Below are 144,179 nucleotides of genomic sequence, written 5' to 3'. Positions count from 1 at the left end.
TAAAATTCCATATGATGGCTTATTTTTTGAGCCACCAATTCTACTTTGCAGTGACATTAGTCATTTTACCAAAAAATCCACGGTGAAACGGAAAAAATAATAATTGTGCAACAAAATTGAAGAAAAAATTTCATTTTGTAACTTTTGGGGGATTCCGTTTCTACACCGTACATTTTTCGGTGAAAATGACACCTATCTTTATTCTGTAGGTCCATACGGTTAAAATGATACCCTACTTATATAGGTTTGATTTTGTCGTACTTCTGAAAAAAATCATAACTACCGTATATACTCGAGTATAAGCCGACCCGAGTATAAGCCGAGACCCCTAATTTCAACCCAAAATCCCAGGAAAAGTTATTGACTCGAGTATAAGCCTAGGGTGGGAAATACATCATCCCCCCCTGTCATCATCCAGACCCGTCATTAACATCCTCATCATCATCCCCTTGTCATCATCCCACACATCCCCCCTTCATCATCCCCTTATCATCCCACACATCCCCCCTTCATCATCCCCTTATCATCCCACACATCCCCCCTTCATCATCCCCCTGTAATCATCCCACACATCCCCCCTTCATCATCCCCTTATCATCCCGCATATCCCCCCTTCCTCATCCCCTTATCATCCCACACATCCCCCCTTCATCATCCCCTTGTCATCATCCCACACACACCCCCCCCCCTTCATCATCCTCTTCTAATCATTCGCCCTCAGTGGTCTTCAACCTGCGGACCTCCAGAGGTTTCAAAACTACAACTCCCAGCAAGCCCGGGCAGCCATCGGCTGTCCGGGCTTGCTGGGAGTTGTAGTTTTGAAACCTCCGGAGGTCCGCAGGTTGAAGACCACTGCGGCCTTCGACATCATCCAGCCCCCTCTCACCCCCTTTAGTTCTGAGTACTCACCTCCGCTCGGCGCTGGTCCGGTCCTGCAGGGCTGTCCGGTGAGGAGGTCGTCCGGTGGGATAGTGGTTCCGGGCTGCTATCTTCACCGGGGGCGCCTCTTCTCCGCGCTTCCGGCCCGGAATAGAGGCGTTGCCTTGACAACGACGCAGAAGTACGTTGGCAATGAACGCACCTCTGCGTCGTTGTCAAGGCAACGTGACTATTCTGAGGCCGGGCCCGAAGCGCTTAGAAGAGGCCTCCCCGGTGAAGATAGCAGCCCGGAACCACTATCCCACCGGACCACCTTCTCTCCGGACAGTCCTGCAGCACCGGACCAGCGCCGAGCGGAGGTGAGTACTGTACAGAACTAAAGGGGGTGAGAGGGGGCTGGATGATGTCGAAGGCCACAGTGGTCTTCAACCTGCGGACCTCCGGAGGTTTCAAAACTACAACTCCCAGCAAGCCCGGACAGCCGATGGCTGCCCGGGCTTGCTGGGAGTTGTAGTTTTGAAACCTCTGGAGGTCCGCAGGTTGAAGACCACTGCGGGTGGGGGAGTTCACTCGAGTATAAGCCGAGGGGGGTGTTTTCAGCACGAAAAATCGTGCTGAAAAACTCGGCTTATACTCGAGTATATACGGTACATGCAGGAAAATGTATACGTTTAAAATTGACATGTTCTGACCCCTATAACTTTTTTATTTTTCCGCATACGGGCTGGTTTGAGGACTCATTTTTCCGCCGTGTTCTGAAGTTTTCATCTGTACCATTTTTGTATTGATTGGACTTTTTGATCGCTTTAAAAAAAAATGTATGATATAAAAAGTGACCAAAAATACACTAGTTTGGACTTTGGAATTTTTTTGCGCATACGCCATTGGTCATGCGGTTTAACTAACTATATATTTTTATAGTTCGGACATTTGCGCACGCGGCGACTGATCAGCCCTACTGAGCTGCCGGGAAGCTTTTACTTTCGTTTTAGACCAAAGATGATCGCTGAGTCTGAAGGGTTAATAGTGTGCGGCAAAACGATGGATGCCACACGCTATTAGCCCTTTTTCAACTCCATCGTCCCTATTCCCCTGTCATCATAGCTCCGTGCCCCTTCACATCTCACAAGTTTATACACCAAACAACACTAATCACAGAAAGAAAGAGGGGAAAAAAAACTCTCTCTCTCTTCCCCCTCTCCCTTACCATATAACCTTCTATCCTCCTCATATTGTTATACCACTCCACACAACTTAACCTCCTGGGGGAAATCCAGTTTTTAACAATCAGTAAGCAGGCATAGAATAGCATTCTTAAACATCTTTGTTTTTCCTTTTGTCTAGCTTTTATACCCGAATCATCACCTAGAATGGCCAGTAAGGGGCGAAACTCTATACATACGCCCATTATCTCCTCAATTTTGCCATAAATTTCTTGTTAATAATCAACAATCTCTGGACAATTCCATAATAAATGGATCTGATCTGCTTTCTCTCTATTACATCTCTTCAGTTACTTTCTTTTCTTATACCTATCCTTTCCAGAAAGCAGGGTTAGTTTTAAGTTGTCACATTTCTCCTGGTCTCCATGTAATCCATTCCAGTCTGATAGGGACTAATTTATGACTAATCAAATTTTTGAAAAGTCTGTTTTTCTAAAATCTAAAACTTTTGTTTTTGTGTGGTGTGACTCCTTCACTGTTCTTATATTTAACCACACTGACTGGTGATCACTAGATCCCAAGCTTTCGCCTACAATAACATCATGTACCAAAACCCCATTTGTGAATACCAAATCCAAAATGGCCTCCCTCCGAGTTGGCTCCTCAACCACTTGTTGTAGGGATAATCAAGATAAGAGATGAGCGAACTTTTCAAAAATTTGATTCGGCCGATTTGCCGAATTTTCCCGAAAAGTTTGTTTCGATCCGAATTTGTTCGCGGCGAATCGATTTTTGACAAAGATTTCTCATTGGTAGCACCCGCTATCCAAAAATTTGAAATGAACAGACCCAGGCCCCACCACTGCGGCATCAGTAAACCATATATTGCCTGAAGGACACAGCCTGGAGTTGGCTGATGCCCAGTACACACCAGGGCTTCACAATCCCCGCTCCAAAAACAACACAATGAGAATTTTTTGTCAAAGATTTCTCATTGGTAGCTCCCACTATCCAAAAATTGGAAATTTCCAGAACCAGGCCCCACCCCTGCGGCATAAGTAACCCATATATTGCCTGCATGACACAGCCTGGAGTTGGCTGATGCAACCACACCAGGGCTTCACAATACACACCAGGGCTTCACAATCCCCCCCCAAAAAAACAACACAGTATATTACATTTTTGACAAAGATTTCTCATAGGTAGCACCCGCTATCCAAAAATTAGAAATTTCCAGACCCAGGCCCCACCTCTGCGGCATCAGGAACCCATATATTGCCTGAAGGACACAGCCTGGAGTTGGCTGATGCACCAGTACACACCCGGGCTTCACAATCCCCTCCAAAAAACAACAACATTTTAGAAATGTTTTAAAGAAGTACCTTGGTGTAAGAACAAGCGCATATCCAACAGTTCACAAGACTCTATAATGCAGGACGGTGGACCACCCAAAAACATTCTTCTCAAAAATAATAAACCACACATTGTTTGAATTTTTTTTACAAAAACTAATTCAATATGTGTGTAAGCGCATCTGTCTCCAAAAGATCAGATCACCAAAGGACTTTTTTCGCCCAAAATGATGAAGCAGAGTTAATCCCTGTCCGTTTTTTTTTTCATTAAAAAATTTGGTTAAAAAAATTATTACATGTGTGTAAGCGCATCTGTCTCCAAAAAATCAGATGACAAAAGGATTCTAATCGCCAAAAATGATTAAGCAGACTTAATCCCTCTCCATCTATTTATATATTTTTTTTCATTAAAAAATCACACGCAACAAGCGTTCCGTTGTGTAACGATTAGCATTCTGAAAAATTCTATTTTATTACCGATAAAATTATCAGTAAATAAAATAAAAAAAACACTACCCAAGAGTGTTTAATTACCCCGTACATTACACCAGGAGCAGTCAGGAGTAGGCCTCAGCAGTACCCAAGAGGCTTTAATAACCCCCTACCTTAACACGATCAATTGCGAGATCGAGCAACACCAGGTGTGTTATGCCCTCAGATTTCCGGGGCCGCAGACGCGCTCCACTCTACTATCTTTCATCGACCGATGCTGGTAACCCGCTAACTCCCGGAAAGGTAAGCTGCCGCGCAGCAGGTGGTCTGCCCCGGGCACGTTTGGCTCCAGAATTTCCACTACTGACACACCACGCTGACTGCCAACCGTGCTACCGACTTGCTGACTCAAGGGCAACCTGCAACTCTCTTCTCCCAATGATGAACCCTCCTTCTCCTGAGATCGAGCAATAACAGGTGTGTTATGCCCTCAGATGTCCGGGGCCGCAGGCGCGCTCCACTGAACGGATTAGGGTGTGTCCATCTTTTTTGGTAGCACCCGCAATCCAAAAATGTTTAATTCCCAGACCCAGGCCCCTCCTCTGCGGCATCAGGAACCCATAGATTGCCTGAAAGACACAGCCTGGAGTTGGCTGATGCACGAGTACACACCCGGGCTTCACAATCCACCCAAAAAAACGCAAAATTTTATTGAAATTGTCTGACAAAATACTTGTTTTTTAAAAACAAGTGCATATACAGCAGTTCAGAAGACTCTATAATGCAGGATGGTGGACCACCAAAAGACATTCTTCTCAAAAATAATAAACCACACAATGTTTGAAATTTGGTTAAAAAAATTATTACATGTGTGTAAGTGCATCTGTCTCCAAAAAATCAGATGACAAAAGGATTCTAATCGCCAAAAATGATTAAGCAGAGTTAATCCCTCTCCATCTATTTTTTTTTTCATTAAAAAATCACACACAACAAGCGTTCCGTTATGTAACAGTTAGCATTCTGCAAAATTCAATTTTATTACTGATAAAATTATCAGTAAATTTAACAATAACACTACCCAAGAGTGTTTAATTACCCCGTACATTGCACCAGGAGCAGTCAGGAGTAGGCCTCAGCAGTACCCAAGAGGCTTTAATAACCCCTTACCTTGCCCGATCAATTGCGAGAGCGAGCAATAACAGGTGTGGCCTCAGATGTCCTGGGCCGCACAAGCGCTCCACTGAACGGATCAGCGCATCTCTATCTTTCAAGGACAGGTGCGTGTTGCACGCTGAAACCAGTTTGTGATAGGGATCTGGGATTGCAATTATTTAACCTTAAAACGAGGAATTACCAGTAAGTGAGGGTCATAAGCTGGCGTTGATTAAATCCCCGCCCGTCGCTATAAGCGATTGGATTAGTTAGTGAGTTGGTTAGTGAGGTCCTCGGATCGGCCCAGGCGGGGTAGGAGAAGGCCCTGGCAGAGCGCCGAGAATTTAACGATCATTGTTGAAATTTGCATTAAGCATGTATTTAGCTACTGCTAAACATACCAAAATGTAAGGCCCAAGGCCAGAGGCACCAGGGAGGCAAGTAGTTCCTGAAAGACACAGAATGAGTCTGGAGCATGCATTTGCAGTACCCAAGAGGTTTCCATAACCCCTTACATTTAAAGATCAATGTTTACATTTGCATTAAGCATGTATTTAGCTACTGCTAAACTTCAAACAATTATAGGCCCAAGGCCAGAAGCATCAGTTTTCCCCATATTAGGAGCATAGTTGTCCCCCAGATTAGGCAGCATAGATGTCCCCCAGATTAAAAGCATACTTGTCCCCCAGAGTAGGCAGCATAGATATCCCCCAGATTAGGAGCATACTTGTCCCCCAGATTAGGCAGCATAGATATCCCCCAGATTAGGAGCATAGTTGTCCCCCAGATTAGGCAGCATAGATGTCCCCCAGATTAGGAGCATAGTTGTCCCCCAGATTAGGCAGCATAGATGTCACCCAGATTAGGCAGCATAGATGTCCCCCAGATTAGGATCATACTTGTCCCCCAGATTAGGCAGCATAGATGTCCCCAAGATTAGGAGCATAGTTGTCCCCCAGATTAGGCAGCATAGATGTCACCCAGATTAGGAGCATACTTGTTCCCCAGATTAGGCAGCATAGATGTCCCCCAGATTAGGCAGCATAGATATCCCCCAGATTAGGCAGCATAGATATCCCCCAGATTAGGAGCATAGTTGTCCCCCAGATTAGGCAGCATAGAGGTCATCCAGATTAGGAGCATACTTGTCCCCCAGAGTAGGCAGCATAGATGTCCCCCAGATTAGGAGCATAGTTGTCCCCCAGATTAGGCAGCAGAGATATCACCCAGATTAGGCAGCATAGATGTCCCCCAGATTAGGAGCATACTTGTCCCCCAGATTAGGCATCATAGATGTCCACCAGATCAGGAGCATAGTTGTCCCCCAGATAAGGAAGCATAGATGTCCCCCAATCAGTGCGGGCCGGTCAGAGCCAATCAAAGGGCCGTATGTGGCAAGCGGGCCATACAATGCCCAGGTCTGCCCCAGAGGATTTCATAACCAACCACAATAGAGAAAATTTTGTTGTAGGAGCATGGTCAATCTACTCAGACCCATCTGTCATTGGTGGCTGGAAATCCTGGCTGATCAATCCCTGATTCATCTTGACAAACGTCAGTCTCTCCATATTTTTAGTGGACAGACGAGTTCGCCTTGAGGTGATTATGGCCCCGGACGCACTAAACACCCGCTCTGATGGCACACTACTGGCCGGGCAGGACAGCTTTTCCAGGGCAAACTCCGCTAGTTGCGGCCATAAATCGAGTTTGGCTGCCCAGAAGTCTAGCGGAACTTCAACGGTTGTTGGCAGGTTCATGTCGAGGTAAGCCACCACCTGCTGGTTCAGGTCCTGCTCCATGTCCACCTGCTGCTGATGAGTAGCTTCACTATGTGGCTGAAGGAAGCTACTCATCAGCGACTGTAGACTCAGGCTGCTGCTGATTGAGCCGGTACTGCTCCTGCCACCCCTCCCCTCCCCTCCCCAGCAGCCGTGGCAGTGGAAGGTGAGCGCAGAGGGCCCCCCGAGTTAGACCTGCGAGTGGATGGACCATGCGGCCGATAGGCATCGGCCAACTGAGCCATACTCAGATTTCTTCCCTAATGAACTTTAGCAGTTCCTCCCCTGTGTGACTCCGTTCGCCAAGGCAAACCATGTGAAGGACGGCTTGACACCACTGTGCCCTACACACGTGGTACGATGAAGGGCCACCAAGATTTGGACGTGCAGTGGAGGCCGAGGACACGGGGAGGAGGAGGCACACACTGTAAAAGGACCAATTGCCTGGGAGCCAGAGCATGGAGGAGGAAGCGGTGTGACCTGTCCAAGTTGCTGTTGTGGCTGTGCAGGAACAACATTTACCTAGTGGGCCGGAAAAGACATGTATTGTCCTTGCCCGTAGTTATAGCTCCACACGTCGGCGCTGCCGTGCACTTTTGAACACACCGACAGGCTCAAGGACTGGCCCACCTTCGCTTGTACAAACTTATGCAGGGCTGGTACTGCCTTCTTCGCAAAGAAATGACGGCTTGGGACTCTCCACCTCGGCTCGGCACAAGCCATCAATTCCCTGAAAGCTGCACAGTCCATCAGTTGGAAAGGGAGGGACTGCAACACCAGCAACTTGGACAGGAGCACATTCAACTTCTGCGCCGTTGGATGACTGGGCGCATACTGTTGTCTCTTGGACATGGCTTCGCCGATCGATTGTTGGCGGAATGGCTGACTATGAGCGGAAGAAGCAGGAGCGCAAGAAGGAGGGTTTGACACAATGCTCCCTTCGGCTGAGGTGGTGGAGCCTTGGCTGGATGACGGAGGGAACGGATGGCCACTGGGTGATGCGGCAGGCTGGACCACTACCTCGGAGCCACGGTTATCCCAGGCCGCTTTATGGTGGTGAATCATGTGTTGACGCAGGGCCGTGGTGCCGAGATTGGGACCCTGGCCACGCTTCACTTTCTGCCGACAGATTTTGCATGTGACTACGCTAAGGTCCTCCGGATTCTATATGAAGAACAACCACACCGCAGAGTAGCTGATTTTCCCACCCGCAGTCCGCACTATTTCACTGCTATTGGCGCCGTCTCCAGGAACCCCTGTTCCACTACCTCCCTGAATGGTAGCTTGCCGCGAAGCAGGTGGTCTCCCCCTGGCATGTTTGGCTCCTGAATTTCCACTACTGCCACCACCACGCTGATTGCCAACCGTGCTACCGTCTTGCTGCCTCATAGACAAAGAGCAAATCTCTTCTCCTGATGATGATGAAGCCCCGGCTTCTGCACCCGGCTCCCAATTGCTATCGGCTTCATCATCATCAAAAGATGTGTGCACGTCACTGATGTCCTCCTCGTGTTCCTGAACAGTGTCTGCCTCAGGACCCTGAGCAATTGAAAAATCGCCTCCCACGTCACTCTCCGCATCACTACTTGCCCGCCTTGCGGAGCGAGCGACGCATGTCTCCTCACATTCTTGGCTGCCCATTAGTTGCTGACTGTCCTCTATTGGATCGTCCTCAGTAAATAGTGGAGCTGAACCCAAAGCATGAGATACTTATTTGGTAGAGGGAACAGCATAGGACAAAGGCAATGGGATTACGGGGACTGCACCCGGGCCATGCCAACTGAGGCTTGTGTCTGAGGAACCCATCGACTCTTGACTGGGGTTGTGAGATGTCGCTTGTGATGATGGGGGTGAGTGTGCAAACCAATTGACGAGGAGAGATGGGTCGACGACACGACCGCTGGGTGTTAACGGGAGCTCAGGCCTATTGCTGCGACTCCTGCTGCCACTAGCCCCAAGTCTGCTGCCAACTCTGCCTGACGTATGTAGGACTCTGCCCCTTCTCTGTGCATGTCCTGGCACTTCCCTGCCTGACATACTTAGTGCGTTTATGAGGGTATAGAACAGCAGCAGGCGATTACTTACGGCTGTCATTTCAAAGTATATAGGCCATAGACAGAATAACAATTACTAAATAGTACACTCCTTTGTTGTATGTATGCCCTTTGCAATGATGAGTGCACTGGTATGCGTATTTCTACGCAGAAAAAACACTTTTTTTTTTTTAATACACCAGCAGATGTATACTAATGTGTGGAATAGCACTGAATTTAGCACAGGATAACAGGTAGTAAATAGTACACTACTTGGTTCTGTGTGTTTTTTTTTTTTGCAACAATGAGCGCACTGTTAAGCGTATTTATGCGCAGAAAAAAACTCTTTTTGTTGTATACACCAGCCGGTGTATACTAATGTGTGGAATAGCACTGAATTTAGCACTGAGACAGAAATACAGGTACTAAATAGTACACTACTTGGTTGTATGTATGCCCTTTGCAATGATAAGCGCACTGTTAAGCGTATTTATACGCAGAAAAAAACTCTTTTTGTTGTATACACCAGCCGGTGTATACTAATGTGTGGAATAGCACTGAATTTAGCACTGAGACAGAAATACAGGTACTAAATAGTACACTACTTGGTTGTATTTGTGCCCTTTGCAATAATGAGCGCACTGTTAAGCGTATTTGTACGCAGGAAAAACTTTTTTTTTTTCTTTAATACACCGACAGGTGTATAACGTGTGGTATAACACTGAATTTAGCACAGAGACAGAAAAAAAGGTAGTATATGGTACGCTATTGTTACGCCGAGCGCTCCGGGTCCCCGCTCCTCCCTGGAGCGCTCGCAGCATCCTCGCATTTGCAGCGCCCCGGTCAGACCTGCTGACCGGGTGCGCTGCAATATCCCTCTCAGCCGGGATGCGATTCGCGATGCGGGAGGCGCCCGCTCGCGATGCGCATTCCGGCTCCCGTACCTGACTCGTTCCCCGTCTGTCTTGTCCCGGCGCGCGCGGCCCCGCTCCTTAGGGCGCGCGCGCGCCGGGTCTCTGCAATTTAAAGGGCCACTGCGCCACTGATTGGCGCAACAGGCTTAATCAGTGTGTTCACCTGTGCACTCCCTACTTATACCTCACTTCCCCTGCACTCCCTCGCCGGATCTTGTTGCCATTGTGCCAGTGAAAGCTTTTCCTTGTGTGTTCCTAGCCTGTGTTCCAGACCTCCTGCCGTTGCCCCTGACTACGATCCTTGCTGCCTGCCCTGACCTTCTGCTACGTCCGACCTTGCTCTTGTCTACTCCCTTGTACCGCGCCTATCTTCAGCAGTCAGAGAGGTTGAGTCGTTGCTGGTGGATACGACCTGGTTGCTACCGCTGCTGCAAGATCATCCCGCTTTGCGGCGGGCTCTGGTGAATACAAGTAGCAACTTAGAACCGGTCCACCAACACGGTCCACGCCAATCCCTCTCTGGCACAGAGGTTCCACCTCCAGCCAGCCGAATCGTGACAGTAGATCCGGCCATGGATCCCGCTGAAGTCCCACTGCCAGTTGTCGCCGACCTGACCACGGTGGTCGCCCAGCAGTCGCAACAGATAGCGCAACAAGGCCACCAGCTGTCTCAACTGACCGTGATTACCTCAGCTCCAGCAACAATCTCCTCCGCCAGCTCCTGCACCTCCTCCGCAGCGAGTGGCCGCTTCCGGCCTACGATTATCCTTGCCGTATAAATTTGATGGGGACTCTAAGTTTTGCCGTGGTTTTCTTTCGCAATGTTCCCTGCACTTGGAGATGATGTCGGACCAGTTTCCTACTGAAAGGTCTAAGGTGGCTTTCGTAGTCAGCCTTCTGTCTGGGAAAGCTCTGTCATGGGCCACACCGCTCTGGGACCGCAATGACCCTGTCACTGCCTCTGTACACTCCTTCTTCACGGAGATCCGAAGTGTCTTTGAGGAACCTGCCCGAGCCTCTTCTGCTGAGACTGCCCTGCTGAACCTGGTCCAGGGTAATTCTTCTGTTGGCGAGTACGCCATCCAATTCCGTACTCTTGCCTCCGAATTATCCTGGAATAATGAGGCCCTCTGCGCGACCTTTAAAAAAGGCCTATCCAGCAACATTAAAGATGTGCTGGCCGCACGAGAAATTCCTGCTAACCTGCATGAACTTATTCATCTTGCCACTTGCATTGACATGCGTTTTTCCGAAAGGCGTCAGGAGCTCCGCCAGGATATGGACTTTGTTCGCATGAGGCGGTTTCTCTCCTCGGCTCCTCTCTCCTCTGGTCCTCTGCAATCCGTTCCTGTGCCTCCCGCCGTGGAGGCTATGCAAGTTGACCGGTCTCGCTTGACACCTCAAGAGAGGAGACGACGCCGCATGGAGAATCTATGCCTGTACTGTGCCGGTACCGAACACTTCTTGAAAGATTGTCCTATCCGTCCTCCCCGCCTGGAAAGACGTACGCTGACTCCGCACAAAGGTGAGACAGTTCTTGATGTCAACTCTGCTTCTCCACGCCTTACTGTGCCTGTGCGGATATCTTCCTCTACCTTCTCCTTCTCTGCTATGGCCTTCTTGGATTCCGGATCTGCAGGAAATGTTATTTTGGCCTCTCTCATCAACAGGTTCAACATCCCGGTGACCAGTCTCGCCAGACCCCTCTACATCAATTCTGTTAACAACGAAAGATTGGACTGTACCGTGCGTTACCGCACGGAACCTCTCCTAATGTGCATCGGACCTCATCATGAAAAAATTTAATTTTTGGTCCTCTCCAACTGCACTTCTGAAATTCTTCTTGGATTACCATGGCTTCAACGCCATTCCCCAACCCTTGATTGGTCCACAGGAGAAATCAAGAACTGGGGTACTTCTTGTCACAAGGACTGTCTTAAACCGGTTCCCAGTACTCCTTGCCGTGACCCTGTGGTTCCCCCTGTAACCGGTCTTCCTAAGGCTTATATGGACTATGCTGACATTTTTTTACAAAAAGCAAGCTGAGACTTTACCTCCTCACAGGCCTTATGACTGTCCTATTGACCTCCTCCCGGGTACTACTCCACCCCGGGGCAGAATCTATCCTCTGTCTGCTCCAGAGACTCTTGCCATGTCGGAGTACATCCAGGAGAATTTAAAAAAGGGGTTTATCCGCAATTCCTCCTCCCCTGCCGGAGCTGGATTTTTTTTTGTGTCCAAAAAAGATGGCTCCCTGCGTCCTTGCATTGATTACCGCGGACTTAATAAAATCACGGTAAAAAAACGCTACCCCTTACCTCTTATCTCGGAACTCTTTGATCGCTTACAAGGTGCCCACATCTTTACCAAACTGGACTTAAGAGGTGCTTATAATCTCATCCGCATCAGGGAGGGGGACGAATGGAAGACTGCATTTAACACCAGAGATGGACACTTTGAGTATCTGGTCATGCCCTTTGGCCTATGCAACGCCCCTGCCGTCTTCCAAGACTTTGTTAATGACATTTTTCGTGATCTCCTATATTCCTGTGTTGTGGTTTATCTGGACGATATTCTGATTTTTTCTGCCAACTTAGAAGAACACCGCCAGCATGTCCGCATGGTTCTTCAGAGACTTCGGGACAATCAACTTTATGCCAAAATGGAGAAATGTCTCTTTGAATGTCAATCTCTTCCTTTCCTAGGATACTTGGTCTCTGGCCAGGGACTACAAATGGACCCAGATAAACTCTCTGCCGTCTTAGATTGGCCACGCCCCTCCGGACTCTGTGCTATCTAACGTTTTTTGGGGTTCGCCAATTATTACAGACAGTTTATTCCACACTTTTCCCACTATTGTGGCTCCTGTCGTGGCTTTAACCAAGAAAAATGCCAATCCTAAGTCCTGGTCTCCCCAAGCGGAAGACGCATTTAAACATCTCAAGTCTGCCTTTTCTTCTGCTCCCGTGCTCTCCAGACCTGACCCAGCTAAACCCTTCCTATTGGAGGTAGATGCCTCCTCAGTGGGAGCTGGAGCTGTCCTTCTACAAAAAAATTCTTCCGGGCATGCTGTGACTTGTGGTTTTTTTTCTAGGACCTTCTCCCCGGCGGAGAGAAATTACTCCATCGGGGATCGAGAACTACTGGCCATTAAATTGGCGCTTGAGGAATGGAGGCACCTGCTGGAGGGATCAAAATTTCCAGTTATCATATACACTGATCACAAGAAGCTCTCCTATCTCCAGTCTGCCCAACGACTGAACCCTCGCCAGGCCAGGTGGTCGTTATTCTTTGCCCGTTTTGACTTTGAAATTCATTTTCGCCCTGCTGACAAGAACATTAGGGCCGATGCCCTCTCTCGTTCTTCTGATGCCTCTGAAGTAGAGGTCTCTCCGCAACACATCATTCCTCCTGACTGTCTGATCTCCACTTCTCCAGCCTCCATCAGGCAAACTCCTCCAGGGAAGACCTTCGTTTCTCCACGCCAGCGTCTCGGGATTCTCAAATGGGGACACTCCTCCCACCTCGCAGGCCATGCGGGCATCAAAAAATCCTTGCAACTCATCTCTCGTTTTTATTGGTGGCCAACTCTGGAGACTGATGTTGTTGATTTTGTGCGAGCCTGTACTGTCTGTGCCCGGGATAAGACTCCTCGCCAGAAGCCTGCTGGCCTCCTTCATCCTCTGCCTGTCCCCGAACAGCCTTGGTCACAGATTGGTATGGACTTTATTACGGACTTGCCCTCATCCCATGGCAACACAGTTGTTTGGGTGATCGTTGATCGATTTTCCAAGATGGCACATTTTATTCCTCTTCCTGGTCTTCCTTCAGCGCCTCAGTTGGCAAAGCAATTTTTTGTACACATTTTTCGCCTTCACGGTTTGCCCACGCATATCGTCTCGGATAGAGGCGTCCAATTCGTGTCTAAATTCTGGAGGGCCCTCTGTAAACAGCTCAAGATCAAATTAAACTTCTCTTCTTCTTATCATCCCCAATCCAATGGGCAAGTAGAAAGAATTAATCAGGTCCTGGGTGACTATTTACGGCATTTTGTTTCCTCCCGCCAGGATGACTGGGCAGATCTTCTACCATGGGCCGAATTCTCATACAACTTCAGAGTCTCCGAATCTTCTGCTAAATCCCCATTTTTCGTGGTGTACGGCCGTCACCCTCTTCCCCCCCTCCCTACTCCCTTGCCCTCTGGTTTGCCCGCTGTGGATGAAGTGACTCGTGATCTTTCCACCATATGGAAAGAGACCCAAAATTCTCTTTTACAGGCTTCATCACGGATGAAAAGATTTGCCGATAAGAAAAGAAGAACTCCCCCCATTTTTGCTCCCGGAGACAAGGTATGGCTCTCCGCTAAATATGTCCGCTTTCGTGTCCCCAGTTACAAACTGGGACCACGCTATCTTGGCCCTTTCAAAGTCTTGTGCCAGATTAACCCTGTCTCTTACAAACTCCTTCTTCCTCCTTCTCTTCGTATTCCCAATGCCTTCCATGTCTCTCTCCTTAAACCACTCGTCATTAACCGCTTCTCTCCCAAACTTGTTTCCCCCATTCCTGTTTCCGGTTCTTCTGACGTCTTCTCCGTGAAGGAGATTCTGGCCTCCAAGACTGTCAGAAAAAAAAAAAATTTGGGGTGGATTGGGAAGGCTGTGGCCCAGAAGAGAGATCCTGGGAACCTGAGGACAACATTCTAGACAAAAGTCTTATCCTCAGGTTCTCAGGCTCCAAGAAGAGGGGGAGACCCAAGGGGGGGTACTGTTACGCCGAGTGCTCCGGGTCCCCGCTCCTCCCCGGAGCGCTCGCAGCATCCTCGCATTTGCAGCGCCCCGGTCAGACCTGCTGACCGGGTGCGCTGCAATATCCCTCTCAGCCGGGATGCGATTCGCGATGCGGGAGGCGCCCGCTCGCGATGCGCATCCCGGCTCCCGTACCTGACTCGTTCCCCGTCTATCTTGTCCCGGCGCTCGCGGCCCCGCTCCTTAGGGCGCGCGCGCGCCGGGTCTCTACAATTTAAAGGGCCACTGCGCCACTGATTGGCGCAGCAGGCTTAATTAGTGTGTTCACCTGTGCACTCCCTACTTATACCTCACTTCCCCTGCACTCCCTCGCCGGATCTTGTTGCCATTGTGCCAGTGAAAGCGTTTCCTTGTGTGTTCCTAGCCTGTGTTCCAGACCTCCTGCCGTTGCCCCTGACTACGATCCTTGCTGCCTGCCCTGACCTTCTGCTACGTCCGACCTTGCTCTTGTCTACTCCCTTGTACCGCGCCTATCTTCAGCAGTCAGAGAGGTTGAGCCGTTGCTGGTGGATACGACCTGGTTGCTACCGCCGCTGCAAGACCATCCCGCTTTGCGGCGGGCTCTGGTGAATACCAGTAGCAACTTAGAACCGGTCCACCAACACGGTCCACGCCAATCCCTCTCTGGCACAGAGGATCCACCTCCAGCCAGCCGAATCGTGACAGCTATTTGCTTGTATGTAGGCCCTTTGCAATGATAAGGCCACTGAAAAAGAGTATTTGTACGCAGGAAAACCTTTTTTTTTCTTTAATACACCGGCAGGTGTATAACGTGTGGTATAACACTCAATTTAGCACAGAGACAGAAAAAAAGGTGGTATATGGTATGCTATTTGCTTGTATTTAGGCCCTTTGCAATGATAAGGCCACTGTTAAGCATATTTGTACGCAGGAAAACCTTTTTTTTCTTTAATACACCGGCAGGTGTATAACGTGTGGTATAACACTGAATTTAGCACAGAGACAGAAAAAAAGGTACTATATGGTACGCTATTTGCTTGCATGTAGGCCCTTTGCAATGATAAGGCCACTGAAAAAGCGTATTTGTACGCAGGAAAAAAAAAACATTTCTTTAATACACCGGCAGGTGTATAACGTGTGGTATAACACTGAATTTAGCACAGAGACAGAAAAAAAGGTGCTATATGGTATGCTATTTGCTTGTATGTAGGCCCTTTGCAATGATAAGGCCACTGAAAAAGCGTATTTGTACGCAGGAAAAACTTTTTTTTCTTTAATACATCGGTAGGTGTATAACGTGTGGTATGACACTGAATTTAGCACAGAGACAGAGTAACAGGTGAATAATGGTAAAAAGGCACTAAAGTCCACACTAATATGACTTATTTCTGAACAGCAGCAAGACCCAACAGTGCAGCACCACAAAAAAATAATAAAGCCAGGGATTAAACCATAAATTGCACTCTGTCACAAAATTCCAAGATTTATGGAGCAAAAAAAAACTCAATTGGGCTGAAAAATGAGGAGATCAGATGCTTCAGAAAGTTCAGGCAGCTTGGAGATCTGTATGAGGCAGCTGACAGCTATCTGCCCCTCTCTGCTGCAATGCTCAATAACGTGAATAGGAGTATTAGCAATCAATGATCCTTCTCAGTGTTACAGCACTCTGCACTCCTGTCTTTCCCTAATACTGATGTGACTAGCAGTTGCAGTGTAACGCTGTGGTATGAGCTATTCACACACACGCAGTCCCGTCCTCTCCATCTGAGTGCATAGATGAAATGAAGAGAGGCAAGATGGCCGCCGATTATATAGGGGCTGTGACATCACAGGGGTCAGTGAACACTGATAGGCTGCATCTCACATGTGGTTCAGGGTCAGCCCGCCTACCTTTATTCCAGCCGCTGTTTCCCGCCCTCCCATAATCCCCTACCCCATGTACTCACATGTGGATCCGCCATCTTAGGTCTCCAATAGCCTGGAAAGCTGTAAAATGGAGTTTAATGAAGCGATTAATGCGATAGAATCACGGCGATATTCATATTAATTGCAAATCCAATTTTTCATGAAATTCATAACGAATTCGGGTTCGTCAACTTCGATTCGCTCATCTCTAATAATCGCAGTAGGGAATTTAGAATATCTGTACTCCTGGCAGAACTAGCTATTTTGGTTTTCCAGTTTATATCTGAATTTAATCTGTGCACTAGTCTTTCTCCAAGTGTTTTAGTTCTACTCCAAGTTCTGAGACCAATTTTGTAGCCTCTATATGCAAGGTGGAAAAAGTGCTATCTGCAGTACTTCACATATTCTCCAGGGTTCTCATGGTATCAGTCAGTCAGATGCGCTGGTTAAATCGTGTTGGTGATTGACAGAAGCGACTCAGAGGTAGGGTTACTTTCAGAACATAATTCTATACTGCACAGAGAATGAATGAGAGTAGATGTTGTTGAGCTATTGCTTGAACATTTCACTGTTAGTGCACTTACCACTTTTATAAGTCATATATATAGTTAGTACGGTCGAAAAAAGACATATGTCCATCAAGTTCAACTAGGGAATTGAAGGGTAGGGGTGTGGCGCGATATTGGGGAAGGGATGGGATTTTATGTTTCTTCATAAGCATTAATGTTATTTTGTTCCAGGAATGTATCTAATCCTGTTTTAAAGCTGTTATTTTTTCCTGCTGTGACCAGTTCCTGAGGTAGACTGTTCCATAAGTTCACAGTTCTCATGGTAAAGAAGGCGTGTCGCCCCTTGAGACTAAACTTTTTCTTCTCCAGACGGAGGGAGTGCCCCCTCGTCCTTTGGGGGGGTTTAACCTGGAACAGTTTTTCTCCATATTTTTTGTATGGGCCATTAATATACCTAAATATGTTTATCATATCCCCCCTTAAACGTCTCTCCTCAAGACTAAACAATTGTAATTCCTTTAATCGCTCCTCATAGCTAAGATGTTCCATGCCCCATATTAGTTTAGTCGCGCGTCTCTGCACCCTTTCCAGCTCCACAGTGTCCCTTTTATGGACAGGTGACCAAAACTGAACAGCATATTCCAGGTGAGGCCGTACCAATGCTTTATAAAGGGGGAGTATTACGTCCCTGTCCCTCGAGTCCATGCCTCTTTTGATACATGACAATATCCTGCTGGCTTTGGAAGCAGCAGCCTGACATTGCATGCTATTCTGTAGTCTGTGATCTACAAGTACACCCAGATCCTTCTCTACCAGTGACTCTGCCAGTTTAATCCCCCTAAGACATACGACGCATGCAGGTTATTAGTACCCAGATGCATAACTTTACATTTATCCACATTGAACCTCATTTGCCAAGTGGATGCCCAGACACTTAGTCTATCCAAGTCATCTTGTAACCTATACACATCCTCTATAGACTGTACCGTGCTACAAAGCTTGGTGTCATCTGCAAAGATAGAAACAGAGCTGTTAATGCCATCCTCTATATCATTGATAAATAAATTAAACAACAATGGTCCCAGTACAGAACCTTGGGGTACACCACTAATTACCAGGGACCAATCAGAGTACGAATCATTGACCACCACTCTCTGGGTATGATCCATGAGCCAGTGTTCAATCCAGTTACAAACTAAAATTTCCAAACCCAAAAACCTTAACTTACCTGTCAGACGTCTGTGAGGGACAGTATCAAATGCTTTAGCAAAATCCAGAAACACTATATCCACAGCCATTCCTCTGTCAAGGCTTCTGCTCCCCTCTTCATAAAAGCAAATTAGATTGGTTTGACAACTTCTATCCTTAGTAAACCCATGCTGGTTATCACTTATAATACAATCATCCCCTATGCATTCCTGTATGTAATCCCTTATAAGTCCTTCAAACTATTTACCCACAATGCACGTTAAACTTACCGGTCTATAGTTTCCTGGGGAAGACCTAGAGCCCTTTTTGAAGATTGCCACCACATTCGCCTTGCGCCAGTCCATCTCGAAGAAGAGAGAATCATGGCGCTCTACCCATCTAGTTTCACAAAGACTGCACAGTTGATAGCCTAACTCCTGCTTTTAAACAAAATTGTGCTTTGCTGATTGGTTAAAAAATGAAATCGTTGATTTGACTACTCCTACTGCATTGCAAACTACTGAAACTTGTGGGGACTTTAAAATTGAATTGTTCAGAGAATGATTGTAGCAAGGACATCTGTAAGCATTGGGCGCTTCACGAAAAATTTCTGACACAGCACCAGTGACCTCTGAAGACACAACACTGCAACTGTCTGTTCCAATGTCAACACAATGAGTGATATTCAGGGAGAAGTCTTGAATAAGTTAAACCACTATCTGGCCTAAAACCTGCCCTGTAAGCCTTGGTTCAATTCCTGTTTCCTTCCGGGTTGCTAATTCATAATCATCTACAAATTTTACAAAATCTTCACAAACAGTTTCATTGTAGACATATCTGAAATTGAGCGAAAGTTGGTCTGTATGTGAAATAGCTGTAGTTTCATCAAAAATCACACCAATATAGCAAGCTTCTCTAATTCTTCCTACGATGATATTGCAAATTTCTTTACCACAACACATTATTAAATCATTTTGAGTAGATTTTGAAATGTAAGTAGCATGAGAAGATGCAGTAAGAAGGTGCTTCATTAACATTTTGTCTCCAGATGCAGCTCGGTATATCCCAAAAGTTGCCTTCATTCACATCTGGAGGGGAGTCATCCAGTATAGCACAATCATCTCGATGGCCACGCAGAGGTATATTTTGTCTGCCTAAAAATATAATTGATTCAATTATAGGACAAATTTGCTCTCAGTTCTCAACCTTCTGAAGAAAATGTAAGTTTATTTGATTCACAATTTCATTGTCTGGTGAATGGTAGGTTTTTAAAATGCTTTTCCTTCAGTTACACTCTTCCAGTGATAAAGAAGTCATTCATGGACATTTAAATCTCCTTCTTTGCCACAGTATTTATAAAATAAACCCTTCTTGGCAGCTGAATAGACTAGCCAAGGAAAACTGTCAATATGTTGTTTTGACAAGTAAAGCTTTATTGTTTGCGTTTCTCCATTCTTGGAAGTCATGTTCTGAAAAGAGAAAGGTAGTTCATATCCAGGAGAAGGTTGCCATTGATTTTCCAATAGCAAGTATTTGGTGTAATCATTGATTGTTGTCTCAATATGTGTGCCAATGTCATTCATTTGGATACTGCCAGTTTGAGGTGTGGGGTGTCGGACAAAGGAAACACATTATGAACATTATGAATACAAATGTACTAGAATTAGATGGGAGGCTAGTGTCAGTTTCCATACATGAAGTGCTTTCTAGTGTTGTGAGTGCTGCTGAAGACTTTTTTGCACAAGTACTGAGGAATCTATAGCCCTGCAGCTTGCTTTTTTATGACTCATTTTGGGGTTTCTATAACTAAAGCAGAAAAGCACATATCTATACATACTATATATATGCTGGCACAAAAGGAAAGCAGCATCCCTTCAAAATAGCGTGAAAAATTTGTGGCTGTTATCCACCAAACATTAGAGCACAATTCCAGCTGTCTTTCACAGCCATTCTCAAGCCTTGACAATGAGAGACTGCTGAAATGACGCTTTGATGTATGATGCATAAAAGCCACACTGTCACATTGGGCAGGGATAGAGAGAAGTCCTAATCTTGCCCACACCCTTTGTCCCTGCCTTCTTGCATAACCGTCCTAAACAACGGGTCCAAAACCACAAGGACGTTCCCTACCTACTAAGTGCAGGGACAGACAGTCAAAATAATAAACTACAAAACAGGAGGAATTGGGTAACAGTTGGAGGCACACAAACTAACAGATACACTAAGACAAACACACAGTCAAAACAAAGTCAGTCTTAGCCAAAGTCGGTAACAGGAGATAGCAAAGTAACAATGCAAATACCAGAAGAGATGTCAAGAGCCAAAAGATCAGAGTACCAAAATAGGCAATAGAGATGTAGGAGTGCTAGCTTCAGTCAACAGGTAACTTTCACAAGCGTAGCACAAGAGAAAGTGACCTTCTTACATATGAGAGTGTAGGTGAAAGGAGAATCCTAATTGAAAGAAGAAACCAGAGTATAGATAGGCTGGGAAGAAACTCCAACCACACCGGAGCAGCTAAGGGCTTTGTCCCAGTAACTAACATAAACAACCGAGCAATGCAGAATTAACCCTATGGTGCAGAGAGAACCAGTCATTACACATATTTTTCATGCTATTTTGGAGTGCTGGGATATGGCTGAGACTTTGGACTTGAGTCTTTATACAGCTTGCACCAACCTAACAATTCATTAAATGCTGTCCAGTTTCTTGAAATATATGATTCTTGTTTTTAAGCTCTCTTGAGCAGGGTGGCCATCATCTACATATTGTTTCTTTAACATTTTGTAACAAGTTCAAGTGGGGAAGGGGGGCCTGGATGTTTTTCTAGAGAAATATAATATTAAAGGTTATGAATACTAGATCTTTGTGAATAGAACATTGATCCAGGGATTTATTCTGTGGTCAAGAAGGAATCTTCCTCTTACGGGGCAATTGGCATCAGCTTCATGTTTTTTTTTTGTTTTTTTTTCTTCCTCTGGATCAATACGTAGAGTTTAAGGTTGAACTTGATGGATTCTCGGTCTTTTTTTCAACCTTACAAACTATGTAACTTTTGTTAAGTTCCCCCTTTGTCTTGCACTACAGAATATGTTAGTGCTACATAAATGATAATAATAATTTATACAGACATATATGTGAGTGACAGGGTTGTATTCTGCCATATAATTCATAAGAGTACAAAGGGAGCAGCAGGGATTTTTAAGGGACATGGGGGCATAGCAGGAAAGATGAGGGGACATGGGGAGCGAACAAGCAGCATATAGAAAAAAAAAACGGCAACTAGTATGTAAGTTCAACACTGTTATTTGTAGTCCTCATCTGGCTTAGACCATCTGGCCAAGATCGTCCTTCTACAACTTGTCTCCACTAAACCAGGCCTACAAACAGTTTTGACTTGGCACCATGCTAGAATCTAAACCCAACCCTCAAAACAGTAAGAATAAACCCCTTTGGTGTTCCACTCAGTCAATTGGGTAGATCGGTGGGTTTGAAACCAGTATGTTGCCCCCACTTTACCAAGCTATGCCCATTCTGAAAGTAGACAGGAGCATTTACGTTGTATTTGCACCAAACAATTCAAAAATTATTTAACCCCCCCCCCCTTCTATGTAGTCTGAGAATCAAGGCATAGTCTTATCTGCCTCCCTCACCTGGATGTACTATGGAACCTCTCCACTGCAGGTAGTAAGTAACCAACCCTGTTTAGTGTTGTCCAACGACATATGGTAGCCTCCATGTATACTGTCGCCCCCTGTCTATATTATCTGCTGTGTATACAGTCCATTCCTGTATTTATATGCCACATTGGATACTGTAGTCCACGATATACAGTAATCAACTTGTATACAACTGCCATCCTATATTCAGTCATCCAGCCATAACTTATACAGTATTTGCCAAATTTGAATATTGATGCTTCCTCTATATACAAGAGACTCCCGCTGTACTTACTCTGTATCTCACCACTGTATCTAGTTGCCCCCTTGTCTATAGTAGACAACTCTATACAGCTAGACCCCCATTTCCCATTGTAGGTAGGTATTATAATTTTCTTCCCTTTATCAAACATTTTCAACCACACCACCCCCCTAAGCCTCCTCCCCTTGCTCTGTGAGAAATATGTTTAGAAAAAAATTCAAAATTAATAAATTAGAAAAACCAAAACCTACAACGTCAGGTCTAGTTAACTGCAACGGCATTGCACAGGAAAACACTGTGGTCGTTCCCCCAGGAGTCTGTGTACACTCTTCTCTCTCCATTGTGCTTTGCTGCAAGATGACTATAACCATCTTTTAAAGAACGTAGGGTAAGAAATGATGTTGTAGGGGCCAGCAAACACTGTGGGATCGACAGGTTGAGGTTGCAATGGCTCAACGCTATGTCAAACTTGGGCCAGAGCCGTACAGGTGATGTGTCAGCGACATGGACCACATCCCCAGCAGTAGCCTGCTTATATGATGAACCAAGCCTCTTAAAGGCCCGGCCGTCACAACAAATGTCCGGTCTGGCAGGTTGGCAGTCCTGTTAAGCCTGCACCCCCAAATAACTTGTTCTCCTAGACATGTGTACATGCCATGACCCAAAATTCAATACTGTAAAACTGTTTTATGCACCCAGGACCCCACTTAAGGAAAATTAATAGCATGGTTTCTGAGAATTGTATAGTTTACAATTTTATCTTTGTAAGCCTAACCCAAGCTACCTAGTTGGAGTTTTTTGCTCTTTCCAGATGCAGTAGTAGATGGCACAACATTTTTCATATCATTTAACCTCAGTTTAACTTTGTCTTTTTAACAGTTAAAAAGCTTAAGAAAAGATGGTGCTCAATTTGTGACCACTTTTCCAAAATAATGCAGAAGGAGGACAATCTGCCTATTGGCTCTAGAGTATCTTGCTCCTCCAACTATAAGTAATTAGAGCATCTGCAGTTTCTCTGTAAATGCTATGTGAAAAGAAAGTATGTGACTTAATAAGCAGTTTTAAAACCTTCTAAACAATCCCTCAAGGCACAAATTTAAATATATATACCTTGGCTTCCTGTCTTGAGATTTGTAAACCAGCCATGAGGTTTGGCCACATGATGAGGGCAATGGAATTAGGCTGGCATTATGGCTGCAGAGTACATTTAAAAAAAGGAATGTCAATAATAAAGAGAGGGGGTGGTGTATTCCTACTGATGTAGCCTTAGGCCCCTTTTACACTGCCGTTGCTCCTCGTCAAGAACGGTCGTTAAAGTCTCTTTTTTTTTTGTGTGACTTTAACCCCTTAAGGACCCAGCCATTTTACACCTTAGGACCCGGACATTTTTGCACATCTGACCACTGTCACTTTAAACATTAATAACTCTGGATTGCTTTTAGTTATCATTCTGACTTCGAGATTGTTTTTTCGTGACATATTCTACTTTAACATAGTGGTAACATTTTGTGGTAACTTGCATCCTTTCTTGGTGAAAAATCCCCAAATTTGATGAAAAATTAGAAAATTTAGCATTTTTCTAACTTTGAAGCTCTCTGCTTGTAAGGAAAATGGATATTCCAAATAATTTTTTTTATCCACATATACAATATGTCTACTTTATGTTTGCATCATAAAATTGACGAGTTTTTACTTTTGGAAGACACCAGAGGGCTTCAAAGTTCAGCAGCAATTTTCCAATTTTTCACAAAATTTCCAAAATCACAATTTTTCAGGGACCAGTCCAGGTTTGAAGTGGATTTGAAGGGTCTTCATCTTAGAAATACCCCACAAATGACCCCATTATAAAAACTGCACCCCCCAAAGTATTCAAAATTACATTCAGTCAGCATTTCAACCCTTTAGGTGTGTCACAGGAATAGCAGCAAAGTGAAGGAGAAAATTCACAATCTTCATTTTTTACACTCGCATGTTCTTGTAGACCAAATTTTTGATTTTTTACAAGGGGTAAAAGGAGAAAATGTATATTATATAGAAAATATTATCTTTGTAGCCCAATTTCTCTCGAGTAAGCACATACCTCATATGTCTATGTAAAGTGTTCGGCGGGCGCAGTAGAGGGCTCAGAAGCGAAGGAGCGACAAGGGGATTTTGGAGAGTACGTTTTTCTGAAATGGTTTTTGGGGGGCATGTTGCATTTAGGAAGCCCCTATGGTGCCAGAACAGCAAAAACAACACATGGCATACCATTTTGGAAACTAGACCCCTTGAGGAACGTAACAAGGAATAAAGTGAGCCTTAATACCCCACAGGGGTTTCACGACTTTTGCATATGCCAAAAAAAAAAAAGATTTCACTAAAATGTGTGTTTTACCCCAAATATCACATTTTTGCAAGGGTTAATAGCAGAAAATACCCCCCAAAATTTGTAACCCCATCTCTTCTGAGTTTGGAGGTACCCCATAAGTTGACCTGAAGTGCACTATGGGCGAACTACAATGCTCAGAAGAGAAGGAGTCATATTTGGCTTTTTGAGAGCAAATTTTGCTCGGGGGGCGTGTCGCATTTAGGAAGCCCCTATGGTGCCAGAACAGCAAAATAACCCCCACATGGCATACCATTTTGGAAACTAGACCCCTTGAGGAACGTAACAAGGGGTACAGTGAGCATTTACCCCCCACTGGTGTCTGTCAGATCTTTGGAACAGTGGGCTGTACAAAATTTTTTATTTGCACAGCCCACTGTTCCAAAGCTCTGTCAGACACCAGTGGGGTGTAAATTCTCACTGCACCCCTCATTACATTCCATGAGGGGTGTAGTTTCCGAAATGGGGTCACGTGTTTTTTTTTTCTTCGTTTGTCAAAACCGCTGTAACAATCAGCCACCCCTGTGCAAATCACCTCAAATGTACATGGTGCACTCTCCCTTCTGGGCCTTGTTGTGCGCCCCCAGAGCACTTTGCGCCCACATATGGGGTATCTCCGTACTCGGGAGAAATTGCATTAAAAATTTTGGGGGGCTTTTTTCCCTTTTATCTCTTGTCAAAATGAAAAGTATAGGGCAACACCAGCATGTTAGTGTAAAAAATGATTTTTTTTACACCAACATGCTGGTGTAGACCCCAACTTCACCTTTTCATAAGGGGTGAAAGGAGAAAAAGCCCCCCAAAATTTGTTAGGCAATTTCTCCCGAGTACGGCGATACCCCATATGTGGCCCTAAACTGTTGCCTTGAAATACGAAAGGGCTCCAAAGTGAGAGCGCCATGTGCATTTGAGGCCTGAATTAGGGATTTGCATAGGGGTGGACATAGGGGTATTCTACGCCAGTGATTCCCAAACAGGGTGCCTCCAGCTGTTGCAAAACTCCCAGCATGCTTGGACAGTCAACGGCTGTCCGGCAATACTGGGAGCTGTTGTTTTGCAACAGCTGGAGGCTCCATTTTGGAAACAGTGGCGTACCAGACGTTTTTAATTTTTATTGGGGAGGGGGGCTGTGTAGGGGTATGTGTATATGTAGTGTTTTTTACTTTTTATTTTATTTTGTGTTAGTGTAGTGTAGTGTAGTGTTTTTAGGGTACAGTCACACAGGCGGGGGATTACAGTGAGTTTCCCGCTGCGAGTTTGAGCTGCCGCGCAAAATTTGCTGCATCGCAAACCTGCAGCCTGATACTCACTGTAAGCCCCCTGCCCATGTGAATGTACCCTGTACATTCACAGGGGGGGGGGGAAACCTCCAGCTGTTGCAAAACTACAACGCCCAACATGCACAGTCTATCAGTGCATGCTGGTAATTATAGTTTTGCAACAGCTGGAGGCGCACGCGTTGGGAAACACTGAGTTAGGAAACAGACAATGTTTCCCAACCAGTGTGCCTCCAGTTGTTGCAAAACCCCTACTCCCAAACATTCTCAGGCATGCTGGAAGTAGTAGTTTGGCAACATCTTTAGAGCCAGATGTTGCCAAACTACAACTCCCAGCATGCTTGGAGTTGTAGTTTTGCAACATCTGGAGGACTACAGTTTGCAGACCACTAATACAGTGGTTCCCAATCTGTGCCCTTCCAGATGTTGCAAAACTACAACTCCCAGTATGCCAAAACTGTCCAGGCATGCTGAGGATGTGTAGTTTTGCAACATCTGGAAGGGCACAGTGGTCTCCAAACTGCGGACCTCCAGATGTTGCAAAACTGCAACTCCCAGCATGCTCAGACGCCAAGGGCTGTCTGGGCATGCTGGGAGTTGTAGTATACAGGGTCCCATTACAGAAATGCATGTGGCTTTACGGCGACGTGCATTGCTGTAAAGGGCCCGACCGCGGCTGAAGAGGAACTCACCTGTCGCCGCCGCCGCCGTCTTCATCGGGTATTGGCCGGTTAACTAACCGACGGATCGCAGGGGATAGGAGGAGGTGGCAGGCTTGCCACCTCACTCCTATACTCCAGCATAGTCCTGGCTGTCTGTGACAGCCGGGATCATGCAAAATTACCGGGCGGTCGGGTCCCAGAGACCCGATCAGCCCGGTATCGCCGCAGATCACAAGGGCGATTTCCCTACATGGCCCCCCTCGGCGTTTGCCCTGGATGCCTGCTGAAGCATTTCAGCAGGCATCCGCTTCCGATCCCCGCCTGGCGCGCGGCAGGGACCGGAAAACGCCAGGGCGTAAGTTTATGCCCTGGGTCCTTAAATACCAGGGCGCCGGGGCGTAAAATTACGCCCTGGGTCCTGATCAGGTTAAAGGGGTACTGCGGTGGAAAACTTTTTTTTTTTTTTTTTTTTTTTTATCAACTGATGCCAGAAAGTTAAACAGATTTGTAAATTATAAAAAATAAATGTGATTGCGTAGCTCAACAACAAGAAATGTACGAGGTTAACTGAATACCTCTCACCCAAAAGAAGAAAATGTTCAAAAAGAAAAAGTGTGTCAGTCCTCAGTGCATTAACTCCACAAAAAAGTTAAATGGCCAATGTCTGGTATCGCCAAGAAAGGAAATTAACGTAATAAATGTACCAATAGGTATAGATTTATTATATATAAAAACTCATATAAAAAATTTTATTAACAAAATATAATGGTAAAAATATTGTGCCTTACGTGGGGCCCCACGTGGGCACTGATAAAATGAGAAAAATCGGATGCCACAGATCTGTGTGGAGTCTGTGGTCACAACTTCACACAATATCTCACAATATATGACTGAAACAAAACATTAACCTGCAATAAAGAAACAACCTGTAATAAAAATCACCTGCAAATGAGAAATATAAATAAATGCAAATAAATTGTAAGTTTTCGTTGGTTGTGATTTCCTGTAGGTAAATAGATCCCAATCTTAGTGCATAGTCCTGTGTGAGAATGTGGCCACATTCATATATCCCGTATATACTGTTGCAGTCTCTCAGTCTTTTAGTTATAATCTGCCAATTTCATCAGCTTATAGTCAGCATACGGTCAACGTTCTCAGGTGGATGTATGGCATACAGTTCGTTCCTATAACGTTGTTAGCAATTTCTTGTAGATGGAAAAAAGGCACCGGGATAAGTGCTAAGTGTGAATGAAGTTTAGTGGCATCCGACTTGCAAATAGACACCAGACGCATTTCGGGGTATGGCAAATGAACACCCCTTCTTCAGTGGTGTATATGTCAGATGCCACTAAACTTCATTCACACTTAGCACTTATCCCGGTGAGTTTTTTCCATCTACAAGAAATTGCTAACAACGTTGTAGGAACGAACTGTATGGCATACATCCACCTGAGAACGTTGACCATATGCTGACTATAAGCTGATGTACCCCATTGAGGCTGAAAAGGACTTTAAACCTCTTTTTTGGAACGAACGTCACAACTAAACGGTCAGCTGACCTGCAATCAGCTGACTACTGACGTCAGACGCCACTGGGAACCACGCTGACCGGCCGAGTACTGCTATTCTCGGAGCTCGCTGAGGGAGACGCGGCCGTATATCGCCTCCCCAGCTCGAGCGTGATACAGCCAGCCAGACCCCAGGAGCGGTGAGTGGCACAAAAGTGCCAACAACTTTATTAACAGCCATTGCGCTGCATGTCAATACAGTAAACTTAAAGAGCACAGCACACGGAACACTGATATATGTGATAATATTACAAAGTGGATGAAATTGGCAGATTATAACAAAAAGACTGAGAGACTGCAACAGTATATACGGGATATATGAATGTGGCCACATTCTCACACAGGACTATGCACTAAGATTGGGATCTATTTACCTACAGGAAATCACAACCAACGAAAACTTACAATTTATTTGCATTTATTTATATTTCTCATTTGCAGGTGATTTTTTATTACAGGTTGTTTCTTTATTGCAGGTTAATGTTTTGTTTCAGTCATATATTGTGAGATATTGTGTGAAGTTGTGACCACAGACTCCACACAGATCTGTGGCATCCGATTTTTATCATTTTATCAGTGCCCACGTGGGGCGTAAGGCACAATATTTTTACCATTATATTTTGTTAATAAAATTTTTTATATGAGTTTTTATATATAATAAATCTATACCTATTGGTACATTTATTACGTTAATTTCCTTTCTTGGCAATACCAGACATTGGCCATTTAACTTTTTTGTGGAGTTAATGCACTGAGGACTGACACACTTTTTCTTTTTGAACATTTTCTTCTTTTCCTCTTTTGGGTGAGAGGTATTCAGTTAACCTCGTACATTTCTTGTTGTTGAGCTACGCAATTACATTTATTTTTATAATTTACAAATCTGTTTAACTTTCTGGCATCAGTTGATAAAGGACTGACACACTTTTTCGATTTGTAAATTACTTCTATTAAAAAATCTTAATACTTTCAGTACTTATTAGCGGCTGTATACTACAGAGGAAATTCTTTTTGGCTTTCTTTTCTGTCACAACCACAGAGCTCTCTGTAAACCATGTCAGGAACTGTCCAGAGCAGGAGAAAATCCCCATAGCAAACATATGCTGCTCTGGACAGTTCCTAAAATGGACAGAGGTGTCAGCAGAGAGTGTTGTGGTCAGACAGAAAAGAAATCCCAAAAGATAAGAATTTCTTCTGTAATATACAGCTGCTAATAAGTATTGTAAGGATTAAGATTTTTTAATAGAAATAATTTACAAATCTGTTTAACTTTCTGGCACCAGTTGATTTAAAAAAAAAAGTTTTCCACCAGAGTACCCCTTTAACGGCCATTCTCATGATGGGGTCCCGGCGGCTCCCATTTACTATTATGGAGGCCACCGGAACCCGATGCTTTTTTTACGGGAGTAGAAGGAGAAAAAGATGGCTCTTGGAGTAATTTTTCTCCCGCTATTCTCACCGGCTCCCCTGACACCCGTCACACTGCCATGTCATGACGGCAGAGTGAAAGTAGCCTTAACTGGCTAGACTACAGTATGTATCAGTCTGAGCATGGGCGACTCCTTTTTCGGTTTTACCTCTTAACTCAATGTTTGAAAAACTATCTTACCCCATTTTCTAAGTGAATCTGTGAAGGGAGAATAACACCTACTTTGGTATTTAAATTGTAGTATCCAAAATTACATCTGTCAGGGGTTTGCCTTTGTTCAAAATTCTGGCAGAATTAGCCTTAACTGCTGCCAGGAAGCCATCTGGTGTGATCTATAGTGTAAGTTTCTGTATAAACTCTGGATCAGCAGGTTAAAGCAGCGAAATGGGTTGTTCCCACCAGCTGCCACACCTTGTGTGTCACTATCCGGCTTGAGTCCGGCAGGATGGCGATAACTAGAGAGTCTACTACTTTTTCTATTGTACCTTTTTAATGAAATCAATCAGTTGATGCTTTTTTTTACCATCTTTTTTTTTTTCTAAACTCAACTTATAGCAGGCAAGGATGACAGTGGTCGAGCCGTTACAGGTGTTAGTTATCATTTCACAACTCAACCACCAACCACCACCCCCACCCCCCCACCCACTGGAGGGAAAGTGATTGCTGAGCGTAGGGCAGTTATTTTCAAAAGACATTTCATAATCTTCAGGCCTCAAAAGTTGGATGCCAGTGGGGGAGCTACGTTGCCTAGCTGCCAGACCTGGCAATGCATCCTCCTGTCTTCCTCTGTCCGGTATGCACCGTAAGAGCTACTTGATTGCAGTGTACTGGACCCAACTGAGATTTTATTGGCAGCTGTTGCATCTTTGGCTTGCTTTTTACTATGAGCGAGATGATGGACATTTGTCTTTCTAGCCATAATTTCCTTGGACATTTTGATAGAATTGAGAGAAGCGTTCTTACAAAGTTCTTAAAAAGTGTAGGCATCTATTGGCTTCTTAAGTAGTATTTTTGAGTGGACTCATGCCTTTTTTGCTGAATCTTTAAATCTCCACTTATTTGTTGATTTTTGCACATCCAAAGTAAAAAATGTATTTCCCTTGATGAAATGGCGTTGATATCTGCTTTTGGGCAATTAAGGCAATATGTTATTGATTTTTCAATAAAATTATTAGTTAATTTAAATGGAAGCCATTAAACTTGTAGGGTGTAGTGTTAGGTTGTTATGTGCCCACACCCCTAACATATTTAACCTCTTAAGGACCAAGGGTGTACAGGTACGCCTTTGCTCCCTGGTACTTAAGGACCAAGGGCGTACCTGTACGCCCGTGGGAATTTCGGTCCCTGCTGGGCGGGGACCGGATGGGGGTGACTGCAAATATCTATCAGCAGGCACCCCGCGCAAAGGCCCAGGGGGGTCATCAGACCCGGTGACCCGGAATATAACGGGGATCGCGGTTGTCCAAGACACCCACGATCCCCCTGAAGGCATAGGAGTGAGGTGGCAGGGGTGCCACCCCTACTATCCCTGCTATTGGTGGTCTAAACGCGACCACCAATAGCAGATCGGGGGCGGGCGGCTTTACTTTCGGTTTCCCCAGTCTTCCCACCCACAATAGGCGGGGCAGAATGGGGAACCGACAGAAGACAGGCCCGACATCCACTTACCCCGCGGGCGATGCTGCGGGCGACCATCGGTGGAGGAGATCGGAGTCCGGCGATGTCGTGCGTCAGGCTCCCTGGATCCGACGGAAGCCGGTAAGTTGCCTAGCAACATCTGGAGGGTACAGTTTGAGACCACGATACAGTGGTCTCTAAACTGTAACCCTCCAGATGTTGCAAAACTACAACTCCCAGCATGCCCAGACAGCTGTTAGGGCATGCAGGGATTTGTAGTTTTGCAACAGCTGGAGGGCCCCAGTTTGGAGATCACTGACAGTGATCTCTAACTGTGGCCCTCCAGATGTTGCAAAACTGCAACTCCTAGCATTCCCAAGCAGCAGTTTGCTGTCAGGGCATGCAGGGATTTGTAGTTTTGCAACAGCTGGAGGTCCACAGTTTGGAGATCTCTAATTGTAGCCCTCCAGATGTTGCAAAACTGCAAAGCCCTGCATGCCCTAACAGCAAACAGCTGTCTTGGTATGCAGGGAGTTGTAGTTGGGTACCTCCAGTTGTTGCATAACTACATCTCCCAGCATGCCTTTCGGCGATCAGTACATGCTGGGAGTTGTAGTTTTGCAACAGCTGGAGGCACACTGGTTGGTAAATACTGAGTTAGTTAACAGAAACTAACTGAAGGTTTTCCAACCAGTGTGCCTCCAGCTGTTGCAAAAGTACAACTCCCAGCATGCACTGTAGTTCCCCCCCCCCATGTGAATGTACAGGGTACATTCACACAGGCAGGTTTACAGTAAGTTTCCTGCTTCAAGTATGAGCTGCGGCAAATTTTTCGCCACAGCGCATACTCCTAGTGGTAAGCTCACTGTAAACCTCCGCCAGTGTGAATGTACCCTAAAAACACTACACTAACACAAAATAAAGGGTAAAACACTACATATACACCCCCTTACACTGTCCCCCCCCCCCCAATAAAAATGAAAAACGTATTGTACAGCAGTGTTTCCAAAACGGAGCCTCCAGCTGTTGCAAAACAACAACTCCCAGCATTTCCGGACAGCCACTGACTGTCCAGGCATGCTGAGAGTTTAGCAACAGCTGGAGGCACCCTGTTTGGGAATCACTGGCGTAGAATACCCCTATGTCCACCCCTATGCAATCCCTAATTTAATCCTCAAATGCGCATGGCGCTCTCTCATTTCGGAGCCCTGTCGTATTTAAAGGAAACAGTTTAGGGCCACATATGGGGTATTTCTGTACTCGGGAGAAATTGCACTACAAATTTTGGGGGGCTTTTTCTCCTTTTACCCCTTATGAAAAAGAAAAGTTGGGGTCTACACCAGCCTGTTAGTGTAACATTTTTTTTTTTTTACACTAACATGCTGGTGTTGTCCTTTACTTTTTATTTTCACAAGAGGTAAAAGGAAAAAAAGACCCCCAAAATTTGTAACGCAATTTCTCCTGAGTACGGAAATACCCCAGATGTAGGCGTAAAATTATCTGCGGGCGCACAACTAGGCTCAGGAGTGAGAGCGCACTATGTACATTTGAGGCCTAAATTGGTGATTTGCACAGGGGTGGCTGATTTCACAGCGGTTCTGACATAAATGCAAAAAAATAAATACCCACATGTGACCCCATTTTGGAAACTACACCCCTCACGTAATGTAATAAGGGGTAGAGTGAGCATTTACGCCCCACAGGGGTCTGACAGATTTTTGGAACAGTGGTCCGTGAAAATGAAAATTGTAATTTTTCATTTGCACAGCCCACTGTTCCAAAGATCTGTCAAACACCAGTGGGGTGTAAATACTCGCAGTGAGTATTAAATTCTGTGAGGGGTGTAGTTTCCAAAATGCGGTCACATGTGGGGGTGTCCACTGTTCTGGCACCACGGGGGGCTTTGTAAACGCACATGGCCCCTCCTGACTTCCATTCCAAACAAATTCCCTTTTCAAAAGCTTAATGGCGCTCCTTCTTTTCCGATCATTGTAGTGCGCCAGCAGAGCTCTTGACGTCCACACATGGGGTATTTCCATACTCAGAAGAGAAGGGGTTACAAATTTTGGGGGTAATTTTCTCCGATTACCCCTTGTAAAAATGTAAAATTTGGGGGAAAAAACAGCATTTTAGTGAAACATTTTTTTTTTCATTTACACAATCGAGTTTAACAAAAAGTCGTGAAATACCTGTGAGGTGTATAGTTTCCAAAATGGTATGCCACGTGTTTTTTTTTTTTTTGCTGTTCTGGCACCATAGAGGCTTACCAAATGTGACATGCCCCCCAAAAACCATTTCAGAAAAACTCACTCGCCAAAATCCCACTGTCGCTCCTTCCCTTCTGAGCCCTCTACTGCGCCCGCCAAACACTTGACATACACATATGAGATATTTTCTTAATCGAGAGAAATTGGGTTACAAATTTTGAGAGGATTTTTTTCCTTTTACCTCTTGTAAAAATTCGAAAACTGGTTCTACAAGAACATTCGAGTGTAAAAAATTTAGATTTTGAATTTTCTCCTTCACTTTGCTGCTCTTCCTGTGAAACACCTAAAGGGTTAACACACTTACTGAATGTCATTTTGAATGCTTTGATGGGTGTCCCGTTTTTATAATGGGGTCCTTTGTGGGGTATTTCTAATATGAAGGTCCTTCAAATCCACTTCAAACCTGAACTGGTCCATGAAAAATTCCGATTTTGAAAATTTGGTGAAAAATTGGAAAATTGCTGCTGAACTTTGAAGCCCTCTGATGTATTCCAAAAGTAAAAACATGTCAACATTATGATGCAAACATAAAGTAGACATATTGTATATGTGAATCAAAATATTATTTATTTAGAATGTTTATTTTCCTTACAAGCAGAGAACTTCAAAGTTAGAAAAATGCAAAATTTTCAATTTTTTCCATCAGATTTTGGAATTTTTCACCAAGAAATGATGCAAGTATCGACAAAATTTTACCAATAACATAAAGTAGAATATGTCACAAAAAAACAAACTCGGAATCAGAATGATAGGTAAAAGCATCCCAGAGTTATTAATGCTTAATATGAAAGTGGTCAGATGTGCAAAAAACACTCTGGTCCTACAGTGAAAATTGGCCTGGTCCTTAAGGGGTTAATTGCCTGTTAGCATTGTGGTTTTTTTTTTTGTAAACATTTTTTTTTCTTTTCAACTTAAAAATGGTCAGTTTAACTATTTCAATTCCTTCCCGCGTAATTGTATGTCTATTTTTTCTATGACTTCGCGCAAATGGACGTAAAATCGCGTCCATTTACAATCACAGTGCCGCGGGTGTGCGGGCCGAGATCGGCAGCGGGAGCCGGCGATCGCACATCGCTGGGCACCCGCCGCAACTATCAGGAGCAGAGCTGCTTGCTTTTAAAAATTTTATAACAAGTGATCGATATGTCAGATATATTCCAAAATAGTACCATTGAAAATTGCATCTTGTCCCGAAAAAAACAAGTCCTCACAAAGCTCCACTGGTGAAAAAAATAAAAACATTACAGATCTCAGAATAGGATGATACTAACTAACAAAAAAATATGAAGACCCAAAATTCACACGGTGCTCCTTCATGGCTGAGGCCTGTGTGTGAGTCATGGAGCACTCTAGGGATACATATGGAACATTCCTAAATAAATCAGAAACAGGGGAATAAATATTAAGTTGCATTTCCTGCTGTGTTACAGAAAAAAATTTCACAAAATAAGATACCTGCAAGAAAAATTTTATTTTTTTAATTCCACTTCGACTTTGCTTTAATTTATGTGAAACACCTAAAGGGTTAAAGGGGTTTTCCACCAAAAGGTGATTTTAGTATGTACCTGCCAAACAGTAATGGACATGCTTAGGAAGGATATGTGCTTGTCTTGGGGCTAAATGGCTATGTTGTGAGTCCACCATAACACTGTGGCTAGCTTTTTGTGAACTGTTTTTTCCTGTTTGAGTTTTCTTATTTGCCTACAAGTCCCATAATTCCATTTTCCTCCCTCCCACACATGAGCCACCCCTCCCATTTAAACATAAATGAGCTGCATCCATTCAAAAGACCTGTGTTATTCAATCAGGGTGCATACAGCTGTTACATCAGTTGCAGATTGATCTCTCTCCCACCAAGCGATCGCTCCACCCATTGAAGCAGACAGGCTCCCTGTCATCAGCTGACTTGGGAGGTCAGGTCTCGGCTGCATTGCAACCTGGGAAAAATCTGAGACAATAGTCATTTTGTATGATGTTAAAAATAAATATTGGTGTGAAAATCCCATAAGAATTGTGAGAAAACCATCACACACAGGTACAGACACTATATTATGAACTACACTAACTTTATAGCCCCTGTAGCATAGTCAAATAAAAAATATTCCTAAAAAACACCTTTAATAAACTTACCATATGTCATTTTGATTACTATGAGGGGGGCAGTCTTTATAATGGGGTGATATAAGGGGGTATTCTAACATACAGGCCCCTCAAATCTACTTCGAACTGAACTGGTCCATAAAAATATCTGATTTAGAAATGTTCAAAATTTTTTTAAATTGCTGCCAAACTTCTAAGCCCTGTAACATCCTAATAAAGTAAAAGAACATTTAAATAGGCACTGTCAGATATAAAAACTTTTGATATGTTGTAAATCATGCAAAAACAATAGGTTTTGCAATTGCTTTCATTAGAGAATTTTCAGTATTTCATACAGAAAAAGCCAGTCAAACAACTTCCCCCCTCTGTCTCCTGGAATGCATTCAGTGCTTCTGTGAACACTGCTTCGTCCTGGATTCCGGGACGTTTTGAAGGGGGGAGGGGCTGTACACACTGCAGAGACTCATGTGAAGAGAGGGGGAGGGGCAGGAAGCCTGCTGCCGGCTCTCACACAGCAGACATCAATGAGAGAGGCAGAAAGCATGTTTGCAGATGAAAAATTAAGTGTCCAAGCATGTATGTATGTGTGTGTGTGTGGATATATATATGTATGTGTGTGTGTGTATATATATAAAGTATATGTATTTTTTGGAAAAGTCGGGGGTCATCTTATACGCCGGGTATCGGGGTCCGGGATAGGAAAACTTATGACTATCTGCCCGGGCCGGCTCCCGTGTACGGGGGCCGGCCAGAGTAGATAAAAACTAATTACTGATACTAAAAACCAGGGTGTCTCCAGCTGTTGTGAAACTACAACTCCCAGCATGCCCGGACAGCCTTTGCCGGTCCGGGCATGCTGGTAGTTGTAGTTACACAACAGCTGGAGGCACCCTGGTTTTTAGTATCACGGGAGCAGATAATCATAGCTTTTCCTATGCCGGACATCCCTGTGTCCTGAAACATCTTTTCGGGACATAGGGATGTCTGCCGGTCACTCACCATTCCCCGACCGGCACGTGTCCTCCTGCGGTCCTCCTCCGCCTCTATGGTTGTACGCACGGGACGTCAGTGACGTCCTCCTGCGACCATAGAGACGCAGGAGGACCAGGAGGACCGCAGGACCATCGCAAGAGGACGCACGCCGGCCGGGGCCAGGTGAGTGACCGGCAGTGCGTCATCTTCTTCAGTGATCCGGTCACCACTCCTACAGGCCCGGGACTGCTGCTATGGTCCATAGCAGTAGATGGTGACCCCGGGCCGGAGGAGCGGTAATCAGAACACTGTGGGGGCAGTACAGACATACAGCCTCCAGCCATACATTGTATATGGCTGGAGGCTGTATGTCTGTGAGGGGGGGGGCTGTCTACTAATGTGGGGGAGCTGCCTTCTAATGTGGGGTAACTCCCGACCTAATGTGGGGTAACTCCCGACCTAATGTGGGGGAAGCTGACTACTATTGTGGGGGAACTGTCGACCTAATGTGGGGGAACTGCTGACCAAATGTGGGGGAGCGGCCTACTAATGTGGGGGAGCTGCCTACTATTGTGGTGGAACTGCTGACCTAATGTGTGGGAGCTGCCTACTAATGTGGGGGAACTGTTGACCTAATGTGGGGGAGCTGCCTACTATCAGAGTCATCAGAGTTCGAGCATTTGCGAAAACAGAATAAACGGCTTTCGTGGACATGAGAGACATCCGGCTGCTGTGCCCGTGGTCTCTCATGCTAGGGAGTATTAGGAGGGTGATCCTGGTCAGGTAAAAACGGGTAGATGTCCTATTGAAGTGTCTTTCAAAGTGTTTATTGGCTGTTACATTTACTGGTAGTTACTTTACTTGTTATATTATGGGGTGTAAGATAGGGGGGGTGTCCTTTTCAGTGTATTAGTTAGATCTTCTATTTTCCAGTCGTTGATTTATTTATCATAATGAGGAGTGCATTATGTAGGATCAGAAAAGTGGGCTGACCTAAAATATTGCGGCAAATGAGAAGCAACCCAGAGTGTGTGTCGGACTTTTGCGGAACCTTTAAGGATACATCGGTTGGTATATCAAGGTGGTTTAGACATGGTGTATATAATGGGGAGGCTACTCTAAACGATGTTCTGACTGCGGTAGTCTGTCTGAGTGGTTTGCTCATATCAGATGCTTTTGATGCCTTCGTTCAAACCATATGGATGGAGAGAGTTCATCTTATAGATCCAATAAGACTCCCGTCTCTTTAGGCTCATAAACCGGTCTTGTGCTTTAATGGGAATTTGTTCTATAGCTGTTATTGTATAGGCTTTGAAGTCACTGTTGTGTGCCTTGGTGGCATGACATGATATGCTGTGTTTGGTGAAATTGTGAGCTACATTGTGACGGTGATTGTTCATCCGTGTCCGTATCCTATTTGTTGAATGTGGATTACAAGGTGTTTGCGAAATTAATTAAAAGAAATCGTTCTCCAGTTCCTCACATAATCCACATCCCTTTTCTTATAAATCAACACCACCACTCCACTTTTCATACTTTCCACCATTCTCTCATTCTTCCACATATACTTATAAACTTCCACCAAATCTTCCTTCACAATTTCCCACATGCATTCATAAAATTTAAAAGGCAAACCCTCCTTCCCCAGGTGTTTTATTTCTTGACATACTATCCACAGTCTGGGTAACTTCCTCCTCTCCAATCTCTCTCATCAATGTCACATGTTCAAAAGAGAGAGGATAATTCAAAATGTCAATATCCATGTCTTTTTTTTACAGGTGGATCACTTTTTCTAAAGCCATATAGTGCTTAGAAGGGATTATTAAAACAGGGGACGTTGGAGGTAGATGAATCCATTTTCTCATTATAAAAATATCACCAGTAGCATACTTCAGATAAAAAGTCCATTGTTTTGTGGCTGATATGGTCTTAAAACACATGCTAAAAAGCTTTAGATATAAAAAAAAATTTGAATATTTGGAATATTTTTTCCTCCATTTTTGCGCAGCTTGTATATAATGTCTCTCTTGAGTTTCTCCATTTTTGAGCTCCAGTAAAGTGTAAAAAAAAAAATTTGCAGGTTTTTGATGGAGGGAACACCATGTTCAAGTACATCAAAATAGGTAGCAGCATAGAACATTAGAGATGAGCGAATCGAAGTTGACGAACCCGAATTCGTTACGAATTTCATGAAAAATTTGATTCACAACGAATACGAATATCGCCACGATTCTATCGCATGAATCGCTTAATTAAACTCAGTTTTACAGTGTTCCAGGCTATTGGAGAGCTAAGATGGCGGATCCACATGTGAGTACATGGGGCAGGGGATTATGGGAGGGCGGGAAACAGCGCCGGGAATAAAGGAAGTGGGCTGACCCTGAACCACATGTGAGATGCAGCCTATCAGTGTTCACTGACCCCTGTGATGTCACAGCCCACATATGATCGGTGGCCATCTTGCCTCTCTTCATTTCATCTATGCACTCAGATAGAGAGGACGGGACTGCGTGTGTGTGAATAGCTCATACCACTGCGTTACACTGCAACTGCTAGTCACATCAGCATTAGGGAAAGGCAGGAGTGCAGAGTGCTTTGCTGTTACACTGAGAAGAATCATTGATTGCTAAAACTCCTATTCACGTTATTGAGCATTGCAGCAGAGAGGGGCAGATAGCTGTCAGCTGCCTCATACAGATCTCCAAGCTGCCTGAACTTTCTGAAGCATCTGATCTCCTAATTTTTCAGCCCAATTGAGTTTTTTTTTTGCTCCACAAATCTTCTGCTGCTCAGAATTGTGTGACAGAGTGCAATTTAGGGTTTAATCACTGGATTTTTTTTTCCGTGGTGCTGCACTGTTGGGTCCTGCTGCTGTTCAGAAATAAGTCATATTAGTGTGGACTTTAGTGCCTTTTTACCATTTTTCACCTGTTACTCTGTCTCTGTGCTAAATTAAGTGTAATACCACACTTTATACACCTGCCGGTGTATTAAAGAAAAAAAGTTTTTCCTGTGTACAAATACGCTTATTCAGTGGCCTTATCATTGCAAAGGGCCTACATGCAAGCAAATAGCGTACCATATACTACCTTTTTTGTCTCTGTGCTAAATTCAGTGTAATACCACACGTTATACACCTGCCAGTGTATTAAAGAATTTTTTTTTCCTGTGTACAAATACGCTTAATAGTGGCCTTATCATTGCAAAGGGCCTAAATTCAAGCAAATAGCATACCATATACCACCTTTTTTTTCTGTCTCTGTGCTAAATTCAGTGTTATACCACACGTTATACACCTGCCGGTGTATTAAAGGAAAAAAAAGTTTTTCCTGCATAAAAATACGCTTAACAGTGGCCTTATCATTGCAAAGGGCCTAAATACAAGCAAATAGCGTACCATATACCACCTTTTTTTCTGTCTCTGTGCTAAATTCAGTGGTATACCACATGTTATACACCTGCCAGTGTATTAAAGAATTAAAAGTTTTTCCTGCGTACAAATACGCTTTTTCAGTGGCCTTATCATTGCAAAGGGCCTACATACAAGCAAATAGAGTACCATATAGCACCTTTTTTTCTGTCTCTGTGCTAAATTCAGTGTTATACCACACGTTATACACCTGCCGGTGTATTAAAGAATTAAAAGTTTTTCCTGCGTACAAATACGCTTTTTCAGTGGCCTTATCATTGCAAAGGGCCTACATACAAGCAAATAGCGTACCATATAGCACCTTTTTTTCTGTCTCTGTGCTAAATTCAGTGTTATACCACACGTTATACACCTGCCGGTGTATTAAAGAATTTTTTTTTTCCTGCGTACAAATACGCTTAACAGTGGCCTTATCATTGCAAAGGGCCTAAATACAAGCAAATAGCGTACCATATACTACCTTTTTTCTGTCTCTGTGCTAAATTAAGTGTAATACCACACATTATACACCTGCCGGTGTATTAAAGGAAAAAAAAAGTTTTTCCTGCATACAAATACGCTTAACAGTGCGCTCATCATTGCAAAGGGCATACATACAACCAAGTAGTGTACTATTTAGTACCTGTATTTCTGTCTCGGTGCTAAATTCAGTGCCAGTCCACACATTAGTATACACTGGCTGGTGTATACAACAAAAAAAGTTTTTTTCTGCGTATAAATACTCTTAACAGTGTGCTCATCATTGCAAAGGGCATACATACAACAAAGGAGTTGTCACGATTCGGCTGGTAGGTGGTGGATCCTCTGTGCCAGAGAGGGATTGGCGTGGACCGTGCTGGTGGACCGGTTCTAAGTTGCTACTGGTATTCACCAGAGCCCGCCGCAAAGCGGGATGGTCTTTTAGCGGCGGTAGCAACCAGGTCGTATCCACCAGCAACGGCTCAACCTCTCTGACTGCTGAAGATAGGCGCGGTACAAGGGAGTAGACAAGAGCAAGGTCGGACGTAGCAGAAGGTCGGGGCAGGCAGCAAGGATCGTAGTCAGGGGCAACGGCAGGAGGTCTGGAACACAGGCTAGGAACACACAAGGAAACGCTTTCACTGGCACAATGGCAACAAGATCCGGCGAGGGAGTGCAGGGGAAGTGAGGTATAAATAGGGAGTGCACAGGTGAACACACTAATTAAACTAGCTGCGCCAATCAGTGGCGCAGTGGCCCTTCAAATTGCAGAGACCCGGCGCGTGCGCGCCCTAGGGAGCGGGGCCGCGCGCGCCGGGACAAGACCGACGGAGAGCGAGTCAGGTACGGGAGTCGGGAAGCGCATCGCGAGCGGGCGCCTGCCGCATCGCGAATCGCATCCCGGCTGGGAGAGGTATCGCAGCGCACCCGGTCAGCAGGTCTGACCGGGGCGCTGCAATTGCGAGGATGTTGCGAGCGCTCCGGGGAGAAGCGGGGACCCAGAGCGCTCGGCGTAACAGTACCCCCCCCCCCTTGGGTCTCCCCCTCTTCTTGGAGCCTGAGAACCTGAGGACCAGACTTTTGTCTAGGATGTTGTCCTCAGGTTCCCAGGATCTCTCTTCTGGACCACAGCCTTCCCAATCCACCAAGAAGAATTTTTTTCCTCTGACCGTCTTGGAGGCCAGAATCTCCTTCACGGAGAAGATGTCAGAAGAGCCGGAAACAGGAGTGGGAGAAACAAGTTTGGGAGAGAAGCGGTTAATGATGAGAGGCTTAAGGAGAGAGACATGGAAGGCATTGGGAATACGGAGAGAAGGAGGAAGAAGAAGTTAATAAGAGACAGGATTAATCTGGCACAAGACTTTGAAAGGACCAAGATAGCGTGGTCCCAGTTTGTAACTGGGGACACGAAAGCGGACATATTTAGCGGAGAGCCATACCTTGTCTCCGGGTGCAAAAATGGGGGGAGTTCTTCTTTTCTTATCGGCAAACCTTTTCATGCGGGATGAAGCCTGTAAAAGAGAATTTTGGGTCTCTTTCCATATGGTGGAAAGATCACGAGTCACTTCATCCACAGCGGGCAAACCAGAGGGCAAGGGAGTAGGGAGGGGGGGAAGAGGGTGACGGCCGTACACCACGAAAAATGGGGACTTAGCAGAAGATTCTGAGACTCTGAAGTTGTATGAGAATTCGGCCCATGGTAGAAGATCTGCCCAGTCATCCTGGCGGGAGGAAACAAAATGCCGTAAATAGTCACCCAGGACCTGGTTAATTCTTTCTACTTGCCCATTGGATTGGGGATGATAAGAAGAAGAGAAGTTTAGTTTAATCTTGAGCTGTTTACAGAGGGCCCTCCAGAATTTAGACACGAATTGGACGCCTCTATCCGAGACGATCTGTGTGGGCAAACCGTGAAGACGAAAAATGTGTACAAAAAATTGTTTTGCCAACTGAGGCGCTGAAGGAAGACCAGGAAGAGGAATAAAATGTGCCATCTTGGAAAATCGATCAACGACCACCCAAACAATGGTGTTGCCACGGGATGGGGGTAAGTCTGTAATAAAGTCCATACCAATCAGTGACCAAGGCTGTTCGGGGACAGGCAGAGGATGAAGGAGACCAGCAGGTTTCTGGCGAGGAGCCTTATCCCGGGCACAGACAGTACAGGCCCGCACAAAATCAACAACATCCGTCTCCAGAGTCGGCCACCAATAGAAACGAGAGATGAGTTGCAAGGATTTTTTGATGCCCGCATGGCCTGCGAGGTGGGAGGAGTGTCCCCATTTGAGAATCCCGAGACGTTGGCGTGGAGAAACGAAGGTCTTCCCTGGAGGAGTTTGCCTGATGGAGGCTGGAGAAGTGGAGATCAGACAGTCAGGAGGAATGATGTGTTGCGGAGAGACCTCTACTTCCGAGGCATCCGAGGAACGAGAGAGGGCATCGGCCCTAATGTTCTTGTCGGCAGGACGAAAGTGAATTTCAAAGTTAAAACGGGCAAAGAACAACGACCACCTGGCCTGGCGAGGGTTCAGCCGTTGGGCAGACTGGAGATAGGAGAGATTCTTGTGATCGGTGTATATGATAACAGGAAATTTTGATCCCTCCAGCAGATGCCTCCATTCCTCAAGCGCCAATTTAATGGCCAGTAACTCTCGATCCCCGATGGAGTAGTTCCTCTCCGCCGGAGAGAAGGTCCTAGAAAAAAACCCACAAGTAACAGCATGCCCGGAAGAATTTTTTTGTAGAAGGACAGCTCCAGCTCCCACTGAGGAGGCATCTACCTCCAATAGGAAGGGTTTAGATGGGTCAGGTCTGGAGAGCACGGGAGCAGAAGAAAAGGCAGACTTGAGACGTTTAAATGCGTCTTTCGCTTGGGGAGACCAGGACTTGGGATTGGCATTTTTCTTGGTTAAAGCCACGATAGGAGCCACAATAGTGGAAAAGTGTGGAATAAATTGTCTGTAATAATTGGCGAACCCCAAAAAACGTTGGATAGCACGGAGTCCGGAGGGGCGTGGCCAATCTAAGATGGCAGAGAGTTTGTCTGGGTCCATTTGTAATCCCTGGCCAGAGACCAAGTATCCTAGGAAAGGAAGAGATTGGCATTCAAACAGACATTTCTCCATTTTGGCATAAAGTTGATTGTCTCGAAGTCTCTGAAGAACCATGCGGACATGTTGGCGGTGTTCTTCTAAGTTGGCAGAAAAAATCAGAATATCGTCCAGATAAACCACAACACAGGAATATAAGAGATCACGAAAAATGTCATTAACAAAGTCTTGGAAGACAGCAGGGGCGTTGCACAGGCCAAAGGGCATGACCAGATACTCAAAGTGTCCATCTCTGGTGTTAAATGCAGTCTTCCATTCGTCCCCCTCCCTGGTGCGGATGAGATTATAAGCACCTCTTAAGTCCAGTTTGGTAAAGATGTGGGCACCTTGAAGGCGATCAAAGAGTTCTGAGATAAGAGGTAGGGGGTAGCGGTTCTTTACCGTGATTTTATTAAGTCCGGGGTAATCAATGCAAGGACGTAGGGAGCCATCTTTTTTGGACACAAAGAAAAATCCAGCTCCGGCAGGAGAGGAGGATTTGCGGATAAACCCCTTTTTTAAATTTTCCTGGATGTATTCAGACATAGCAAGAGTCTCTGGAGCAGACAGAGGATAAATTCTGCCCCGGGGTGGAGTAGTACCCGGGAGGAGGTCAATAGGACAGTCATAAGGCCTGTGAGGAGGTAAAGTCTCAGCTTGCTTGTTGCAAAACACGTCAGCATAGTCCATATAAGCCTTAGGAAGACCGGTTACAGGGGGAACCACAGGGTCACGGCAGGGAGTACAGGGAACCGGTTTAAGACAGTCCTTGAAACAAGAGGTACCCCAGCTCTTGATCTCTCCTGTGGACCAATCAAGGGTTGGGGAATGGCGTTGAAGCCACGGTAATCCAAGAAGAATTTCGGAAGTGCAGTTGGAGAGGACCAAAAACTCAATTTTTTCGTGATGAGGTCCGATGCACATTAGGAGAGGTTCCGTGCGGTAACGCACGGTACAGTCCAATCTTTCATTGTTAACACAATTGATGTAGAGGGGTCTGGCGAGACTGGTCACTGGGATGTTGAACCTGTTGATGAGAGAGGCCAAAATAAAATTTCCTGCAGATCCGGAATCCAAGAAGGCCATAGCAGAGAAGGAGAAGGTAGAGGAAGATATTCGCACAGGCACAGTAAGGCGTGGAGAAGCAGAGTTGACATCAAGAACTGCCTCACCTTTGTGCGGAGTCAGCGTACGTCTTTCCAGGCGGGGAGGACGGATAGGACAATCCTTCAGGAAGTGTTCGGTACCGGCACAGTACAGGCACAGATTCTCCATGCGGCGTCGTGTCCTCTCTTGAGGTGTCAAGCGAGACCGGTCAACTTGCATAGCCTCCACGGCGGGAGGCACAGGAACGGATTGCAGAGGACCAGAGGAGAGAGGAGCCGGGGAGAAAAAACGCCTTGAGCGAACAAAGTCCATATCCTGGCGGAGCTCCTGACGCCTTTCGGAAAAACGCATGTCAATGCGGGTGGCCAGGTGAATAAGTTCATGCAGGTTAGCAGGAATTTCTCGTGCGGCCAGAACATCTTTAATGTTGCTGGATAGGCCTTTTTTAAAGGTCGCGCAGAGGGCCTCATTATTCCAGGATAATTCGGAGGCAAGAGTACGGAATTGGATGGCGTACTCGCCAACAGAAGAATTACCCTGGACCAGGTTCAGCAGGGCAGTCTCAGCAGAAGAGGCTCGGGCAGGTTCCTCAAAGACACTTCGAATCTCCGTGAAGAAGGAGTGTACAGAGGCAGTGACGGGGTCATTGCGGTCCCAGAGCGGTGTGGCCCATGACAGAGCTTTCCCAGATAGAAGGCTGACTACGAAAGCCACCTTAGACCTTTCAGTAGGAAACTGGTCCGACATCATCTCCAAGTGCAGGGAACATTGCGAAAGAAAGCCACGGCAAAACTTAGAGTCCCCATAAAATTTATCCGGCAAAGATAATCGTAGGCCGGAAGCGGCCACTCGCTGCGGAGGAGGTGCAGGAGCTGGCGGAGGAGATGATTGCTGAAGCTGTGGTAGTAGCTGCTGTAACATCACGGTCAGTTGAGACAGCTGGTGGCCTTGTTGCGCTATCTGTTGCGACTGCTGGGCGACCACCGTGGTGAGGTCGGCGACAACTGGCAGTGGGACTTTGGCCGGATCTACTGTCACGATTCGGCTGGCAGGTGGTGGATCCTCTGTGCCAGAGAGGGATTGGCGTGGACCGTGCTGGTGGACCGGTTCTAAGTTGCTACTGGTATTCACCAGAGCCCGCCGCAAAGCGGGATGGTCTTGCAGCGGCGGTAGCAACCAGGTCGTATCCACCAGCAACGGCTCAACCTCTCTGACTGCTGAAGATAGGCGCGGTACAAGGGAGTAGACAAGAGCAAGGTCGGACGTAGCAGAAGGTCGGGGCAGGCAGCAAGGATCGTAGTCAGGGGCAACGGCAGGAGGTCTGGAACACAGGCTAGGAACACACAAGGAAATGCTTTCACTGGCACAATGGCAACAAGATCCGGCGAGGGAGTGCAGGGGAAGTGAGGTATAAATAGGGAGTGCACAGGTGAACACACTAATTAAACTAGCTGCGCCAATCAGTGGCGCAGTGGCCCTTTAAATTGCAGAGACCCGGCGCGCGCGCGCCCTAGGGAGCGGGGCCACGCGCGCCGGGACAAGACCGACAAAGAGCGAGTCAGGTACGGGAGCCGGGAAGCGCATCGCGAGCGGGCGCCTGCCGCATCGCGAATCGCATCCCGGCTGGGAGAGGTATCGCAGCGCACCCGGTCAGCAGGTCTGACCGGGGCGCTGCAATTGCGAGGATGTTGCGAGCGCTCCGGGGAGGAGCGGGGACCCGGAGCGCTCGGCGTAACAGGAGTGTACTATTTAGTAACTGTTATTCTGTCTAGGGCCTATATACTTTGAAAGGACAGCAGTAAGTAATCGCCTGCTGCTGTTCTATACCCTCATAAACGCACTAAGTATGTCAGGCAGGGAAGAGCCAGGACGTGCACAGAGAAGGGGCAGAGGCCTACATACGTCAGGCAGAGTTGGCAGCAGACTTGGGGCGAGTGGCAGCAGGAGTCGCAGCAATAGGCCTGAGCTCCCATTAACACCCAGCAGTCGTGTCGTCGACCCATCTCTCCTCGTCAATTGGTTTGCACACTTATCCCCATCATCACAAGCGACATCTGACAACCCCAGTCAAGAGTCGGTGGGTTCCTCAGACACAACCCTCAGTTGGCATGGCCCGGGTGCAGTCCCCGTAATCCCATTGCCTTTGTCCTATGCTGTTCCCTCTACCAAAGAAGTATCTCATGCTTTGGGTTCAGCTCCACTATTTAGCGAGGACAATGTAATAGAGGACAGTCAACAGCTAATGGGCAGCCAAGAATGTGAGGAGACATGTGTCCCTTGCTCCACAAGGCGGGCAAGTATTGATGCGGAGAGTGACGTGAGAGGCGGTGTTTCAATTGTTCAGGGTCCTGAGGCAGACACTGTTGTGGAACACGAGGAGGACATCAGTGACGTGCACACATCTTTTGATGATGATGAAGCCGATCGCAATTGGGAGCCGGGTGCATCATCAATCAGCGTGGTGGTGGCAGTAGTGGAAATTCAGGAGCCAAACGTGCCAGGGGGAGACCACCTGCTTCGCGGCAAGCTACCAATCAGGGAGGTAGTGGAACAGGGGTTCCTGCAGGTGGAAAATCAAAATCTGTCGGCAGAAAGTGAAGCATGGCCAGGGTCCCAATCTAGGCACCACGGCCCTGCATCAACACATCATTCGCCCCCATAAAGCGGTCTGGGATAACCGTGGCTCCGAGGTAGTGGTCCAGCCTGCCGCATCACCCAGTGGCCATCCGCTCCCTCCGTCATCCAGCCAAGGCTCCACCACCTCAGCCGAAGGGAGCATTGTGTCAAACCCTCCTTCTTGCGCTTCTGCTTCTTCCGCTCGTAGTCAGCCATTCCGCCAACAATCGATCGGCGAAGCCATGTCCAAGAGACAACAGTATGCGCCCACTCATCCAACGGCGCAGAAGTTGAATGTGCTCCTGTCCAAGTTGCTGGTGTTGCAGTCCCTCCCTTTCCAACTGGTAGACTCTGGCTCCCAGGCAGTTGGTCCTTTTACAGTGTGCACCTCCTCCTCCTCCCTCGGCCTCCACTGCACATCTAAATCTCAGTGGCCCTTCATCGTACCACGTGTGTAGGGCACAGCGGTGTCAAGCCGTCCTTCACATGGTTTGCCTTTGCGAACTGAGTCACACAGGGGAGGAACTGCTAAAGTTCATTAGGGAAGAAATCCGAGTATGGCTTACTCCACGAAATCTGGAAATGGGAACCATGGTGACCGACAATGGGAAGAACATTGTGGCCGCACTGCGACAAGGAAGTGTGAACCATTTGCCCTGCATGGCACACATGTTGAATCTGGTTGTCAAGAAGTTCATCAAGTCTTCACCCCATTTGCAAGACATCCTGACAATTGCAAGGAAACTGTGCATGCACTTCAGCCACTCGTTCACCGCCAAACACACTTTGCTTGAGCTGCAGCGTCAGAACGGTATCCCACAACATAGTCTCATTTGTGACATTGCCACGCGTTGGAATTCCACCCTCCATATGTTAGACAGACTATACGAACAAAGAAAAGCCATCACGGATTTTTTGATGATACAAGCAGATAGGAGTACTCCCCTGTGTAACTTCAATGTGAACGAGTGGCAGCTCATACGTGACACCTGCCGTTTGCTGAGGCCCTTTGAGGAAGCCACATTTTTTGTTAGCCGCTCGAATTACGCCATGAACAACGTAATTCCACTCCTACATTTACTCCAAAAAATGATTGAAAACATGGCTGGTCACGGCAATGGAGATGTTGCGCCTACATCAGAAGGCTACATGAGTCCTGTGGGGGATGAACTGGAGGAGGATGATGAGGGGCAGAGCGGAGCACAGTTTACGGTGGATGAGATGGCCGGTGTTTCTGGTCATTGGACAGGAGGGGAGGAGCAGGAGCAGCCAGAGGAGCTGGAGGGTTATTACGAGGGAGGCGAGATAGAGGACCCAGACACACCGTGGCAGTATGCAGTGGAGATGGAGGAAGGTAGTCCCAGCGAGTCACTGTCACAAATGGCACGATGCATGCTGAGTTGCTTGCGTAGCGCGATGACTTCTGGATCTCCACCTTATTAGACCCTCGCTACCTGCCCAGAATGGGGGCCTTTTTTTACACCCACTGAGAGGGAGGACAAACTGACCTACTTCAGGGAGCTTCTACGTAGTCGGTTGGCCGATGCCTATCGGCCACATGGTCCATCCACTCGCAGGTCTGACTCGGGGGGGGCCTCTGCGCTCACCTTCCACTGCCACGGCTGCTGGGGAGGGGAGGGGTGGCAGGAGCAGTACCGGCTCAATCAGCAGCAGCCTGAGTCTACAGTCGCTGATGAGTAGCTTCCTTCAGCCGCATAGTGAAGCTACTCATCAGCAGCAGGTGGACATGGAGCAGGACCTGAACCAGCAGGTGGTGGCTTACCTCGACATGACCCTGCCAACAACCGTTGAAGATCCGCTGAACTTCTGGGCAGCCAAACTCGATTTATGGCCGCAACTAGCGGAGTTTGCCCTGGAAAAGCTGTCCTGCCCGGCCAGTAGTGTGCCATCAGAGCGGGTGCTTAGTGCGGCCGGGGCCATAATCACCCCAAGGCGAACTCGTCTGTCCACTAAAAATGTGGAGAGACTGACGTTTGTCAAGATGAATCAGGGATGGATCAGCCAGGATTTCCAGCCACCAATGACAGATGGGTCTGAGTAGATTGACCATGCTCCTACAACAATTTTTTCTCTATTGTGGTTGGTTATGAAACCCTCTGGGGCAGACCTGGGCATTGTACGGCCGGCTTGCCACATACGGCCCTTTGATTGGCTCTGACCGGCCCGCACTGATTGGGGGACATCTATGCTTCCTTATCTGGGGGACAACTATGCTCCTAATCTGGTGGACATCTATGATGCCTAATCTGGGGGACAAGTATGCTCCTAATCTGGGGGACATCTATGCTGCCTACTCTGGGGGACAAGTATGCTCCTAATCTGGGGGACAACTATGCTCCTAATATGGGGAAAACTGATGCTTCTGGCCTTGGGCCTATAATTTTTTGAAGTTTAGCAGTAGCTAAATACATGCTTAATGCAAATGTAAACATTGATCTTTAAATGTAAGGGGTTATGAAAACCTCTTGGGTACTGCAAATGCATGCTCCAGACTCATTCTGTGTTTTTCAGGAACTACTTGCCTCCCTGGTGCCTCTGGCCTTAAATTTTTGGATGTTTAGCAGTAGCTAAATACATGCTTAATGCAAATTTCAACACTGATCGTTAAATTCTCGGCGATGTGCCAGGGCCTTCTACCCCGCCTGGGCCGATCCGAGGACCTCACTAAGCAACTCACTAACTAATCCAATCGCTTATAGCGAAGGGCGGTGTGTACAAAGGGCAGGGACTTAATAAACGCCAGCTTATGACCCTCACTTACTGGTAATTCCTCGTTTTAAGGTTAAATAATTGCAATCCCAGATCCCTATCACGAACTGGTTTCAGCGTCCAACACGCACCTGTCCTTGAAAGATAGAGACACGCTAATCCGTTAAGTGGAGCGCTAGTGCGGCCCAGGACATCTGAGGCCATAACACACCTGTTATGGCTCGATCTCACAATTGATCGGGCAAGGTAAGGGGTTATTAAAGCCTCTTGGGTACTGCAGAGGCCTACTCCTGACTGCTCCTGGTGCAATGTATGGGGTAATTAAACACTCTTGGGTAGTGTTATTGTTAAATTTACTGGTAATTTTATCAGTAATAAAATTTAATTTTGCACAATGCTAACCGTTACACAACGGAATGCTTGTTGCGTGTGATTTTTTAATGAAAAAAAATAAATAAATAGGAGAGGGATTAACTCTGCTTAATCATTTTTGGCAATTAGAATCCTTTTGTCATCTGATTTTTTGGAGACAGATGCGCTTACACACATGTAATAATTTTTTTAACCAAATTTCAAACATTGTGTGGTTTATTATATTATAGAAGAATGTCTTTGGGTGGCCCACCGTCCTGCATTATAGAGTCTTCTTAACTGCTGTATATGCGCTTGTTTTTTTTAAAAAAAAAAGGTATTTTGTCAGACAATTTCGATAAAATTTTGCGGTTTTGTGGGGTGGATTGTCATGCCCAGGTGACGGGTGTGTAGTGTGTACTAGTGCATCAGTCAACTCCAGTATGTGTCCGTTAGGCAATATATGGGTTACTGATGCACCAGAGGTGGGGCCTTGGTCTTGGAATTTCAATTATTTAAAAAAATTGAACATATTGTGTGGTTTATTATATTATAGAAGAATGTCTTTGGGTGGTCCACCGTCCTGCATTACAGAGTCTTCTGAACTGCTGTATATGCGCTTGTTTTAACAAAAAGGTATTTTGTCAGACAATTTTAAAAAAAATTGCCTTTTTTTGGGGTGGATTGTGAAGCCCGGGTGTGTACTTGTGCATCAGCCAACTCCAGGCTGTGTCTTTCAGGCAATCTATGGGTTACTGATGCAGCTGAGATGGGGCCTGGGTCTAGAAATTTCAAATAAAAATAAAAAATTCAACAATTGTGTGGTTCATTATTTTTGAGAAGAAAGTCTTTGGGTGGTCCACCGTCCTGCCTTATAGAGTCTTCTGAAATATTGGATATGCGCTTGTGCTTACACAAAGTTGTAAATTAAAAAAAAAAAAAATTATACAATTTTGTTGATTTTGGGGCGGATTGTGAAGCCCTGTGTGTACTGGTGCATCAGCCAACTCCAGGCTGTGTCCTTCAGGCCATAAATGGGTTCCTGATGCCGCAGAGGTGGGGCCTGGGAATTTAAAATTTTTGGATTGCGGGTGCTACAAAAAAAAGATGGACACACCCTAATCCGTTCAGTGGAGCGCGCCTGCGGTCCCGGACATCTGAGGGCATAACACACCTGTTATTGCTCGATCTCAGGAGAAGGGGGTTCATCATCTGGAGAAGACAGTTGCAGGTTGCCTTTGAGTCAGCAAGGCGGTAGCACGGTTGGCAGTCAGCGTGGTGTGGCAGTAGTGGAAATTCTGGAGCCAAACGTGCCCGGGGGAGACCATCTGCTGCGCGGCAGCTTACCTTTCCGGGAGTTAGCAGGTTACCAGCACCGGTCGACGAAAGATAGAGACACGCTAATCCGTTCAGTGGAGCGAGCCTGCGGCCCCGGAAATCAGAGGGCATAACACACCTGGTATTGCTCGATCTCGCAATTGATCGTGCAAAGGTAGGGGGTTATTAAAGCCTCTTGGGTACTGCTAAGGCCTACTCTTGACTGCTCCTGGTGCAATGTATGGGGTAATTAAACACTCTTGGGTAGTGTTTTTTTTTTTTTATTTACTGATAATTTTATAAGTAATAAAATTTAATTTTCCAGAATGCTAATCGTTACACAACGGAACACTTCTTGCCTGTGATTTTTTAATGAAAAAATAAATAAATAAAAAAATACGGACAGGGATTAACACTGCTTCATCATTTTGGATGAAAAAAAGTCCTTTGGTGATCTGATCTTTTGGAGACAGATGCCTTTACACACATATTGAATTAGTTTTTGTAAAAAAAATTCAAACATTGTGTGGTTTATTATTTTTGAGAAGAATGTTTTTGGGTGGTCCACCGTCCTGCATTATAGAGTCTTGTGAACTGTTGGATATGCGCTTGTTCTTACACAAAGGTACTTCTTTAAAACATTTCTAAAATGTTGTTGTTTTTTGGAGGGGATTGTGAAGCCCGGGTGTGTACTGGTGCATCAGCCAACTCCAGGCTGTGTCCTTCAGGTAATATATGGGTTCCTGATGCTGCAGAGGCGGGGCCTGGGTCTGTTAATTTCAAAATTTTGGATAGCTGGTGCTATCAATGAGAAATCTTTGTCAAAAATGTCATATTGTGTTTTTTTTTGGGGGGGAGGGGATTGTGAAGCCCACGCTGTGCCATTCAGCCACTAAATGGTCTCCTCTTGCTGCCAACATATCCACGCTATGTCATTCAGTCACTATATGGTCTCCTGACACTGATGCCACCACCAGGCCATTGTGCTGCTGTGCGGCAGTGATTCTAAGAGCGATGCCAGTAATCTGCATGCTATTCTGAATAACAGTATTATTTCACTACCCCAGCACACTCCATATGCATTTTAGGACACAGCAAAGTGTTCTATACCCCTATAGAGGCTGTATGTAGGCTAGAAATAGCCTTTCTTAATATCGATTCGCCGCGAACAAATTCGGATCGAAACAAAATTTTTGGGAAAATTCGGCGAATCAAATTTTTGAAAAGTTCGCTCATCTCTATAGAACATATGATTAAAAGCTTCCCTTCAACTGACAACTTCCTTAGTTTCCAAAAATCTATTTTCTTTTGTACTTTCTCCTTAACGCTTGTCCAACTCTCCATTTTTTTCCTGTAAAAATCACTCCTTAGACCTTAATTTTCTCACTTTGGATCTTTAGTTGGGGGGATGTCTGCATTCGACCATTTTCCAATCCCCAAAAATTCACATTTGTCAATATTTAATTTAAAAGCAGATGCTTGTCAAAAAAAAATCAGTTTTCATAAGGGCTCTTCTTACAGACACTGTCGATGTTTGAGGGGATCTGCAGTTCTTTGCAGGCTCCAACAAAATTAGTGCCTCTGTCAGAGTGGATTTGTTTAATATATAAACGAGAAAAAACAACAGGAGGTGCGCCCCTAGTGAGGACCGTTTGAATAAGATGAAAGAAATAACGCAAAGATGGGTTCTTACCCCTAGGTGTTGCGCTCAGAGCACAACACCTACAGTAGCGTCTATGTGCAGGAAATCGAGGGAAACCGCTGCCACGAGGAACAACCCGGTGTGACGTCGGAGCGGATTTGTTTGACCTGGCCTTGAATAGAAATGAAACGTCTGAGAGCATTTATGAAGCTGTATGTGTCCAAAGACTCAATAACTTCTATATGCAAAGCCCTAATACTCATGCAAGTGAATATGACTGCCCAGCGTTTGCATGACCTCCTTTGGTGTGTTGTGTAGTGACAGACCAAGGGCCAAACAAAACACATCAAGACCAACATTTGTAAAAGGAGGGTCTGTACTGAGTCGGTCAGCAGGAAGATTAGCCATTTTCTGTGACTGAAATATACCATGTCGTTTTTTGCAAGTGATACATTTGAAAGTTAGAGTCTTTTTGCTCCCACTATCCAGAATCCAGCTGTCCGTAAATCTCCTTCAGTGAACAAACGTCCCTGGTGCTTGGTCTTTTCATGGTAGTGTTGCACAAGTAAAGATGCAATATCACTGCTTGGAAGTATTATTGCGTTACATTCCTTACTCTCAAGTTTTGCACTCTCAACAGTCCATTATCATCTATAAATGGGTCAAGTCTCTTAAGGGAACTGTCTTTAGGAACGCATTTTTGCTTTTGGAAGCGTTCAAGATCTTGAGCATAAACCTTTTGTTGGATACACCGGATGATAACGTCTCTAGACTGTGTGAGTTCATCCACTGTATAGGCTTTATGACAGTAATGCCAACCTTTGCAATGTTCTGATCTTGTAGATGTGGCTCTAAAAGATCTGGCTATGTGGATCAAACCAGCTATTGCTGTTTAGCGATTTCCATGTGGAAAACTTGTTGAATCGTTCAGATCCAAGATGTCTGTCAGAAACTGTTGTGGTGAGTACAGAAACATGAGGACGAATCTCTGCATCAGAATTCAGCTCTGACAGCTCAAATGTATCTTCCTCATGAGTCTCCACTACTGGTCTGTAGAGGAAAGTTGGCCCTGTGAGCCAGGTAAAGTCTTTAAGGTGGGCTGCAGGAACAGCTCTTGTGGCATGATCTGCCGGGTTTTGGTCAGTTGGTACATAGCGCCACTGGGTAGGCAGTGTTGACCTCCTAATTCTTTGCACTCGGTTGTGTACATAGACGTAGAATCTCCTAGTCTCATTGGAAATATAGCCCAACACTACTTTGCTGTCTGTATGAAACATTGTATTGTCAAGTTGTATGTCTATTTCTGACACAATAAGCTCTGCTAGTTCTACTGCCAGAACAGCAGCACAAAGTTCCAACCTTGGTATGGTAAGCTCAGGACATGGTGCCAGCTTTGCCTTACCCATTACAAAGCCAAATTGACCTTTAATGTCTATTGTTTTGAGGTAAGCAACAGCAGCGATTGCTTTCACTGAAGCATCACAAAAGATGAACAGTTGCCTAGACTGAACCTCTGCAGCAGCGAGGTGGGTATATGACCTAGGTATGTGTAGGTTAGATAGTCTTTAAAGAGTCTCTCCATGCTATCCATAGTGCCTCTTTCTCTGAGGAAAGTGAAGAATCCCAATCACATGTATCTGAGCTTAACTCTCTGAGCAGAATCTTACCTTGGATGATCACAAGTGCTGCAAACCTAAGTGGGTCATATAGACTGTTGATTGTAGATAAGACACCACGTCGTGAGAAGGGCTTTTCCTCTTGGTTTACCTGAAAGGTAAAGGTGTCAGACTTGAGATCCCAGCTGAGCCCCAGGCTGCACTGCATGGGTATTGTGTCTGTAGCCAAGTCTAGATCTTTCAAGTCACTGGCGTGATCTTGAGTGGGGAAAGTTTCCATAACAACTTTACTGTTTGAAGCTATCTTATGCAGTCTGAGGTTTGAACATGAAAGCATAGTCTGAGTCCTCTTGAGTACGCTGATTGCAGCTTCTGGTGAGGGAAGTAACTTTAGACCATCATCAACATAAAAGTCTCTTTCAACAAACTTCCTAACATCTTGCCCATAGTCTTTTTCACCTTCTTGGGCAGAGTCCGAGTCCATATATTGCGACTGCAGGAGATGGGCTGTTGCCGAAAACGTGTACCTTCATGCGGTATTCTATGATGTCCTTGGTGGGGTCATTGTCTCTGAACCAGAAGAATCTCAGGAAGTTTCTGTGCTCCTCTTTAACTTGGAAACAATAGAACATTTGTTGTATGTCAGCAATTATAGCGATGGATTCTTTATGGAATCTGATGAGGACACCTAGAAGAGAGTTATTGAGGTCTGGTCCTGTCAAAAGAACATTGTTGAGGGAGACTCCCTGATATTGTGAGCTGGAGTCAAACACTACTCGGATTTGACCTGGCTTCTTAGGGTGATAAACACAGAAGATTGGCAGATACCAGCATTCCTCTTTTTCTTTCAGAGGTAGAGCTACTTCTGCATGGTTGTTTTCAAATATCTTGCCCATGAATAAGAAGAAATGTTCCATCATCTCTGGTCTTTTCTGGAAGTTGCATCTGAGTGAACAGAAGCGTTTTAAGGCTTGATCCCTGTTGTTGGGAAGATGGTGTCTCTGAGTTTTGAATGGAAGTGGTGCAACCCAGGTGTTTGTTTCGTCCTTGAAAATTCCTTGTTCCATTATTTTTAAAAAGGTCTCATCTTCAAAAGAGGGAGCTATCTTGTGATCTTCCTTTGTCCCCTGGAACACTGTGCATCCTAAGTGGTCTAGGTCTTCATCACAAGAAGGGTTCTGGATTTCAGTAAAGTCAGAATATAGCATACCTGCAGGCTTCTTTCTTTCAAGGAATTTGTTAGGGTAAGGCGATGACGTCCATTTTCCAATGTATGCGTGTAAAAGGAATTTACAGTAGTTGGCTTGTGGACAATTCCTAAGCAGACATCACCTATAATGACCCACCCTAGGTCAAGCTTCTGAGCATATGGAGAATTGTGAGGACCGTTTATCTGTTTTCTCACCTTGTGGACTCTTATGATGTCTCTTCCCAGCAGGAGTATTATTTGAGCCTCTGGATCAAGTGCAGGAATGAGATGTGCTATGGGTTTCAGATGCCCATGATGCAATGCAGCCTCAGGTTTAGGAATCTCTTCTCTATTGTTTGGAATCTGGTTACATTCGATCAGGGTAGGCAGAGGCAAGGATGCTTCCCCATGTACAGATTTGATTTGGTAACCAGTAGCTCTTCTGCCTTTTTCTTCACTCACACTTGTGCAAGTTTTAAGTGAGTATGAAGAGCTATGTCCTTTAATACTGAAGATATCAAAGAAAGCTGAGCTAGCAAGGGGTCTATTGCTTTGATCATCAAGGATGGCATACAACCTTATGGCTTTCTCTTTGTGACCAATGGGGTAAACTGTAACAAGACAAACCTTAGAGCATGATTTGTTAGTAAGACCTTCTCAGACTTGGGTGCACTGGGGTGTCACTTCAGGTTTTGTATCTCTCTCCTCCCCGCCGTGCTCTGCAGCCTGGTCTGAAGTTGTGAGAGTCCATGGAAGTGGCCCAGGGTGTAAAGCTGTAGTATGCTCTTCACTGTCACATTCTGAGCATTTAATGTTCTCTGTACAGTCTTTTGCAAAATGAGAGGTTGATGCACAACACTTGTAGCAAATATGGTTTTCCTTGAGGAAGGTTTTGCGATCCATAAGAGGTTTTCCTCTAAATCCTCTGCATTTCAGCAATGAGTGTGGTTTCTTATGTAGAGGGCAGTCTCTGTGCAGGTCTTTGTTGGGACCTTCTCAGCCTCTGTAGTACTGTAAGTTTTGTTTGAGGAGTGTAAGAGATACGCTGTTTTTTTGCACTGCAACAGGTGTACCTTTCAGGTTGCGAGGTGAGACAGGTTTACCTAGTTTGGGGTAAGCGGTGTCAAACATTGAGAAGTCAAAGCTAGGATCATTTCTGGTCTTTGCTTGTTGGTGCACAAAGTCCACAAAGAATGAAAATGGAGGAAATTGGACATTGTACTGCTGTTTGTACTTGGAGCCTTGAGCGATCCACTTCTCTTGTAGACTAATGGGTAGTTTTTGTGCAACAGGGTTGACACCACGCGCCGTATCTAAGTATGCTAGACCTTGCAAGTCTCCTTCGGCCTTGGCAACTTGGAGTTCCATCAGCAGATCGTTTAGTTCTCTAAGCTTTTGGTAACCTTTGTTATGAATTTTGGGAAAATCTTGAATTCTTTGGAATAGTGCGTTACTTCTGGTGAGCCATAACACTCTTCAAGTCTCTCCCATATGGCGTTCAGCCCTCTGACTGGATAGTTAATGTTAATGTCTCTAATCCGCTTTGCATGCTCTGCTGACTCATTTCCTAGCCACTTGACTAGAAGATCAACTTCTTCACTTGCAGAAAGATCCAGATCTCTTATTGTATTCCTGAATGATGATCACCATGATCTATAGCCTTCAAGTCTGTCATTAAACTTGGAGAGTCCCTTGGTTATTAACTCATGTCGGGCAAAGAATTTAAGGAAGTCTGACATACCTTCATTTCTGTTTGATGGAGATAAGCTGTGGTGTAGAGGTCTTGGCAGGCTCGTGTAGTTTTTTGGTGTCAACTTGTTGCTGTAATAGTCTCCATCTACTTCATGATGATGGTATGCGAAACTGCTCTCTTGCTTAACATAGGGTGTTTGGTCAGCAGAAGTTGCTTGCCATGTGTCCGGATTCTGCTGCTCTTTAGCAGGGGTTGAGTCTGCTCTTGGTCCTAAATGCAGACTGTCACCTGACTTAGAATGCTGCAGTATGTAGTCTGTAGTGCGTTTCATGTTATCAGGATGGCCAGGTTGAGGCCCAAGCATGTTGCTGAGTCTATCAATTGTGGAGTTTGCTGATTCCTCTAAAGCCTCTGCTTCTGTGATAGCGGCTGCAGCTTCCTTTTCCACTTCTAGCTTTTCTAAATTTGCTTGTTGTTCAGCTAGGACTGCTTCCATGCGTGTTTTCTCTATTTTCAATTGTCTCTCTTGTTCAGCAAATGTTGCTTGCATTTTGGCGGCTTCAGCCTTTGCGCGGGCAATGGCGGAGCTGCTCACTGACCTCTTTGAGCTTCTGGAGCTGGCTGAGATGTGAGACCTCGTCTCTAATGGGTCAAACTTGCCTGTTGACATGGTAATGGGTTTGCACACTTGCACTGTGTGGGGTTCCGTATCACTTGGTCCGACCTGTACTCAGTTGCTGTTTCTCTGCAGCTTGTGAAAAGTCACAGAGTCTTGCATCAGCTTGTGCAGCTTGTTAGGAGGTCGCTGTTTTACTGTTCTGTCCTCTCTATGTGTGAGACAGCAAATGCAGTGTGGGCATGCTGGTAGTTTTAGTATTGCACCCATTGGAGGATTCCTGTATGGGAAGATATATCCTTGTGTGTGTTTGGCCCAGCAGAAAGTGCCACCAATTTTATACCATTTTATTTCCTTACCATTACCGTATATACTAGAGTATAAGCCGAGTTTTTCAGCACGATTTTTCGTGCTGAAAACACCCCCCTCGGCTTATACTCGAGTGAACTCTCCACCCGCAGTGGTCTTCAACCTGCGGACCTCCAGAGGTTTCAAAACTACAACTCTCAGCAGCCATCGGCTGTCCGGGCTTGCTGGGAGTTGTAGTTTTGAAACCTCTGGAGGTCCGCAGGTTGAAGACCACTGCGGCCTTCGACATCATCCAGCCCCCTCTCACCCCCTTTAGTTCTGTACAGTACTCGCCTCTGCTCGGCGCTGGTCCGGTGCTGCAGGACTGTCCGATGAGGAGGTCGTCCGGTGGGATAGTGGTTCCGGGCTGCCATCTTCACCGGGGAGGCCTCTTCTAAGCGCTTAGGGCCCGGCCCCAGAATAGTCACGTTGCCTTGACGACAACGCAGAGGTACTTTCATTACCAACGTCCTTCTGCGTCATCGTCAAGGCAACGCCTCTATTCTGGGCCCAAAGCGCGGAGAAGAGGCCTCCCCGGTAAAGATAGCAGCCCGGAACCACTATCCCACCGGACAACCTCCCCACCGGACAGTCCTGCAGCACCGGACCAGCGCTGAGCGGAGGAGAGTACTGTACAGAACTAAAGGGGGTGAGAGGGGGCTGGATGATGTTGAAGGCTGCAGTGGTCTTCAACCTGCGGTCCTCCAGAGGTTTCAAAACTACAACTCCCAGCAAGCCCGGACAGCCGATGGCTGCCCGAGCTTGCTGGGAGTTGTAGTTTTGAAACCTCTGGAGGTCCGCAGGTTGAAGACCACTGAGGGCGGATAGTTCACAAGAGAATGATGACAAGGGGATGATGACAAGGGCATGATGAAGGGGGGGTGTGGGATGATGACAAGGGGATGATGACAGGATGATGATGATGAGGGTCTGGATGATGACAGGGGGGGGGGGGGATGATGTATTTCCCACCCTAGGCTTATACTCGAGTCAATAACTTTTCCTGGGATTTTGGGGTGAAATTAGGGGCCTCGGCTTATATTCGGGTCGGCTTATACTCGAGTATATACGGTATTCTTTTTTCAGATCCATGTATTCCAAGGGTTACTGTTGATTTAAAAGACTCCAGAAATGTTTATTCATTTCTTTGACCGTGAATTGCTAATACAATTTTTTTTATTTTTTTAAGATTTTCATCCTTGTTATAGTCAAAATCCAGCACAAAATCATCTACAGCCAAACACTAAATAATACCCAAGTTCCCTCTGCCACAGGGCACCCATGGTTTGCAGGTAAAAACAGGCCATGGAGCATCTAAAATGCAGTTCCTGGGCCTAGGCGGTAACAGGCTGGTGTTATCTAGAGTGGCGAGTGCCAGTAACAATGGTCCCTGCCAACCCTGGTAATGTCATGCTGTAGTTGTTTTTGGTATCTTCATGAAAGTCATAATACCTTGAAGGCCCTTTTGTTTTTATTTCTTTATTTTTGTGGGGGGGGGGGGGGGGGGGGCGGCGCGGGGTTGATTTTCAACATTTTTTTATTTCCTAATCCACCGCTTGCCCATATTACATACTCGGACAGATATAAACAAAGCAGCAGCATTCTGTCATGTCATTATCAGGCTGGGCTAGTACCATTGGTAATTGTCCTCCACAACCAACATCTTCCCGCCTAGGGCCAGGAGCATCATTTTTAACTCTCTCAGCCTATTTGTACCAGCTCTTCATGTGAACCCTGAGGCAGTGGATCCCATGGTAATTATTTTTTTTTGTGTTAACATTTTGGGGGCATAATGCAAACTACCTGCTTGCTAATTTGTAATGCCTATAAGAATGCTCCCACTCCCAAGCCTGACTCTTCAATTTCCAAAAATCAGGACTTTTTTGTTCAAAAAAATGTCTGAGCCCTTTGGAACCAAATTACCTTTATATTCAAAAATCGGTTACCGTATATACTCGAGTATAAGCCGACCCGAATATAAGCCGAGACCCCTAATTTCAACCCAAAAACCCAGGAAAAGTTATTGACTCGACTATAAGCCTAGGGTGGGAAATACATCATCACCGCCTGTTAATCCCTTCATCAGTGGTCTTCAACATCTGCGGACCTCCAGATGTTGCAAAACTACAACTCCCAGCTTGCCCGGACAGCCGATGGCTGTCCGGGCATGCTTGGAGTTGTAGTTTTGAAACCTCTGGAAGTCCGCAGGTTGAAGACCACTGCTGCCTTCATCATCATCCAGACCCACCCCTTTAGTTTTCTACTCGCCTCCCCTCGGTGGGAAGGAAGGGTGAGCTGGTCCGGGCCATCTATGCTGCAGGGACCATCCGGTGGAGAGGGTTAGTCGTTCCAGGCTGTCCATCTTGACCGGGATGCCCTCTTCTCCGCTCCGGGCCGGCCCCGGACTAGTGACGTTGCCTTGACGACGACGCACAGGGACGTCACAGACCAGTTCACCTTTCCTTCCCACCGTGGGGAGGTGAGTAGAAAACTAAAGGGGGGGTCTGGATGATGACAAAGGCCGCAGTGGTCTACAACCTGCGGACCTCCAGATGTTTCAAAACTACAACTCCCAGCATGCCGATTGCTGTCCGGGCATGCTGGGAGTTGTAGTTTTGCAACATCTGGAGGTCCGCAGGTTGAAGACCATTGAGAAGGGATTGACAAGCAGAGAGTTCACTCGAGGGGGGCGTTTTCAGCCCGAAAAATCGTGCTGAAAAACTAGGCTTATACTCGAGTATATATGGTACTTAATGTGAAATTAAACCACTCCATTATGCAAGCTCTATTTGCTGGTGTTCCTACTTGTACAGACTTTGGTCCAGTGGTAAAGTTGCCGTTTTACCCATATCAACCAATCAGATCAAGTCTCTCATTTTGCAGAGGCTTGTTCCAAACCGAAAGAAGCCATCTGATTTGTTGCTATTGGCAACTAGGCCCTTTATCCTATGAAAAGCTTTTTAAAATTTTCCCTCTGTCATTTTTAAAGTTGCTGCAGTTTGCTCACTGTGACCCACTGCAATCTCCCATCCGAGCCCCTCTCTCGGTGCTAATGTCCCATATATTTTCTGGATTAAAATTGGAGTAAACATGCTCCCTCTATGCAGCACTATAATGTGTAAGTAAGAGATTGCAAAGAGGAGAAGTGCATTTCTCAGATTTGCAAATAGTGCTTCATGGCGGGTGGCATGTACCCTGTAGGTTCCTGCAGTATTTGACACACGGGGTTGATTTTTTTCAAAACCTGTGAATATGCAAAGTTGTCAATAGCAACCAATCGGATTGCTTCTTTAAAAATGCATAGGCCATGATAAAAGTGAAAGAAGTAATCAGTTTGCTTGCTATGGGCAACTTTTCTCAACACAGGTTTTGCTAAAACAACCTAAATATGGCCTACATTTTTTGATTGATATCAGGATAATTATAAGAACACTTTAACCAGTGTGGAATGTAGTGGAATTGTTAATAATGAGAGTGTGATATTCTACAATAGTAGGTCTAAAACCAGAGATTTAGCCTCCTAAAGCATACTGAAACTTTCACTTAATTGCCTTTTTCATTTACAAAAATAGAAATAACTATAATTGTCATTTTTCAATTTAGTTTTGCCATATTATTTGGATAATATGCATTAGCTTATGAAGTACACAGCCTCTAATCTTGAAGGTTAAAAATGTACCCCCAAAACACAATTATTTTTTTATATTATCTTAAAGTGCCTTTTTTAATTTTTATTTTTTTTATAGATTGCAACTCTAAAATGGTCCTCACTGTTGAAACTTTGTTCACCTGGTAATATTTTATACTACCAAAAATCTATCAAACTAATTTTTAGTAATATATGAATACAACACAAAAAATATAGTGCAATTATAAAAATTTTATTTGCATAAAAGTAAACAACAAGAACAGTTAAATAAATTAGCATTTTCTTTGCCATTCAAATCTCAATCTGCAAACCAAATGCTTGACCAAGAACTCCATTGTTGGAAAAATCCCCTTCTATCCGCATGGTAGGGAACAACAGTCTGGTTGCAGGTGCTCTGACAGATGGCTCCTTCTGCAACTAACATATTGGTCCCACTGAACCACAGTCTAATCATGTCCTTAATTTAACCACCCATGTAAGCTGGTGGAAAGCTGAGTCCTCTGTTTATCTTTATGTTAGAGCTGGACACACCTAAAATAGGTTTATTTGCTTGTCCCATGGCGAGGAATGCAGTTGCCAATAAAGCTGCACAGTTTTCGGAAAATGTGTGATTGCAATTATAGAGGTAAATATTGTGATTTCGATATGCGATTGCGATACAATAAACAAATGGTGAAACCCCCCCTTTTCATGTCCAATCCCCCTATTTCATATAGACATTCCCCTTATTTCATTATATGAAATGAGGGGAATGACTATATGGCTCATATGAGGGGGGGACAGGCTATATATTTCTCCTCATATAGCCATTCATCTTCATATATCAATTCCCCCTCCCTCATGTAGCCTTTTCTTCACATATAGTCATCCCCTTTCTCTCATATAGCCATTCTTTCTTAAAATCCCACCCCCCTCCTCTTATAGCTATTCCTCCTCATATAGTCATTTCCCTGCCCTCATAGCCATTCCCCTGCATTGACGAAGTCTACTACACTGGGCTGCCCAGGAGTGGTGGATCTACCCCTAACCTGTTGTGACACCACCCTCTGATCTCTACACTCCAGTTTGCTGCGCAGTGCTGCCCTGCGTGAGTGCCCTTTAACCTGAGTCTGACCTGCAGTCACTGTTGCTGCTGTCCTAGCCTGAGCTTCTGCCAGAACCTGAGCCGCTGCCTGAGCCAGGGTGGGTAAATTGCCTAATTTTGACAAGGGCCAAATTGACATATCGCAATTGGCAATAATCACGATTTGATTGTCATTGCGATATATCGTGCAGGCCTAGTTGTCTTGTATGTTAGTTATCAACCATGGTTGTTTGATTTTGTTAAATCTTTTTTACTCTGTATGCTCCTATTGGCATCATAGTCAATCCCTTCTAGATAAGTCTGCCTGTGCTCCTTCTTGGCCTCTGGTCCAGTGAAGACTCTAGTTACAGATTTCGGCTGACAGGTGTCACATAGTTGCGTGGAAACATGCCAGTCTGCCCATGACATGTCCCTTTCCACCAATTGGGATCTGAGTTGTCTACCACTTGGATGAAGTCTCCCCGTCGAAATCCGAGTTCCCCATCTTCTTGGGGGTCAAAGTCAAACAGTGCCTGAACATAGGTAGGTTGCTGTTAATGGAAATGTTGAAAAGGTTACATATAGGTATATTTTTAACAATGCATTCCACATAATATGAAGCAAGTTTGGTGCTGCTCAATACTGTAGATTGTTATTTACCAGAATTGGTTAGGGGCTAAATTACAAAGTGATCTAAGGTCCAACTGAGAACTTTATAAACACATTTGATACCTGAGCAGAATAGATATACACCTAAAATCTGCTGAATAGTCTCTATCCTAGATTCCCTCCCTCTATATACCTGTGGCCCTGTCTCCCCCGTGTACCTGTGGCACCTGCTCGATGTCACATAAGAAGATCTGCTGGTTCCGAGACACAGACGTGGACCGATGGTAGTCTACTAGCTCATTCAGAGAGTTAAACTTTACCACCCACAAGAAGTATTTTCCTGCACCATCTCGCAGGACCTTGAAATGTTGTACATCATTGCCAAACCTGCAACAGAAGCGATAGACGAGTTCACAAAAACTCTGCCACCGAGGTAAAGCTACCCATACACATATATTCTACAAAGAAATGGTAGACTCAAATGCATATCAAATATTATATTCTTTATTGACGTCACATAGAACAAAAAAGACAAATAAAATCACATAAAAACCACGAAGAACATGGCAAGAAAAAAAATAGTACCCACAGGATAATGAAAGGGTCTGCCGGCTAGAGAAAAAAAATTTCTCCCAGGATTTGTATAAGGGTATGGAGGGTAAAGTGCCACATGCAAAATGCAAAAAAACAGCAGCAGCTTCGGTCAGAGCAGCATAATATGCATTGCAATAAATCACTCCCGGCAAATAAAGTGCTAAAGTGCGCACAGCAAAAATATATTAGTTTAGTACATCTGTAAACTATTGAAAGAATGAGATAGTCCAGCGTTGTATGGTCGGTTGAATTTAGAGGAATTTATTCATAACAAAACATGTAGGTACAGATAAGTGAAGCATTTCGTCTGTCAGTACACAGCCTTAGTCATAATCTGTAAACTATTGCACAGCAGTGTATTGCACCCTTGACCCAAAAAAGGCTTTCCCTCTCAACATATAATATATGGAGATGGAGTAACAACGCTAGGCCCAACAAAATATGCCTCCCCCCAGGGTAAATAGACCCTCCAGCGCCACAATCAATACCTGTAGGTCACACAGAAAAAGCCACCCTAATGTGCGTTTCGAGTTACGCTTGATCACAGGGTCACGGTGTCTGTAGGGGGCTGATTCATTATATTTATAGGGTTTGCAGCTTACCTCCTCATGCCCATAACCTGAGGACTTCCGGTGCGGCGTCACTGAGTCATGTCACCACACACCCCGTAGTGCTCCGGGAGTACGCAATGACGCTGCCCACATAGATGCATTACCATGGAGCCATCAGTGCAGGCGCAAAGCGGGCTCGGCCTCCAGCTCTTGGCACTAGGAGAACACTGTAAGAAGGATAATACTAGCTGTAATAATGTAATATACGGCAGTCACATGACCATCAGGACACAAAAATTTTAGTTATTAGCTGGGACAAATATATTAATAACCTGTAAAATAATATAATATTACTCTTAAAAAGCCAATGCATGTGCAAAAATATATGAGAGAATGTGATTGCCTATAGTATATCTGCTCTCGAATAACCGTCCAAATTTCATATTTAAATAAATAAAAATAATTTCAATAAACCAATATCTGGGGAAATATATATAAAAAGTGTAAGTAACTAAATAGTTCATACTTCTGAATTCATGTCAGTGAAAAGAAATTTATTAAATTACTAAATGTGCAATTCATGAAATGTGAATAAATACTATAAGTGCATAATACATGTTAATGGTGATAATTAAATAAATTCTCAAATCAGGACAAGCGTATATGCTTTTGTGTTGAAACTATGAATGAAAAAAAGATGCCGTATTTGTACAGTCATGTATAAATTCTATATGCATGCATACACAAGATTATTGTAAAGAGATGTACCTATATGTGCAATGATTCTCATACATGAGTTGAATAAGATGTAATCCTGCAGTCCTTACAGATGGAGCAAAGTCCTGGGAAAAAAAAGCAAAGTCCTATTTATACAGGTATCTTGTTTCAGAATCCGTTCTTTTCTCTTTACTTATGTATATTAGGGCTGCAGGATATGGGAAAAATGTGTGATTGCGATTTTGGGCCTAAATATTGCGATTGTGATATGCAATCTAATAAAAAAATAAAAGTGTGAAATCCCCCCCCCATTTCATGTCCAATCGCCTCCATTTCACATCTACCTACCCCCCCCCCCCGCACCCCTTTCACATTCTTGTACTGCAGTAATACACTGTTTTCCCGGGCAGATTTAAAATCTTCTGCGGGACCCGGGAAACCTAGTGTATTACTGCAGTACAAGACCGTTCCCCATCAACCAATCACTGGCTTGACACGCGACACCACTGCGGCCAGTGATTGGCTGAAAAGGGAAAGGCCCTACACCCTGTACTAAAAAGAGATGAAACTCCAGAGCGCATGGAGACGAATCTGCAGGGACCGGGAGTAGGTGAGCAGAAGTTTTTTTTTTTTTTATTTTCTCCCTGCACCCTTAGCTCAGTGTTTTTCTAGCAGGGTGCCTCCAGCTGTTTTAAACTACTACTCCCAGCATGCCCTGACAGCCTTTGCCGGTACGAGCATGCTAAGAGTTGTAGTTTTACAACAACTGGAGGCACACTGGTTGGGAAACACTGACTTCGTATTTAAATTAGTTTTTACCTGCTCTGGCCGGCCCCCGCCACGGGAGCCAGCCCGAGCAGATAATCGCATGTTTTCCCGGGGGGCCGTATCACAAAAAGCAAAAATCGCGATTCGATTGCTTTTGCGATATATGGTGCAGCCCTAATGTATATCTTTGTATACTTGCGGTTTTGGTGCGTAGTTGTTTTCAAGCTGCTGAGAGGTCACATACATACCATCCCGGACAAGAGAAACAGTCGCCCCGTTTCCGAAACGCGTTGGAAAGTATTGTGGACCTCCACAGCAACTGTAGTGACGTCACTACCTACAGTCCAACACCACCGGACTAACCGCAAACTGAGAAAGTTACGGTTGAGACTCTGCCGGCCGGGGCGTTCTCCCGTCGCCTCTCGAAATCCTGGACACAAGCTTTCCTCTAGACTCAGCAGTAGAGATGAGCGAACTTACAGTAAATTAGATTTGTCACGAACTTCTCGGCTCGGCAGTTGATGACTTATCCTGCATAAATTAGTTCAGCATTCAGGTGCTCCGGTGGGCTGGAAAAGGTGGATACATTCCTAGGAAAGAGTCTCCTAGGACTGTATCCACCTTTTCCAGCCCACCGGAGCACCTTAAGGCTGAACTAATTTATGCCGGAAAAGTCATCAACTGCCACGCCGAGAAGTTCGTGACGAATCGAATTTACTGTAAGTTCGCTCATCTCTACTCAGCAGCTTGAAAACAACTACCGCACAACAAGTGCACCAAAACCACTAGTATACCAAGATATACATAGATAAAAAGAACATAACGGATTCTGAAACAAGCTACCTGTATAAATAGGACTTTGCTTTTTTTCCCCAGTAAGCGCTCGATCTGTAAAGGACTGAAGGATTGCATCTTATTCAACTCATTTATGAGAATCATTATTTATTGCACATATAGGTACATCTCTTTACAATAATCTTGTGTATGCATGCATATAGAATTTATACATGAGTGTACACATACAGCATTTTTTTCATTTATAGTTTCAACACAAAAGCACATACAACGCGTGTCCTGTTATCTTGCATACTAATGAGTACGCGTCACCTCCTTGCATAAATATACAAAAACAAGTTATTTTTCAAAAAAGTCCCATATAGCGCTTGATTTTTTTATTTATAGATTACCTCTATTTCACTTTTTATTCTCACATGTGCTATTTTTGGTATATACACCATTGGGGGTTTTTCATGGGTAGGTTATAGTTCAGCACCTAAGTGATACCAACATTACACTGTGCACTTTATTTTTCTTAAACAACATCACTATATGCACTTATAGTAATTTATTCACATTTCATGAATTGCACATTAAGTAATTTAATACATTTATATTTTCACTGACATGAATTCAGTAGTATGAACTATTTAGTTACTTACACACACACACACACACACATTTATATATATATATATATATATATATATATATATATATATATATATATATATTTCCCCAGATATTTGTTTATTGAAATGATTTTTTATTTATTTAAATATGAAATTTGGACGGGTATTCGAGAGCAGATATACAATAGGCAATCCCATTCTCTCATATATTTTTGCACATGCATTGGCTTGTTAAGAGTAATATATATTTTATTTTACAGGTTGTGAATGTATTTGTCCCAGCTAATAACTATAATATTTGTGTCCTGATGGTCATGTGACTGCCGTATATTACAACTAGTATTATTGGGGCATTGGGGCCGCTCTGCCGGTGGGTCGTTTCCCCCTGTGGGCATTGGTGTCGCGGCGGTGGTGGTCGCCGCTCGGTGCTGCGCCATTTTATGCTAGGGACGTTAGGGACCCACTCAAAATAGGTGGCCTTGACGTGGCGAGTGGGCTTGTACTTTTTGATCAAAAATGTATACTAACAACCTGTTAGTTTTTGATATTATGCTGAGAAGCAATCAGATCATTATACAAGATTGTAGATGTGCACCATGTCTGTTTTTCTACCCGAATTCACAACTAGTATTATCCTTCTTACAGTGTTCTCCTAGTGCCAGGAGCTGGAGGCCGAGCCTGCTTTGCGCCTGCGCTAATGACTCCATGGTAACAAGTCTATGTCGGCCGCTTCATCGCATACTCCGGGAGCGCTACGGTGACGTCGCTCAGTGACGGGCATGAGGAGGTAAGCTGCGGACCCCTATAAATATAAAGAATCAGCCCCCTATAGACAAAGTGACCCAGTGATTAAGCGTAAGGCAAAACGTGCGTTAGGGTGGTGTTTTCTGTGTGACCCACAGGTATTGATTGTGGTGCTGGAGGGTCTATTTACCCTGGGGGGAGGCATATTTTGTTGGGCCTAGCGTTGTTTCTCTTTCTCCATTTATTATATGTTGAGAGGGAAAGCCTTTTTTGGGTCAAGGGATGGTACAATACACTGCTGTGCAATAGTTTGCAGATGTACTAAACAAATATTTTTGCTATGTGCACTTTAGCACTTTATTTGCCGGGAGATATGATATATTAGTTGCTCTGACCCCGGATGCTGCTGTTTTTTTTTTTTTTTTTTTTTTGCATGTTACACTTTACCCTCCATACTCTTATACATATCCTGGGAGAAAAAATATTTTTCTCTAGCCAGCAGACCCCATCATTATCCTATGGGTTCTACTTTCTTGCCATGTTCTTTGTGGTTTTTATGTGATTTTATTTGTCTTTTTTGTTCTAGGTGACTTCAATAAAGAATATAATATTTGATATGCATTTGAGTCTATCATTTATGTGTAGGATATATCTATAGACGAGTTCATCAGCCTAAAATCTAATTAAGCTGCAGAAAATGATCATCCAGTAAGAGCCATTAAAAACCACTCACTTGACAGAAAGGGAGAAGTCTCCTGGAGCGCTTTCACTTTCTCGGATCAAAAAGGCACCATCAGGTCTCTGTTTCCCAAGCATCTCCTCCGCTTTGGCGCGTGGTATTTTGCCGAAAAACCACCTGCAGAAACGGAAAGAAAATAAGAAAGTTGCACAAAAGAGAGAGGGAGGGGAGAGGGATAAATTTACAGTTTGTCCTATCAACATTTACTTGCCAAGGAAAACCTGCCAATGAGCAGAACTGCAGTTCATATAGTACAGTGATGGTCATACAAGTACGGCAGAGCCTGATGCAGTAATATATATATATATTTTTTTATAAAGACTAGTTATATGCTGACCTAAACAACACACTCATGATAGGCAGGGGGGGGAAATGCAGTTTATGTATTTCAGACTAATCTCAAGGCCATCATTTCTGGGCCATGATGGGTAGGTCATGTCTAATGTATGGTTCACCAAATTTTAAGGAAAAACCTGGGTACCTCCTATGTAAGGGCTTGCTGTCGAGCAGGAGCAGTCGAGCGGCAATAACACTGATCAATGCCCGGATATTGCCAGGCCGTGATCAGTGTAGAAGATCAGTGTGTGCAGTATTATAGCCACCTATGGGAGCTATAACACACACAAAAAAAAAAAAGTGTTAATAAAGATCATTTAACCCCTTCCATAATAAAAGTCTGAATCACCCACCTTTTCACAATACAAAAAAAAATTGTAAATAAAAACAAACATATGTGGTATCGCCGCGTGCGTAAATGTCCGAACTATAAAAATATATAATTCATTAAACTGCACAGTCTATGATGTACACGTAAAAAAAAATCCAAAGTCCAAAATTGCGTATTTTTGGTCACTTTTTATACCATAAAAAAGTGAATAAAAAGGGATCACAAAGTCCCATCAAAACAAAAATGATACAGATAAAAACGTCAGATAACAGCGCAAAAAATGAACCCTCATACATCTCCATATGCGGAAGAATAAAAAAAGTTATAGGGGTCAGAAGAAGACATTTTTAAACATATACATTTTCTTGCATGTATTTATGATTTTTTCCAGAAGTATGACAAAATCAAACCTAAATAAGTAGGGTATCATTTTAATCATATGGAACTACAGAAAAATGCACTGTGTAGAAATGGAAGCTCCCAAAAGTTACGAAACGGCATTTCTTTGTTCAATTTTGTCGCACAATGATTTTTTTTCCGTTTCACCGTGGATTTTTGGGTAAAATTACTAATGTCACAGCAAAGAAGAATTAGTGGTGCCAAAAATAAGCCATAACATGGATTTTTAGATGCAAAATTGAAAGCGTTGTGATTTTTAGACGGTGATAAGGAAAAAAATAAAATGCAAAAACAGAAAATACTCTGCGTCATTAAGGGGTTAAAGAAAATACAGATATTGTAGTCCAAGCAGCCGATAAAGGGGGAGGCTTAGAGATTCAAGATTACAAGGATTATTAGGGAGGCACATAACATTCTTAATGATCCAAAATATTATATAAAAATTACGAATAACTCCTTTCACAGGATAAAATCTCAGATCTATTTACTGAAGCACTTGTAAAAAATATCATTACAAAAAATGAAAAGAAATTCTTACACATCCGTGTACCCTCCATACCTTATTTTTATCACCTCCCCAAAATACACAAGAACCCCAGTTGCTTACCAGGCAGACCAATTATTTCAGGCATAAATGGCAGCACCAGTAATATTTTGCATTATCTAGACTTATTCATGCAAGACTATGTCATCACACTTCCCAGTTATCTGAAAAATTCAGACCAACTGATCTCAATCATGGAATCTTTCCCATGGGAGGATGAGTAACTATTTGCAACTATGGACCTTTCATCATTTTATTCAAACATCGATCATGATATTGGAATCCTTTGCTCCGAATCATTTTTAATAAATGAAATGAATGTCCCATCAGGACAATGTTCATTCCTTATCAACTGTCTGTATAGTATTGGAAAATAATTTCTTCCAATTTAATGGTGCCACATACCATCAGGTATGTGGCACCGCGATGGGCACAGGTGAAGCGCCTGCATATGCAAATTTATGGGGCGTTTTAAAGAGCTGTACATAATGAACCATCGGCTATACAAAGAAAATACAGTACAATACAAAAGATATATAGATGACCTCTGTCATCTGGAAAGATACATCAGAAAAACTACAAGCTTTCGTTAATCATATCAATAGCAATCTGTGGGGGATAACTTTAACATTGAATTTCTCAAAGAAAAAATAGATTTTTTGGATATAGGAGTGACAAAGAAAAAAATTATGACATCCACTTTTCTCAAAAAAGTAGATCCAAACAGCTATCTCAATTTCTTTAGCTGAAATTTAAAAAGCTGGAAAATAAATATACCCTATGGTCAGTTTAGAAGAATCCGAGAAAACTGTACAGATAATACATTTCATAACCATTCAAAAACTCTGAAGAAAAGATTTCAAACTAAAGGCTATCCAAAACAACTAATAGAAGATGCATATAAGAAAGTGTCATCTAAACTAAAAAGACTGCCTTCCAAAACAAAAAGAAGGAAATTGTATTACAAAAAAAGGTAATAAAACCCCTCAAAGGACAAACTAAAAGAAATATCACATGAACTTTATTACAAAATACTGCATCAAACATTGGCATTTAAAAGATGGTTTAAATAAACACTGGCACCTTCTCCAAAAGGACCCTTACCTTAAAGGAACAATACCAGCGCATCCAACAATCACCTACAGAAGAGCTCTAACTCTACGTAATATCTTAGCTCCTAGTAAGCTGAGCTCACACAAAGTATTAAAATGCAAAAAAGCCCCCGTGTAGGCGTCTTCAAATGTTACAAATTATGCTGTTTGTGCTGTTCTTTAACCCCTTCACGACCACGCACGTAAATGTACATCCTGGCTTGGCGGGACTTCCCGCACCAGGACGTCCTGTGTATGACCGCGAACATCGGAAGGGTGCTTGCGCCATACACGGCAGGTTCCGGCTGCTAGCAGCAGCCGGGGACCCGCCGTAATGGCCGACATCCGCGATCGCACAGATGTCCGCCATTAACCCCTCAGATGCCGTGCACTTTGATTGGATGATCGGATCGCCCGGAGCGCTGTCGCGGCGATCCGATCATGCAGCATGGCGGCCGGAGGTCCCCTCACCTGGCTCCGGCCGTCTCCCGGGGTCTTCTGAGATTGAGCAGACCAGAGCAGAAGATCACCGATAATACTGAGCAGTGCTGTGTACTATGCATAGCACTGCACAGTATTAGCAATCAAAGGATTGCTATAGATAGTCCCCTATGGGGACATAAAAAGTGTGAAAAAAAAAAGTTGAAAAATTTAAAAATAAAAAAGTAAAACGTAAAAAATCCCCTCCCCCAATAAAAAATAAAATTGTCAGTATTTCCCATTTTACCCCCATAAAGCGTAACATTTTTTTTTCAATAAACATATTTGGTATCGCCGTGTGCGTAAATGTCCGAACTATCAAAATATAATGTTAATGACACCGTACGGTGAATGGCGTAAACGTAAAAAAAAAAAAAAAATTTTAAAAATACAAAAATGCTGCTTTGTCACATTTTATAAAAAAAATTTTAATAAAAAATTATCTAAAAGTTTTATATATGCAAATGTGGTATCTAAAAAAAAAGTACAGATGACGGCGCAAAAAAGTGAGCCCTCATACCGCCCTATATACGGAAAAATGAAAGTTATAGGTGGTCAGGTCAAAATAGGGCGATTTTAGATTACTGATTTTGTACAGTTACATAGTACGGTCGAAAAAAGACATATGTCCATCAAGTTCAACCAGGGAATTAAGGGGTAGGGGTGTGGCGCGATATTGGGGAAGGGATGGGATGGGATTTTATATTTCTTCATAAGCATTAATGTTATTTTGTTCCAGGAATGTATCCAATCCTGTTTTAAAGCTGTTAATTTTTCCTGCTGTGACCAGTTCCTGAGGTAGACTGTTCCATCAGTTCACAGTTCTCATGGTAAAGAAGGCGTGTCGCCCCTTGAGACTAAACTTTTTTTTCTCCAGACGGAGGGAGTGCCCCCTCGTCCTTTGGGGGGGGGGGGGGGGGGGGGGTTTAACCTGGATCAGTTTTTCTCCATATTTTTTGTATGGGCCATTAAAATACTTATATACGTTTATCATATCCCCCCCTTAAACGTCTCTTCTCAAGACTAAACAATTGTAACTCATTTCATCGCTCCTCATAGCTAAGATGTTCCATGCCCCATATTAGTTTAGTCGCGCGTCTCTGCACCCTTTCCAGCTCCACAGTGTCCCTTTTATGTACAGGCGACCAAAACTGAACAGCATATTCCAGGTGAGGCCGTACCAATGCTTTATAAAGGGGGAGTATTATGTCCCTGTCCCTCGAGTCCATGCCTCTTTTTATACATGACAATATCCTGCTGGATTTGGAAGCAGCAGCCTGACATTGCATGCCATTCCGTAGTCTGTGATCTTCAAGTACATCCAGATCCTTCTCTACCAGTGACTCTGCCAGTTTAATCCCCCCTAAGACATACGACGCATGCAGGTTATTAGTACCCAGATGCATAACTTTACATTTATCCACATTGAACCTCATTTGCCAAGTGGATGCCCAGACACTTAGTCTATCCAAGTCATCTTGTAACTTATGCACATCCTCTATAGACTGTACCGTGCTACAAAGCTTGGTGTCATCTGCAAAGATAGAAACAGAGCTGTTAATACCATCCTCTATATCATTGATAAATAGCGGGCCCAGTACTGAACCTTGGGGTACACCACTAATTACTGGGGACCAATCAGAGTACGAATCGTTGACCACCACTCTCTGGGTACGATCCATGAGCCAGTGTTCAATCCAGTTACAAACTAAAATTTCCAAACCCAAAGACCTTAACTTACCTGTCAGACGTCTATGAGGGACAGTATCAAACGCTTTAGCAAAATCCAGAAACACTATATCCACAGCCATTCCTCTGTCAAGGCTTCTACTCACCTCTTCATAAAAGCAAATTAGATTGGTTTGACAACTTCTATCCTTAGTAAACCCATGCTGGCTATCACTTATAATACATTTATCCCCTATGTATTCCTGTATGTAATCCCTTATAAGTCCTTCAAACTATTTACCCACAATGCACGTTAAACTTACCGGTCTATAATTGCCTGGCGAAGACCTAGAGCCCTTTTTGAAGATTGACACCACATTAGCCTTGCGCCAGTCCCTTGGCACAATACCAGACACCAGAGAATCTCAAAATATCATGAACATGGGTACAGATATTACTGAACTTACCTCTCTAAGAACTCTTGGGTGTAGTCCATCCGGCCCTGGGGATTTGCTTACATTTACTTTACTTAACTTACCTTGTACCATCTCTACATTAAGCCAGTTCAGTACATTACATGATGTGTTACCAGCACTGACCTGTCCAATGTCAGCTCCTCCTTCCATAGTATATACAGAACTAAAGAACCCATTCAGTAGCTCCGCCTTCTCTTGATCGCCCGTGACAACCTCCCCATTATCATTATTAAGGGGTCCTACATGCTCTGTCCTTGTTTTTTTTGCATTTATATATCTAAAAAAATATTTAGGATTAGTTTTGCTTTCTTTGTCCACCTGTCTCTCGTTTTGAATTTTTGCTGTTTTTATTAAATTTTTACAGATTTTATTAAGCTCTTTGTACTGTTTAAATGTTATAGCTGACCCATCAGATTTGAATTTTTTGAAGGCTATTTTTTTTGTTGTTTATTGCTCTTTTAACATAATTTGTCAGCCATGTGGGATTTAGTTTTAATCGTTTATATATGTTCCCCTTTGGTATATACTTAGCTGTATAGTTATTTACAGTTGATTTAAAGATGTCCCATTTACCTTCTGTATCAGTATTTGAGAACACCTCCCCCCAGTCTATGTCCTGTAGTGCAGCCCTCAGCCCAGGGAAGTTTGCCTTTTTAAAGTTATATGTTTTTGCCTTCCCCGTCTGTCTTTGTTTTCTACATTTTAAGTCAAACAGTTACATTACCAACCAGCTCTGCGTTGTTGGAAATGATCAGATCCAACAAGGCATCATTTCTTGTTGGGTCCTCCACAAACTGGCCCATAAAATTATCCTGCAATAAATTTAGGAATTGTCGCCCCTTTGTAGTTTTAGCCAACCCCGGACCCCAATCTATATCTGGATAGCTAAAATCTCCCATTATTACCACTGTACCTGCCCGGGCAGCCCTCTCTATTTGTTTATGCAGCCGACCTTCTATCTCTTCAGTGATATTAGGAGGTCTGTAGATTACACCAAGTATTATTTTTTTCAGTATTTCCCTCCTTTTGTAATTCTACCCACAGTGATTCCACATCCTCAGAATCATCACACACTATGGCATCGTTCACACTGACTTTCATACCACTTCTTACATACAGACAGACTCCACCACCTTTTCTGTTCATTCTATCCTTGCGAAACAATGTAAACCCCTGCAGATTGACAGCCCAGTCATGCGAGGAGTCAAGCCCTGTCTCAGTGACCCCAACTATATCAATATGTTCCTCCAGTATCAAGGCCTCAAGCTCCCCAAATTTATTTGCTAGGCTTCTGGCATTTGTGAACATACACTTTACATTTCCATCCTTTATGTTAATGGGATTCAAGGGTGTAAGTTTTATTTTCCTATGAAGCCTATTCCTATTAACTATTCTAACCCCTCCCTCCGCTCCACCCCCAGGTACATTTATAATTCCCACCTCTCTATCTACACTATCTTCCCCCTCTTTGCTGTAGCTTCCCTCCCCCCAAGTCCCTAGTATAAACACTCCTCCACCCTTCTAGCCATCTTCTCCCCAAGCAAAGCTGCACCCTCCCCATTAAAGTTTTAGATTTTTTTAAGCGGTACAAAAACATAAAAGTATCTAGCCATGGGTATCATTTTAATCGTATTGACCCACAGAGTAAAGAACACATAATTTTTACCGTAAATTGTACAGTGTGAAAACGAACCACTCCAAAATGTGCAAAATTTGGGTTTTCATTTAAATTTCCTCCCAAAAATTTTTTTGGGGGGGGGTTTGCCGTACATTTTATGGTAAAATGAGAGGTTTCATTACAAAGTACAATTGGTCACACAAAAAACAAGCCCTTTTATGGGTCTGTAGATGGAAATATAAAAGAGTTATGGATTTTAGAAGGCGAGGAGGAAAAAACGAAAACGCTAAAATAAAATTGGCCTGGTCCTTAAAGGTGAAAATGGGATTGGTCATTAAGGGGTTAATAAAAACAGGTATATCCACATTTGAGAATCCACATACTAAAGAGAGATACTTTTTATTTTGTAAGTTGGACTGCCAGTCAGATAACATAATATGCGAGAGAGTGTAAATGTAGAAAATTACATGTAGGAAGAACCACGTAAAAACTGCACCAACGTCTGAACAAATATAGATCTCATATCCGGAAAGGATTTATCAATCATGGGGTCTACAGACATTGTAGGGAGGAACACCCAGAAGATCCAAATCCAATTACCATCTTTCCAATAGAACAAATTCCGTCCACAGCTCATAACAAAATAGAACTCCTTAATAGAAAATAAATGTATTGGATATATAGGCCAGCATTTATCATTGTAGGTGTATGTGAATCATTTTCCTACACTTTTTGTGTGTGCTGGTAATGTGTATGAGCACTAAATTTAATGGTCACAGAGCATTTTATAAATTTTGTGCAGGTATAACATTTTCTGAAATTTCTCTCTTCACATACACCAAAAAGCTAGTCTGGGCTTGTGTAGTTTTAGAGACTTTTTGGTGGCTTTGCTCCTTTTCACATAAAAGGCGCAGTTCATAAATCCCTTCTATATCGTGTATTTCCAAAATCAGTGGATTGCAACTCAAAAATCAGCAGAAATATGTAAACCAAAAGGCGCAAATAAACCCTGCTTGTGCCTTTTCTAGACACAAAAAACTGTCTAAAGACAATGATAAATGTCAGCCATAATCTCCAAACATTACAGCCTTTTGGCCTTAATGAAATAACTGAATGAATAAAATACCAATAATCATTCCATATAATTTGCATATTTGCATATTCATGCTCACAGTAATACCTATAAAACTATCGATATTTCATCACACTACCATATCACTATAGCCAACTATTCAGTATAAACCATTATTGTGTGTATATATATATATATATATATATATATATATATATATTGCTGTTAACATCTACAACTGTATTTTATCCTAAAATAGTAGGAAACAATATTCCTAACGAATAAATGACCAATTACTCATTAATATACTTATCCTCACTAACATCCCACAGAGACACCTATTGGCTCTCTTTAATCATGTGTTAGAAACCCATTCAAGTCAAAGTAAACGGTCTCCCATCCTTTTTATAACCCATTGGGTTCAAGCTGGAGAGACGCAAATTTTATTGATCCAGAATATTTGGACAGAGCTATGCAAAGGGAGCTCAACTACATTAAAAAAATATGTAAAGTTCACCTAGAAACAGTTTTGGAGAAAGGAGGGAAGGCGCCTCATGTGCGGGATCAGTAGATCTTGCAGGTGGGGGTAGGGGAAGGTGATTCCCAAGCCGCTTACCGAAGTTGGTTGTGCGCCCACACACAACAAGGTTAAGAGCAGAAAAGATATGAAAGAAGGTCCACTGCAGCCCTCCTGGGTAAGAGTAGAATCAAAGGCGAATGACTCCCTGGTCATTCGCTTTTGATTCTACTAGAAACAGTTTTAGAAAACATTTTTAAACATCCATTATAATAATAAACACAAAAGAATTTTATATTTTAGTGTATTTTATTGAAGCAACAATGTTTCTTTCTATTTATTTGAACTAATGTAATTTTTGGTCAACCAAGGCCACAAGATTACAGGTTCTAGTTACACGTCACTTTTGACCATTGGTTCCGGGTCACCACTAATCTATGCATATGCATGTGTGTATTTAAACACGCTTGTAATGTTTTACTGTAGGGACCTGATGATGATTTCTGGAAACTTGAAATGCGTTGTCCTTTTATCATTCATATTAACCTCTTCAGGACATAGAGCGTATGGATACGCCCTGCATTCCGAGTCCTTAAGGACCGAGGGCGTATCCATACGCCCGTGGGAATTCTGGTCCCCACCGCTAGCCGGTTGGGGACCGGAGCCGGATGCCTGCTGAAATCTCAGCAGGCATCCCGGCATATCGCCCGGGGTCATTATGCCCCCCCCCCCCCATGTCAGCGATGGCCGCAGATCGCTGAACAATCCAGTCCAGCAATCTGCGGCGATTCCGGGTCAATCGGGTCTCCAGTGACCCTGACGGCCCCAAACAGCCACAGCCTGCAGAGGTGAGGTGGCACTGGCGCCACCTCACGATCGCTCTGATTTGTCGTCCGGATTACCGGCCGACCAATCAGGGCGCCTGCTACGAGTGTCACTCCCGCAACCGGCTCCGCCCCTCTTCCGGAGGACGTGAGCGGGTGCGAGACATGCACCCCGGGAGCCGGGGACCCCGATCCCCGGCGTCAATGTTGGGATCGGGGCCCCAGGAGCGGCGGCGGCAAGGGACTGACTTGAAGCAGCATGGATCAGGAGTTGGGTGAGTGACAGCCTCCTGCTGTTTCTTAGCAACAGCTCCCAGCATGCAAAAAGGGCATGCTGAGAGCTGTAGTTATGCAACAGCAGGAGGAAGACAACCACAACTCCCAGCATTCCCTTATGGGCATGCTGGGACTTATGGTTTTGCAACAGCTGGAGGCACATTTTTTCTATGGAAAAGTGTACCTTCAGCTGTTGTATAACTACAACTCCCAGCTTGCACAAACGGCTAAAGTGCATGCTGGGAGTTGTAGTGGTGCATCTGCTGGTTGCATAACTACAACTCCCAGCATGCCCGTTGGCTGTCAGTGACTGCTGAGAGTTGTAGTTTTGCAACAGCTGAAGGCACACTGGTTGTGAACACTTAGTTAGGTCACAAACTCAGTGATACATAACCAGTGTGCCTACAGCTGTTGCAAAACTAAAACTCTCAGCATGTACAGTCTGTCAGCGCATGCTGGGAGTTGTAGTTTTGCAACAGCTGGATGTTCCCCCTCCCCAATGTGAACGTACAGGGTACACTCACATGGGCGGAGGTTTACAGTAAGCATCCGGCTGCAAGTTTGAGCTGCGGCAAGTTTTCTGCCGCAGCTCAAACTGCCAGCGAGAGACTACTGTGAACCCCCGCCCGTGTGACTGTACCTTAAAAACACTACACTACCACAAAATAAAATAAAAAGTAAAAAACACTACATATACACATACCCCTCCCCTCCCCAATAAAAATGAAAAACGTATGGTACGCCACTGTTTCCAAAACGGAGCCTACAGCTGTTGCAAAACAACAACTCCCAGTATTGTCGGACAGCCATTGACTGTCCAGGCATGCTGGGAGTTTTACAACAGCTGGAGGCACCCTGTTTGGGAATCACTGGTGTAGAATTCCCCTATGTCCAACCATATGCAAGTCCCTAATTTAGGCCTCAAATGCGCATGGCGCTCTCACTTTGGAGCCCTGTCGTATTTCAAGGCAACAGTTTAGGGTCACACATGGGGTATCGCCGTACTCGGGAGAAATTGTGTTACAAATTTTGGGGGGTATTTTCTGCTTTTACCCTTTTTAAAAGTGTAAAATTTTTGGGGAAACAAGCTTTTAGGTAAAAAAAAAAAAAAATTTTTTTTTTTACATATGCAAAAGTCGTGAAACACCTGTGGGGTATAAAGGTTCACTTAACCCCTTGTTACGTTCCCCGAGGGGTCTAGTTTCCAAAATGGTATGCCATGTGTTTTTTTTTTTGCTGTTCTGGCACCATAAGGGCTTCCTAAATGCAACATGCCCCCCAAAAACCATTTCAGAAAAACGTACTCTCCAAAATCCCCTTGTCGCTCCTTCCCTTCTGAGCCCTCTACTGCGCCCACCGAACACTTTACATAGACATATGAGGTATGTGTTTACTCGAGAGAAATTGGGCTACAAAGTAAAAATTTTCTCCTTTTACCACTTGCAAAAATTGGGTCTACAAGAACATGCGAGTGTAAAAAAATGAAGATTTTGAATTTTCTCCTTCACTTTGCTGCTATTCCTGTGAAACACCTAAAGGGTTAAAACACTGACTGAATGTCATTTTGAATAATTTGGGGGGTGTATTTTTTATAATGTGGTCATTTATGGGGTATTTCTAATATGAAGACCCTTCAAATCCACTTCAAACCTGAACTGGTCCCTGAAAAATATCGAGTTTGAAAATTTTGTGAAAAATTGGAAAATTGCTGCTGAACTTTGAAGCCCTCTGATGTCTTCCAAAAGTAAAAACATGTCAACTTTATGATGCAAATATAAAGTAGACATATCGTATATGTGAACCAAAAAAAAAAAATGTATTCGTAATATACATTTTCCTTACAAGCAGAAAGCTTCAAAGTTAGAAAAATGCAACATTTTCAAATTTTTCATCAAATTTACGGATTTTTCACCAAGAAAGGATGCAAGTTACCACAAAATTTTACCACTATGTTAAAGTAGAATATGTCACGAAAAAACAATCACGGAATCAGAATGATAACTAAAAGCATTCCAAAGTTATTAATGTTTAAAGTGACAGTAGGCAGAATTGCAAAAAACGTCCGAGTCCTTAAAGGAGTACTCTAGTGCAGAGTATTCCTGCTTCGTCCTGCCCGGGCTGCAAAATAAATGAAAATGAACCATCACTCACCTCCCTGGGTTCCCGCGGAGCGCCACTACAGCTGATTGGTTCTCCGGTGCATCTCCTTCATACTTCCAGGTGTAACGAAGCGTCACATGGCGCTCAGCCCATCGCCGGCCGAGGCTTAACATCGCGGCGGCCGGCGATAGGCTGAGCGCCATGTGACGCTTCGTCACACCCGGAAGTATGAAGAGGATGGACCGGAGGACCGATCAGCTGTAGTGACGCTCCGCATGAACCCAGGGAGGTGAGTGATGGTTCATTTTCATTTATTTTGCAGCCCGGGCAGGACAGAGCAGGAGTACTCTGCACTAGAGTACTCCTTTAAGGTGAAAAAGGGCTAAGTCCTTAAGGGGTTAAACTCAATAGGGAGTCTGCCAGTACATGCACACTATAAAAAATTATATTATATTTTATATATATATATATATATATATATATATATATAAAATTATATAATTGGCATTCAGTTTTCACAGGATACTGACTGATATGTGACATGTGACTGATAAATAACAAAAGACATGCACATAACGCTAGCATCTGCACATCTCAACATTGTTGGCCAGTCTATTATATACGATAAACATATTCTCTACCTATCCCAAGAAAACAATGTACTCACGGATGTGGTTTCATTTCTATGTAGTTTTTGGGAATAAATCCATCTTTTCCATTGAGCTCAGCTTTGTACCAGTTTTGGTCACATTCTTCATTCAAGACCTGCAATTAGCACAGATGAGTCAGAAATCAGGGTGAAGGACTGCTTTATGTAGTAATACAATTATTATTTAAATAACTTTTGCCGATAGTTGTTTACTTTTTCACTTACCTCATGCTTTACTTACAAGAATACCTTTACACAATCATTCGGGATTAATATTGACATTTTCTTTTCCTAATATTGTGTGCTTTTGTTAATTTCTCTTTTTTTCCAGGCATATATGTGATTTTTATTCTAGGTATTTGATCACTGTGCACCTTTTTATTTGGTCACTGTGGTGTTTTGTTTTTCTTTTCCCCTGCACTGTATGTTTGTGTATCTCCTTTGTGATTGACGTGCGTGCTGCAGGGTCCTCTCTCACAGACTGGAGGTCTAATTGTCTACCAGCCTGTGTTAACACTTAGTGCATTAACCCCTTAAGGACGCAGGACGTAAATGTACATCCTGGTGCGGTGGTACTTAACGCACCAGGACGTACATTTACGTCCTAAGCATAACCGCGGGCATCGGAGCGATGCCCGTGTCATGCGCGGCTGATCCCGGCTGCTGATCGCAGCCAGGGACCCGCCGGCAATGGCCGACGCCCACGATCTCGCGGGCGTCCGCCATTAACCCCTCAGGTGCCGGGATCAATACAGATCCCGGCATCTGCGGCAGTGCGCGATTTGAATGAATGATCGGATCGCCCGCAGCGCTGCTGCGGGGATCCGATCATTCATAACGCCGCACGGAGGTCCCCTCTCCTTCCTCCGTGCGGCTCCCGGCGTCTCCTGCTCTGGTCTGTGATCGAGCAGACCAGAGCAGGAGATGACCGATAATACTGATCTGTTCTATGTCCTATACATAGAACAGATCAGTATTAGCAATCATGGTATTGCTATGAATAGTCCCCTATGGGGACTATTCAAGTGTAAAAAAAAAAAATGTTAAAAAATGTAAAAGTAAAAGTTAAAAAAAAGTGAAAAATCCCCTCCCCCAATAAAAAAGTAAAATGTCCGTTTTTTCCTATTTTACCCCCAAAAAGCGTAAATTTTTTTTTTTTAGAGACATATTTGTTATCGCCGCGTGCGTAAATGTCCTAACTATTAAAATAAAATGTTAATGATCCCGTACGGTTAACGGCGTGAACGGAAAAAAAAAAAGCCCAAAATTCCTACTTTTTTAATACATTTTATTTAAAAAAAAATTATAAAAAATGTATTAAAAGTTTTTTATATGCAAATGTGGTATCAAAAAAAAGTACAGATCATGGCGCAAAAAATGAGCCCCCATACCGCCGCTTATACGGAAAAATAAAAAGTTATAGGTCATCAAAATAAAGGGATTATAAACGTACTAATTTGGTTAAAAAGTTTGTGATTTTTTTTTAAGCGCAACAATAATATAAAAGTACGTAATAATGGGTATCATTTTAATCGTATTGACCCTCAGAATAAAGAACACACGTCATTTTTACCATAAATTGTACGGCGTGAAAACGAAACCTTCCAAAATTAGCAAAATTGCGTTTTTCGTTTTAATTTCCCCACAAAAATAGTGTTTTTTGGTTGCGCCATACATTTTATGATATAATGAGTGATGTCATTACAAAGGACAACTGGTCGCGCAAAAAACAAGCCCTCATACTAGTCTGTGGATGAAAATATAAAAGAGTTATGATTTTTAGAAGGCGAGGAGGAAAAAATGAAAACGTAAAAATTTAATTGTCTGAGTCCTTAAGGCCAAAATGGGCTGAGTCCTTAAAGGGTTTAAGTACAGCAGTGTTCTACACTCCTCCCACTCTTTAGTTCAGCCATTGCTTCTTTCACATCAATGGTTGCTTAGCAGCTCGTTTGTACCCTGCACATGCGCTTTAATTGGTCTAAGCGGTGCATTCACATACACCACCTGACCCTCGGTAATATGACATCACTTTCACATGACCTGATGTGCAGGTCATGTGAGGAGCAGGAATCCACCTCTTTCTACGCTGCGCTAGGCCGATACACATGACTGCTGCGCAGCGCCGCCCATTAAGCGTCACGTGACTCAGATCATGTGAAGCTCTAGGTGCTCTGCGCATACATCGAGCGCATAATAATGACGTGTATACAACATATCAGCGGCGTTAAACATGAGGGCATTTAAGACAAGTCATAGGGTAAGGTTAGGCCCAGCTGAGTTCTCTTTTATATCATTGGCTGTGTATGTGTGTCCATCATGATGCAGGATGATTGGTGGATAGATATAGCACAGGTGAAACGTATGTTGGGGTAAGAAGTGGTGAGGTCTCTGACAGTGTACATGGCAGGATGTATTGTATTGTATAGAGTTTCCATTGTTTGCTATTAGAGATGAGTGAACTTACAGTAAATTCGATTCGTAACGAACTTCTCGGCTCGGCAGTTGATGACTTATCCTGCATAAATTAGTTCAGCTTTCAGGTGCTCCGGTGGGCTGGAAAAGGTGGATACAGTCTTAGGAAAGAGTCTCCTAGGACTGTATCCACCTTTTCCAGCCCATGGGAGCACCTGAAAGCTGGACTAATTTATGCAGGATAAGTCATCAACTGCCGAGCCGAGAAGTTCGTTACAAATCGAATTTACTGTAAGTTCACTCATCTCTATTTGCTATGATATGTCTTTCCATATATTTGAGTTTGTACCCCAAACTGTATACCCTTAGAGCGATGATTTTGTGGATATCAGGGGTGTTAAAAAATCTACTTGTCCAAGGGACTAAAACGGAGCAGAATCTACTTGTCCCTCATAAAAATCCGCTTGTCCTGGTACAAAATAATTTTAACCCAAATAGTATGTAAATAAGGTCTTTTATCAATAAAAACTTGCTAGGCAGACCAGTATGTCACCTCATTAGGTGGATAAGGTCCCTGATAAGTAAGTCCGCCCCACTAATGGAATACTGTGTGCAAAATAGCTTATCCTGACCGCTGGGAAACCCCTCCCCCCGATCTTTTGTAAGGGGCCCTGGCACAAATGGGGGCTTCTCCGCATGACGCAACGACAGACACGTGCCCCCCCCCATAGATACATGGAGGGAGCATTTCAGCAGCCGTGTCATGCAGGGACAGAACATTCCCTTCATGCTGTCTGCTGGGGCCTCATACAAGAGATGGGGGTGCTCGGCAATCACTGTTATTACTGGACCGCATCGTCGTTCCGGACGAATGGGTGCGCGATGAGCGACATCATCGCACACGCCTACACCGGGACGCTGTCGTCCTGAGCGGCTCGCTATAGGCTGCAGCGCACAGGTGCAGCCTATAGGAGTTTAGTTACAGGGCAAAACTGATTGCCCCGTTATATGTGAATTCCTAAGGCATTTGGCCATGCTTTCCCAAAGCAGGGCTAAATGCCTGAAGAATTCACCTGCCCGGCGCCCGGAACTGCATGTCCAGGGCGTCGGACGATACAATTTTCCCATCCCTGAATATACTACTATTCCAGGAACTGATTCCTTTTAATTGTGGATGTATACTTCCATGTAATCCATGTGATCCATTTGGAGCTGGGTTCACATCTGAACCAGAGAGTACAAGCTAAAAATCAGGAGTAACTTCGCTCCTGGGGAAGCTGCCCATGTCTTTAGCCTTTGATAAAGCCAGATTTTACTGGCTTAACGTCAGGCAGGATGGTGTAATATTTTTAGAGTGCCACTATTGTCAGTTAGTCTACCCTATATACACTATTGACAACAATTGTTGGAAAAGGAATATAATAAGTCTGATGAAGGACTAAACATCACACTGTATAAAAGTGTAACTAACAAGAAATACAATGACAGTGTACGCAGTTTTAATATTCACTTGCCACCCAGTGTTGAGCACAGCGCAGCTCAGATATTTTATTGAACAATAAAGTTAAGTTATATTTATGGGGTGGGGGGTCCTCAGTTAACCCCTTAACGACAATGGACGTATATAAGTCATGGTGATGTGGTACTTAGCACACCATGACGTACATTTATGGCCGCCATGATCGCGAGCAGCGGAGCGGTGCTTGCGTCATGCCCGGCAGGTCTATCAGCAGCCAGGGACCCGCCGGTATTGGCGGACATCCGCTATCGCGCGGATGTCTGCCATTAACCCCTCAGATGCCGTGATCAATACAGATCACAGCATCTGCAGAAGTGCGGTACTTTGAATGGATGATCGGATCGCCCGCAGCGCTGCCACGGGGATCCGATCATCCAGCATGGCAGCCGGAGGTCCCCTCACCAAGCTCCGGCCATCTCCCGGGGTCTTCTGCACTGGTCTGAGATCGAGCAGACCAGAGCAGAAGATCACCCATAATACTGAGCAGTGCTGTGTCCTATGCATAGCACTGCACAGTATTAGCAATCAACTGACTGCTATGAATAGTCCCCTATGGGGACATAAAAAGTGTAAAGTTAAAAAAAGTAAAGTTAAAAAATCCCTCCCCCAATAAAAAGTAACACGTCCGTTTTCCCGTTTTACCTCCCAAAAAACATTAAAAAATACACATATTTGATATCGCCGCGTGCAAAAAAGTCTGAGCGATTAAAATATATTGTTAATTATCCCATACGGTGAACGGTGTAAACGTAGAAAAAAAATTCAATAGTCCAAAATTGCAGCTTTTGTCACATTTTATAAAAAAATTTTTTTTAATTATTTATAAAAAGTAAAAGCTAAGCAAAAGTGGTACTGATAAGAACTACAGATCATGGCGCAAAAAATGTGCCCTCATATCGCCCCATATACGGAAAAATTAGAAAGTTATAGGTGGTCAAAATAGGGCAATTTCAAATATACTAATTATGTTAAAATGGTTTGAGATTTTTTTTTTCTTAAGAGGTACAATTATAGAAAAGCATATAACATGGGTATCACTTTAATCGTATTGACCCATAGAATAAAGCAAGCATGTAATTTTTACCGGAAAGTGTACAGCGTGAAAACAAAACCTTCCAAAATTTGTTAAATTGTGGTTTTCTTTTCAATTTTCCCACATAAATAAATATTTGTTGGATTGTGCTGTAAATTTTATGGTAAAATAAGTGATGTAATTACAAAGTGCAATTGGTGACGCAAAAAACAAGCCCTCATATGGGTCTGTGGATGGAAATATAAGAGTTATGATTTTTTTCCCCCCTCTGGGGAACTTTTGATGATGTACATGTATACAGCAGAACGCATACAGCTTGGCCTCCTATGGATTGCTGAGTGCACTTTGTTATTTGAAGTTCATTTATCCTCATTGTCTGTAGTTGTTTTGGACCTAGGTTGTACCATCTAATATTAGGGACCCTGTGCTTGACATTAAGTAAAAATTTAAGCGGGAATCTGGTTACTATGGGTGTCTGACATGTTTTGTCTGTACAGTTTAGTTGTTGGGTTTGGGGGGGCGGGGGTCAGGGAAATGTTCAGCTGCCTTGAAGAATTAAAGCCATTGCCCCTGGTTATTAAATAGTTGGCAGCTCTGTGTGATCGGGTTAAGCAGACATGAAGTAAGATGCGTTAATACAAATGAGATTTAAAATAGACCAGAGAGCCAAGACCTCTTAATCTTCAATGGCTGTAAGCTAATTAATGTAAGCAAACAGACATCAATGCATGAATACAGAATAGAAAGGAAAAGCACCAGGCTGAGGCTTGTTAAATGGCAGAAAAATTATGCCAAAATGGCAGGGAATTGGAGGGGGGGGGGGGGGGGGAAGGTTCCCAATCAACACTGAACCAATGCATCAACAACTCTGTCAAATACTGATTGAAACCTGAATAGGTTTGGATACCCAATGAATTAAAAGCCACCCAACAGTTCTTGTTTCTTTTAATATAGAGATGTATCACCTACACTAAGCTGGCCAGAGTCATACTGGATGTCTGCAAAATAATTTCCATATACAGATGTCCAATCTCAACTGACACAAACATGAACAATTGGCTGAACAAAATAACTAGATGATTGCTTCCCCATCAGCAGCCGGGCTATGGCTATATGAGTAGTGAGCTCAAATTAGTTAAGCCTGTTTCTGGAGAAAATAGGTGATGACCAAAAAATGACTCCTCTCGGCTCTCATAGGGGGAGATTCATCAAAACTTATGCAGAGGGGGAAAAAGTTGACTGGTTGCCCATAGCAACCAATCAAATCTATTTCTTAATTTTTTTTAAAAGGCTTCTGAATAAAAGAATCAATCTGATTGGTTTCTATGGGCAACTTTTCCTCTGCAGAAGTCTTGATGAATCTGCCCCATAGTGATTCACCCATTATGTGTATGAAGTCAGCTGTTTACAATGGTCCCATTTATTTACATACACAGTGGCAGCTCAAGCTAACAAAATCTTCAGCAGGGAATGAAGACTTATGAGGGTCCTATCGGCGGCAGGTAAGGGGACCCTCCTACACCACTTTAGCTCACGGACCCTCGTTTGTCGCAGGGGGTTCCGTGAGCCCATCTTAGTTATCGCAGAGGTTTCCCTTTCACTTTAGACGTCATGATCGCCATTGATCACGGCATCTAAAAAGGTTAATAACTGGCTGCAGTGAGATCGCCACTGTCTGTCATTAGCAGTGAGTGTCTGGCTACCGATAGACGACACTCGCTGTTCTCAAGTGAGCGTTTAAGGATTCAGAGCGTACAGGTATGACCTTTGTCCTTAAACCATTACTGTCATTAGTAATAAAAAAAAAAATTTAAAAAAATGCTTAAATCAGTGTAGTAATGTGCCCTAAGACCTACATACATAATAATTTGCCTGTGTTAATATGTACAATACCTTTTGATCTTTGTTTTACTATGCTCAGTCTTTCTGAATTTCTCTGAGAGGCTGGGGGCATTTCTCCTGGAGCATGATGAGCTCATCTCCACCCCCTCCCTTGCCATGAGGTCTGCACAAACAAACATTTGCAAAGCATATTGGCTAAATGCATGCTCTATATTCAGTCAGGGCTGTAAATGTTGGCACACCTGAAAATGAAGTATTTCTCACAGAAAAGGAAGTAACACATGTTTTACTATACAAATGTTTATTCCCTTTGTGTGTATTAGAACTAAACCAAAAAGGGAGGGAAAAAAAGCTAATTGGACATAAATGTCACAAACTCCAAAAATTAGCTGGAAAAAATTATTGGCACCCTTAACTTAATATTTAGTGGCACACCCTTTGGAAAAAAATAACTGAAATCAGTTGCTTCCTATAAACCTCAATAAGCTTCTAACACCTCTGTGTAAATGGCTGGAATGTTGGACCACTCTTCCTTTGCAAACTGCTCCGGGTCTCTGCTGTTGGGAAGAGACTCCCTTCCAATAAGAATTTTAATATCTCTCCACAGATGCTCAATGGGATTTAGATCTGGATTCATTGCTGGCCACTTTAGAACTCTCCAGCATTTGTTGCCATCCATTTTTGGGTGCTTTTTGATATATGTTTGGGGTCATTGTCCTGCTGGAAGACCCAAGATCTCGGATGCAAACCCAGGGCTGTACAGTGTGACCCAAAATCTGTTGGTAATCCTCAGATTTCCTGATGCCTTGCACACATTCAAGGCACCCAGTGCCAGAGGCAGCAAAACAACCCTAAAACATCATTGAACCTCCACCATATTTCACTGTAGGTACTGTGTTCTTTTCTTTGTAGGCCTCATTCAGTTTTTGGCAAACAATAGAATGATATGCTTTACAAAAAAAGCTCTATCTTGGTCTCATCTGTCCACAAGATGTTGTCCCAAATGGATTTTGGCTTACTCAAGTTCATTTTGGAAAAATGCAGTCTTGCTTTTTTATGTCTCTGTGTCAGCAATGCCATAGCGTTTCATTTCATTTAAATGTCAATGGATAGTTTGCGCAGACACTGATGCTCCCTGAGCCTACAGAACAGCTTGAATATCTTTGAAACTTGTTTGGGGCTGCTTATCCACAATCCGGACTATCCTGCAGTGACAACTTTCATCAATTTTTCTCTTCCGTCCATGCCCAGGGAGATTAGCTACAGTGCCATGGGTTGCAAACTTCTTGATTATGTTGCGCACTGTGGAGAAAGGCAAATCTAGATCTCTGAAGATGGACTTGTTACCTTGAGATTGTTGATATTTTTGCACAATTTTGGTTCTCAAGTCCTCAGACAGTTCTCTTCTCTTTCTGTTGTCCATGCTTAGTGTGGTACACACATACACAAAATGCAAAGACTAAGTGAACTTTTCTCCTTTTTATCTGCTTTCAGGTGTGATTTTTATATTGCCCACACTTGTTACTTGCCCCAGGTGAGTTTAACCCCTTAAGGACCCAGGGCGTATCGGTACGCCCTGGCTCCCTGGTAGTTAAGGACCCAGGGCGTACCTGGCTCCCTGGTAGTTAAGGACCCAGGGCATAGTTAAGGACCCAGAGCGTACCCGGCACGACTTCTGATATCTATCAGCAGGCATCCCGTGCAAATGACCAGGGGGGGTCCTGAGACCCACCCCCATGTTGGCCCCCCCAGTCAATTCAGACCACCGATTTGCCGCGATTCCGGGTCAATCGGGTCTCTGGTGACCCTGGGACAGCCCTATTCACCCTTACCCAGCACGGGTGCCACCTCATGATCACTGTCCTGCTGGGCAGCGATAGAGGCCAGGGAGGGTCTCCTACCTTTCCCTGGTCCGGCTGGGGTCCCCTCAGGAGCGGCGAAGGTCCCAGCGGCAGCAGCGGCGATGGTCCCAGTGGCAGGATACAGCAGGAGGTGAGGCCTGTTCACCTCCTGCTGTTGCTTAGCAACTACCCAGCATGAACAGCCTTACACCCCACAGGTGTCTGACAGATTTTTGGAACAGTGGTCCGTGAAAATGAAAAATTATGAGACGTCAATGTTGTACACCAGTGCTGTAGACCCAGGATCCTTTACACTAGCTTCTTGGCGTCTGGGGTTGGGCCTTACTGACCTTTGGCGATGGAAATACCCGGATGAGTCAGTCTTCTCTTACTACTCCTTGGTGCATCGAACCTTCTCCCGAATCGATCTCGCTTTTGCTTCAGCTGACCTGCCAGCGGCGAGTGAGGTGTGCTATACACTAGTAGAGGGATCTCAGATCATTCTGCATTAATAGTTACCTTGGGGGGAGATCAAAACCTGTCCAGAGGAAAAGTTGCTGAGTTGCCCATAGCAGCCAATCAGATCACTACTTTAATTTCTGAAAAAGGCCTCTGCAAAATGAAAGTAGCGATTTGATTGGTTGCTATGGGCAACTCAGCAACTTTTCCTCTGGACAGGTTTTGATAAATCTCCCCCCTTGTCCCTAGGTCCTCGTCATGTTTGTGGAGAATGCATCCTGGGTGGCTCCAGGCGGAGATCTCTTCTGCCTTGGAGACCGCTCACTGACTAGGATATAATGCCTCTCATCCGGATGTCCTCGTCAAGTGGGATGCTTATAAAGCCACAGTTCTGAAAGCATTTATGGGTGGCAGGCAGGAGGACGTTATTGGGAGCCTGGGAGTGGGTGTTGCAGTCAGAAATAGGGGTTATTGAGGCAGCGGTGGTGAGGGACCCAACTCCGGAGGCTGAAAGGGAGTTGACTAGGGCTTGGAGGTCTCTTGATTGCCCAGAAGGATCGGGTTCATTTGAAGCTGGCAGCGAGGGAGGTTTTGCCCTCTATACTTCCTAATGGGTTACAGGCCGTGTGCCGCTTTAAATATTTGGGAGTGGAGGTGTCCCCTAACAACTGAGTTTATGGCCCTTAACTTTGATCCCCTGCTCATCACTACACTTACTCGATTGCCTTTATCCTTGGCTGGTAGAGTTAAGATTTTCAAAAAGGCTTTTTCTCCCCAAGTTCGTCTACCTCTTTCATCTGTCCCGTATTATTCCTCCCAAGGGGTATTTTGTTAAACTTAACCGAGCTCTGAGATCCTTCTTTTCTAGCCTCACAGCTGGTGTACGCAGCCTGGTGGATCGACCTGGACCTTTCCAATGCCTTCACGTCCTTGGAGAGGGCTCTCCTGGGTTCTTATGAGACGCTGACTAATACATTTTACAGATAAGTTCCCTCTATATCCTTACCGGCCCCTATTTAGACGGTGGCTGCGGTCTGGTCGGTGGTTTCCCTCAGCCGGTTGTCTCTCCAAGAGCACCCCTGTGGGGTAATCCACATTTCGAACACCTACGGGAGTTGGAGGCAGATGGATTTTGGAGCTCTCAGGGAATCAAATTTGCCTTGCATTTGCATTGTAGACCTGTATATATGACGAATCACCTTTTTATCAGCGTATAACACCATGGAAGGTTTTCTTGCTTATATTTCAGTTTTAACAGTGCGTGTTATATGCCCATAAATACGGTACTTAGAGATTTGGACATCTATTCTAAAACTATGTGGCAGATTTTCTTCTTTAAATCCCATTAAGGGTGCAGCCCATTTTGGTCTTAAGGACAATGTCAGTTTAGTTTTAGAGACTATTTTTTCCTACTTAACTTCTTAAATCCATTACTTTTTATTTATTTAACCATCCACAGACCCATATGAGGTCTTTTTGCGTGACCAATTGTACTTTGTAATGACACCTTTTGTTTAACATATAATATACGGTGCACGCCAAAAAACAAATTACTCTTACTGGTAATGGGGGGGGGGGGGGGGGACTACTGCTTGGAGAAGCTTTCTACCAAAAGAAAGATCCTCATCAGATTAAGTCTCTAATGCAAAAAAAAGGTATGAGGGGGAACTCCAAGTAGCTACCTTACAAATGTGTTCTAGGGAGGCTGAAGCAGTCTCTATGCAAGAAGTGTATACTGCCCTAGTGGAATGTGCTGTAAAACCCACCGGTGGGGAACACCTGCTTCTGAATAGGCTAAGTGACTAGCCTGCTTGATCCATCTGGCTACTATCCTAGGAGAAGCAGCCTTCCCCTTGTTTACACCCTGAATCTGGAAGAGGAATTGGGGAGACTTTCTCCAATTTTTAGAAGCATCAAGGTAAGATAACAGACATCTTTTAACATCTAAGCAATGGCAACTTTTTTTCCCCCGTTCGTTTTTAGGGTTATCACAAAAAGAAGGTAATCCAACCACCTGGGACCTATGGGAAAGAAAGCAGGATCAGGAGATAACACCACCTTATCTTCAAATATAGGGTTCATTAATAGAGAAACCTGTAATCTCCCCCACTCTCCTAGCCGATGTTCTGGCCATTAAGAAGGTGAGCTTAAGAGTCACGAGTTTTAATGGGCAATTACTGAATGGGCTCAAAAGGAGATTTAGTTGAACTACTCAGGAATAAATTTACATCCCAGGGAGGAGAAGATGGTTTGACTAATAGACTCAACCTAACCACTGCTTTACCGAATCTTTTAACCCAAGGGTGCTCAGTCAACTTGTAATCAAAAAGTGCACTAAGTGCAGAAACCAGAACCTTAATTTGGTGACAGTGCCCATTTAAGAGAAATTGGGTTATGCCCCATGGTGTCAAGACCATGGAAACCACCTCATGTGACACCATTTTGGAAACTATAACCCTCAAAGAATGTAATAAGGGGTGCAGTGCGCATTTATACCCCACAGGTGACATTTTTAGAACAGTGGACAGTGAAAATTTGAATTTTTACACAAAAATTCTGGTGTAACCCATAATTTGTCATATGCACAGGGGATAAAATGAAAAAAAATAAAAAAAAATTAAAAAAATAAAGGCCCCACAAAATCTGTAACCCAATTTCTACTGACGGGAATATCCCATATGTGGGAATATCCCATACGTGAAAAAGTGCAGTGCGGGCACACATCAGGGCTCAGAAGGGAAGGAGTGCCATTTGGCTTTTAGAAAGAGAATTTTGCTGAAAAAGTTTTTGGGTGCCATGTCGCATTTACAAAGCCTCCATGGTCCCCGGTCTGAAGGAATGTAATAAGGGGTGCAGTGAGCACAAGTGTCCAACAAGTGTTTGGAACAGAGGGCTGTAAAAATGCTAAAATGTTGGTGTAGTCCCAAATTTTTATTTTTAAAAAGGGGAAAAATGAGAAAAAGCAACCCAAAAATTTTTACCCAAATTTTTCCAAAGCACAGAAATACCCCATATGTGGACGTAAAGTGCTCCGTGGGCACACGGCAGGCCTCAGAAGGGAAGGAATGCCATTTGGCTTTTGGAGAGAGAGAGAGAGAGAGAATTTAGCTGTAATGGAAGTCGGGGGGCCAGGTCACGTTTATTAAGCCCCCATGAGAACAGTGGAAACATGCTGCAAATGTTTTGTTATAAAATAATAAAAATGGTTGTTAAACACTATTACAACAGACAATGGAAGCTCTCCATATGTAAACCCATTTTAGAAACCACACCCCTAAGATAAGCATAACAAGGGATGCAGTGAACATTTACACCCTACAGATTATTGAAACCATGAAAATTAAAATTATTTTTTTTGTATTCACACCCCACTGTTCCCAAAAAGGTCAGACACCTGTGGGGTCTAAATGCTCACTGACCCTCTTGTTACATTCCTTGAGGAGTGTAGTTTCCAAAATGGGGTAGCAAGTTTTTTTTTTTTTTTAAGCATTTATGTCAGAACCTCTGAAATTATGAGCCATTGCAGTGCAAAAGCCTCAAACGTACATGGTGCGCTCTCACTCCTGAGCCCTGTTTGTGCGATCGCAGAGCATTTCACATCCACATATAGGCTTTATTCGTACTGGGGAGAAATTGTGTTACACATTTTGTTTTTCTTTTACCTCCTGTGAAAATGAAAAATATGGGATAGTGATTATTTTTTATACCCTAACATGCTGGTGTAGCCCCCAAGTTTTCCTTTAAGGGGTAAAAGGAGAAAAAGGTTCCTCAAAATTTGGAACGCAACTTCTCCCTAGTACAGAAATACCAGGAGTGAAAGAGCTCTGACCCCCCCACCTAGTCTGGAGGCTACAGACTAGTGATCCGATACCAGGTACAGAGGGAGTTAGGCAGGGACAATTAGATGCGGAAAACAAAAAAAGTCTGCCTCCGGCTGTTTTTATACCTATAAAAACAGCAGCATGTCCTTTTGTGTGAATGCCGGGATGCATATGCAAAGATAGCCAGAGGGCATGCTGGGAGTTGTAGTTAGATGCGTTTAAATAGAAAAAATAAAATCTAACTACAACTCCCAGCATGCCCTTTGGCTGTTTGTACATGCTGGGTGTTGTAGTTTTTCACTACTATTGGTAGGTCTGACTGAGTGGCAGTGATCAGAACACCGCAGATCGAGTCCTTCTCTTCATACACCCTAAACCTGTAAGTGTACTCTGATGTAGTCGCACACAGAGTTTGCATACTTTCAAACCATACCCTGTGGATATGGTGCAACCCTGAAATTTTGTTTTGCAAAGCTGGCAGTGAATTTTTTGCAGGTTTGGGGATTATGCACAGAATTTGCTCATCAGACAGATTCTGGCTGCAATGCCGAGCCCTATTGACTTTAAATATTGCGGAATCCCATTAAAGACAGGTTCAATGTTTTTTTTTTTTTTTTTATTTATTTATTTTTTTTTTTTACAGAATCCAGAATTTCCACAGCGGAATTTCTACATTCAACACAATGGGGTACATTTATCATAACCTGTGCAAAGGAAAAGTTGCCCAGTTGCCCATAGCAACCAATCAGATCGTTTCTTTCCTTTTTCAGAGGCCTTTTTGTCACGTACGGACACATCCACAACAGAATATTTACCTATATAGGTATATGGAATTAATCGTACCCGCCATATATTGGTCTATCGGATATTGATCTCTGCTCCCTTATGAGCCAGTGACAACTTGAATACACACTGTTTGTAGGTCCCCGCATCTTCCCTGCACATGTGACCTCTGCTGGGAGGGTAAAGGGGTACTCTGCTTCCACACACACACACACACACATCTTCACACATCAGTAGGCCTATAGAACGCCTCCGTTCATACACAGATTCTTACACTCTGCACTTTATGACATTGAAACTATGGTAAAGGCACGAGCCATACTTATACACTGATTCAACTATATACAGTCATGGCTGTAAATGTTGGCACCCCTGAAATTTTTCAAGAAAATTTAGTATTTTTCACACAAAATGATTGCAGTAACACATGTTTTGCTAGACACATGTTTATTACCTTTGTGTGTATTGGAACTAAACCAAAAAAAAGGCAGGAAAAAAAAAGCAAATTGGACATAATGTCACACCAAACGCCAAAAATGGGCTGGACAAAATTATTGCCACCCTTTCAAAATTGTTGAAAAATAAAATTGTTTTAAGCTTGTGATGCTCCTTTAAAGTTACCTAGGGAAGTAACAGGTGTGGGCAATATAAAAATCCCACCTGAAAGCAGATAGAAAAATAAAGGAGAGAAGTTCATGTCTAAGCATGGACAACAGAAAGAGGAGAAGTGAACTGTGAGGATTTGAACTAGTGATGAGCGGCAGGGGCCATATTTCGAATTTGCGATATTTCGCTAAAATATTGACGATTATTCTTCCTATGTTAGCAAAATTCGTGTATTCTTTGACTATTTTTCCATGCGAAAATTTGCATAAAAATTTGCATGTGAAAAAAAAATAAAAGAATATTCGGCATTACGAATATATAGCACTATATTCTAAATATTCGTGATATGCTGATTAGGGATCGACCGATTATCGGTATGGCCGATATTATCGGCCTATAATCACGATTTTGGGCATTATCGGTATCGGCAATTACCTTGCCGATAAGCAGATAATGCCCCGAATCCCACACCACCGCGACCGCCACCCCCCCGACCCGCTGCACCGCACCCCCCACCGTGATGCTGGGCGGTATACTGGTATGGATTTTTGCCCATACCGCTATACCGGTCGGGCCCCTCCCCCACCCTCCGAGTCAATAAAAAAATTAAACTTAACCGTAATGGGGGTGGTCCGGGCCATCCATACTTCCTTCCTGTAGTGTCCGGGGGCGTTCTGGGTGAAGAGTGAACTGGTCCGGGCTGTCCTTCTCCGGCGGTCATCTTCTCCACTCCGGGCAGGCTCCGGCCTAGTACACTGAATTGACGCCGCTACGCCGTGACGTCAGGTGCGTCGCTGCGCACGGGTGTCACTGCGCAGCGGCGCCTATGCAGCGTACTAGGCTGGAGCCTGCCCGGAGTGGAGATGACCGCCGGAGAAGAAGGACACCCTGGACCGGTTCACTCTTCACCCGGAACGCCCCAGGACACTACAGGAAGGAAGGATGGATGGCCCGGACCACCCTGACAGGTAGGGGGAGAGAAGCGGGTGGAGGCGGCGGCAGTCTATGGCCCCGCAAAAGCCACTGCAGATCATTGATTTAAAGCGCCCGCTTTAAATCAATGATCTGCAGCGGTGTCGCAGGGGGTTAAATAGCCGATAACTTATACCGGAATATCGGTATAAGTTATCGGCTATCGGACCTAACCTGCACCGATTATCGGTATCGGCCCTAAAAAACCCGATATCGGTCGATCCCTAATGCTGATATTCACGATAAAAATTTGCATTACGAATATCCGTGCTCAACACTATTGAGAACCTAAATTGTGGTAAAATATCAACAATCTCAAGGTTACAAGTCCATCTCCAGAGATCTAGATTTGCCTTTGTCCACAGTGCGCAACATTATCAAGAAGTTTGCAACCCATGGCACTGTAGCTATTCTCCCTTGGCATGGATGGAAGAGAAAAATAGATGAAAGGTGTCAACGCATGATAGTCCGGATGGGTGGTTAAGCAGCCCCAAACAAGTTCCAAAGATATTCAAGCTGTCCTGCAGCCTCAGGGAGCATCAACGTCCACGTGAACTAGCTGTCAACATTTAAATGAAATGAAACGCTATGGCAGGAGACCCAGGAGGACCCCCTGCTGACACCGAGACATAAAAAAGCAAGACTACATTTTGCCAAAATGAACTTGAGTAAGCCAAAATCCTTTTGGGAAGACGTCTTGTGGACAGATGAGACCAAGATAGAGCTTTTTGGTAAAGCACATCATTCTACTGTTTACCGAAAATGGAATGAGGCCTACAAAGAAAAGAACACAGTACCTACAGTGAAATATGGTGGAGGTTCAATTATGTTTTGGGGTTGTTTTACTGCCTCTGGCACTTGGTGCCTTGAATATGTGCAAGGCATCAGGAAATCTGAGTAGTACCAATGGATTTTGGGTCACACTGTACAGCCCAGTGTCAGAAAGCTGGGTTTGCGTCCGAGATCTTGGGTCTTCCAGCAGGGCAATGACCCCAAACATACATCAAAACGCACCCAGAAATGGATGGCAACAAAGCGCTGGAGAGTTCTGATGTGGCCAACAATAAGTCCAGCTCTAAATCCCATTGAACATCTGTGGAGATATCTTAAAATTGCTTTTGGGAATAGGCGCCCTTCCAATAAGAGAGACCTGGAGCAGTTTGGCCTTAAGGATACAGGAAATTTTCATTTTTGCTTTTTTGTTTATTCCACCTCACCATCTAACAGACACAACTCATTATTCCATCCACAGAGCCCCATGAGGGCTTTTTTTTGCAACCAATTGTACTTTGTGAAAACATAAACCCCATGAAAATACATTTTATGGTAAAATGAAAGATGTTACAAAGTGCACATTACGGTAAAATCGAAATGTTCTCTTTATTCTGCAGGTCAATAGATTCCAAAAAGTACAAGTGCAACAGAGGGTTATGCACTTTGGGCCCTTTATATGTATAGCCCCCCTGATCACTAGTGTCTAGGAGATCACAATACTTTGCCATATTAAATACAACAAACAGAATGAATGTTGGAATACAGTGATCCCTCAACTTACAATTGCCTCAACATACAATAGTTCCAACATTCAATGGCCTTTTCTGGACCATTGTAACTTGAAACCAGACTCAACATACAATGTACAGACAGTCCAGATCTGTGAAACGTGTCAATGGCTGAAAGATCTGACCAATCAGAATGGGCATTCACTGGTAAAACCCCTGTATTACTGAAGTGTATGCACTGACTGGTGTCTGGTAGCACCTCCTACAGTACAGGGAGGTATTACATGTTCTGTACTCTTTACCTGTACCAGGGTTAGCTGATCCTTTGGACACCAGGTGAGGGAGGCTCCATGTTACTTTTTTAGGACACTGTACTGTACAGGACCCTGAAGAAGCTCCTGTCCTCTACATAGACAGTGATTACAGCTCCCAGCAGATCTTTATTAATTTTATATAAAAGTACTTGCTTTATCTACATTAGTTATCTACTTATTTTTCTTCAATCTTCACTTTTTCCTATTTTTGGATGACATTTTGGGGCTTCAGGACCAATTAACAGGTTTCCATAGAGTTCTGGTCTCAACATTCAATGGTTTCAACATACAATGGTCATCCTGGAACCAATTAATATTGTAACTTGAGGGAACACTGTATCTCCTCCCTGTGAACAGTCTTAAAGGGGTATTCCCGGCAAAAAAAATTATTATTTTTTTTTTAAATATATCAACTGGCTCCGGAAAGTTAAACAGATTTGCAAATTACTTCTATTAAAAAATCTTAATCCTTCCAATAGTTATTAGCTTCTGAAGTTTAGTTGCTGTTTTCTGCCTAACTGCTTTCTGATGACTCACGTCCCGGGAGCTGTCCAGCTCCTATGGGGATATTTTCCCATCATGCAAGGGATATTCTCCCATCATGCACAGCTCCCGGGACATGACATCATCATTGATCAGTTAGACAGAAAACTTTAGAAGCTAATAACTATTGGAAGGATTAAGATTTTTTTAATAGAAGTAATTTACAAATCTGTTTAACTTTCCGGAGCCAGTTGGTAAATAAAAAAAAAGTTTTGGCCTGGAATACCCCTTTAATGATTGGATTTATTTGGCTGTAAGATCTCACCCGTTTGTATCAATGCACCTCAAAGAGTCACACCTATTGTAGGCTGGCACTGTCTTTTATACACAGACATTGTCGTATTGGCTCAGGTTCACTGGTGGCTCATGATGTTGCAAGACTTTATTGCCAATCACAATGTTACAGCACAATCTATTTCTGAAAAGAGTGCATAGCTCAACAAAGCTGTTTGGTTTCAATACCTTCTATTGTATAAAATTAGAAAAAAAATAAGGATGCTGCCGATTCATCGGTGCCATCTTAGCTGCAGTAGGCATATAATAATACATGATTTTCCAACAATGAAAGTACATAAAGGTAATATAAAATACATATGTGAGGAGGAAATCTGGTATGTTATGTGACAGAAAATCCACAATTTTGGACTTTTTTTTTTTTACATTTACGCCGTTGACCATAGAGAATCATGAAAAATGCATTTTAATTAGATAAGACATTTCCGCATGAGACAATATCAAATATGTTAATTTATGTTGATCTTCATGCCTAAGCAGTGCCACTCACCTTCAGTATGTCTCCTCGTTTGAAGCTTAGTTCATCATCTGCTGTCGCTTTAAAGTCATACTTTGCTATGGCTTCCATGGTTGCCACAGAGTCCCTACCCTGCAGGGACCTTCAAGACAGGACTGGGACCCTCTGCTTCCCACACGACGTCAATGCCACCTGAGGCAGAACAAATGTCTTGTCACCCACCCCACTTGGCTATATTTCTGGAGAGAAATGTTCTTGTGGCCTGCAAATAGAAATAGAGACTGTCGAATCATAATGGTTTAAAATAATATTTCTCTACAATATTTTATCACATTTGCTACCATAAAAAGTCTCGTACAGCAGATGAAGAGCACCGAGGCTTCCGTTACGAACCAAAGCCATGATACACATATGAGTTTGGGCTAAGGAAAACCTAGCTAAGAATTGGTGAATGCAGCATTGCTGGGTCTTTGACTTCTTACAGCTCTTCCACATGGCCTACTATAATGTTTTTCATGTTTCAAAAGAAAATTATTAATAATCATTATTTATGTATTTATGTGATTATTAAGAATATACAGCAACTGGGACCAGAGAATTTTTAGTCCATATAACAGAAATGGGTTCATGTTGAATATGATTTCGTAATATATAGTGACATATCCATGCTACAGTTTCTGTAGCCTATGAAAATTATATTTCATGTGAATTCATCGGTGGTTGTTGGAGCTCCCGGCAGTGCGCACCGCTCACATCTCCCCAACATTAGCAAAACCACAACTACCAGTATGCACTGACAGTGAGGACATACATGTTGGGGGTTGTAGTTTTGCCAACAGCTGGAGAGACATAGGTTGGGAATCACTGTATCCTAACAAAGTCTCCAACCTGGGGCTAGCATCAGGACAAAACACCAACCAGCCTTTCCTCACTGTCAGAGCATGCAGGGAGATGTAGTTGTGCTAATGCTAGGGGAGATGTGAGTGGACAGAGTATAACTACAGGACTTTACTGTTTGCTGAATCATTTACTGTGTGCTGAAGCATGCGTAGTGAGGACATGCACCCTGTCTTTAAGAGGATTTCAATCCAAGCGAGCAACAAAATTTTTTTTTTTTTTTAACAAAAATAAAAAAGGTGCTAGAGCCTTATAAATTATGTGGACAAGATAGGGATTAGGTACTTCGTAATATAGAGAGACAAAGGGCTTGCTTAAGACAAGAAAAGACTGGTATAAAATAGAACAAACTTAGACTCTCAGATTGGGTATAGGAAAAGATACTGACAGCTAAGAACTGACTGCAAACACCAATTACACTGCATGACATGCTACATATAAATACCTAAAATCTACATTCATCTACTGCAAAGTGCAAAGATATCTGTTTCCTTTCAGAAGCGGTAGTTATTGGCAGCTGTATGGAGGGCAGGGTAAGAATGAGCATTCACATGTCCCTTTAGATGCCGCTGTCAGCTTTCCCTTTAGATGCCGCCGCATGCATCTCGCCGTGCAGACACGCGTCCGCTCCTCCCCCCAGCTCTCTGAAGCTAGAGCTGAGGGAGCGAAGGCAGAGGACGCAGGTCTGCACGGGAAGCAAGAAGCCACGCCCCCTCATCTCCCCCCACAGATCTGCAGAGCAGGGGAGAGAAGACAAATACAGCTTCTCATCTCCCCTGCTCTGCTTCAGAGGACAATTTAATAATTTTTTTTTTTTTTTTTTTATAGCCGAGGGCTGCAGAGTATGGAGCGGGCAGGAGTCGGGTGCCTGCTCCATACAGGCAGCAGATCGCCATCGCCACTGAAGCAGGGCTAAGGGCCGGATAAATTCACCTGCCCGGCGCCCAAAACTACATGTCCCGGGCGTTGGGCGATAGGAATTCCACATCCCTGTAAAATGGATGATCGGATCACCCGCAGCTCTGCGATCCAATCATGCAGAACAGCAGACGGAGGTTTTCTGCTCTGGTCTGCGACCAAGCAGACCAGAGCAGAAGATGACCGATAATACTGATCAGTGCTATGCCCTATGCATAGCACTGAACAGTATTAGCAATAGAATGATTGCTATAAATAGTCCCTATGGGGACTACTAAAGTGTAAAAATAAAAGTAAGAAATAAAAAAAGTGAAAAAACCCCTCCCCCAATAAAAAAAAAAAAAAAAGAAAAAAAAAAGAAGTAAATAGTTCCATTTTCCCCTATTTCAACCCCAAAAACTGTATGTACATATTTGGTATCGTCGCGTGCGTAAATATCCGAACTATTAAAATAATATGTTAATTATACAGTACGGTGAACGGCGTGAACGTAAAAAAATACGTCTAAAATAGCTGCTTTTTTATAACATTTTATTCCAAAAAAAATAAAAAAAAATTATATAAGCAAATATGGTATCAATAAAAAGTACAGAACACGGCACAAAAAAGTTGCCCTCATATTGACGCTTATACGGAAAAATTAAAAAGTTACATGTCTTCAAAATAGGGGGATTTTAAACGTACTAATTTGGTTAAAAAGTTTGCAATTTTTAATTTTTTTTTAAAGCGCAACAGTAATATAAAAGTATGTTATCATTAGGGATCGACCGATATCGTTTTTTTTTAGGGCCGATACCGATAATCGGTGCAGGTTAGGGCCGATAACTTATACGATATTCCGGTATAGGTTATCCGCTATTTAACCCCCTGTGACACCGCTGCAGATCATTGATTTAAAGCGGGCGCTTTAAATCAATGATCTGCAATGGCTTTTGCGGGGCCATAGGCCGCTGCCGCCACCACCACCCGCTTCTCTCCCCCTACCTGTCAAGGTGGTCCGGGACATCCATTCTTCCTTCCTGTAGTGTCCGGCGCCATTCCGGGTGAAGAGTGAACGGGTCCGGGCTGTCCTTCTCCGGCGGTCATCTTCTCAACTCCGGGCAGGCTCCGGCCTAGTATGCTGCATAGACGCCCCTGCGCAGTGACGCCCGTGTGCAGCGACGCACCTGACGTCACGGCGTAGCAGCGTCTATGCAGTGTACTAGGCCGGAGCCTGCCCGGAGTGGAGAAGATGACCGCCGGAGAAGAAGGACAGCCTGGACCGGTTCACCCTCCACCCGGAATGGCGCCGGACACTACAGGAAGGAAGGATGGCCCGGACCACCCCCATTACGGGCAAGTTTAATTTTTTTTGTAACTCGGAGGGTGGGGGAGGGGCCCGAACGGTATAGCGGTATGGGCAAAAATCCATATCGGTATACCGCCCAGCATCATGGTGGGGGGTGCGACGCGGTGCGGCGGGTCGGGGGGGGGTGGCGGTCGCGGTGAGGTGGGGGCGGTGCGGCATTATCGGCAAGGTAATTGCCGATACCGATAATGCCCAAAATCGTGATTATCGGCAGATAATATCGGCCATACCGATAATCGTTCGATCCCTAGTTATCATGGGTATCATTTTAATCGTATCGACCCAAAGAATAAAGAACACGTCATTTTTACCGTAAATTGTACTGCCTGAGAACGAAACCTTCCAAAATTGTGGTTTTCTTTTTAAATTTCCCCACACAAATAGTATTTTTTGGTTGCGCCATACATTTTATGGTAAAGTAAGTGATGGCATTACAAAGGACAACTGGTCGCGCAAAAAACAAGCCCTCATACTAGTCTGTGGATGAAAATATAAAAGAGTTATGATTTTTAGAAGGAGAGGAGGAAAAAAACGAAAATAAAAAAAAAAGTAAAGTAAAAATAAAAACTAAAGTAAAAATTAAAGAAATTGTCCGAGTCCTTAAGGGGTTAAATTGCACGGTCAATGGCATACATGCGAAAAAAATTCCAAAGTCCAAAATAGCGTATTTTGGTCACTTTTTATACCATAAGAAAAAGTGAATAAAAAGCGACCAAAAAAGTCCAATCAAAAACAAAAATGGTACCAATAAAAGCTTCAGATCACAGCACAAAATGATTCCTCATACAGCCCCGTATGCGAAAAAAAAGTTACAGGGTCATAAGAGGACAATTTTAAATGTATTAAATTTCGTGCATGTAGTTATAATTTTTTCCAGAAGTACGACAAAAATCAAACCTATATAAGTAGCGAATCAATTTAAAATCGTACGGACCTGAAGTTAAAAGTATAATTTTTACCGGAAAAAAAAAAAAAATGTACTGCGTAGAAACGGAAGCCAAAATGGAGTTTTCTCCTCAATTTGGTCATACAATGATTTTTTTCCCCCCGTTTCGGCGTAGATTTTTGGGTAAAATGACTGACATCATTACAAAGTAGAATTGATGGCACAAAAAAAAGCTGTCATGTTTTTTTAGGTGCAAAATTGAAAGGGTTGTGATTTTTAAAAGGTAAGGATTAAAAAACAAAAGTGCAAAAACAGAAAAACGCTTGGTCCTTCTCTTATAAGAGCCATTTTCCCAACTTGTGTAGATTTAATGGTGGTCAATATCAAACATTCTACAGGAAGAAAATTTCAAGAGTTGGGATTAATGGCTGATAAATAACCTTTCAGTGCTACTGCTTCTCCATATAATGTGTCTCCCAGCCACCCAGTAAGGAGTGAGGTGGGCGAAGTCTTCTCCACTTACTAATTGGATGAAGGTCCTTGTCTTCAGCTAAGGACACAGCTCCTTTACAACTTAAAGGGGTACCCCACCCCTAGACATCTTAACCCCTGTCCTTAGTATAGGGGGATAAGATTTCTGATCGCGGGGGTATGGCCATTGGTTCCCCCCCCCCCCTTATAATGTCCCACCACACCCCTTTATTCATGTCTACGGCAGGACCTACGCGATCAGACATCTTATCCCCTATCCTTTGGATAGGGGATAAGATGTCTAGGGGCTGAGTACCCCTTTAAAAAAAGACAACTGCAGCATTATTATACTTATCCCCTATCCACAGGATAAGGGATATAGTAGTCCATGAGAGTGAGTCTCCAGCTGCTCTTAGGATGGTCTTGTCAGCTTGGGGCACAGATCTTAACAACCAACTTTGAGTCTAGCATTGTTTAAATATCATATCTGCTTGTTCTTTGGAGGGAAGCTCCACTCCCCCCTCCCCTCTGATTCCACCAAGGGGCATCTGTTATCTCCCATCCTGCCGCTTCAAAGAACTCCTGACTTCAAAACAAACAACCAGCCAGGCCCCCTAATAAACTGCAATACACAAACAGGGACACACCGTCTGAATGACCCCTCACCCATGTCCTGGATAAGGCTGGGTTCACACTACGTTTTGTCCCATACAGGAGCGCATACGGCAGGGGGGAGCTAAAAGCTCGCGCTCCCGTATGTGACCGTATGCGCTACCGTATGTCATTCATTTCAATGAGCCGACCGGAGTGAAACGTTCGGTCCGGTCGGCTCACTTTTGCGCCGTATGCGCTTTTACAACCGGACCTAAAACTGTGGTCAACCCAAAAAAAATGTAAAAAAAATGTGCACAAAAGGATGCGGTCTATCGCAAGCCCTTCTCCAACAGGAGAGGCGCCCCCCCCCCCCCTCAACAAACTTTACCCTTCACCTCTGGACCAAAAAGGAACCTGCAGGTTCCAGATTCGATGTCCCTTTTCGCCGAAGCTACTAAAGGGAGCACAAATGCTCTCGGTATCCCCCTTGGCAATAGCCAGAGCCACAGCTGGAGGTACCCTGTTTGGGAAACACTGCAGTAGGGTATTTTTGGTGGAGGAGGCACATGCCTCTGATTCCACTAGTGAGGGAGAAGAGGAAGGCCCCTCTTTCCTCCTCATCATCCAGTAATGATGAGCCACCCCTACAAGGTGGCGCTGCAGGGCAATGCCAGTAGAAGCCCCCTATACAAGCGACTGTCCCCCATTTAGGTGACCCCATATTAACTCCAGTTCCAGACAATTTTGAGCCACTGATCCCTGGGTTTGTTGGCTGCCCAGGAATCCAAACTGACCCCAAAGTTCTCACTGAAATGGACTTTTCCCCCTTCAGTAAGGACTTTGTCAATTTGATGATGGCTCAAACTAATTTGTGGCCCAGCACCCTGATTTTTTTTTTTTTTTTTTTTTTTTTTTTTTTATCTAGGCCCAATAGATGGACCCCATCTTGGCTGCCAAGATGAAGACCTATTGGGGCCTAGTATAAAAAAAAAAAAATTATTATGCAATACATGAGTGGGGATGTTCTGTACAACACCGCACTTTACTGTATGGCCATGAAAAGGACTCTTAGTAAATCCAGCAGCTTTGTGGCTGCCCTTGCAACAGAAATATACACCACTTATAGGAGGTGGTGAATATTTCTGCGACTTTACACATTGCAAGTTGGCCCTAAGGTCGCATGTGGAGGATGTGCCCCCTGCATGCCCTCTCCATGCGAGACCCTCTCAATCTCTGCAACTGTCAACCAACCCAAGCAAATCCCTAATTTAGGCCTCAAATGCACATGGAGTTCTCTCACTCCTGAGTCGTGTCGTATTTTAAAGGCAACAGTTGGGATATTTGAAATAGAAATTGTGTTACTAACTTTTGCTACTTTTATCCATTAACGGAAAACTGTCAGCTTTCTTCCCCCACACTAATCAGCGGTACTGGCTGGTAGTGCTGGGCGGTATACCGGTATGAACCGGATACCGTTTTTTTTTTCTCCCACAGTATGGATTTTTGCCCATACCGCTATACCGGTCAGGCCCCTCCCCCACCCTCCGGATGAATTGTAGAGCCCAGCGCGGCGCCATCACTTGTCCCGGTGTGCTTCTGTGTCCCACTCGCTGCGCCTATCAGCCAGTGTCCCCGCGAGCACGTTCAATCCCCACCGCTAGCGGGATCCATGTGCCCACTAGCGGTGTCACAAGAATGCCGAGCGCGATCGCTACCATCACCGCTAGCAGGGTCCCTGTGCCTACGTTAGCCCTACGCTATTTGCGTAGTGCTGCACCTGCGCAGTACTACGTTAGCTGCACACGAGGCTTTTAAATCTATTCCCTTACCCTGAGAGCTGACAGGGACGGGGAACAGAGCCGCGCTTACGCTCGGCATCCTTGTTACACCGCTAGTGGGCACAGGGACCCCGCTAACAGTGATGGTAGCGCTCGCGGGGGGCACATTTCACACCGCTAGTGGGCACAGGGATGGGGTTAGGGGGAGACAGGCGGTAATACCGTGATAATTAAAAAAAAAAATACCGTGATATTCATTTTAGGCCATACCGCCCAGCACTACTGGCTGGTAGTGCGGGGGACGCTGATCACTTTGATCCTCACCGTGCCCGGATCCGCCGCGCCGTTCGGCCTTCATTTTCTATTTTCGGTATATTCGAATGAGGTGCTAACTGGCACTCTGACGTCAGTGCCGGGCTGCAGTGCCGTCCAGCTCATGACTATTCCCCCCCTCCCTTTCCCTCTTCTCTCCACTCTGTAATGAAGGGGGAATATTGATGAGCTGGGCAGCACTGATGTCAGAGTGCCAGTTAGCCCGGCATTTGTATATAGCGAAATCTGGGCTCGGTAAGCATCAAACTGATCAGCCAGTACCACTGGTTAGTGTGGGGGAAGAAGGCTGACTGTTTTCCTTTAAACTTGGGTGCGACACCAACATGTTAGTGTAAAAAGATTATTATTATTTTTTTTAACACTAACATACTAGTGTTGCCCCACTACTGTTTTACCGAGAGGTTAAAGTAGAAGACCATGCAAAATTTTTATTTTTTATTTAATGCAATTTATCCCAAGTACGGGAATACACATTTGATAAATCATAGTGCCTGTGGTTACTTTTATTACCTTCCCAGTCCATGGTCATTTACATCCTTATCTGAGGTCCATGGTGATCTAAATATAATCACAAGAAAGAATCCACTGGGAACTTTTTCCTTTCGACTAAGACTCAAGACCAAATTTCTTGGCTAAAAAAACCAATACATAAATAAACGCAGAGTTCAAAAGTTACCTTTAATTCCTTAAGAGTTTTAATGATGAAGTATGGCATAATGCAGCTTCAGCAGGAGTTAAGAGTGGACACATTACCCATTGCCTAGATATAATGATCAAAACCTTCAGATATGCTAGATTCTGCAGCACACACCATCTGAAGGATACACTATTAAAAGGAAATCTGCAGCGAAAAAATAAAAAATAAATTGCCTGATCACTGGTGGTTCAAAGACTGGGACCCCCCCAGGATCCCTAGCATGTGGCCCGTCTCTGCCGCATCTCTCCCAAGCGTAAGGAGTGTCGCCCGCAGCATGACGTTACAGCCAGCACACCCTTTCCATGTATCTCTATGGGAGAGGCAGGGATGCAGCGTTGCCTCCCCACCTCTCTATTAGAGCTGTATAGAGGGGGCGTGTCGATCGAGCTCCGCAAGCTTGACGCTATGCACATTACCCGCCACCCAGCGGTCAGACCCCCCGCAATAAGACACTTATTTCCTATCCTGTGGATAGGGGATACGTTTTTCTTGCTGCAGATGCCCTTTAATCCCTTAACAGACCATTTTGGTCTTTAAGATCCAGCCAATTTTCATTGTTTCCTTTTTGTCCTCCTCTCCTTTTAAAATCCATAACTCTTATTTTGTAACCTACAGACCCATATGAGGGCTTTTTGTGCGACCAATTGTCCTTTGTAATGACATCTTTCATTTTCCCATAAAAATGTAATGTGAAACAATAAATTGATTGTGGGGGAAAATTTACAAGAAACCTGCAAAATAAAGTTTTAACTTTATGGTAAAAATGGTATCTTATCTTTATTCTGTAGGTCAATGCGGTTAAAACTATAACCAATTCATGTGGATTTTCTATTATTGTACTAGTAATACATTTTTTTTTTTTTAAAGCAAATTTTTTCTTACCAAAATTGGTATGCATAAAATTGTTCTTTTCTGACCCCGTATGAGAGTTATGTTTGGCACTGTGATCTGTCATTTTTAAATGGTACCATTTTTTTGTTTGATGAGCCTTTTTTTTATAAATATTTTTATGATATGATGTGATTAAAAATTATTATTTTTGGTGTTTGGAGACCCTCCCCCCATTTTCGCTGCCGACAACTTCTACTTTCACTCTAGACACAGTGATCGGCATTGATTACGTCATCTACAGAGTTAAGTGACAAGCAGCAGCGGGATCGCCTGTGCCCGTCGCAGAAGTGAGTGTCTGGTTACTACTGATTTAGAGCGTACAGTTATGCCCTTGGTCCTTAAAAAAGTACCCGTCACTGAATAAACTGTTCTAAACTTACTCAGGCTTTAAAAAAGCTCTGTATCATACCTTTATTCTTGCTCACATACTGCAATTTCCCAGCTGGAGAAAGTGGGCATTTTCCAGCAGGCATGACATCACTGAAACCTGCTGGAGGACAACTTCTGCCCTCACATGGTTGCAGCATTGTGATGAACAGAAGATCTCTGGCTCTGTGCATGTTTCAGTCTGTGCATATTTCACGGAGGCTCTTTCTGTGAGAATCTGTGGAGCTTTCACTTTCTGTGCAGTTGTCAATCAAGCTTCGTGCAGAGAAACACTTACTGAGTTTGATCTCCTGCCAGGTCAGGAGGAAACCAAACTCACTTTATTACTTGCGGCAGGGAACAGGACAGAGCCACCTAGTGGCCATTTATATTACATTCTAAACATATTTATGTAGATAATTTTAAAAGCAAGTGAATGGAAAAGTGTCTGCTAATTACACAAGTAACACTATAGTGCTGGGCGGTATATCGGTTCATACCAAATACCAGTGTGTTTTATCTTTACGATATCAATTTTTCATATACAGCAATAGCGGTCAGGCCCCCACCCCTCGAATGAATTATCAGCCACAGCACGCTGTCCCCACATCGGGGAACTAATCATATGTTACCCGCAGGCGCTGCTCTGCTTCTCCTCCTGTGAGCCGCAATGCTGCACATCCTCCCCACATGGGGAAATTAATGATTTGTGAGCCACAGGCGCAGAGCTTCTGTTCTGATCAGAAGGGATGGGGATCAGAAGCTCTGCAGTGCCTGTGGCTCACTGGTTTCCGCGCTTGCAGGGGGAGGTGACAGCTTCGGTTCTCCGATCAGAACAGAAGCCCTGCACCCACGGCTCACAAATCATTAATTTCCCGACTTGGGGATAATGTCGTACTAACCTGTTAAGGTTGTTCAATCGAATCGGCATAACACTACAATAGGCTTATGGTGACGAAGATTGGTACAGTCTGCTGCTCATTGACCCCTATCAAGGTCCCTGAGGTACGGAATTTAGAATGGAGGCAAATGGAAGAGGAGAAACGAGGTTTGGGTAGAGTGCTATTATTTCATGCAAGAATATTCTAACTGCACAGGACAATGCACAAACATTTACTGGACAACGCGTTTTGGCACTAACTCGCACCTTCCTCAGGTCCACAAAAGGTTACTAAAAACATGATAATGATAGACACAGGGGTAATCAGATGTGCTAAACTAATGCAAAACACCATAAAAAAAATAACAGGCATATAAGAAAAAAAAAAAAGTTTACATGAGACAATGAATGAAGGGGATATGGAAAAAAAAGGATAAAATTAATCAAAGAATAATAAATAAAAATTCCTTGCATGCCAGGGAAGTCTAATAAGCACTGAAAGTGTGCAAGTATTTTTCTAATATGCACTGTATATACACTGCTCAAAAAAAATAAAGGAAACACTTAAACAACACAATGTAACTCCAAGTCAATCACACTTCTGTGAAATCACACTGTCCACTCAGGAAGCAACACTGATTGACAATCAATTTCACATGCTGTTGTGCAAATGGAACAGACAACAGGTGGAAATTATAGGCAATTAGCACGACACCCCCCAATAAAGGAGCGGTTCTGCAGGTGGTGACCACTTCTCAGTTCCTATGCTTCCTGGCTGATGTTTTGGTCACTTTTGAATGTTGACGGTGCTTTCACTCTAGTGGTAGCATGAGACGGAGTCTACAAACCATACAAGTGGCTCAGGTAGTGCAGCTCATCCAGGATGGCACATCAATGCGAGCTGTGGCAAGAAGGTTTGCTGTGTCTGTCAGCATAGTGTCCAGAGCATGAAGGAGACAGGCCAATACATCAGGAGATGTGGAGGAGGCCGTAGGAGGCCAACAAACCAGCAGCAGGACCGCTACCGCCGCCTTTGTGCAAGGAGGAGCACTGCCAGAGCCCTGCAAAATGACTTCCAGCAGGCCACAAATGTGCATGTGTCCAATCAAACAGTCAGAAACAGACTCCATGAGGGTGGTATGAGGGCCCGACATCCACAGGTGTGGTGGTGGGGGGGGGGGGGGGGGGGGGGTATAGGGGGGGTTGTGCTTACAGCCCAACACCGTGCAGGACGTTTGGCATTTGCCAGAGAACACCAGGTTTGGGAAGTTTTCTACTGGCGCCCTGTGTTCTTCACAGAGCACATGTGATAGACGTGACAGTCTGGAGACACGGTGAAGAACGTTCTACTGCCTGCAACATCCTCCAGCATGACCGGGTGGTGGTCGGTCAGTAGTGGTGTGGGGTGGCATTTCTTTGTGGGGCCCCACAGCCCTCCATGTGGTTGCCAGAGGTAGCCTTACTGCCATTAGGTACCGAGATCCTCAGACCCCTTGTGAGACCATATGCTGGTGCGGTTGGCCCTGGGTTCCTCCTATTGCAAGACAATTCTAGACCTCAAGTGGCTGGAGTGTGTCAGTGGTTCCTGATAGAGGAAGGCATTGATGCTATGGACTGGCCCGCCCGTTCCCCAGACTTGAATCCGATTGAGCACATCTGGGACATCATGTCTCGCTCCATCCACCAACGCCACATTGCACCAGACTGTCCAGGAGTTGGCGGATTCTTTAGTCCAGGTCTGGGAGGACATCCCTCAGGAGACCATCGCCACCTCATCAGGAGCATGCCCAGGTGTTGAAAGGAGGGCATATGGGCACGTGGAGGCCACGCACACTACTGAGCCTCATTTTGACTTGTTTTAAGGACATTACATCAAAGTTGGATCAGCCTGTAGTGTGGTTTTCCACTTTGATTTTGAGTGTGAATCCATATCCAGACCTCCATGGGTTGATAAATTTGATTTCCATTGATAATTTGTGTGATTTTGTTTTCAGCACATTTAACTATGTATATGTGGTGTCCCGGCACCGTATTTCATACTGTGCCTTGGTTATTAGTCCCCAAAGTCAGAGTCCCTAGGACTAACGGGGTTCACTTTCCTAATTAGCACCTAGTCACCCCTTAGTAGCTTGATATTTATGGATATTATCATTGTAAATATGTATATGGTGTTACTCACTTGTTTTAGTGTCGCAGGACCTGCGGGTCATGTGACTTGGTTCAGAACTCTATGGTATGTTGAAGGACCTTAGGTGGTTCTTGAGTCACGTGTTCTCCCATAATGCCATGTAACGGTGAGTGACAGTTGTTTTGGACCAATCCAAAACGGCCCGCCCCTGCCCATATAAAGGGAGCTGCGGCCGTTAATCACTCTCTTGGGTTGCTGAATCTGAATGAGGTAGGACCTCCGCAACTTTAAAGTACGTTTACTAGGCCAAAGCTTTGCGGCCTCGGCCTATACCACAGCGGTTATATAGATATAATTTTTCGCTACTCTCCGCAAGATCACTGGACCTAGTGCACCCCTAAATCCAGCGGATCTATGCAACAGAATCTTCCTAAAGCTAGTTTGAGCTTATTTGATCTCAACCAACTGTCAATCGCTGCTCAACTACAAATAGACTTATTTGGACTGGTATTGCTATTGCCTGCTTCAGAAAATCTTCAGTAAAAGTTCCTGCAAGTTTCAGTTGACAGTGGTTGTGGACAATCCAATTATTACGCATTCATCTATGGTTCTTGGGAAGGGTGGCGATAGGCCCAGCACCATTACAGTATTTAACTCTCAACCTGGCGTCACGAGTGACAAGGGTTAAAGGAGAACTCCGGAATATAAAAAGTCACCCATAGTGCCGGCAGTAAAAAAAATAAAGATTTACATACCTTCCTCCGCTCCCCCGGGGCCTCCGGTAACCGGCTCCGGTCTCCGCAGCGATCCACTTCCTGGTTGCCGATGGTCGGATGAATCATACTGCACTCAGCCAATCACCAGCTGTAGCGAAGTCCAACTCGGCCAGCGATAGGCTGAGCGGCAGTGTGAAAACGCATCAGGGCACAAAATTCTTCACTACACCGGAGCCGAAAACGTCACACTGCCTCTGAGTCGAGACTTCACTGCGGCCGGGGATTGGCAGAGTGCAGTATGATTCATCCGTCCACCGGCAACCAGGAAGTGGATCAAGACGGAGACCGGAGTCGGTTACCAAAGGCCCCGGGGGAGCGGAGGAAGGTATGTACATTTTTTTTTTTTTTTTTACTGCCGGCACTATGGGCAACAATTTTTATATTCCGGAGTTCTCCTTTAACAGCAACCTTTATAATTCAGGACAACAACACCCCAAATACCCTATACCCCTCCAAGGCACCACATAAAGACGAAAGTATTTCTTACAATTAGTTCATTCAGATCTAGAAGGTGTTTTCTTAGTGTTCTCTTTATTTTTTTGAGCAGTGTACTAATATGCACTGAAAGTATACAAGTATTGTCAGTACTTTCTGTACACCGAATATAAATGAGTGTAAGCTATGAGTTCATGTACAACATATAAAAATGAGAGAACCTGGAAGTGCACAATAATATAACATTATATACAATATACACAACAACAACGCTCTGGATATTTTGGTTCTTATATTTGCCATATGTCCGTAATATACAATATGCAGGTAGTAGGGAAGGAAAGGGGGGGGGACACATGAATAATGACTGGAGGGGTCGGGGGGAAAAGAAAATTAACACTAAATAATGGTTTGCTAGAAAGGCAACAGGGTAGAGTAGTAGATGAGAGGTTTCATAACTGTTGTGCAGGTAACATTGGGGCAGCAGGGGAGAAATAAATGAAAACTTACGGTTATGGATGTCCTGAAATGGTTCCCTGTGCGGCAGTAACATGACTAATGAGCGAACGGCGCTCCGATGTACGCCCGGACACCGGGGATGCAGATCCGGTCACGCGCACAAGGCACTTCCGGCCCTGCGCATAGAGGCTGCAAACGGAACGTAGCCGGGTGTGGCGGAACATGAGTGGAGCGCACGGCGGGAAAGAAGAATACCTAGCCGTGCGCTCACACGCAAGGATACTAAATAAAGAGCTGTGCTATGTAAAGGATAATGCCAAGAATTATAACTGCTGAGAAAGCATGTAAATAGTTAAGGAAAGGGTGTAAGTGAGGAAAAATAGAGCTTATGTATGAGTTGTGTGGGATTTGAGGCTAGTAGGAGAAGAAGGGGGGAAAAAAAATCACATGGGTGAAATTATGGTAGAAAGGGAAATTGTTCAGGGGACCAATAGGAGGAAGGGGTAGAGGAGGACATGAATAGGGAAAAGGACAATAAGGAGGGGATAAGGGGGATCGATGGGGGGGATGGGGTCAGGCAGCCGGGCCATTGCCTCCCCCCACCCCCGGGGAACTGTGCTGCCAACCAAATGTGGGGGGAACTGTGCTGTCAATTTAATGTGGGGGGGAAACTGTGCTGCCAATTTAATGTGGGGGGGAACCGTACTGCCAACCTAATGTGGGAAGAACTATGCTGCGTATGTAAAGGAGTAGTCCACAGATCCAGCGTTCAGAACATTTTGTTCCGAACGCTGGGCTGTGGGGGTCGACATGCCCCCTTCCATAGACTTGCATTGAGGGGGTGTGGTGTGATGTCAAGAGGGGCGTGACATCACGCCATGTCCCCTCAATGCAAGTCTATGGGTGGGGGCTGGCTGACCACCGCATGATACTCTGATTGTGCCCCTCCCGAGACTAGTCTCTGGATCCGCCCCTGGGAGGGGAATAGAGGGGATAAGGGGGAATAGAGGGGATAAGGGGGAGGGGGGGAAGAGAGAGAGACTGTGTAGAGATCAAGGAAAGGAGAAAAAGTGGGTAAGGACAGAAGGGAAGGGCTCTGAAGGTGTTGGTTAGGAGCTGGAAAGATGAATGAAAAACAATGGGGGGGGGGGGGGTTATGAGGAATCAGTGCTAGTTGCAACTATGAAAAGGAAAAAGGAGTTCATTTTGCTGTTACAGTTCAATGCACTCGTTAAGGCCATCAGGGGCCGGGCATCTCAGCTGATAAATCCAGTAGGCTTCTCTTCTATTAGGCGCGGCCTGTCTGTTCTCTACATCCTCCGGGATTTGTTCGATGGGGGTAACTTTGTTGCAGAAATCCTTATAGTGTTTTTCTGTTGGATGTCTTGAAACACTCTCTTTTAGATATCCAATATTACAGTTGTGCCGATGACCATTAAGACGTTTTCTAAGCATCTTGGAGGTTCTTATGATGTAGTAAAGACCACAGCAACAGTCAAGTAGGTAAACTACATAAGAAGAGCTGCAACCAAGGTGTGCTTTGATTTCAAACCAAGCTGTGTGAGGTAGTGACATATTTCTTCCATGTTGGGTGTTGACACTGCAGAGGCAGCCTTTGGTTTTGCATTTGTAAGTGCCTGGGGTGGACGTAACAATCCTAGGTGTCTTTGCTTTCCTCAGGCTGCTGGGTGCTAGGATGTTCCTAATAGTCTTGGCTCTACAGAACGTTAGTTGTGGTCTCTTGGGGAAGACTTTTTTAAAGATAGGTTTTACGAGTAGGGTTCCCCAGTGCTTTTCTAAAAATTTTCTGATTTGCTGGTGTTCTTGGTTGTAGGAAGTGATAAAGTTGCAGCTTAGGGTGTTCATATGTTTCTTATGAACTGGAGGTAGAAGATCTTTGTTGTAGGTACTAAGATTTGTCGTAAATGCTTCCTTGAGAATGGTGGAAGGGTAGCTTTTTTGCAATTCCTGCAAATTCTCCTGTATTGGCTATAAGGGATGTAGGTGAGCCATTTTTTAGAATGGGCACTGTAAAAGTCCAAAAATGCTGTTGGTGACGACCTTTTAAAGTGTGTTTTGGTTATAATTTTACCTTGGTGGTGGCTGATGCTCAGATCTAGAAAGACAACAGAGTTAGAGTTTAAGGTAGGAGTGAATTCCAAACCCCAATTATTATTATTTAGATAATGAACAAAATGATTGGCAATGCTGGTATCACCATTCCAGATGATGAATACATTGCTGATATAGTATTTATAGTAGATATATGGGGTCTTAAGTCTGAGGGACCAGTGATGTACTCCGATTTGAATCCTCCCATGAAGACCATGAAGAGGTTCGCCTAACTGGGGCCACTCGGGTCCCCATACCTGTCCCTTTCTTCTTGTGATAGAGAAAGTTATCGTAAGAAAAGACATTGAGTTAGTATGAATTTTAAACCTTCCAAGTGGAAATTAATCTGTTTTTAATAGAATTTCTCAGTTCTGTGTAAAAATTGTGCTGCTGTTTACAGACCTAAGACGTGGTCATGTCAAGGGTAAGGAACGGATAGTTTTGTTCCCATGGAAAATGTAAAAGGTATTTGATCAGGCTGGAGGAGTCCTTAGATAGAAGGGTAATGTAATCACTATTCCTGTAGGAATAGGTCAATGTAATGGCACAGTTTGCTCGTGAGAGAGCCAATGCCGGATATTAGTGGTCTTCTGGGGGTTTTCCATGCACTTATACACTTTTGGAAGGAGGTAGAAGAAAGCCAACTGTGGAGTTTTTGATGATAGAAACCATTTTTCTTTTTTATTTAGTACTTAATCCATATATGCTACATTTATGAGTTTAGCAAATTCTTTACTGTACACGGGAGAGGGATCAGAGGTAAACAGATTATGATAGGAGGTATCGGACAGTATCCTTCTATGCTCATAATCAATAAAGGACACCAACTTCATGCATTAATTATAATTCAGTCATGGAAAATTTCTCTTGGCTCACTACAACAAGAGGTGTGTATCACAATTATAATCTCACAAAAGCTGAAAATGCTGCTCTAAAAGCCCTAAAAGAAAACTTGAACATTGTGATCAGAGGAGCAGGCAAAGGTGGTGGAGTTGTAATTGAGGATCAGGATCAGTACCAAGATGAAGCTGTTTTGTAACTGCAACCATCAAATATTCAAGTGCAAGGGTTTTTTTTTTTATCATTGAGTAAAGGGGAATAATCCATTGCCCTCTGTTGCTATTTTGTTAAGCTGGCCATAACTATTCTAACAGGATCAGCCCAATAACCAATGCGTTTATCCCCTTGGGGACGGAGCCCATTATGACCCTAAGGACGGGAGCATTTTTTGAAAATCTGACCACTGTCACTTTAAGCATTAATAACTCTTGGATGCTTTTACTTATAAATTTAATTCCAAGATAGTTTTTTCGTGACATATTCTACTTTATAAAACTAAAAATATAAAATAGAGTGCTCCATAGCGTAAAACCGACTGGGTAGGTATTGGTAGAAGGATTCTTTTTAAAGCCTTACCCCAGGTGAGCTCACACACAACAATGGACAGCGTGTAAGGATTGTTAGAGCCCGGTCTGCAGCCTCCCAACCAAGTAGATAGAGACAAAAGGACTTCAAAGGCACATCAGGTGAGTATAAAAGGTTTATTAAAATGCAACGTGTTTCACCGCACATAGGCGGCTTCATCACACCTGATGAAGCCGCCCATGTGCCATGAAATGCGTTGCATTTTAATAAACCTTTTATACTCACCTGATGTGCATATTCTACTTTATGATAGTGGTAAATTTTCGTCGATACTTGCACCATTTCTTGGTGAAAAATTCAAAAATGTGATGAAAAATTTGAAAATTTAGCATTTTTCTAACTTTGAAGCTCTCTGCTTGTAAGGAAAATAGACATTCCAAATAAATTATATTTTGATTCACATATACAATATGTCTACTTTATATTTTCATCATAAAGTTGACATGTTTTGACTGTTGGAAGACGTCAGAGGGCTTCAAAGTTCAGCAGCAATTTTCCAATTTTTCACAAAATTTTCAAAATCTGAATTTTTCAGGGACCAGTTCAGTTTTGAAGTGGATTTGAAGGGCCTTCATATTAGAAATACCCCACACATGACCCAATTATAAAAACTACACCCCTTAAAGTATCCAAAATGACATTCAGTAAGTGTGTTAACCCTTTAGGTGTTTCACAGGAATAGCAGCAAAGTGAAGGAGAAAATTTAAAATCTTCATTTTTTTACACTCGCATGTTCTTGTAGACCCAGTTTTTGAATTTTTACAAGTGGTAATAGGAGAAAAAGCCCCCCCAAACTTTGTAAAAAAAAACACATGGCATACCATTTTGGAAACTACAGCCCTCAAGGCACGTAACAAGGTCCAGTTAGCCTTAACATCCCACAGGTGTTTGACGATTTTTCATTAAAATCGGATGTGTAAATGAAAAAAAAAATGTTTTCACTAAAGTGCACTCCAAATTTACCATTTTTACAAAGGGTAATGGGAGAAAATGCGCCCCAAAATTTGTAATCCCATCTCTTCTGAGTATGGAAATACCCCATGTTAGGACGTAAAATGCTCTGCGGGCGAACTACAATGCTCAGAAGAGAAGGGGTCACATTTGGGTTTTTGAAAGCAAATTTTGCTTAAATGTTTTTTGGGGGGGCATGTCGCATTTAGGAAGCCCCTGTGGTGCCAGAACAGCAAAAAATGCCCACATGGCATACTATTTTGGAAACTACACCCCTTAAGGAATATAACAAGGGGTACAGTGAGCCTTAACTACCCACAAGTGTTTGACAACTTTTTGTTAAAGTTGGATGTGTAAATGAAAATAATTATTTTTTTTACTAAAATGCAGTTTTTTCCCCAAATGTGACATTTTTACAAGGGGTAATAGGAGAAAATGACCCCCAAAATTTGTAATCCCATTTGGAAATACCTCATGTGTGGACGTCAAGTGCTCTGCTGGCGAACTACAATGCTCAGAAGAGGAGGGGCGCCATTGAGCTTTTGGGAAGAGAATTAGTTTGGAATGGTAGTCAGGGGCCATTTGCGTTTACAAAGCCCCCCATGGTGCCAGAACAATGCCCCCCCCCCACATGTGACCCCATTTTGGAAACTACACCCCTCACAGAATTTGATAAGGGGTGCAGTGAGTATTTACACCCCACTGGCATTTGACAGATCTTTGGAACAGTGGGCTGTGAAAGTGAAAAATTACTTTTTCATTTTCACGGACCACTGTTCCAAAAATCTGTCAGACACCTGTGGGGCGTAAATGCTCACTGCACCTCTTAATACATTACATGAGGGGTGTAGTTTCCAAAATGGGGTCTTATGTGGGGGGTCCATTGTTCTGGCACTATGCGGGCTTTGTACACACGTGGCCTTCAATTCTGGACACATTTTCTCTTCAAAATCCCAATGGCGCTCCTTCTCTTCTGAGCATTGTAGTTTGCCCGCAGAGCACTTTACATCCACATATGGGGTATTTTCATACTCAGAAGAAATGGGGTTACAAATTTTGGGGGGCTTTTTTCCTATTTTCCCTTGTGAAAATGAAGAATTTAGGGTAACACAAGCATTTTAGTGAAAACTTTTTTTCATTTTCCCATCCAAATTTAAAGAAAATTCATCAAACACCTGTGGAGTGTTAAGGCTCACTATACCCCTTGTCACATTCCGTGAGGGGTGTAGTTTCCAAAATGGGGTAACATGTGGGTATTTATGTTTTTGCGTTTATGTTAGAACCGCTGTAAAATCATCAATTTAGGCCTCAAATGTACATGGTGTGCTCTCACTCCTGAGCCTTGTTGTGCACCTGCAGAGCATTTAACGCCCACATATGGGGTATTTCTGTACTCAGGAGAAATTGCGTTACAAATTTTGGGGGTCTTTTTTTTCCTTTTACTGCTTGTGAAAATAAAAAAGTATGGAGCAACACCAGCATGTTAGTGTAAAAATGTTTATTTTTTTACACTAACAGGCTGGGGTAGCCCCCGACTTTTCTTTTTCATAAGGGGTAAAAGGAGAAAAAGACCCCCAAAATTTGTAGTGCAATTTCTTCCAAGTACGGAAATACCCCATATGTGGCCCCAAACTGTTTCCCTGAAATACGACAGGGCACCGAAATGAGAGAGCGCCATGCGCATTTGAGAACTAAATTAGGGATTGCATCGGGGTGGACATAGGGGTATTCTACGCCAGTGATTCCCAAACAGGGTGCCTCCAGCTGTTGCTAAACTACCAGCATGCCTGGACAGTCAGTGGCTGTCCAGAAATTCTGGGAGTTGTTGTTTTGCATCAGCTGGAGGCTCCGTTTTGGAAACACTGCCGTACAATATGTTTTTCATTTTTATTGGGGGGACAGTGTAAAGGGGTGTTTATGTAGTGTAGTGTTTTTAGGGTACATTTGCGCTGGCGTGTTACGGTGAATTTCCTGCTAGGAGTTTGCGCTGCTGCAAAAACTTTGCCGCAGCTCAAACTTGAAGCAGGAAACTTACTGTAAACCTATCTGTGTGAATGTACCCTGTACATTCACATGGGGGGGGGGGGGCAAACCTCCAGCTGTTTCAAAACGACAACTCCCAGCATGTACTGACCGACCGTGCATGCTGGGAGTTGTACTTTTGCAACAGCTGGAGGCACACTGGTTTGAAAACCTTCAGTTAGGTTCTGTTACCTAACTCGGTATTTTCATACCAGTGTGCCTCCAGCTGATGCAAAACTACAACTCCCAGCATGTACTGATCGCCAAAGGGCATGCTGGGAGATGTAGTTGTGCAACAGCTGGAGGTACGCAACTACAAGTCCCAGCATGCCATGCCGAGACAGCTGTTTGCTGTTTGGGCATGCTAGGTGTTGTAGTTTTGCAATATCTGGCGGGATACAGTTTAGAGACCACTGTATAGTGGTCTCAAACTGTAGCCCTCCAGCTGTTGCAAAACTATATATTCCAGCATGCCCAAACAGCTGTCTGGGCATGCTGGGAGTTGTAGTTTTGCAACATCTGGAGGGCTACAGATTAGAGACCACTGTATAGTGGTCTCAGACTGTAGCCCTCCAGATGTTGCTAGGCAACTAACTGGCTTCCGTAGGATCCAGGGAGCCGTCCTCTTCTGCCGCACGACATCGCTGCCCGCCGATCACCGTCGCCCACTGCCTACGGATGGGTAAGTGGATCTTCTGCCATCGGTCCTCTTCAGTTTCTCCGTTGTGCCCAGCCTATTGTGGGGTGGCAGGACGGGGAAAACGAAAGTTAACCCCCCGCCCCTGATCTGCTATTGGTCGTCGCTTCTGACGACCAATAGGAGGGGTGGCACCCCGGCCACCTCACTCCTATCCCTTCAGGGGGATCGTAAGTGTCTTTGACAACCGCGATCCCCCTTATATTCCGGGTTACCATAGATCCCGTATGACCCGGAATCGGCGCAAATCGCAAGTGTGAATTCACTTGCGATTATTGCCGACATGGGGGGGGGGGGGGTCTGATGACCCCTGGCCATATGCGCGAGGGGGGCCTGCTGATCGATATCAGCAGTTACACCCTTCGTCCTTAAGTACCAGGACGCAAGGGCGTAGGCATACGCCCTGCGTCCCCAACAGATTAAGGGCTCTATGAGCAAACATTGGGAGGAAGAAGGATCAACATGTTGGATCCACTGCTCCTGAGGTATACTGGTATATACACCGCTGTAAGAGGGGATTTGCTATATATATCTACTCTCGCCATAAAAAGTGCATTCTTCCAAAAATGGTGCATGCATGTTTATAGTGGAGCTAGGAGGAACAGTAGCCACCAATACACAATTACTCAACATGTGAAACCAGAATCTAAGCATCTTGGTGGCTTACCACGCCAACCTCCAGTGACCTTTTATCCAGCTTCCAGTATGTTGTCTATAGCAAAACCCCAGTAACCCTACTGCTGCTATCTTCCTTCCTCTTTTCTGAGAACAAGTCATCAGGCGATTTTGTCATCATTTATCGTTACTGACTGTCCTGCAACTACCAGTCTAGTTGTTTGAATAGAGAACTCCATGAATCTTCTGACATGCAAAAAAAAAACACATCAGAAGATTAAATCATTGGAGATTTGTCAAGTTGGATTATGAACACCAACCATGGTGTCTACCAACCCATTTGGATGGAGACCCCCCCCCCCCCCATTAAATCAATGCTCTCCATGTCATAAAGCTAACCACAACAATGAGCTGCCATAGCGACATATGGCACCAAAATCAGACCCTTAAACTCAGCTTATGGGCTCACAAATTGTTATTGATCACAGATGACAGTGGTATTCACAGATCGAAATTCTCATATTTCAGTCCTGTTGTGTATACTGCAGCAGATAGTTAAAATTCATGGTTTTGGTTCTCATTTCCATCAGTATGGTTGAGGAACATTGGACCTGATCACGTCTGGCTCAGCTGTAGACATCTCCCCCAAGACTACTTTGTGCTCACAGCACTCCAGGGTAAGGCTGTGGTCTCAACACACTTCCCCATCCTCAGACCATTATTCTTGGCTATATGCATGCACTGGTGTCGCGCAGTGCCAGCAGCCATAACTTATTCACTGTCAGAATCCCCCAGTGAAGCCATCAAATGGAGCCTCCACACAGTTCTCCCCGTGTTACTCCACCCAGCAGATGTTTCCAGAACCAGGATAACACCCCATGCCCAGCGGTTAAGAGTGCTCAATTCCTTTTTTCCCACTGCTAGGCATCAGTCTGGCCAAACCAAATCCTCCTATCCCTGAGAATACCAAACCACGACACACCGACTAAAATCTGCTGTCAAACAGCCTCACGGTTCTCCGCGGAGCCCCCTCTCTTCTCTCTCCTACAAGCTACTTCCATTCCGCCCCGGGGAACTATGAAAGATAAAGAAGCAGCTACAAATTCATACCAAAAAATCACATATCCTATGTATATCTGTGTATATCAAGTTAATAAGAAAAGAAGAATCCAGCATAGGCTTCTTACAAGAAGCTGCTAGATATAATATTTCAAAGTCCAGTCTCTAAGTATGTATACAAAGGAAGCTTCCTGTGGACAGAAAAATAATATATTAATAATGACATAAAATTTAAAAACACATTAAACGATATAAAAAGCAAAGCTGTCCGGTAATCAGAGAAATGGGGAGAATGGTAATACCTCATTTGATCCATGAGGCTGCAAAGTTTTAAGGCGCCATATCCATTTGCTTTTACATTGAGCAAGTATTTTGGGAATATCTCCTCCTCTCAGACCCAAATCCACCTTGTTGATGCCTTTCACTTTCAAGAGTCTCGGATCACAATTATGTTCAGCTAAAAAATGTTGAGGAATTTATTTTAGTTCATCAATATTTTCACATGTAGATGCTTGTCTAATGTCCCTCATGTGTTCACGCACCCTAATTTTCAAAGCCCTCGTAGTCAAACCGATATAAATTTTTGGGCATGGGCAAAGGGCATAATAAATAACTGTCTTAGAGTTGCATGTAATGTGATGTCTAATATCAAAGGATTTTTGTCTAGTAGAATCACTAAATGAATTGCTTCTTTCCACATTTGGACATGCAGCGCATTTCCCACAAGGGAAACAACCTTTTTTAGGGCCCGCAGAACCAAAGGGATTGTAATTAGAGGAAGTGGTATACTAACTCTTAACAAGAATGTCCTTCAAATTTCTTGATCTTCTTGCAGTCATCTGTAGTCTGGATGGTATATAGTGTTGGAGAATGGGGTCAGTTTTCAAAATCGGGAGATGTTTCTCAATACATCTTCTCATCTCTTCCCACTGTACATTGTAGTCAGAAACATATATTATTGTATCATCTAGTACTCTTTCATTTTTCCTATGTAACAATTGGTATCTCGATGTTTCCTTGGCACGCTTGTATGCTCTGACTATAACCCTTCTCCTTGAATCTTCTCTGTAGTATTTTCGCCTGTTCCTCAAACATTTCATCAGATGAACATATTCTGTGAATTCTAAAATATTGTCCAATAGGTACAGCCTTTAGTACATGTTTAGGATGAGCGGAGGTCGCATGGACATAAGTGTTGGTGGCTGTTGGTTTCCGGTATACATTGGTCTGTATGAATCCATTCCGATCTTTGGATAATGTCATATCTAAAAAAAGGATGGAGAACCGATCAAATTATTTTGATTTAATGTGGATATAAAAGCTTCCAGTTCAATGGCAGTTCCCTGACAGATCATGAGGACCCCCCCCCCTGTCCTTCTCCTTTCCCCCACACAATTTCATTTATGTCATATTTATTCTATGTTCATAATATTTAATTTTTATTCACAATTAATTCACATAATGTCATTGGCACGTATACTTTGTTTACATATTTTTATTGAGTGTTTGTTTTATCACTATTGAGTATTCCCTGCACATTATGAAATACATATATATATACTTTTACACGTATTTATTATATTTATACATCTCATGAAATGGCACACGCATCTATATTATATTACCTATATCACATTATCTATTTCTATTTTTATTTATATAAACATATATATATATATATAGAGAGAGAGAGAGAGAGAGAGAGAGAGAGTTTTTCATATATATTCTTATATATCTATATGTATATATTTTTTTACTTATTAATTTTTTACTTATCTATATATATAAAACTCAACGGGGGGGATTCATCAATCTATATAGAGTAATTTATGGTGTATTTTCTTGCGCAAAATCTTGCGCAAGGATATTTCCTGCGTTCTTTTTGTGCGTCTTTTTTGGTGGAACTTTTTGTAAAGATGTCACCGTTCAGGTGTACCGTAGAGCCGTTTTTCCAGTAGACATGAATTTACTAACTGCGTCTTTTTTTTTGCGCACAAAAAGAACGCAAGTGTCATTTTTTTGCGCAAATATACACCAGCTCCGAGCACACGTACAAGTCTGCCTTATATTTTTTTCAAGAGCTGAGATGGGCTGGATTCTATTACTGCACATGATTCACAGAGACCCGTGCGCAAGTTTAGTAAATTTTGCACAGCTAAATGACAAATACACGCAGCAGAAAGGGGTAAAAAAAAGCTCTACCATACATTGATGTTGATGAATCCCCCCCAACGTGTGTATGTGTATGTGTGTGCTTGTGTATGTTCCAGCATCACATCCAAACGGCTAAAGATATTAACATGAAACTTGGCACACATGTTACTTATCGTATTTATCGGGGTATACCACGCACCGGCCTATAACACGCACCCTCATTTTACCAAGGATATTTGGGTAAAAAAAGTTTTTTACCCAAATATCCATGGTAAAATGAGGGTGCGTGTGTGCGCGTGTATACCCCGATACACCCCCAGGAAAGGCAGGGGGAGAGAGGCCGTCGCTGCCCGCTTCTCTCCCCCTGCCTTTCCTGGGGTCTAGAGCCCTGCTGCCGGCCCTTCTCTCCCCCTGGCTATCGGCGCCGCTGCCCGTTCTGTCCCCCTGACTATCGGTGCCGGCGCCCCATTGCCGGCGCCGATGGCACCGCTTCTCTCCCCCTGGCTATCGGCGCCGGCAATGGGGCGCCGACACCGATAGTCAGGGGGAGAGAAGGGGCAGCTTCACCCATTGCCGGCGCCGCTGCCCCGTTGCCTCCCCCATCCCGGTTGCATAATTACCTGTTGCCGGGGTCGGGTCCGCGCTGCTTCAGACCTCCGGTGTGCGTCCCCTGCGTCGTTGCTATGCACTGCACGGCGCGGCGCACTGACGTCATGCGCCGCGCTGTGCAGCGCATAGCAACGACGCAGGGGACGCACACCGGAGGCCTGAAGCAGGGCGGACCCGACCCCGGCAACAGGTAATTATGCAACCAGGGATGGGGGAGGCAACGGAGCGTCGGCAATGGGTGCCGCTGCCCCTTCTCTCCCCCTGGCTGTCGGCACCGCTTCCCTCCCCCTGGCTATCGACGCCGGCAATGGGGCGCCGGCACCGATAGTTAGGGGGACAGAACGGGCAGCGGCGCCGATAGCCAGGGGGAGAGAAGGGCCGGCAGCAGGGCTCCTCCTCCTCCTGGGGGTTCATCTAGTCCATTCCTGGCAAAACTTCAAGGACAGAGATGCTGTTCTTTGTGCAGTGCAACTCAAGGGAGAGGTCATTTGTGATAGGAGCAGAGTGTCTTTCTATCAAGGAAAACACTTCTTAGTCCTCAGTGTCTTATCATCAATAATGAGTGTGCAATAGACATTCGACACTATGTCATATAAGAGACTGCCAGCTGGTATGATATAATTGGCTATTTAATATAAAAATATGAAAATAAATGGATATGCAATATCTGGAAATCTGCCCCCACAGGGCCCTTGTGGTTAATAGGCTGACTCCAGAGAGTATAATAGATATGATAAGATAAGTACAGATCAAATGCAATTACTAAAAATGCAATTACTAAAAATTCAGTCCACCTGCTATGAAAAATGATCTCTCAAACTGGATGACCTATAGAAAAAATAGTCAAAATGAATGGTATATTGTCCCGAATATATTATTGCAAGATTAGGTGTATGATATTTCAGTTCAGTTCAATTTATCCTGTAAACAAATGTATCTGATCCAATAGATGTAACTACTCCTGTAAAGTAATATTCATATGGCCACGAATGTTACGCCGAGCGCTCCGGGTCCCCGTTCCTCCCCGGAGAGCTCACAGCATTCTCCTGTTCGCAGCACCCCGGTCAGACCTGCTGACCGGGTGCGCTGCGATAATGTCCCCAGCCGGGATGCGATTCGCGATGCGGGACGCACCCGCTCGCGATGCGCATCCCGACCCGCTTACCAGACTCGTTCCCCGTCTGTGCTGTCCCGGCGCTCGCGGCCCCGCTCCCTAGGGCGCGCACGCGCCCGGTCTTTGCGATTTAAAGGGCCGGTGCGCCACTGATTGGTGCATGGGTTTTATCAGTACCTTCACCTGTGCACTTCCCTATTTATACCTCACTTCCCCTGCACTTCCTTGCCGGATCTTGTTGCCATTGTGCCAGTGAAAGCGTTTCCTTGTGTGTTCCTAGCCTGTGTTCCAGACCTCCTGCCGTTGCCCCTGACTATGATCCTTGCTGCCTGCCCTGACCTTCTGCTACGTCTGACCCTGCTCTTGTCTACTCCCTTGTACTGCGCTTATCTCAGCAGTCAGAGAGGTTGAGCCGTTGCCGGTGGATACGACCTGGTTGCTACCGCCGCTGCAAGACCATCCCGCTTTGCGGCGGGCTCTGGTGAAAACCAGTAGCAACTTAGAACCGGTCCACCGACACGGTCCACGCCAATCCCTCTCTGGCACAGAGGATCCACCTACAGCCAGCCGAATCGTGACAACGAAAAATAAATCCAAATTCAAATCTGTAAAATGAAATTATATCCAATCTATAGAGACATGTCCAGATTCAGCGATCCTGTCAAAAGGAAAATTTGGCACTTTGTGCCACTCACCACTCCTGGATTTTGGTGGAGGTGTAGCGTCGGTAAAATATTCTCTGTTTCCGAGGCGGCGACACCCGTATAACGGAGTCTAGCCGCTATGGGGAAGCTGTCCCTCCAGTCTGTTTGTCCCGCTCTCAGTCAGCGCTTGTCCCGCTCTCAGTCAGGTTGCAGGTCAGCTGACCTCTGATGGTATCAGGCACCTGGGATGAACCGGAGGGTGTCCGCCCGGGATTTCTGGACGAGAAGATTTCAAATTAACACAGGTATCGCTGGTCTCCTTGGTTTCAATCCAGATATTTAGATGGTCTGCTGGTTCCTATAGTCCTTCTGCCACCTTATTCAAGGTTTGGCAGATTTGGTGATAATGGTAATAGTCCATGCAGTGGCCTCTTCCCAAATTGAGGGATCTCTGATGCACAGTTTAGAAAATGCAGGTGGACCACACCTTAGTGTGATCTCGGTGCAAAAATAAAACACAATAAAATCAAACGTGTTTCAGGGTACACATAGGCAATGTCCTGACACCTTCTTCAGTGGAAAAAATAATAATAACCTGATAAGTTGGGGTAGGAGGAGGAGGTAGGTGTGTGGCTGCATGGCAGGAGGACTTTATGGTGTATCATTCATTTCTCACTTGGTTACTCTCTGTTTATTGTATTCTTTCCCATTTAGGACATTCTTTGATGTGTCACTGTTACATTAATTGTTACCCATATGTTTATAGCCATCTTGTAATAATATCCAGTGACCTCTTCCATGTTTACATTTGCATTTTCTATGGTACACCAGCTATTCCCTGTACTTCATGTAGGGCCACACCACTTGCCTGCTCCCATCTTCTGTGACTGCCATTGTAGTGCCTTATTTTATTCTCTTCTTATTTTTATTGTATGTATTTTTGCATATGTGTTAATAAAAGTCATTTTACATGATCTGGTTCTATTTTGTTGGTAGAGTCCGTTGAAAAAAACGTATTTTTGTACAGCAGCAGGACACAACAGTGCAGCACCACGAAAAAAAAACAAAAAAAAAAATAAACAGGGATTAAAGCCTAAATTGCACTCAGTCAGAGTGTTAAGAATGGTGTGCACTGGGTTTTATACCGTCTACACACAATTATAAGCAGCAGATGATTTCTTGTGGAAAAAAAGCACCGAATTGCGCTGAAAAATAAAGTGGTTCATAATGTTCAGGCAGCTTGTTGATATGTATGAGGCAACGAAAAGCTATCTGCCCCTCTCTGATGAAATGCTCAATAACGTGAATAGGAGGTTTATGGTGTAAAATCCTTCTCAGTGAGAACACCAAAGCACTGCACTTCTGTCTGTCCACAATGCTGATGTGACTAGCAGTTGCCAGTGGTACACTGTGGTATAAGCAATTCACACACAGATGCGCAGCCCGTCCTCTCTCTCTGAGTGCATGGATGAAATGAACAGCTGCAAGATGGCTGGCGATTATTTAGGGCTGTGACATCACAGGGGTCAATGAATGCTGATAGGCTGCATCTCGCATGTGATTCAGGGTCATCCCGCCTACCTCCCTTCCCGTTGTACTTTCTCACCCTCCCATAATCCCCTGCCCCATGTAGTGACATGTGGATGTGCCATTTTAGGTCTCCTTTAGCCGAGAGCGCTGTAAAATGGAGTTTAATTAAGCGATGAAGTTTAATGAAGCGATTTGCGCGATAGAATTGCGGTGATATTTGCATTCGTTGCGAATCGAATATTTCATGAAACGAATTCGGGTTCGTCAGCTTCGATTTGCTCATCTCTACCTTTAAAGGACATCTGCAGCGTGATTAACACTTATCCCCTATCCACAGGATAGGGGATAAGTGTTTGATCGCGTGGGGTCCGACCACTGTGACTCCGTGGTCTCCTGTACGGGACCACGGCTGTCCCGTACAGGGAACGTGTCGGCAGCAGCATGACGTTGCAGCCGGCACGCCTCCTCCATACATCTCTATGGGAGAGGCGGGGAGGCAGCTTTCGTGCCTCCCAGTCTCCCCCATAGAACTCTATTGGGACAGGGAGGAGACGGAGCGTCACCGTCGACCTCTAGATCAACGCTACGCGCCTTAGCGCTCCCCATGAGCGCTAATGGCGGCGCCCCATTAGGGAGATCGTGGGGGGGGGGGGGGGGTCCCAGCGGTCAGACCCCCGCAATCAAACACTTATCCCCTATCCTGTGTATAGGGGATAAGTGTCATACCGCTGCAGTTGTCATTTAATCAGTGCATTAAATTGTTACAGCAAAATTAACCCCTTTTTCCTTTCCATAGTTGCAACTAGCACTGATTCCTCATAACCCCCCATTGTTTCTTTCATCTTTCCAGCTGCCAACCCACACCTGCCCTTCCGTCCCTCCCCCCTTTCTCTGTCTCATCCCTCCCCCTTATCCCCTCCTTATTGTCCTTTTCCCTATTCATGTCCTCCTCTACCCCTTCCTCCTATTGGTCCCCTGAACAATTTCCCTTTCTACCATAATTTCACTCATGTGATTTTTTTTTCCCCCTTCTTCTCCTACTAGCCTCAAATCCCACACAACTCATACATAAGCTCTATTTTTCCTCACTTACACCCTTTCCTTAACTATTTACATGCTTTCTCAGCAGTTATAATTCTTGGCATTATCCTTTACATAGCACAGCTCTTTATTTAGTATCCTTGCGTGTGAGCGCACGGCTAGGTATTCTTCTTTCCCGCCGTGCGCTCCACTCATGTTCCGCCACACCCGGCTACGTTCCGTTTGCAGCCTCTATGCGCAGAGCCGGAAGTGCCTTGTGCGCGTGACCGGATCTGCATCCCCGGCGTCCGGGCGTACATCGGAGCGCCGTTCGCTCATTAGTCATGTTACTGCCGCACAGGGAACCATTTCAGGACATCCATAACCGTAAGTTTTCATTTATTTCTCCCCTGCTGCCCCAATGTTACCTGCACAACAGTTATGGAACCTTGCCTTTCTAGCAAACCATTATTTATTGTTAATTTTCTTTGTCCCCCGACCCCTCCAGTCATTATTCATGTGTCCCCCCCCCCCCCCCCCCTTTCCTTTCCTACTGCCATATTGTATCTTACGGAAATCTGGCAAATATAGGACACGATATCCAGGGCGTTGTTGTTGTGTATATTGTATATGTTATATTGTGCACTTCCAGGTTCTCATTTTTATATGTTGTACATGAACTCATGGCTTACACTCATTTATATTCGGTGTACAGAAATTACTGACAATACTTGTATACTTTTGAGGGAATCTGTCCAGAGGAAAAGTTGCCCATAGCAACTAGTAAGCTTTCTTCTTTAATTTTCAATCTCTTAATCCATTAAGGACCAAGAACGTATGTGTACTGGGCGGGGACCGGACTGGGGTGACGGCTGATATTTAGGGGGGGGGGGATATGTAATGGTGCAGGGGGCATCAGGGGAGGGGGGGTATATGTAATGGCTCAGGGGAGGGATATGTAATGGCGCAGGGGGCATCAGGGGAGGGATATATAATGGCGCAGGGGGCATCAGGGGAGGGATATGTAATGGCGCAGGGGGCATCAGGGGATGGGATATGTAATGGCGCAGGGGGCATCAGGGGATGGGGGGGTATGTAATGTCTCAGGGGATGGGGGGGAAATATGTAATGGCGCAGGGGGCATCAGGGGAGGAGGGGGGGAAATATGTAATGGCGCAGGGAGCATTAGGGGAGGAGGGGGGGAAATATGTAATGGCGCAGGGGGCATCAGGGGAGGAGGGGGGGGGAAATATGTAATGGCTTAATGTACTTAAAGGATTACTGTAGTGCAAAATAATCATGGGGGTCTGACCCCCCCCCCCCCCCCAATCTCTTGTATGAGGCCCCAGCAGACGGCATGAAGGGAATGTTCCGTCCCTGCATGACATGGCTGCTGAAATGCCGTCTCCATGTATCTATGAGATACACATTGGGGGGGGGGGGCGCGTGTCGGTCGCTGCGTCATGCAGACAAGCCCCCATTCCTGCCTGGGCCCCTTACAAAGGATCGGGGGGAGGGGTTTCCAGCGGTCAGGATACGTTATTTTGCACTGCAGTATTCCATTAATGGGGCGGACTTATCAGGGACCCTATCCACCTAATGGGGGGACATATAGGTCTGCCTATCAAGTTTTTATTGATAAAAGGGTTAAAACTATTTTGTACCAGGACAGGTGGATTTTTTTGAGGGACAATTAGATTCTTCTCCGTTTTAGTCCCTTGGACAAGTAATTTTTTTTAATTTAATTTCCACACCCCTGTAGTGTGATGGCTGGGGGGGAAAATCGTGGGAGAAAAAAACATCTTGCATCATCTTTTACTCCCGCTGACAAAAAGCGGTGCCCGATGGACCCCATTGATTACAATGGAGTCCATCAGAACCCGCTATTGCCTGTTTCACCCCGTCAAAATTACGACCGTTTAAAAAATAAAAATTTGATGGGGCGCAACGGCAGTGTGAAAGAAGCCTTTAGGTCACCTGGTTTTGCCAGAAAGAAAGTAGATGAGAGAAAAATTGTATTATGAGAGAGAGGTATTGTGGTATTTTTTATTTTTTTCCCATTCTGTCAAAATTATTGGCTTAATCCTTAGGGCCAATTCATGGGTTGCTTGATAGGGCCATGACACTCATACAAGTGTCTACTTGTATTATTATTGCAAGAACATGCAGCAGTGCTGGTATGATGCTGCAAATCCTTGCACCATGGCTGCTAATAATACAGCTGATGCATGCTTGTACAAATGACAAAGAACCTTTAGGGTACGTTCACATGGCCAACCTCCAGCTGTTGCAAAACTACAACTGCCAGCATGCACGGTCTGTAAGTGCATGCTGGAAGTTGTAGTTTTTCAACAGGTGGAGGCACATTGGTAGGGAAACAGTGTCCCTCTCACCTCTCTGATCCCCCGCTGCAAATCACTGTGCTTCTTCTCTGTTCACTGTCTGGACTAGGGATCAGGCAGGCAAAGTGGCAAATTCCCTGGCAGGAGGCCTGATTAGTCAGTCATGCTGTCCGAGAAAGCAGCAATCACCCTTATTTTCTTGGTCACCAGAGATTTGATTGGCCAGGAAGAGGTATGTTTAACCCCTTAAGGTCGCAGCCCATTTGGGCCTGAAGGACACAGACAATTTCATTTTTACGGTTTTGTTTATTCCTCCTCCGCCTTCAAAAAATCATAACTCTTTTATATTTTCAGCCACAGACTAGTATGAAGGCTGTTTTTTGCGCGACCAGTTGTCCGTTGCCATGCCGTCACTTACGTTACCATAAAATGTATGGCGCAACCAAAAAAAATACTATTTGCGTAGTGAAATTAAAAAGTAAACTGCAATTTTGGAAGGTTTTGTTTCCACACCGTACAATTTACGGTAAAAATGACGTGTTCTTTATTCTTTGGGTCGATACGATTAAAATGATACCCATGATAACATACTTTTCTATTACTGTTGAGCTTAAAAAATAAAATCACAAACTTTTTAACCAAATTAGAACGTTTGAAATCCCCCTATTTTGAAGACCTACAACTTTTTCATTTTTCCGCATAAGCGGTGGTATGAGGGCTCATTTTTTGCGCCGTGATCTGTACTTTTTATTGATACCATATTTGCTTATATTGAACTTTGAATCGATTTTTTTTTTTTTTTTTTTTGGGAATAAAATGTTATTTTAAAAAAAAGCATCTATTTATTTTTTATTTTTATACTTTAACCCCTTAAGAACATAGGGCGTATCCATACACCCCCGTTTCCAAGTCCTTAAGGACCGAGGGCGTATGGCTACGCCCTGAGCATTTCCGGCCCCCACCGCTAGCCGGAGGGGAGCCGGAGCCGGATGCCTGCTGAAATCCCGGCATATCGCCCAGGGGGGTCATTATGTCCTCCCATGTCGGCGATTGCCGCAGATCGCTGGACAATTCAGTCCAGCGATCTGCGGCGGATTCCGGGTCAATCGGGTCTCCAGTGACCCGATGACCCGGAATTACTGGCTGATCGGGGCCGTCAGAGACGGCCCCGAACAGCCAGAGTCTGCAGGAGTGAGGTGGCACTGGTGCCACCTCACGATCGCCCTGATTCGTCGGCCGGATTACCGGCCGACCAATCAGGGCGCCTGCTGCGGGTGTCACTCCCGCAACCCGGTCCGCCCCTCTTCAGGAGGACGCGAGCGGGTGCGGGAAGACGACCCCCGGTGCTGTGGACCCCGATCCCCGGCGTCCCTGTTGGGATCGGGGCCCCAGGAGCAGCGGCGGAGACGACGAGGGACTGACCTGTGCGGCTGGATCGTTGGAGGTGAGTGACAGCCTCCTGCTGTTGCTTAGCAACAGCTCCCAGCATGCAACAAGGGCATGCTGGGAGCTGTAGTTATGCAACAGCAGGAGGCAGACCACCACAACTCCCAGCATGCCCTTATGGGCATGCTGGGACTTGTAGTTTTGCAACAGCTGGAGGCACATTCTTTCTATGTAAAAGTGTACCTTCAGCTGTTGTGTAACTACAACTCCCAGCTTGCACAATCAGCTAAAGTGCATGCTGGGAGTTGTAGTGGTGCATCTGGTGGTTGCATAACTAAAACTCCCAGCATGCCCGTTGGCTGTCGGTGACTGCTGAGAGTTGTAGTTTTGCAACAGCTGAAGGCACACGGAGTTAAGTAGTAAACCAGTGTGTCTCCAGCTGTAGCATAACTACAATCCCCAGCATCCCCATCCAATGTAGTATGCCTCCGGCTGTTGCATAACTACAAGACCCAGCATGCCCTTCCGCTGTCCGTACATGCTGGGGGTTGTAGCTTTTGCAACAGCTGAAGGCACACTGGTTGCAAAACACTGAGTTTGTTACCAAACTCGGTGTTTCACAACCTGTGTGTCTCCAGCTGTTGCAAAACTACAACTCCCAGCATGCACTGATAGACCGTACATGCTGGGAGTTGTAGTTTTGCAACAGCTGGATGTTCTCCCCCCCCCCCCCAAATGTGAACGTACAGGGTACACTCACATGGGCGGAGGATTACAGTAAGTATCCGGCTGCAAGTTTGAGCTGCGTCAAATTTTCTGCCGCATCTCAAACTGCCAGCGAGAAACTACTGTGAACCCCCGCCCGTGTGACTGTACCCTAAAAACACTACACTACACTACCACAAAATAAAATAAAAAGTAAAAAACACTACATATACACATTCCCCTACACAGCCCCCCTCCCCAATAAAAATGAAAAACGTCTGGTACGCCACTGTTTCCAGAACGGAGCCTCCAGCTGTTGCAAAACAACTACTCCCAGTATTGCCAGATAGCCACTGACTGTCCAGGCATGCTGGGAGTTTTACAGCTGGAGGCCCCCTGTTTGGGAATCGCTGGCGTAGAATACCCCTATGTCCACCCCTATGCAATCCCTAATTTAGGCCTCAAATGCGCATGGCACTCTCACTTTGGAGCCCTGTCGTATTTCAAGGCAACAGTTTAGGGCCACATATGGGGTATCGCCGTACTCGGGAGAAATTGGGCTTCAAATTTTGTGGGGTATTTTCTGCTATTACCCTTTTTTAAAAATGTAAAATTTTTGGGAAAACAAGCATTTTAGGTAAAAAAAAATTTTTTTTTACTTATACAAAAGTCATGAAACACCTGTGGGGTATAAAGGTTCACTTAACCCCTTGTTACGTTCCCCGAGGGGTCTAGTTTCCAAAATGGTATGCCATGTGGGTTTTTTTTTTTTTTTGCTGTCCTGGCACTATAGGGGCTTCCTAAATGCGGCATGCCCCCAGAGCAAAATTTGCTTTCAAAAAGCCAAATGTGACTCCTTCTCTTCTGAGACCTGTAGTGCGCCAGCAGAGCAATTTTCACCCCCATATGGGGTGTTTTCTGAATCGGAAGAAATTGGGTTTCAAATTTTGGGGAGTATTTTCTGCTATTACACATCTTAAAAATGTAAAATTTTTGGGAAACCAAGCATTTTAGGTAAAAAAAAATAATTTTTTTTACATATGCAAAAGTCGTGAAACACCAGTGGGGTATTAAGGTTCACTTTACCCCTTGTTACGTTCCCTGAGGAGTCTAGTTTCCAAAAGGGTATGCCATGTGTGTTTTTTTGCTGTTCTGGCACCATAGGGGCTTCCTAAAGGTGACATGCCCCCCAAAAACCATTTGACGCTCCTTCCCTTCTGAGCCCTCTACTGCGCCCGCCGAACACTTTACATAGACATATGAGGTATGTGCTTACTCGAGAGAAATTGGGTTTCAAAGTAAAAATTTTCTCCTTTAAACCCTTGCGAAAATTCAAAATTGGGTCTACAAGAACATGCGAGTGTAAAAAATGAAGATTTTGAATTTTCTCCTTCACTTTGCTGCTATTCCTGTGAAACACCTAAAGGGTTAATACACTTACTGAATGTCATTTTGAATACTTTGGGGGGTGTAGTTTTTATAATGGGGTCTTTTATGGGGCATTTCTAATATGAAGGCCCTTCAAATCCACTTCAAACGTGAACTGGTCCATGAAAAATAGAGAGTTTCAAAATTTTTTGAAAAATTGGAAAATTGCTGCTGAACTTTGAAGCCCTCTGGTGTCTTCCAAAAGTAAAAACTCATAAATTTTAAGATGCAAACATAAAGTAGACATATTGTATATGTGAACCCCAAAAAAAATTTTGAATATCCATTTTCCTTACAAGCAGAGAGCTTCAAAGTTAGAAAAATGCAAAATTTTCATTTCTTTCATCAAATTTGGGGATTTTTCACCAAGAAAGGATGCAAGTTACCATAAAATTTTACCACTAAGTTAAAGTAGAATATGTCACGAAAAAACAATCTCGGAATCAGAGTGATAACTAAAAGCATCCCAGAGTTATTAATGTTTAAAGTGACAGTGGTCAGAATTGCAAAAAACGCTCCGGTCCTTGAGGTGAAAAAGGGCTCGGTCCTTAAGGGGTTAATAGTCCCCATAGGGGACTATTTATAGCAATTACTCGATTGCTAATACTGTTTAGTGCTATCGGTCATCTTCTGCTTTGGTCTGCGGGAAGGCAGATCAGAGCAGAAGATGCCGGGAAGGCAGCGGAGCCAGCTGAGGGGATCTCCGTCTGCCGTGCTGGAGGATCGGATCGCCGCGGGCGATTTGATCATCCATTTAAGTGACCGCGATGCTGCAGATGCTGTGATCACGGCATCTGAGGGGTTAATGGCGGACATCCGCGGGAAGGTCCCTGGCTGCCATCAGCAACTGGCATGCATGATCCGGGCATCGCTCTGATGCTCGCTGTTATGCTTAGAACGTAAATATACTTCCTGGTGCGTTAAGTACCACCTCACCAGGACGTATATTTACGTCCTCCGTCGTTAAGGATTAAAATTGCCCTGTTTCAAATATATATATATATATATATATAAATATATATATAAATTTTTATTACATTTGTCGGCATGTGATGAGATCAAAAAGCAGCCATTTTGAACTTTTCTTTTTACGTTAACTCCTTTCATCATTAACGTATAAATTTTGATAGTTTGGATGTATATGCATGCAGCAATTATAAAGGTGTGTTTTTTTTTTTTTTTGTCCTCATAGGAATTAGATTGCTAGTTCTGTTCAGTGCGATCTACTTCTCTGGTTTTCCAGAAGATCCAAATGTATGTAGAGCCCCCACAAAGCTTCAAATACCATAATCTGTATTGATCTGAAGGTTTAACGGCAGACAGCAAAGTAATCACGGATGTCCGCCATTATCTGCTGGTCCTGGGCTGCTATCAGCTGTCACAGCTCCTGCACACTCTGCATGTACAGAAGATAAATACAGTAACGCCCCGACATATGATCAAATCGACTTACAATAGCCTCTAAGAGGCCATCGCATGTTGATGTCAGCATCGACATACGATGCTTTTATATGTCTGGGCCATCGTATTAACTGCTATCCGACAGTGCAAAATGCTTAAGCTACTGTCGGATAGCAGTTTAAGCATCCCGGACAGGTTCACTTACCTATCCCCGCTGCTCCGGGTCCACTTCGCGATCCTCTGGCGTCTTCTGCATCTTCTCTGGGGTCCGGCCCTCGATTTCCGGCATCGTTATTAGGTCACTGCGCAGCAACGTAATAACGTCACCAGAAAGCGAGGCCCGGACCCCGGAGAAGATGCCAAAGAAGCCAGAGGATCCCGAAGAAGACGCCGGAGTAGCGGGACAGCATCTGGAGCGGTGAGGACACATTCTTGAGCGGCGGGGACAGGTGAGTATTAAATGCACTTTTTACATTGCACAAATCCCTCAGCATACGATGGATTCCACAAACGATGGGTCGTTTGGAACGAATTACCATCATATGTTGAGGGACCACTATATATGTCCTGGTATACCAAGCATCAGGACCTTAATTTACATGTCCTTAAAGGGGTTGGCCACCCTTCTATAGATTTTTAATCATTGCCCTCAGTATAATAGGTGGCTTACTCATGCACTCGACTTTCCCTGCATCCCCATTCTGTTTAATGATGCAGGTTTGTCCACCTTTCTTCTATGATCCTGGATGGCTCCTTTTCCCATACATGGCTGCCTCTGGAGGAGCACACGAGGATACACGTCATTGTGCCTGCTCCGCTGTATCTACGCTCTCTGGTCACATGCTCTGTACTGCTATGGAGCAAGCACAGTGAGGAGGGGACAGCCCTTGATGGTTGTCAGTATTTTGTTGAAATAGGAAGTGAGAATTTTAGCATATCTGCAGATTAAAAGACTACAATTGCCTCCTCCTTATGTGTCTTGCTACGGATTAGTTACACATTCTGTATCTGCTGTGTTCAGTTTGGACCATAAATAATGTTGCATTGATGTCTGTGCCGCCCCCTTCCACAAAACTTCAAATAGATCTGAACAAGCTCAAATGACCACCAACTATTCTCACCAATCCGCATATCTGATGTCTTGACTCCTCCGTAGAGGTAAGACATTTGGTAGTTCTTGCCAAAATCAACAGGTTTAGTCAACTTCCATCTAATTTGTATGTCCCCTCTATGGAATTTGCAAATGTATGGATGCATGTATGGGGCCAGGTTTTTAGTGTTTGACCGGTCGCACCAACTTTTGCTCAGCAGTAAATTGAAGTATTTATGATACGGCCAATCACCTGCCAGCAAATGGACAAACGATTCGATTTTAAGGGGTGCTCCAGTGGAATTTTTTTTTTAACCTGATAAGGACCATGGACGTCTATGCTCATCCAATGGCCGTTACCGGTGTATGACGCGGGCTCCCGACTCGAGCCCGCATCATACCGGCTGGCCCCCAGCTGATTCCGCAGCGCGATCGGGGGGGGGGGGGGGGGGGGGGGCGATCCACTACTGAGGTAGCCTGAGGGCTTACCTCTCCTTCACTGCCCGCAGGGCCAGGCTTTATCATTCAAGGGCAGAGCACACAGATCACTATGGTTCTATACAACCATAGTGATCTGTATGAGGAATCTAATGATTCCTCCTAAAAGTCCCCTAAGGGGACTAAAAGTGTTTAAAAAAAAAAAAAAAAAAAGTTGAAACACCCACATTAACCCCTTCCTTATTAAAAGTTTAAATCACCCCCCTTTTCCCAAATTCCATATAAAAAATATATAAACATAATAAAAATGTGTTATCGCCGCGTGCGTAAATGTGAGAACTATAAAAATATATTGTAAATTAAACCGCATGGTCAATGGCGTACGCGCAAAAAAAAATTCCAACGTCCAAAAAAGCGTATTTTTGGTCACTTTTCATACCATTAAAAAAAAAAAGATAAAAACAAAAATTGTAGCGTTTAAAACTTCAGATCACAGTGCAAAAAATTAGCCCTCAAACCACCCTGTATGTGGAAAAATAAAAAAAGTTATAGGGGTCAAAATATGACAATTTTAAATGTATTAATTTTCCTGCATGTAGTTATGATTTTTTCCAAAAGTACGACAATATCCAACCTATATAAGTAGGGTATGATTTTAACCGCATGGACCTACAGAATAAAGATAGTGTAATTTTTACCGAAAAATGTACTACGTAGAAACGGAAGCCCCCAAAATTTACAAAATGGTGGGGGGTTTTTTCTTCAATTTTGTCGCACAATGATTTATTTTTTTCCGTTTCGCCGTAGATTTTTGGGTAAAATGACTGTCATTACAAAGTAGAATTGGTGTGCAAAAAATAAGCAATCATATGGATTTTTAGGTGCAAAATTGAATGGGTTATGATTTTTAAAAGGAATAAACGAAAGTGCAAAAAACAGAAAACCACTTGGTCCTTAAGGGGTTAAATCAACTGGTACCAGAAAGTTAACCAGATTTCTAAATTACTTCCAGTCCTTATATCCATCCTGTACTTATCAGCTGCTTTATGCTCCAGAGGGCAATGGAATTTGTATAGTTCTTTTCAGTCTGACCACAGTGCTCTCTGCTGACACCCGTCTGTGTCAGGAACTGTCCAGAGTTGAAGCAAACCTCTCCTGCTTTGGACATTTCCTGACATGGACAGAGGTCTCATCAGAGAGCACTGTGGTCAGACTGGAAAACTATACAACTTCCTCTGGAGCATACAGCAGCTAAGTAATGGAAGGATTAACATTTTTAAATAGAAGTAATTTACAAATGTTTAACTTTCTGGCACCAGTTGATTTTTAGGAAAATTTTTCACCTTAGTACCCCTTTAACCCCTTAAGGACCAGGCCAATTTTATTTGTGCATTTTCTTTTTTTTCTTCCTCGCCTTCTAAAATCCATAACTTTTATATTTCCATCTACAGACCCATATAAGGGCTTTTTTTTTTTTTTTTTTTTTGCGTGATCAATTGTACTTTGTAATGAAATCTTTCATTTTGCCATAACATTTACGGCAAACCCCAAAAAATGTTTTTTTAGGGAGGAAATTTAAATGAAAACCACAATTTTACACATTTTGGAGGGTTTCGTTTTCACACTGTACTTTTTACGTTAAAAATGACATGTCCTTTATTCTGTGGGTCAATACGATTAAAATGATACCCATCGCTAGATACTTCCATATTTTTGTACCGCTTAAAAAAAATAAATAAAAAAATATCAAACTTTTTGTACAAAATCAGTAATCTAAAATTGCCGTAGTTTGACCACCTATAACTTTTTCATTTTTCCATATATGGGGCGATATGAGGGCTCATTTTTTGCGCCGTCATCTGTACTTTATATCGATACCACATTTGCATATATAAAACTTTTAGATAATTTTTTTTTTTTTTTTTTTTTTGGGAATAAAATGTGACAAAAGCTGCATTTTTGGACTTTAACCCCTTAAGGACTCAGGGTTTTTCCGTTTTTGCACTTTCGTTTTTTCCTCCTTACCTTTTAAAAATCATAACCCTTTCAATTTTCCACCTAAAAATCCATATTATGGCTTATTTTTTGTGTCGCCAATTCTACTTTGCAGTGACATTAGTCATTTTACCCAAGAATGCACGGCAAAACGGAAATAAAAATCATTGTGCGACAAAATAGAAAAAAATACGCCATTTTGTAACTTTTGGGGGCTTCCGTTTCTACGCAGTGCATATTTCGGTAAAAGTTACACCTTATCATTATTATGTAGGTCCATACGGTTAAAATGGTACCCTACTTATATAGGTTTGATTTTGTCGGACTTCTGGAAAAAATCATAACTACATGCAGGAAAATTTATACGTTTAAAAATGTCCTCTTCTGACCCCTCTAACTTTTTTATTTTTCCATGTACAGGGCGGTATGAGGACTCATTTTTTGCGCCGTGATCTGAAGTTTTTATCGGTATGATTTTTGTTTTGATCACTTTTTATTCATTTTTTAATGGTGTAAAAAGTGACCAAAATACGCTTTTTTGGCGCGTACGCCATTGACCGTGCGGTTTAATTAATGATATATTTTTATAGTTTGGACATTTACGCACGCGGCGATACCACATGTTTTTTATTTTTTTTTTACACTGTTTTATTTTTTTTATGGGAAAAGGGGGGTGATTCAAACTTTTATTAGGGAAGGGGTTAAATGACCTTTTAACCCTTTTTTTTTTTTTTGGCAGTGTTATAGGTCCCATAGGGACCTATAACACTGCACACACTGATCTTCTACACAGATCACAGGCGTGTATTAACACGCCTGTGATCAGTGTTATCGGCGCTTGACTGCTCCTGCCTGGATCTCAGGCACGGAGCAGTCATTCGCCGATCGGACACAGAGGAGGCAGGTAAGGGCCCTCCCGGTGTCCGGTCAGCTGTTCGGGACGCCGCGATTTCACCGCGGCGGTCCCGAACAGCCCGACTGAGCAGCCGGGTCACTTACGCTTTAGAAGCGGCGGTCAGCTTTGACCGCCGCTTCTAAAGGGTTAATACCGCACATCGCCGCGATCGGCTATGTGTGGTATTAGCCGCGGGTCCCGGCTGTTGATGAGCGCCAGGACGATGCGATATGATGAGGGATCGCGGCGCGATCCCGATTCATATCGCGGGAGCCGGCGCAGGACGTAAATATACGTCCTGCGTCGTTAAGGGGTTAAAAAAAAATGTAGGTTTACGCCGTTCACCGTACGAGATCATTAACATTATATTTTGATAGTTCGGACATTTACGCACGCGGCGATAACAAATGTTTAGTTTAAAAAGTTTACGCTTTTTGGGGGGTAAAATGGGAAAAACTGACCAATTTTCATTTTTATTGGGGGAGTTTTTTTTTTTTTTTACTTTAAATACTTTTTGTCTCCATAGGGGACTATCTATAGCAATCCTTTAATTGCTAATACTGTTCAGTGCTATCGGTCATCTTCTGCTTTGGTCTGCTCGATCTCAGACCCGAGCAGAAAACGTCGGGAGATGGACAGAGGCAGGTGACGTGATCTCCGTTCGCCATTACAGATGATCGGATCACCGCGGCAGCACTGCGGGCGATCCGATCATCTATTTTAACATGCGCATTGCCGCAGATGTCGTGATCTGTACTGATCACGGCATCTGAGGGGTTAATGGCGGTCATACGCACGATCGCGGATGTCTGCCATTACCGGCTGGTGATAGCAGCCGGAACCTGCCGTGTATGACGTGAGCACCACTCCGATGCTTGCGGTCATACACAGGACCTAAATGTACGTCCTGGTGGGTGAAGTACCTCCTAACCAGGACGTACACTTACATCCGTGGTCGTTAAGGGGTTAAAAGGAGCTTGATGGTTGGCAAGCAAATGATCTCTGTGGAGTGTGGTGGGGTTATAGCCAAAACGAACTGTAGTTATCTCCCATGAGGAAACCTCTTTAACTGCCAAAAAAGACATAGTTTGACAAATTTGTGCCTGTGTGAGAGAAAAGTGATTTTCCCCCAGCAACCAATCACAGCTCAGCTTTCACTTTACCAGAACTCGCTAGCTGAACTGTGATTGGTTGCTGGGGAGAACTTTTTTTTTTTTTTTCCCTACACAGTTTGATAAATCTGGGTCATAATAATCACCTAAGATTTGTATTAGGACATAGAAAAATATATTTTGAGATATGCTCATTAACCAGAATGTATTGTGAAGTGTGAAAATTGACAGAAATCACCGGGAGAAAGTCATCAGTGGCACTCAGGTTGCAAGGCTGCTGTTCTCTAGTGGTTTTTGCAGATGCCTGTACAGTGGCATATTCTGCTTTCACTGTTATGAGACGCTCTTAATTGTTAATGCTTCATTATTAACGGTTTTACATCTTTTAATGGTAAACCATCAAACTTACAGTTCCCGTATACATTTTCAATTTTGAAAACCGCGCGGAACAGTATTAAAAAATTAAAAACCGCATGCATTGATTCTCCATTGAAAGCCGCATGCCAAACAATTCATTCGGTTGTGTCTGTGTTTTTTTTTTAACATGGGAGTCAATGGGAACCATAAAGAACCGTATGTGCATACGGTTCCATCTGGTTTACACCATACTGTTTTTTACTTTGCACATGCGCAGTGTACGCTGAAGGTTTTTATTTATTTATTTTTTATTTTTTGGGGAATTTCAATTAAATGGGCACTGTCACCAACTTTATTTTTTGATATGTTGTAGTACTTAAGTACTACAACATATCTCTAATATATTGTCATTATTTTTTGGGGGATTATCAGAGTGAAATTTACGTTTAAAAACCGGCCACTAGGGGTCACCCTCCTAGTGGCCGGCTGCAGCCTGGCGTGACGTCACGCCTGACAAAGGACTGATTTTGCCCTGGCAATCAGTCCTTTTTCATTTAGGCTGCTCTCGCTCCCTGCCTTTCAATCAGACAGGCGAGAGCGAGCGCATTGGCTCCCCGACCATTGGCTGGGAGGCCACTCCTCCCTCACATGCCGCTGTCGTCCCTGCACGCCCGCTGCCGGACTCTGCAGTATCTGTAAGTATAACGGAGGGAACAGGGTATGCGGGCGGGAGGTTTGTGATGGAGGGAACGCGATATGCAGGGGGGAGGGTATTTGACGGAGGGAACGGGCTAGCGCCGCATGGCACTAACTTATAGTTTTTCTACACAGGGTGCCTCCAGCTGTTTCACTACTACAACTCCCAGCATGCCCTGACAGCCAATAGATGTCAGGGCAAGCTGGGAGTTGTGGTGAAACAGCTGGAGGCACCCTGTGTAGATAAACTAAAGGCGGAAGTGTTGTCCCCAGCAGGCATCAGTGACGTGGTGCCTGCTGGGGAAGTCTGCCTGGTAGCGAGCACACTACCAGGCAAACAGTCATTTTTAATATAGTAAAAAAAATAAATTTTAAGCAGGGAGGGGGTTAGGGATAGATTGGCAATAGGCAGGAACAGAAAAAAAATATAGTATAGTGGGATCTACCCTTT

General features: G+C 44.2%; 1 protein-coding gene across 2 annotated transcripts; it reads right to left on the bottom strand.

The window, feature by feature from the left end:
* Window positions 1–62,314: 62,314 nt before the first annotated feature.
* LOC130323922 (growth factor receptor-bound protein 2-like) lies at window positions 62,315–114,125 on the bottom strand. Of its 2 annotated transcripts, XM_056553194.1 has the most exons (7): window positions 113,983–114,084; window positions 107,810–107,931; window positions 100,108–100,336; window positions 81,695–81,792; window positions 69,290–69,412; window positions 63,992–64,160; window positions 62,315–63,715 (listed from the first exon to the last, which is right to left on the bottom strand). In XM_056553194.1, exons 3-7 carry the CDS (start codon window positions 100,183–100,185, stop codon window positions 63,530–63,532), a joined length of 654 nt encoding a protein of 217 aa, XP_056409169.1. In that variant the 5' UTR covers window positions 100,186–100,336; window positions 107,810–107,931; window positions 113,983–114,084; the 3' UTR covers window positions 62,315–63,529. The 2 variants fall into 2 exon arrangements, with proteins under 2 accessions (XP_056409169.1, XP_056409168.1); XM_056553193.1 differs by lacking the exon at window positions 107,810–107,931 and having other exon boundaries at window positions 113,983–114,125.
* Window positions 114,126–144,179: the final 30,054 nt, after the last annotated feature.

The sequence above is a fragment of the Hyla sarda genome, unplaced genomic scaffold (assembly GCF_029499605.1).
Source record: "Hyla sarda isolate aHylSar1 unplaced genomic scaffold, aHylSar1.hap1 scaffold_257, whole genome shotgun sequence".
NCBI classification, from domain to species: Eukaryota; Metazoa; Chordata; class Amphibia; order Anura; family Hylidae; genus Hyla; species Hyla sarda.
The sequence above is the reverse complement of the archived record's forward strand: the minus strand, read 5'-3'. Positions and strand labels throughout refer to the sequence as shown.

Bases quoted from the DNA above. Each gene is read 5' to 3' on its own strand.
- LOC130323922 (XM_056553193.1), bottom strand. From the start codon at position 100,185: ATGGAAGCCATAGCAAAGTATGACTTTAAAGCGACAGCAGATGATGAA. The intron at 81,793-100,107 runs GTGAGTGGCACT...TGCTAATTGCAG, and splicing joins AACGAGGAGACATACTGAAG to GTCTTGAATGAAGAATGTGA. The intron at 63,716-63,991 runs GTACACGGGGGA...TTCCATTAACAG, and splicing joins ACATCGAGCAGGTGCCACAG to CAACCTACCTATGTTCAGGC.